Source organism: Carassius gibelio, chromosome B15 (genome assembly GCF_023724105.1).
Source record: "Carassius gibelio isolate Cgi1373 ecotype wild population from Czech Republic chromosome B15, carGib1.2-hapl.c, whole genome shotgun sequence".
Classification (NCBI taxonomy): domain Eukaryota; kingdom Metazoa; phylum Chordata; class Actinopteri; order Cypriniformes; family Cyprinidae; genus Carassius; species Carassius gibelio.
In genome coordinates, this window is record NC_068410.1 from 10,159,141 (window position 1) to 10,275,371 (window position 116,231).

The window sequence follows — 116,231 nt, forward strand, 5'->3', positions numbered from 1 at the left end:
TGCCGTCAGGACAAATTACACATCTTGGTTATATTTAGGAGAATAAAAAAACTTTGGTTATGTTTGCACAGCACCTAGGTGGAACTTTGATTAAGGGTAGAAAAGGAAAACAGTGGTTAAGGTTAGACATTAATAAGAAACAACTTGGTTAGGGTTCACAAGTTACACATCTTGGTTACATTTAGGAGAGTAAAACAAGTTTTGTTATGTTTGCATTTTATATGTAAGAGAAAGTCATGGCATATTCTGCCTAAGTCACTTTTATTGGTTAGGCAATTGATGATGGATCTTTTTCTTTTTGCATACTTGTTCACACATCTGGTTGAATGTACTGTTATAATATTAATAAAAAATAACAATGTGATTTCTAAAAAATTAGTTTTTTCTTGTTTACCAAAAACATTGAAATATAACTTTTATCAATTATGATATGAGACTAACGATAATATATATATATTTATATATACAAAAGAGTTAAATGCACAGTCAGAATTCCTCAGTGTTCTCTTGTTCATTTTACTTAACAACAAACACATGCAACCACAACAGGCATAAGCTTATTTGAAGGCAAAATATAAAACAATATTGCAACCTGGAGAAAAAAAGAAGAAAAAAAAAAACTTGAAAAAAACTTTAGGCTAGATTTAACCCCGAGTCACAATTTATAAAAAAGTTTAAGACTATTTGGCCTAATGTTTTCTATTTTACTAAACAACAAACACAATCATTCTATTATTGCATATCAATTCTAAACACTGTAAATATTCATCTCAGGCATCATCTTAATTTTGCTTTAATGTGAACATGATTAATGTTACCTAAGTCTGTAAAATATTTCAGGATACTTTAGAACCACGCTACAGGGCTTTTATTTTGAAACGCACTGTTGTAGGCGGGATATCTGCAATCTGTTTTGCATCTCATGAATAGGAGTTTCTACTAGTAATAATACAATTATAGAGCTCTGTAATTGGAATTGTTACTAGTAAGAATTGAATTAAAGAGCTCTCTAATTCAGTTTTTACTAGTAACAATTACAATTAGAAAGCTCTATAATTCAGTTTTTACTAGTAACAATTGAATTAGAGAGCTCTCTAGTGGAATTGCAGAGCTCTGCAATTGGATTATTACTAGTAACAACTGAATTACAGAGCTCTGCAATTGTATTCTTACTAGTAATAAATGAATTGTAGAGCTCTCTAACTGGAATTGTTACTAGTAAAAATTGAATTATAGAGCTCTTTAATTCAGTTGTTACTAGTAAGAATACAATTGCAGAGCTCTATAATTCAATTAGAGAGCTCTATAATCATAATTGTTACTAGTAATAATTGAATTATAGAGCTCTATAATTGTAATTGTTACTAGTAAAAATTAAATTATAGAGCTCTTTAATTGAATTGTTACTAGTAAAAATATAATTACGACGAGTAACGCTGGGACGTTTTTATGCTGAAAGGGCCTCCCATATCTCTAATTCAATTGTTACTAGTAAAAACTGAATTATAGAGCTCTCTAATTGTAATTGTTACTAGTAAAAACTGAATTAGAGAGCTCTTTAATTCAATTCTTACTAGAAACAATTCCAATTACAGAGCTCTATAATTGTATTATTACTAGTAGAAACTCCTATTCATGAGATGCAAAACAGATTGCAGATATCCCGCCTACAACAGTGAATTTCAAAATAAAAGCCCTGTAACGTGGTTCTAAAGTATCCTGAAATATTGTACAGACTTAGGTAACATTAATCATGTTCACATTAAAGCAAAATTAAGATGATGCCTGAGATGAATATTTACAGTGTTTAGAATTGATATGCAATACTAGAATGATTGTGTTTGTTGTTTAGTAAAATAGAAAACATTAGGCCAAATAGTCTTAAACTTTTTTATAAATTGTGACTCGGGGTTAAATCTAGCCTAAAGTTTTTTTCAAGTTTTTTTTTGTTTCTTCTTCTTTTTTTCTCCAGGTTGCAATATTGTTTTATATTTTGCCTTCAAATAAGCTTATGCCTGTTGTGGTTGCATGTGTTTGTTGTTAAGTAAAATGAACAAGAGAACACTGAGGAATTCTGACTGTGCATTTAACTCTTTTGTATATATAAATATATATATTATCGTTAGTCTCATATCATAATTGATAAAAGTTATATTTCAATGTTTTGGTAAACAAGAAAAAAATTTTTTTTAGAAATCACATTGTTATTTTTTATTGATATTATAACAGTACATTCAACCAGATGTGTGAACAAGTATGCAAAAAGAAAAAGATCCATCATCAATTGCCTAACCAATACATATCTGGCCTTGGGCGCCTATGACGTTGAACAGCAGAAGTTTCAAGTACATCTCCTGCATCTCCTTCACTGACAGCTCCTTGATCTGTGTCTGTATCACTACCATTATCTGGGCTGTCATCTTTCTCAGGTGTATAGTCCTCATCCAAGACAGTGTCATCGATTTCACTATTTGACGATAAATCAGGATCTGATTCTGCTCTGGAGGCTTTACTGGCCGTTTCCTCTTCTATTTGTTGCCCCATGTCTACGCCATTACCTTCTTTCTCAGATCTGCTCTCATCTAAATCCTCCAACTCCACTACATGGGTATCAACTTTATTTCCTGACATTAAAACAGAAAATGGAGTGCTGTTGAGTATTTTAACTCAGTAAATCATGTTAAATTCATAGGTCCACTGCAAAAAAAATAAAAAATTCTAAATCTTACCAAATACTTCTTATGTCTAGTCAAAATGTCTAATTTATATAAAAAACAATTTTACTTTTTTTTTATTTTACTATTTTTACTTTTATTTGCATTTAAAATAAAAAGTAAATGCTTGAAAAATTACTTCACTTTATTTTTTACAGCATCTTTGCATATCTGAACCCTTTCCAGCAGTGACTGTATGATTTTGAGATAAATCCTTTCACATTGAGGACATTTGAGGGACTCAAACCCAAATATTTAAAAAGATTCCAACATTCACTGATGCTTCAGAAGGAAACAAGATGCATTAAGAGCTGGGGGGTAAAAACTTTAGGAATTTGAAGATCAAGGTAAATTGTACTTAATTTGTGTACCGGGAAACATACAAGTATCTTCTGTTGCTTAAGAAGGGCAGAACTAAATGGAAAACAATTATATTTCAACAAAATAAGAAAAATTTGGCCATCTTCATTGTGTTCAAAAGTTTTCACCCCCCAGCTCTTAATGCATCTTGTTTCCTTCTGGAGCATCAGTGAATGTTTGAATCTTTTTAAATAGTTGTGTTTGAGTCCCTCAAATGTCCTCAGTGTGAAAAGATGCATCTCAAAATCATAAAGTCACTGCTGGAAAGGGTTCAAATATGCAAAGATACTGGAAAACTGAAGAATCTGCAGGACCTTAAAGATTTTTCTGAAGAACGCTGCTCAGTTTAACTGTTCAGAACAAACAAGGGACTCATGCACAACCATCACAAAACAGAAAGACAGTCGAGGATCATCAGGTAACAGCACACAGTACTAAGAACCAAGGGTTCCCAGACTTTTGAGTGGGGTTATTTTAATAATTTCAGGAATTCTTTTGTCTTGTGGACTAAATGTTAATATCTTTTATGCACAATATCTTACTCAGGACAGTACTAAATAAAAAATAACATGCATTTAGTATGATCTCTCTTATTTTTTGAAAATTACTCATATTTTCACAGATTCTGCAAGGGGTGCCCAAACTTTCGATCCCCACTGTAAAAACATAAAAACTATCATATTGTATTATTTGTCTGATGATGTTCAATTATCAATCAATTCATCCATAACCAAGAGAATTACTAGATGATTTTCATTATCATTATTATTACTATCATCATTATCATAGATTTTGGCCTTTATCATAGACTTTGGCCTTTTCAGAACTTTTACTATTATTATCATTATTATTATCAATATCATTATTATTATTATCATTACTATTACTATCATCATTATCATAGATTTTGGCCTTTATCATAGACCTTTCAGTGTCCCACATCAAAAAAAATTAAATGTTGGGTTTAATTAAAAATATTATGTCACCAGGTTCAACACAATTTGTTTAACTAATCTCAACAAACAATAATTTAGTTCATTTTACAAAAGATGTTAAAGTAAACTTAAATTAACAAACCTTAGTAGAATCAACAAACAACAATTCAGTTCATTGTACATGAAAATTGTGATTAATGATGACAAAGAAAAATTACTGATTCCACTTCAGAAACACCGCACCCTGCAATAAGGACTTTATAAGACTTTAACACCGAATCAGTAAACTAGAGTGCAGTCGCCCAATACAATTCAACGCCAACATTGCTTCTTAATTAAAGTTCATAAAACAGACTACAAACACAAGTTTGAAATGCAATACTACATTTCGAAGAACTTATTTGTGTAATTTGTTATAAATTACATTAGAACAAGTTCATTAACTCAACAGTGATCTGTTATTACTCAGGTACCTATCTAATGGTGCTACACTTCTGCAAGAGGGTGACAGAACAACAATTACCCATAATACACTGCAAAATCCTCAGCCAATGAGATTCAAGTCTGTATTGGTTTTATTAATCTGTTACTTTTATGCAACAGTTATGTTGGCTGAACAAATCATTTTTAAGCTGACAATACACACTTTTTTGTTGAATGAACTAGACTAAATTAAGTTCACATTGTTAAAGTAAATTTGCAAAAGTGAAAGTAAATTTTGTAGTGTAGGAAGCACCAGATTGTTTTTAGACAACTTGCACTAAGAGCACTAATATGTCTATAATTTCTTTTATGAATGTGTTATCTGCATTTTCTCTTTTTATTTTGTTAGGAGACGTCCTGGGGATTTAAAATGGTATTGTGTTTGAATTTAATGTTTTGGCTACAAATCGCAGATATTGCAGACTGCTCAGCCCTGCCTCTCCACTGTGTACTTCGTCAGCTGGGGGCGCCAAAATTTCCCGCCTGCCTGTTTATATACCCAGTTGAATATGCATAAGGCACGATTAGCATAATGATATGTCACCGATTACAGAGCTCTGTAATGCAATTGTTACTAGTAAGAATTGCTATTGTAGAGCTCTGTAATTCAATTTGAACTAGTAAGATTGCAATTACAGAGAGAGCTCTCTAATTCTAATTGTTACTAGTAAGAACTGAATTATGGAGCTCTGTAACTTAATTCTTACTAGTAACAATTCAATTAGAGAGCTCTGTAATTTAATTATAGAGCTCTATAATCAAATTGTTACTAGTAACAATTGAATTAGAGAGCTCTATAATTAAATTATTACTAGTAAGAATTGCAATTAGAGAGCTCTGCAATTGAATTCTTACTAGTAATAATTTGATTATAGAGCTCTATAAATGGATTACAGTATGGGAGGCCGTTTCAGCAAAAAAACGTTCCAGCGTTACTCGTCGTAATTATATTTTTACTAGTAACAATTCAATTAAAGAGCTCTATAATTTAATTTCTACTAGTAACAATTACAATTATAGAGCTCTATAATTCAATTGTTACTAGTAACAATTATGATTATAGAGCTCTCTAATTGAATTCTTACTAGTAACAATTACAATTATAGAGCTCTCTAATTGAATTTTTACTAGTAACAATTATGATTATAGAGCTCTCTAATTCAATTTTTACTAGTAACAATTCCAATTAGAGAGCTCTACAATTCATTTATTACTAGTCATATGTCTCCATTGACTTCCATTCATTTTTAATTATAGAGCTCTGCAATTCAATTGTTACTAGTAACAATTCGGATTATAGAGCTCTCTAATTCAATTGTTACTAGTAACAATTATGATTATAGAGCTCTCTAATTGAATTCTTACTAGTAACAATTACAATTATAGAGCTCTCTAATTGAATTCTTACTAGTAACAATTACAATTATAGAGCTCTCTAATTGAATTATTACTAGTAACAATTACCATTATAGAGCTCTCTAATTGAATTCTTACTAGTAACAATTGAATTACAGAGCTCTTCAATTGATTTATTACTAGTAAAAATACACATTAAAGATATGTGTAATTGCAGAGCTCTATAATTGAATTACAGAGCTCTCTAATTGAATTGTTACTAGTAACAATTGAATTAGAGAGCTCTCTAATCGTAATTGTTACTAGTAACAATTGAATTACAGAGCTCTCTAATCATAATTGTTACTAGTAACAATTCAATTAGAGAGCTCTGTAATTCATTTATAGAGCTCTATAATCAAATTATTACTAGTAAGAATTCAATTGCAGAGCTCTCTAATTGCAATTCTTACTAGTAATAATTTAATTATAGAGCTCTCTAATTCAATTGTTACTAGTAACAATTTGATTATAGAGCTCTATAATTAAATTACAGAGCTCTCTAATTGAATTGTTACTAGTAAGAATTAAGTTACAGAGCTCCATAATTCAGTTCTTACTAGTAACAATTAGAATTAGAGAGCTCTGTAATTGCAATCTTACTAGTTCAAATTGAATTACAGAGCTCTACAATAGCAATTCTTACTAGTAACAATTGCATTACAGAGCTCTGTAATCGGTGACATATCATTATGCTAATCGTGCCTTATGCATATTCAACTGGGGTATATAAACAGGCAGGCGGGAAATTTTGGCGCCCCCAGCTGACATGGACGAAGTACACGGTGGAGAGGCAGGGCTGAGCAGTCTGCAATATCTGCGATTTGTAGCCAAAACATTAAATTCAAACACAATACCATTTTAAAAACCCCAGGACGTCTCCTAACAAAATAAAAAGAGAAAATGCAGATAACACATTCATAAAAGAAATTATAGACATATTAGTGCTCTTAGTGCAAGTTGTCTAAAAACAATCTGGTGCTTCCTACACTCAAAAAAATTTACTTTCACTTTTGCCAATTTACTTTAACAATGTGAACTTAATTTAGTCTAGTTCATTCAACAAAAAAGTGTGTATTGTCAGCTTTACTTAAAAATGATTTGTTCAGCCAACATAACTGTTGCATAAAAGTAACAGATTAATAAAACCAATACAGACTTGAATCTCATTGGCTGAGGATTTTGCAGTGTATTATGGGTAATTGTTGTTCTGTCACCCTCTTGCAGAAGTGTAGCACCATTAGATAGGTACCTGAGTAATAACAGATCACAGTTGAGTTAATGAACTTGTTCTAATATAATTTAGAACAAATCACATGGTTATGTGGTTGGAAATGTAACATTGCATTTCAAACGTGTATATGTGGTCTGTTTGATGAATGTTAATTAATAAGCGGATGTTAGTGTTGACTTGTATTGAGCGACCGCACTCTTATTTACGGATTTGATGTTATAGTCTTACAAAATCCTTATTGAAGAGTGCGGTGTTTCTGAAGTGTTATCATTAATTTTCCTTTGTCATCATTTATCACAATATTCATGTACAATGAACTGAATTGTTGTTTGTTGATTCTACTAAGGTTTGTTAATTAAAGTTTACTTTAACATCTTTTGTAAAATGAACTAAATTATTGTTTGTTGAGATTAGTTAAACAAATTGTGTGGAACCTGTTGACATAATATTTTTAATTAAACCCAACATTTCATTTTTCTTTAGTGATGATGTGGGACACTGAAAGGTCTATGATAAAAGTCCAAAATCTATGATAATGATGATAGTAATAGTAATGATAATAATAATAATGATATTGATAATAATAATGATCATAATAGTAAAAGTTCTGAAAAGGCCAAAGTCTATGATAAAGGCCAAAATCTATGATAATGATGATAGTAATAATAATGATAATGAAAATCGTCTAGTAATTATCTTGGTTATGGATGGATTGATTGATAATTGAACATCATCAGACAAATAATACAATATGATAGTTTTTATGCATTTACAGTGGGGAACGAAAGTTTGGGCACCTCTTGCAGAATCTGTGAAAATATGAGTAATTTTCAAAAAATAAGTGAGATCATAGTAAATGCATGTTATTTTTTATTTAGTACTGTCCTGAGTAAGATATTGTACATAAAAGATAGTAACATTTAGTCCACAAGACAAAAGAATTGCTGAAATTATTAAAATAACCCCACTCAAAAGTTATATATACTGTGTTCTGTTACCTGATGATCCTCGACTGTCTTTCTGTTTTGTGATGGTTGTGCATGAGTCCCTTGTTTGTTCTGAACAGTTAAACTGAGCAGCGTTCTTCAGAAAAATCTTTAAGGTCCTGCAGAATCTTCAGTTTTCCAGTATCTTTGCATATTTGAACCCTTTCCAGCAGTGACTTTATGATTTTGAGATACACCTTATCACACTGAGGACATTTGAGGGACTCAAACACAACTATTAAAAAAGATTCAAACATTCACTGATGATCCAGAAGGAAACAAGATGCATTAAGACCTGGGGGGTGAAAACTTTTGAACACAATGAAGATGGCCAAATTTTCTTATTTTGTTGAAATATAATTGTTTTCCATTTAGTTCTGCCCTTCGTAAGCAACAGAAGATACTTGTATGTTTCCCGGTACACAAATTAAGTATAATTTACATTGATCTTCAAATTCCAAAAGTTTTCACCCCCCAGCTCTTAATGCATCTTGTTTCCTTCTGGAGCATCAGTGAATGTTGGAATCTTTTTAAATAGTTGTGTTTGAGTCCCTCAGATGTCCTCAATGTGAAAGGATGTATCTCAAAATCATACAGTCACTGCTGGAAAGGGTTCAGATATGCAAAGATGCTGGAAAAAATAAAGTGAAGTAATTTTTCAAGCATTTACTTTTTATTTTAAATGCAAATAAAAGTAAAAATAGTAAAATAAAAAATGTAAAATAGTTTTTTTTTTATATAAATTAGACATTTTGACTAGACATGAGAAGTATTTGGTAAGATTTAGATTTTTTGTTTTGTTTTTTTTGTTTTTTGTTTTGTTTTTTTGCAGTGGACCTATGAATTTAACATGATTTACTGAGTTAAAATACTCAACAGCACTCCATTTTCTGTTTTAATGTCAGGAAATAAAGTTGATACCCATGTAGTGGAGTTGGAGGATTTAGATGAGAGCAGACCTGAGAAAGAAGGTAATGGCGTAGACATGGGGCAACAAATAGAAGAGGAAACGGCCAGTAAAGCCTCCAGAGCAGAATCAGATCCTGATTTATCGTCAAATAGTGAAATCGATGACACTGTCTTGGATGAGGACTATGAGAAAGATGACAGCCCAGATAATGGTAGTGATACAGACACAGCTCAAGGAGCTGTCAGTGAAGGAGATGCAGGAGATGTACTTGAAACTTCTGCTGTTCAACGTCATAGGCGCCCAAGGCCAGATATGTGAAGCGAGAGCTGATAAAGGAGAAGCGTCTTAAGGGGGAGAATTAGAAGAATCCAATGGGACAGGAGAGACCACCAAAGACCATGGGCCCACCCTGCACATCACATCACTGCTTAAAGTCAGAGAAACTGACTGAAGAGCATGGAACAGATATCTTCAACAATTTCTGGTCCATGTCTTTCTGGGAGACATGCAAGCTGTATATCCAGACTCTAGTCCAAAATGTGCCCATAAAACAGAAGAAAGGTGGTGTTGCATCTTGGAGAACAACGTCCCTATTATACTACCTGCAACTGGCAGATAGACGTAAACTACCTGTGTGTAAGAATCTTTTCTGTTCACACTTTGCTTTGCCCCCAGAACCATCGGATCATGGTTAAAATCCAAAACTGATCCGTGTAAACCCGAGATCAACAAGACTGACCCATGTGTGCCCATATCAGATGTTGACCAGACCTTCCTGAAAGAATGGCTCTCTGGACTGCCTACAGTCCCATTCCATAAGTCATAAGCCTAAGTCACTTTTATTGGTTAGGCAATTGATGATGGATCTTTTTCTTTTTGCATACTTATCCACACATCTGGTTGAATGTACTGTTATAATATCAATAAAAAATAACAATGTGATTTCTAAAAAAAATTGTTTTTTCTTGTTTACCAAAAACATTGAAATATAACTTTTATCAATTATGATATGAGACTAACGATAATATATATATTTATATATACAAAAGAGTTAAATGCACAGTCAGAATTCCTCAGTGTTCTCTTGTTCATTTTACTTAACAACAAACACATGCAACCACAACAGGCATAAGCTTATTTGAAGGCAAAATATAAAACAATATTGCAACCTGGAGAAAAAAAGAAGAAGAAAAAAAAAAAAACTTGAAAAAAACTTTAGGCTAGATTTAACCCAGAGTCACAATTTATGACAAAGTTTAAGACTATTTGGCCTAATGTTTTCTATTTTACTAAACAACAAACACAATCATTCTATTATTGCATATCAATTCTAAACACTGTAAATATTCATCTCAGGCATCATCTTAATTTTGCTTTAATGTGAACATGATTAATGTTACCTAAGTCTGTAAAATATTTCAGGATACTTTAGAACCACGCTACAGGGCTTTTATTTTGAAATGCACTGTTGTAGGCGGGATATCTGCAATCTGTTTTGCATCTCATGAATAGGAGTTTCTACTAGTAATAATACAATTATAGAGCTCTGTAATTGGAATTGTTACTAGTAAGAATTGAATTAAAGAGCTCTCTAATTCAGTTTTTACTAGTAACAATTACAATTAGAGAGCTCTGTAATTCAGTTTTTACTAGTAACAATTGAATTAGAGAGCTCTCTAGTGGAATTGCAGAGCTCTGCAATTGGATTATTACTAGTAACAACTGAATTACAGAGCTCTGCAATTGTATTCTTACTAGTAATAAATGAATTGTAGAGCTCTCTAATTGGAATTGTTACTAGTAAAAATTGAATTATAGAGCTCTTTAATTCAGTTGTTACTAGTAAGAATACAATTGCAGAGCTCTATAATTCAATTAGAGAGCTCTACAATCATAATTGTTACTAGTAAAAATTGAATTATAGAGCTCTATAATTGTAATTGTTACTAGTAAAAATTAAATTATAGAGCTCTTTAATTGAATTGTTACTAGTAAAAATATAATTACGACGAGTAACGCTGGGACGTTTTTATGCTGAAAGGGCCTCCCATATTACAGAGCTCTAATTGAATTGTTACTAGTAACAATTATGATTAGAGAGCTCTGTAATTCAATTGTTACTAGTAACAATTACGATTAGAGAGCTCTCTAATTCAATTGTTACTAGTAACAATTGAATTAGAGAGCTCTGTAATTCAATTAGAGAGCTCTGCAATTACACATATCTTTAATGTGTATTTTTACTAGTAATAAATTAATTGAAGAGCTCTGTAATTCAATTGTTACTAGTAAAAATTCAATTAGAGAGCTCTATAATGGTAATTGTTACTAGTAATAATTCAATTAGAGAGCTCTATAATTGTAATTGTTACTAGTAAGAATTCAATTAGAGAGCTCTATAATTGTAATTGTTACTAGTAAGAATTCAATTAGAGAGCTCTATAATCATAATTGTTACTAGTAACAATTGAATTACAGAGCTCTATAATTGTAATTGTTACTAGTAACAATTCAATTAGAGAGCTCTATAATCCGAATTGTTACTAGTAACAATTGAATTGCAGAGCTCTATAATTAAAAATGAATGGAAGTCAATGGAGACATATGACTAGTAATAAATGAATTGTAGAGCTCTCTAATTGGAATTGTTACTAGTAACAATTGAATTAGAGAGCTCTATAATCATAATTGTTACTAGTAAAAATTCAATTAGAGAGCTCTATAATTGTAATTGTTACTAGTAAGAATTCAATTAGAGAGCTCTATAATTGTAATTGTTACTAGTAAGAATTCAATTAGAGAGCTCTATAATCATAATTGTTACTAGTAACAATTGAATTATAGAGCTCTATAATTGTAATTGTTACTAGTAGAAATTAAATTATAGAGCTCTTTAATTGAATTGTTACTAGTAAAAATATAATTACGACGAGTAACGCTGGGACGTTTTTATGCTGAAAGGGCCTCCCATACCTATGAGACATGAGAAATGGTTGAGAATACAGAACAAACCAAAAACAGCTCTAAACTTGTCGACACACTTCAGATAATGTCGGCTATATTTACACACCGCACACATAGGCTTTTATGTCAAGACAGCTTTTTACTTATATTTACTTAGGCCAACCTATTCACTTTTATTTTAAAAATAAAATATAATAAAGCTAGCTGTCGCCGCTTAAAGCTACATGTTGCTACTTCCTATTTGTCGGTTAAATACTTTACTTGTGAAGCCTAGGCCTAGCCCTCGCTTAGCAACTATTGTTAGCAAGGTTTATACTCTGTGTTGTAAAACAAAACGTTAAAGTTAAACAAACGTTGTTTAACTTAACTAAAAAAAATCGCCATACTAAAAACCAAATAGGAAATAAAAAGTCAAACTGAACGCAAGTGTTCATCAGTGACAACTACATTTGGTGCTTGCCTTGATACGCTACGAAATATACAGTAGCTAATATCAAACCTGAAATGATTGACATCAGTAGCCTTAAACAATTAAACAACTTTAAAAACCTTGAATCATGTGACTCATCTGTTTTGAAATGATGGAAATTGTTGTTTACTGAGGCTGTTTCATAAGCTTTCATTATAGCCTATAATGGAAGAAACAAAAAGGCATGGCAAAAAAAAAACTTGTTCAAATATGTTATTGTGTGTACGGAGCATCAGAACAACATTGTATTTTGCAAGCATACAATTGAACGTTTCAAGTCTCCTAATGCTATCAGTACAATTGCTCATGAAATTTAACAATTAGAGTATAATATTGTACAGTACTTGTATACATGTTTAACAGACAATTGCTTGGAGTGCAAAACTGAACTTTTAAAGAGAGGCCTGTTGAGATCTGACCGGCCTTTACATTGACTCCCAGAAAATGAGGTCATAAAAATTACAATAAAAAATGCCACTCAGTTTGTGGCTGATAGGTTTGATTGACAGAAAACTCAAGTTTTAATTTTAAACAGCTTATGTAAGGCAGTCATTCCCTCTCAGACAAACCCAGCCTACATGTTTAATACAACTTAAACTGCACAGCATCTTAAACATTTCACTTTACATCCAGTACAACCACATATGCTTCATCAGAGAGAGACAGGACCCTTTTTTAAACAGATTAGTCAGATTTTATATGTAATTTAAAAGCAGTATCAGTTTTGCCCTGTTTTCTAAATGTATTGCAAGGTACACCTAATGAATATTCCGCATAGTACAAATAAATCTCTTTGCATAAATTATCAGAATTCACAGAATTATTGCATTCCACAGACAACGTACAGCAGCCTTACATTTGTAAGCACCTGCTGACAACCAACCTCAGTCGATCTGGCTTTTGCATAAACATAGCTAGAATATGCCATTTGGACTTTGCAGCAGATGTCCACTAAGCCTCGCCGAATCTGATTATGTTTTTTAGTTAGAGAAGATCAAAGAAAATCAATTTAAGCTCCACCATGTGTAACAAATATGTGAGAACACAAAATGTGAAACACCTGTGAAAAACAAAAACAAGTGTAGTCGCCTTTGGTACGAGACGCACACTTAGCCACTTAGAAAGAAATATACTTTCACTGACTTGTTCTTCAGTGGCCATTTCATTAGCACTGTTGTTTCTGCTGCGCTGTGCAGAGTCAGATTAAACAGACAACAACCAATCCTATTAAAGTAGCCTTTGTAAGCTGCAGTGAAACACACATGCTAGTGTTGTCCATTGTTTCTCTCCCATGCAACTTCAGTCATGTGTCTTTCCTTCTTGGCCAGTCTTGGTCATCCTTGTGCTTCTCAGATTTTGGGCTTGTCCACTTGTCTGTTGGCCTTGCGGAATAATGACTTGATCTCCTCCGTCATCATATCTTGCCAGTTATCTCTAAAAGTTGAGAAATAATTTAGAAAGTTATCAGTGATGATGACAGACAGAGTTGTAGATCATTTTTGGACCTTGGTAAGTAATGCATTTCACAAAAACTGCAATAATACACAACATGCACAAATAATCGGATAAGCAGAATGTCCGCCACTACAATAACCACCACCACAACACAAACAAACCAACCAGAAAACACCCTAACCAAATGACAAATACAGCACAGCATGCAAGGTACTACCTCCTTGCAAATGTGTACAGGTTCATGCCTTTTTCTCAGCTTTCCTTTTCCTGTAAGCTTCAATGTCCTCAGGTTTCAAACCATGGTTGTCTTCCCTGATGCATAAATCCAATTATCCAATCCATAAATAGTATCCCATTCATAAGTACAAAGAAAATTAATCTAAACCACAAAATGCATATAAAGGTATAATTTATTTGGAAAGTGGTGTGGTAAAATACAATTGATATTCAGTAAAATAAAGTGCAGTATAATAAAAAAGGCCACTGCTTTACATTAAATGCTAAGTTAATTAAGTGTGTGTGTGTGCATACAAAATTATATTTGTTTAAAATAAATGGTAAAATTCTATTAAATTCTTACCCTGGTTTGATCTCTGGTGGTTTTGGCAAAGGCTTTGTAAAATTAGACTTTCCAACAAGCCAGTATGTTTCTTCAATGCCTTTCCCCTAAAAACAAAATCCATAAACATGAATAAAAAATGTCCACATTAAGGTATTGGAAAAGTTTGGGGGTCAGTAAGGTTTTTTTTTATCTTCTTGAAAGAAGTCTTTCATGCTCACCAAGGCTGCATTTATGTTATAAAAAATACATGCATATACATATATATATATATATATATATATATATATATATATATATATATATATATATATATATATTTTTTTTTTTTTTTTTTTTAATACATTTTGAAATAATTCCAATATATTAATTTGGTGCTGAATAAAAGATATCACTTATTTAAAATATAAATCTTTTACATTATAAATGTATTTAATGTCACTTTTGATCAATTTAATGCATGCTTGCTGAATGCAAGTATTAACTGACCACATATATTTGAACTGTAGCATATGTTAAAATATTATTAAGTTACAATTTATTATTTAGTATGATTCTTAAAAGAAAGTGTTTGTGTTAGTACCTTAAGCTCAGTCTTTCCTCTGACTTCTATTTTGTAGCCATCGTTCAGTGAGCGGAGAATATTCACTGTACTAATGTTCACATGAATTCTGTAAGCTGAAGGAAATAATGTTTATTGATGTTTCTTCTCATCACAGTACATCATGGGGTTAGTATATCACAAAAATATGGAACATACGCAACCCTGTAGATTCCATACGAGAGGCGGTGTTGACTGTGTCTCCAAAAAGGCAGTATCTAGGCATAGTTAGACCCACGACTCCAGCAACACACGGCCCTGGATCGAGAAGAAACATTATAGCATGAGGGACAAGCATTGGACATCAGAAGATAACATGAGCATCACAAGAGGGTTTTGTTCAGTATCACTAAGCGGATGAAAACAGCTGGAGACTGAGTGCTCACCTGAGTGAATGCCAATCCGTATTCTGACCGGAACATCTGGCATGTGCCGCATCTTGAAGGAGCCCACAGAGCTGAGAATGTTCAGGGACATGTTGGCGATCTCGGCTGCATGCTTGTTGCCGTTCTTCTTTGGCAGCCCAGAGGCCACCATGTAGGCATCTCCAATGGTTTCAACCTGTGATAAAGAAGAGTTAACTGGCTTTTCATGGAAATCAATTGCTGTTCGGTTCTCTCAGACTTCCAAACGTACCTTATAGACATCGTGGCTGCCAAGCACGGCATCAAATAGGGAGTAAAGGTCATTGAGCAGGTCTACAACCTCAATTGGGTCACTAAGGGATGAGATGGTGGTGAAGCCTACAATGTCACTGAAGTAGATGGTGACTTGATCAAAGTACTCTGGCTCCACGGAGGCACCGGTTTTCAGAGCTTCTGCCACAGAACTGTTAATTGAAAAATACATGAAGCTTAATTTGACATAGATGTTGATCCAGGAACTTGTCTTAGCGGAGAAAATAAAATGAAGTATGCGACCATTAGTGAATGGAAGTGTTGGTGTACGAAAACGTATACTCACGGAGGAAGCATCTCAGCCAGAAGCTTCTCTGTCCTCTGTTTCTCTACCTCCAGCTCCTCTGTTCTTTCTCTGATCAGGTCCTCCAGGTTGGAGGAGTACTGCTCCAGCATACGCAGCATGGAGTCAATAATATTGGTCTTTTTGCCCTTGTTGATGAGCTTGAACTGAAAACAGAAAATAGGAAACAATTATCACTGAAAATAAGTAACAAATCACTATAAAGTGACGTGACATACAACCAAGTAAGGTGACCCATACTCAGAATTCGTGCTCTGCATTTAACCCATCCAAAGTGCACACACACAGCAGTGAACACACACACACCATGAACACACACCTGGAGCAGTGGGCAGCCATTCATGTTGTGGCCCCCGTGGAGCAGTTGGGGGTTTGGTGCCTTGCTCAAGGGCACCTCAGTCATGTTTTTGCTGGCCCGAGACTCGAACCCACAAACTTAGGGTTAGGAGTCAAACTCTCTGACTAGGCCTTTACCACTTTAATGAAAGTGTATTTAATGCAATCCAGTAATATATATATATATATATATATATATATATATATATATATATATATATATATATATATTTATATTTATATTTATATTTATATTTATATTTATATATATATATTTATATATATATATATATATTTATATATAAAATAAAATGTTTGGGATCAGTAAGATGAGTTTTTTTATTATTATTATTCTCTTATGTTCACCAAGGCTGTAAATATTTTTAAAAAATTATATATATATATATATATATATATATATATATATATATATATATATATATATATATATATATATATATATATATAATTATTTGTATTATTATTATTTTTCTTTTTTCTTTTTTATAAATTTATATATTTTGTCGAAACCATGACAGATTTTTTTCCAGTATTCTTTGATGAATTCACAATTTATTTGAAAAAAAAATTATAACATTAGAAATGTTTTTATTGTAACTCTTGATCCGTTTGATGCATTCTTGCTGAATAAACATATTAATTTATTTTGAAAACTCAAAATGTATCATTAATAATAGCATCAAATAACACCAAATAAATCAATTATGATGCTAAACAATAATACAATACAAAAATAGCTGGCACAATATACTTTAAAATCAGTACACAAAGTAAGCAACCATTCTAAAAACTACAAAGTTCCTTAAATATGTTTGTTACTGTGTTAGCCAATGCACTCAAGAAACTCCAAAACAACTATTCTAAACTCACCTGATCAAAGATCTGATCAAAAGGAGGCCTTCTGTCAGGCTGTTCACTCCAGCACTGCTTCATTAACTGAATGCATTCCAGTGGAGCTTGATCTGGAGCGACAGTGGGCCTGCACATAGGCGGAGGTTTCTTCACCTTCCTTATTATCTCTGCGGATACCATAAAAATGCTGCTGCTTATAAAGAGATGCCAAATTTAACTGATAATACCAAAACAGTTACTGTTGTAACATACTGTTTACCTCTTCAAAACTGATTCTTCAAACTATTATTGTAAGAGGAATAATTTAGTAGATCTTCTTTATAACCAACCTTCAGGGGACAATCCGAGCATGCAGTACGGCGTTCCTCTGACCACCACTTCTTGAAGTATAATCGAAAAACTGTACACATCTGCTTTATAAGTTCCTTTCCGTGGACTTTCAGGGTCTCTGAGAAGTTCAGGAGCTGTCCAGAATAGATCTGAGAGACAAAGAATTGCCTTATCACATTTTTGTTTAATATCAGAGAACTGGATGTAGTAAAAGTGAGACTTGCGTTGTAAATAAACAAGATTTTTCAAAAGTAAACACCCGTACCCTCTGGAGGTGGGGTCTCCTTTGGCGCTTTCTGGGTCTCAAGAATCTCACTGTATCCATAATCAGTGATCTTTAAGACAAAACGTCCATCTACTACACAATTATGAGACTTCAGGCGCCCATGAGGAAATTCCCTGTGGTGAAGATACTTCATGCCCTATTGGATGGGTACAAGAAACCAAAGACAGACATTATAAATGCATTTGGAAATGATCTGGAGATCACATTTTGACATTTATATTCATTATAATGTTCAAAAGTACCTTGATGAGATCCAGTAATAAAGAGGATTTAAACATCCAGTCCAGTTTGACATCTTCATTGCGAAGGAGATCGTGTAGACTCCCCCGAGAACAGTGTTCAGTCACAATGGCAAACATCTCACAATCATTGAAGAACCCCAAAAAAGGATTGACATTTTCATTCCGTAGGTCCTTCATCTGGGAATTATAAAGATGATAGGAAGTGTCACTCAAAGAACAAGCTCATACCAAACTGTTGGTCTTAAATAAATTGTTTTTAGCCAATACCTTGGTGAAGATCTTAGTGGTGCTCTGTTTAACCTCCTTGAAATGTCCCTCCTTAAATTTTTTTAGCCACACCCAGTCGCCCTGCAAAAATCAAAATGATTTAAATTGTGTCAAGTTGAAAAAACAAGGTGTGTTCGATATAAAACAAAATTTGAAATCGCATACAATCACCTCGTATACAGCCACGTTTGATGTTTCATGTGTTGCTGTTGCCATGCTATTCACAGAGCGGGAACGTTCACCTATGCTCTTCTCCTCAATGTAACTTTTTGAGTCGCAAAGATCCTCAAGGGTGATTTTCTGTGAGAAGAGATGCATAGAAAATATTTTTTTTAAAAAGGTCTTGTTTAAAGAAAGCAGCTGGTCGGGCGACACATACCCTCTTGCTCAGCTGAGGGTTGATGAAGGTCAGATCCTCAAGTGTAAGCAGGATTCTGTTGGGCCCTTTGATCAGCTGGATTTGTTGGATTCGCCGCCTACAAAGATCAGACAAGATAACACACAACTTCTTGTACCTTCTGTATGTTCATGAAATGAAACAAATATCATAGGATCTTATCAAAACCACAGCAATATTACCTTACGAATAGAGTGAGACCAATAGAACCAAGAACAATAATGAGTGCAGTCACGAACGATATGATGACATATGTTATTTCCACACCTATAACACAAAAAAATACATGGATTTAAAATTGGATATTTACACAAAAGAAATTCAGCATATACAAATTCAGGTATACATTTTATTTTTACTATGCTTATATGTAAATGTATAAATATAAATAAATAGAGAGAGAGAGAGAGAAAGAGAGAAAGCTGCTAAAGTAAATATAATTTAATCATAATTAATCATTTTAATTGAGTATTTCTTCATCAAATTTATTATTTCTAAAAAAAAATTCTAAAAATTTTTTTTTAGAGAATAATAATCATAATATTTAATATTGATAATTTACAAAAAATATATTGGAAGATAAAAGTGATATTTCTTACAATAATTTAAATATGAATGTTATTGTTTGAATAATAATATTATTAATAATAATAATGAATGTTGCTTTTAAGCAGAAAAAATAAAACTATTAATAGTCAAATATCTGTTTCTCATTGAGTATGGTTTTGTGTGGGTTTGTTGTACCTCCTGCGCAGATGGCATTGGGGTCAAACCAGCAGCTGGAGTCTGAAGGTGGAGGTGAACCTGCAGGGAAATGAATGTACGTCCCGGCGAACAGCACTTTATCTAACGTCAGCTTCACATAAAAGCAACGATACAGTTCAGATCCCCAGCCATCAGTGTCTAAGATCACGTAGTCAGTCTGCCCGTTCCCTTGGGCGTCCATGCGGATGTTCTGGTTGAACCCTGAAAATGTGATGTTCCTCGTGAAGGAGGACAGGTTGGACCCGGAGAACCACTTACCGGCTCTTCTGGCATTGTGCATGGACTTTGCAAGGAGGTACAAACTGTTGTAGATTGTACCAAAGAGCGGAGAGACCTGAAATGTAACAGAATGTTTTAATGTAATGTTTTATGCACGTGTACAAATAAGACTTATAAATGCTTCAAAGTGCACTGTGCACACCTGCTCTGGCTCTTGTGACACCATCAGTTCTCCGAATCGTTTGGCCATACTGTATGCTTCGTTGAATGACATCAGGTCTGACTCTATGGTGATGGTGAGTACAGCGTCGTAGGCTTTGCGCAGTTTGGTGTTGTTTTGCAGTGGGAAGTAGGTGGTGTTGGTGTAGGGCAGGCTGTACAGGAGGGTGTCGTATGGGATAAACACATACTGACCCTTCGTCAATCCCATGTCATAGGCCTTCATCAGGAATGACGTTTGTTGCTCTCCTCCAATGAGTGCTGAGTGCATGCACATAATGATGACTGAAACATGAAAAACTAATTAATTTGTGCTGAATCAGTTTAGCAAAGATATTGTATTTGTACCTAAATAAAAAATATGTTTTCCTTTTTAAAAAAGAAAAAAAAAAAGGACCATGATTACAAATTTGTATGACAGTTGAATGAATCGAACAAACCTTTGAACAAACATTGTTTAAAATTTTGGAAAGCTTAGTGTCACATACATATCTTTAACTGAGCAACAAATGTAGTGCATGCATTTACACACACGTTTAAACAAATGATTTTTTTTTTTTGGTAGTTTGTTAAAGATAAACCTCCTTTTGGCCAAGTGATTAGAGATAAAGCAAAGATTCAGCTGCCATCTGTTTAATCATAATGTATATATATATATATATATATATATATATATATATATATATATATATATATATATATATATATATATATATATATATATATATATATATATATATATATATATATACATATATAATATATATTTATATATATATATATATACATATATAATATATATATATATATATATATATATATATATAGATAGATAGATAGATAGATAGATAGATAGATAGATAGATAGATAGATAGATAGATAGATAGATAGATAGATAGATAGATAGATAGATAGATAGCAGTGATTTTTTTTTGTATGTTGTTGTTGGTTTTTTTTTACATTGAAAACCACTCAAAGTATATAATAATTTGAAAAGAACTGTAACTATATTAGTATCTATTATAATAAATTTAAATATAGTAGAATATATACAAGTGTTACTATAATATATAAATTATACAAAATAATATATTATTATAAATAATAGAATTATACTTTTAAAGTGAAAGGAAAGTTATCATACTTTTTAATTGTAAAATATTTCTAATTTATTAATATTTATTGGTTAAAAGTAAAAACAATTTTAAAAAAAGTATTATTATTTATATGATACCATTCGTTTTACTGGTTAAAACTGTCATCATAAAAAATTCTAAAAAAGAAATTCTATGCAGCAATTGACCTTAAAAAATACTGAGAAATATTTACCGGAGCAAAAATCTCTTAATGCCTCTAAACATAAAAGGAATGTTTATGCAGACACTGCAAATCGATGTGTCCAAAACACTTCACCTTTTATCAGCCCTGCATTTCGTATGCTCAGCAACGTGTTCTCCAGCATGGTGTCATTATTCCCCATGGACACAACAATGCCAACAGGAAGCCCCTGGTTTCTGAGAGCGCTAGCTAATTTAGCAGCCGTATCGATCCATATATCCTCATTAGAAGACACGATGGCTATGTTAGCCAAGCTAAAAAACCTAAGCACACTGAAGAGCACCTGTGTCGGGGATGGTAAAGTTCGAGCAAATGTTGGGTAGCTCTGGACCCGGTCTAACTCATGGTTAATGCACGCCCATGAAAACATAGACTTGTCCCAATTCTTGCTCATAAGCGCCGCAGCATTGCAGTATCCTGGATTTGAAGGGCCTATAAACGCATCAACCGTGTTCTCATATTGTACAAATGAGGTCAAGGCTTTGGATGTCTCGCAAGCCTCTTGAAGGATGACGAAGTCCATCGTACAGCCCAGGTCTAAACTAAAATCCTCATTTATTCGGCTAACAGCCAGTCTGGACGCAATGGCAGGAAGTGATTTTGCATAATAAGGGTCACAGTTCCAAGGCCCCAGGACGCCTACTTTGAAAATCAGGCACTGGACACAACATGGAAAAGTCAAAACACCAAGAATAATCCATAGTGTAATGCTGTAAAAGGGGAGCGTAGAGAGGCTGTGTCTGCTCCAGAGGACGGGGCAGCAGGGGTAACTGGATAAATCCCATAAAGCACCTCCGAACGGGAGGTGAATATGTTGCATTGTCCTCCGTCAGAAGCCGTTATGAAAGATGGATGTTACAAAGAGACACCTGGAAAACAACAGGTTAGACATGAACAGAAGTCATGGCACCTGTTTATCAGTTTTCAAGGCCAAATATTTAATAATATGGGATTTTTGTGTTCTATACACAGCTAGGTTGTATATTTTATGTACAGTGTATTCATTTAATCTCACCAAAGTTGATCAAACTAATTCAAAATTGATAATCTGGCATTCATTTTAAATTGAATTAGAGTTTAAACTTGACTGTGTGATTCTATCTAAAAGATTAGACACAGTGAATGTAGACGTTACATGACATTTTTGTGACAAGGGGAAAATATGGATTTTTTACATAATAATTAAAACATTTCATAGACAGTTTTATCATATTATTAATTGTAGGATTTATTTTTTTCGAGTTGAAAATAAAACATTGGGGAGTTATTGTAGTCGTTTTGCAAGATAATACTACTTAAGTCTTTCTACATTTATATTTCATGTTTAATTCAATGTGCTATTTGTTATTTCTTTATAATTATTTGTAAAAATTTACCGAGTGACAATTGTTTCACTACCAGTTTTTTTGATGCACTACAAATGCAAAAAAAAATAATAATAATACATTTTTCTGCAATTATATTTATGCAAGTGAACAAACTGGAACACAATGCTACATAAAATGCAATTGAGAAACTGAACTTACCATTATTTATATGGGCCTCTTGGTGCATGAAAACATCTCCACAAAGTTTAACTCGTTCCTCCAGTGTTTGCTTTAATAACGTAGATGTATATCCTTCAAATGATTAGACGCTCATCCTTCACGACGGTTTTCCAGCATCAGTCGCGCCGTGGGTATAAACAAATGTTGAGCAGATCTCAGTTCACAAATAAGAGTTTGATGAGGCTCGTCAGTGGCGTTGAGTGATTCAACTTCAGCACCCTGGAGAGCTACTTAATGCCTGCAGTCATCAATCCAGGTGCCCTTTTGCATCTTCACAATTCACACCTTACGTTCAGTAACATTTTCCAGCTTCACTGTTATGAATATTGCAGTAAATCTCCTCGATAGTGTTGTCAATATGGGTTGAATGTTTACCTTATTTCCTTCACATCGCAGTTTCTGAAATCCTTGTCGGGCATGAAAATAATTAAATGCATCATTATAATAATAATAATAAAAAGTCATTTGCGCTTTAAATATATCCTCTCGAAATTATCTAGAGGCCTAGATGTTTCTCTGTTCAATGAAAGTCCTTTGAAAGTGACCCGCGGATGAATGTAATCCATACTGGGTCAGGGACAAAATAAGAGGATTGCAGACATACGTTAACGCTTCAGACCCACCTTAACTGACTGAGCTAGTCGTGAAACTAACTAGTTACTTTTCAGACAAACGAAGGAAATATAAAATAATGTTGATGCGCGTTATAGTGTACAGAATCACAAGCGTAAATTGCACATTAGGAAGACAGCTTCATGGGCCAAGAAGAGTGATTAAATAAAATGAACCAATCAGATAATGACATAAATCCATTCAGTTACGAAATTAAATTAACTGTCGTTTATATATATATATATATATATATATAGATATATAGATATATATATATATATATATATATATATATATATATATATATATATATATATATATATATATAGATAGATATATATATATATATATATATATATATATATAGATATATAGATTTATATTTATATTTTATTGTGTTTTCAGGAGATAAAATAGAGAAATTTAGTTTAAAGCACTTAGAAATGTGTATTGCATTGTTCTTGTTGGTTTGGGTTTGACAATGTTTGACAACCATATATTTCAAGACCTACAGTCTCCAGTCAATTAAAACCTCCACAAAAATATCTAAATTATGCTTAATTCAAAAATTAAAGAAAAAACCCTACACTTTACTATTATTCTTATGCTTTTTGAGCTCTCATCTTCAAGGTTCTTATTTAAGGTCGAGCAAGGTCTCAGCAGCCCATCTCCAGCTCACCATGGAGACCCCATTGTGCATGAGCGTTTAATCAGTGTAATTAGGCATTTGGTTTGTGTAGCTGTGATAGGCCCTCTTCAATTGAATTTACACAAGGTGTATTGGGCATAATTAAAGTTAACAAAGGGCGCTCCCTTGGACGATCCCAAGAGTTCTCTTACATTTGCCTGTGTCAGTTAAACCTTGTGTTTTGAGGACTCGTCTGAGGTCTCCTTGAGCTCATCTGGACTCATTATTACGGAGAAATACAAGCCCAGGAAATGATAAACAATTTTCTGGTGCTCAAACAGTTTTAACTGGCTGATTCACATTTTCAATGCATTCCATTTGCTGGCTATTAAAACTTTAGGTGGTTGCATAAGCCGTGACTTTCTGATGGATCACATGACTTTTGGGATTTCTGATGTGCTCGAGGAGCTTAATGCACCTGGGCATGGGTGCAGGCCCGTGTACGTTTGTCTTCAGGTTACTGTAGAGATTTTCTGGTGATATGTGCAGTGAGAGTGAGAGAGCGGGAGGAGGGCAAGAGAGATGTGCTGACCCATATCCAATAAGCCTCTGAGCTTCTTAAATGTTACACATTGACACCTCTGCCCTTCAACCAGAAACAGAGGATGCAAACTCAGCAAACAGCACCCAAAGCACTTGCAAGTAATTTTACAGCACTCTGTAGTACTCAATAACCTTTTTCAAAGGAAACAAACCAAGTGTTTTCATCTTTGAAACATTTACAGGGTTTGCATTGACATCTCTATAGTTATTATTAGTTAACCATTGCTGTAGACAGACTTCATATACCTTTTAATATTTGTGTTACAATTAATAAGTGAATCTAACTAAAATGACTGTTTTGCGCTCTTCATTGAAATGTGGGCTTCTTGAAGACAATTGGTTTTGTTTTTCTTGTACTGCCATCTAGTGGATTAAAAAATCTGCATTTTTAAACATCCAAGCTCATTCATAATGTACAAATTAAAGGTTGTTTTAAGTTTATTTTATATATATATATATATATATATATATATATATATATATATATATATATATATATATATATATATATATACGTTAATGTTTATTAAATTGAAAATTATTACTGAAAATTATTTCAATTATTTCTAAAGACTGATGAGAAAGTACAAGATTAATCGTGATTCTATTTATTCTGTTGTTTGCAGACTTCATTTTTAACAATGAAAAAAAAAACACAATATATAAATACAATTTATTTGAACTGGAAAACTTTCTTTTCGGTGTGGAACCCACTGACTTTTATTATTAGACTATTTTTATTATAGATTTTTCAAAATGATGTAAATACACAAATACTACAAGTGGTGCAAAAATTATGATACTCTTTGTGAATGCGCATCTTTAAAGGCCCTACAGGGCTGTTCAACCAGTCAAAAAACAAGAATATTTGTTATGGGTACACACAGTTATTTATCACTCTAGATTTGTCCTTAGGCATGCTTCTCCTTTATTGTAAAGTAGCCTAAATATTTTTCAGAAAAAAAAATGTTTTGACTTAAGTATAGTGATAGTATAAAAGCTATTGTTTATTTATATGTTTAATTTCAAAATAAAAACATATTCGGATATAGTTAGGAAAAGGTCAGAATACAACCCCCAGTATACATTTAAACGGTCTGTAGTGTTGTATTTTAGCCGCAAGAGGGCGCTGTTGACGCTCGCCGCGTCTAGCTGTGGGCGCGGATTATCTTCAGTGAGTGAAACTCTAGACGAGAATGTGCTGCTTGCGGTGGCGTTTTATCGCTTCATCTTCTGTAGTCAGTGTGTAACCGAAGGATCGACGTAGTCACAACCAAGACAATACCGCAGACGTGCTCATTGCCCCACTACAAAAAGCACAGGATATGACAATCCCTAAAACAGAAGTTTTTTCCGATGCTGGCCTGGAAAAGTAAAAGCTCTCCGACAGACGAGTCCCGGCACATGGTAAGTTTAACGAAAAATAAAAAAGTTTTCTCCTGTATCTCACAAACGTGTCTTACTGTTGGCGTTTGTCTGTATTGCTCGTTTTACTTGAAAAAATCGCTGATGCTTCATCCCCAGTATCTTTAGTAGTTCGCGTAATGAAAAATAAAGACACAATGAAAAAAGTAACGTTTTTTTTTTGTTGTTGTTTGTTTTTACATTCTGGTGCCGTAAAAGTCACACGTTTTTTGAGCGTTGTTAGGTGTTTACAGAGTTCCTCTGCGATTGTATTTTTAGCTGAATGCAGATATGGATCAAACCGTCAAAAGCAGAGATTTTGGCTGTGTCTCAAAACCTATTCAGCTGCCTACCTAGACAGCGTGATGGTGCATTGATATTACTGTAAATCAACCAATATTGTTTTGCACAATTTTTAAAGAAATAATTATTTTCTTTCTGCTGTTCACAAAATAAAACATAAAAAATTAGAACATATAATGGCGTCATACATACGTACATTTTTTATTAATTAACATTTATTCCATCTTTAATATATAAATTAATCTTTGTTTTGGGTTCTATTTGACAATTGGACTTAAATTGCTTTAAATTGTTTTTCACACCTGAATGAAAGGCACAATTGAGTAATTAGGTTGTTTCCTGTTGGAGGAAGAAGCATAAGTTCTGTTCATTAGACTTCAACCAAAAGGTGCCATTTGTCAGTAGACTTGAATAAAAAGGGAATAAAAAAATAGCAGTCAGACTGATTGTCTCCTTACATGTTCGTTGGGTGCTATTGCAACCCATCAATAATGGTAAAATGAAAGTTTACTTATGACCCATAATATATCCCTGTCTTGATATTGTTTTAAACTCTTTATTTAATTATTATTATTTTACTTCTAAGGATCACAAGCGCTTTATTGCATACAAATGAGCTTTCTAGGATATGGGTGGCAATCTGCATGATGTCAGATGGACTGTAGTCAACCCCCATAAACATTTGTTGAGGGCTTTGATGCATGTCTCTAGCTTGTAATTCAAAAGTTACATACTGCTGTGAAGTTGGCATCACAAAAAGTACCTGGCACTCAAAAGTGAGCTGTTTGAGACGTTAAGCTCCCATTAAATCAGACCCCCCTTAAAGTACTGCATTCTTTCAGCTTTATTGGATTAGGATGTCTGCTGTCTGCTGATCAAATTGGTTAAGAACTTACTGTAGTTCTCTTGTACTGTAGTTCTCTTTCGGTTGTGTTAACTGCAGAAAGAAAAAGTACGTTGAGAATGATCTGCATTCTAATACTGGTCCGTTTTCACACAGACTCACTGAAAGGGAAGGTGTAAGGATAATATCCCACATTTAGGAGAAAGATAAATGGTTTAAATATTTAGCAGTTAACCACTGACAGTGATTGCTTTTAAAATACATTCCACTTAGACTTCAGGCATTTTAAGGAGGGATTTTACGGTGGGGGGTGTTCATAACCCTGTCACATGGGCAGATGTCTACGTAGGGCTACTTGGAAACATGCAACCACAAGCTTGACGGAAGAATCCATGGCACCAAATTCCATTATTGAGTAATATATCTGACAATACAAAATTAATTTGAGGGGATAAATGTGGCAGAAAATCGTTCGTAGTGCTTTTGGAAGGCCCTGTTAGAATATAAACAGACTTTCTCTTAAAGGAATAGTTAACACTGAAATGAGCATATGCTGAACATTTACTTACCCTCAGGCCAACAAGGATGTGGTTAGTTTGTTGTTTCATAAGAACAGATTTGGAGAAATTTGCCATTGCATCACTTGCTCACAAATGGATCATCTACAGGGAATGGGTGCCATCAGAATGAGAGTCCAAACAGCTGATAAAAACATCACAGTAGTCCACAAGTAATCAGTGTGACTATTGCTTTAATTTACATCTTATGACGGCAAAATCTGCATTTAAAACAAAGATGCTTTCACTTTAAACTATTGTTTCTGGCAAAAATATGAGTCCATAATCCATAAGTCCATCCCCTATTGTCCCCTCACATCAAAATCCGCCGACATATTTGTTAAGAACTGTTTTCTCTTGTGAACAGTTCTTGATCTGTGCATATTTCTCATCTGATACAGACGGATTCAACTTTTTCACTGGAGCAAACAATATTATAGATCAAGGACTCATATTTTAGCAGAAAGCAATGGTTTGAAGCTAAAAACATCGTAATGGTGGATATGTTCCTTACAAACAAGTTACATTTTGCTACACAAAATGTTTATTGATGGACTGGAGCTGTGCTGACTACTTGTGGATTATCGCAATGTTTTTGTCAGCCATTTGAACTCTCATTCTGGTGGCACCCATGCACTCTGAGGATCCATTGGTGAGAAAGTGAAGTGATGAAAAGTTTCTCCAAATATGTTCCAATGAAGAAACAAACTTGTTCACAGCTTGGATGGCCTGAGGGTGAGACAATTTTCAGTAAATTCTCCTTTTTGGGTGAACTTTTCCCTTAAACTGACCAACCGTGAGAATAGAGTACTTTCAGTTTGAAAAGGAACACATCTGCTGGCTCTTTTTGTCACCAGAGCAGAAAAGGAAAGACATGTCTGAGCTCATAGGTTTGTGTCTATATCCCTAATAAAACTTCTATTTAAGCAGATTCATCAAGTTTAAGTAGCACTTTTTTGTCATAATTCTTTCATTATGGGTACTAATTTCTTACAGCATTTGTATCATTGTGTTAGTAACACAGATTAGAAGTTAACAGTTATATCTCACTAAATTGTTGTCAGTGTACACACTGTAAGTGAAGTATTTTCATTTTACCTATTATGCAATCTATTACATAAGAGGTAATTGTTGTACCTAGCGTGCAGGCTCTGTTAATCTTTATACATATCCATTCACGCAATCTTACAAACTAATGTCATTTTTGCTGCTTCATTCCAATGATTAGTTTGAGGCTGTCAGGTTTCTTTGACCGGTTTTGCAATCAGGTTAACCCATGCCCAGATTCAGCAGTATTGTTTGTATTTAGACCTGTGGCCAAGTGTTGAAGGGGAGGTTTAAGTTCAGGTCATTTAGTTAAACAAAGAGCACATGGGTGGGCGGTCCGATAATAAAAGTCGTCAGTAGAGCATGGCGGAGCATTTATAGAGTTCAGCTGGAGTCGGAGAGAACATCTCCACCTGCGCGACACATAAATCTTCGCTCTACTTTTTCAGATCATTCTGTAACTCCATGAAAACGAGTAAGCACTATTCAGTTATGTATATAATGATTCCATAATGATTTTTTGCACTTTGATTTCTTTAGCAATCATTAAGTTATTTACAATTTACGTGTGTAATTCAGGTTTATTTACACACACACACACACAACTGTTCAAAACGAAGCAAGCATTGTTGAGCAAGGGTGCCATTTAACATTTAATCAAATAATTATTCTGTTAATCAGGAGTCCTGAATATATGTATCATGGTTTCCACAAAAACATTAAAACATATTTCAATGATTTCTATAGGATCGTGTGAAGATCGAAGTATTGGCTTTTTATTGCGATTTATTTTTTATTATCTTTTATAATGAATATATACTATTGGATATTATTTTCATATTTTTATCTGGCTTTCATACTGAATAACCTGAATTACAAATTTGAATGTGTTCAATTATTACAGAATTTACCATAAATGTAGACTTATAATACCTGAAAACCTGATAATATCGATATTAATAATTTAACTTAATGTAAAATTTTCAAATACCGGTTTGTATATATTAAAGCATCAAAGCCTGTGAGGTTCTCTGTATTCTTTAATTGAATAATTATGTGCTAACCGTTCTTAAATTCTCCATGAGAAAAGCCTTGCACCCTTCTAATCATGACAAGTTGTTGCTGTAATTGAGAAAGTGCAATTTAATAGGCTCTTTGATCATAAGAATTAGGTCAAATCCTTTGAGTGTGTGGAAAAATTAGGACTCATCGAGTTGCACTAGAAGAAAAGAATATTTTATACTTTTAGTGTAATGGGTGAATAAACAGACCCAGAGTGACAAGCATGTACATGCACTGCAGCTGTTAATTATTGGATGCAAAGGTTTACACAATCACCATGTAATGAGCGACTATTCATCTCTTCAGACCCCTCAAAAAGGGTTATATGGTTCAGTTTTGATGATAACAGGGTAGTTATAGGAACTCTGTTGTAGGTACTGCTAGTTATAGGGAACTAAATGTTCAAGATGAATTTTATTGGTTCATTCTGTTTTGGGACTTTTATGACTGCAAAATTAAACCCTGTCCTATGTGTGTGTTTTTTGTTTGTTTTATAGCTCACTATGGCCACATTGCTGTTCTTCTCTTTGCTTGGCCTGGCTGTCACGGGAGCTGTGAAGAACTGCCATCCACAGTGTCGGTGTGAAGTGGAGAGCTTTGGCCTCTTCGACAGTTTCAGCCTTACCAAAGTGGACTGCAGTGGAATCGGCCCTGTGAACGCTCCTGTCCCCATCCCTCTGGACACGTCCCATCTCGACCTCTCCTTAAACTCCATCACCTTCATCAGCGACTCGATGCTCTCCGGACCGGGTTACACCACCTTGGTTAGTCTGGACCTGAGTGGCAATCTCATTTCACACGCCAGTCCCAAAGCGTTCTCCAAACTCCGCTACCTTGAGACGTTGGACCTGAGCAACAACGCTCTTGAGGATCTTGGCGACAGCTGCTTCACAGGACTCCCTCTGGCTGAGCTGGATCTGAGTGAAAACAGATTCAAAGAGTTCAATCTTGATCTCTTCACACCCAGAGCACAGGATGTACCAATCATGGTGGACCTGTCAAGAAACCTTCTTACATCCGTTTCCAGGAAGACCCCTGGCCATCCATTGAACATCAAGAGTCTTATGCTGGCAGGGAACCAACTGAAGAAGGTGCCGATGCTTAACGGGATCCCACTTCAGTATCTGAACCTGGACGGGAATCTCATCTTCACCATTGATGCAGGGGCCTTTGATTCGATGACAGAACTGGTTCACCTGTCTCTGAGCAGCCTGTCTGACCTGACCCTCATTCAACCAGATGCTTTTAGAGGTTTGAAGAACCTTCAGGTCTTAGACTTGTCAAACAACAGCCGGCTCAAGACGTTGAGCCCAGATGTTTTTAGTGGCCTCGTTTCTTTACAAGAGCTCAATTTGTCCAATACTCCTGTCACACCGTTACCAAGGACCGTCTTTACAAAGATGCCAAACATAAAGAGCATAGCTTTAGGTCCAAACGTGCATTGTTGGAAGACACACAAGCAAGGACAGTTTCACAGACAGATTGGACAAGCCAAACCTAATGACATACTTACCTGTGATAACGCAGGAATGATCTTATGAGCCTGAAGTTCCAGGAAAGACTCTTTTTCTCATCTCTGTGCCTTTTTAGTATCTCTTAAGATATTTCTTATTTGTAATTCGAGATTGCATCATATTTGCACATACTATGCCAACATTTAAGTACGCACAGTACACACAGTACTCATGCACTTTAGTCACCACATTTTTATTCTTCTACTTAATATGTAACCTGAAATTTGCGGTGTGATGTCAGCTCTGATGGTTTTTTGTTTTGTTAAACACTAACAGTCTTAAATGTTTGTAACAAAGACTTTGTACAAACACAACAGTGTTGCAGGTCAATTTATAAGTCGTGGTGCCTTACATTGTAATTCATTTAGTAGTAAGTATTTTGGAATGAAATGTTTCTAATGTTTGGATGCCTCCTTATAATCAATTTTAAATCACTGTGGACAATACAATTTGGTTTGTTTAATTTAGTGGGTTTAGTTTTTGATAGCACAAAGGATAAAATACAATATTTGGAATTTAAGAAATTAATTGTAACTTATTGATTTGTCAGTGAAAAGTTTTCCCAATACTGAACCTAAATATGACTTACAAACTACAAAATATTACTAAATCACTCAGACTGATACTTGACTGAAATGTAACATTAAGTTAACATCTCTTTATAATTCCTAAATCGTCATTTTACAGGCGTTTACTTGATCTGAAATTTTGCACTTTTTAATGAGATTTGTATGGGTTTAAAATAAATAAATGCACAATGATTGTTCATCATGTGAGCTGAGGTATGTTTAATGTTTGTACAAAATTATACTTTTAATAAAAGATAATCAACTTTACACGTAACAGTGTTCGTGTTCAATCTTGTGATTTATTGCTCACTTCCCCAAACTCTATCTAAACTTCCAAAATTAAGCCAGAGCCGACGTTCTTTCTGAGTCACGCAGTGCATTTAGTCATAATACAGGCCTCGCTCATGTTGTTCTCTTTAGTTAAACACACTCAGTATTACAAATACAATAAAAAAAAACACACCCAGTGTCTTATCCCATACTTTTTCTCTTTTTTTTACAAGAATAAGGCATTATCCATTCTCTCAGAGTAACCATGGACAGCAGTTTTAAGTGAACAGAAGACATGATGGCTGAATTAGAAAAGAAGACTTTAGCCTATCATGCTTTAAGCTTGTAGGACTCACAGGCCGAGGATTCATATCCCCTTAGCAGCTCTGAATTATTGCCAGAACAAACAGTCAATTAATGTTAAGAAATCCTTTAAAATAAACTGGATTAGCATTTCCTGAAGGGAATACCATAGCTGTAAGGCAGCAAACAAATATCTTTAGTATGGATGCACCGATTGACCGGCCATAAATCGGAACCGGCCGGTTTTTGTTTAAAATACGCGATCGGCAATCGGCCGGTTTTTGGTCTTCTTTAGGCCGATTTTTCTGGAAGTGCGGCCGCGTGCACAGACTACATTGTAACCGTTCGCTATGTCATTTGTGTGGAAGTATTTCGAAATCTGTGCGCAGGACACGCTCAGCCGATCAGTACTGGAAATGCAGAGCTACATGTCTGTGGCACAGATAGCAGGAAGCGATCTGCCGTTGGTGTACTGTCGCACAAATAAGAGTCCCTTTTCTGCGCGCACTAAAGCTGCGCGAGCGTCTACTGTACCGGTCCGAGCCCTGAACAGTGAACACGAGTAGACCGTGAAGAGATGTTCAGATCAACCTCTCACGTGTTGGATGAGAAACGAAACGGACTAAACTGTGACGAAACTTTTTTTTTTTTTTTTTGTAAATTGGAACTCGCATACACGTTTGAAAAGCCAGAAGTAAACGACAGATGATTATTTTTATTTTACCTCAAAATTACATCGACTTAATTAGATTTAAAAATCACCTGCTGTAGCACACTGAGAAAAAGTGTTTCATCCATCCAATGAAAAAAATTTAGGGTAAAGATTCACATCTATATTTTTTTACTTGAGAGAATAGTTACTTATTTTTCATTGGCTCAAGTGAAAAAAATACACATGTGAATCATTACCCTTATTTTTTTTTTTTTATTGGATGAATGAAAACACTTTGCATCTTTGTTTTACTCGCACCAACATTATTTGATTTTAACATTTTGGAATAATCTATTTATATACCATACTTTTATTTAGTCTGTAAATAAAGATCTTTTTTTATTTAAAACCAAATTTAAAAACTAAAATACTGAATGCTGATCAAGAAACATCTTATTGAATGTGTGTTGATTGTGTTGTTTGGATTGTAGAACTATGCAGTTATTGCCTTTAATTTCACATGGTTGCAGTTAATCTTTAAATTTAAGGCCAGTTCTCTGTAGTTTCAACCCAATTCAAACACAAAAGCTAAATGCTGATTTATGTAATGTAGCTGTTAATTTCAGATGGTTGCAGTTATTGTTTTCAAATTACCAAAAGCCAGTTTGGCCTATTAAATACCAAATAAACATCTTGTTTATGCACACTTTCCTTCTTTCTTGTTTGTTGCTTAAAGATAAAAAATAAATAAATTAAAAAAAAATCGCAAATCGGTATCGGAATCGGCCATGAAAAATCATGATCGGTGCATCCCTAATCTTTAGTTTTTGTGTAAAAAAAAAGTTATATATATATTTATATATATATACATAAATCAATTGCAAACCAGATTAGGGAGGGTTCACATGGTTTTCATGGAAAAACACCAGACGCATGGCGTGTCTAGAGACTCATTTTTAAGTTGAACTTCTAGCATGTGCAAAAGTCAGACGTCCATCGTGCATGTTTACAAAGAAAAAAAGCAGACGCTACATTGCATGCTTTTAAACAAAAACACGTTCTGTGTGAGTGATAATATCGCTACTCATTTCAAAAGATTCTAGCAATATATTTTAATAGAAGTTATTCATTATTTATTCTTTGATAAATGAGAGCTTATATAAAGCAATAAGGATGAGTCATTGATTTCCTATTTTTTTACATTGTCACCTATACTATAGTGACCTACTTAACAAATCACAACAAACCAGCAGTAACCTTTACCTTTTAACATTGTACATGGTCACAATGAATTGCTAAATTTGATTTAGAACAGACACTGCTTATCTTCCTTGTCTCTTATGAGCTTCAACTTGCCTTACCATGTGAGAGGTTGCACTAGACATGATGATGTAAGCAGTTATGGGACACAGTTCATTGGGTAATAAACTACAATGAATTCTCCTGCTTGTGTATACTATACTGCATGTAAGCAATCATAAATCTTTTACAGGTGCATCTAAAAAAAATTGAATATCATGGAAAAGTTCTTTATTTTTGTAATTTAATTCAAAAAGCAAACGTTCTTATATTCTAGATTAATTGCACACAAACTGAAATATTTCCAGATTTTTTTTTTTTTTGTTTTAATTCTGATGGTTATGACTTGCAGCTTAATTGGAAAAATGTGAATATTTTCTCACAGATCAATCAAAAAAAGATGTGCAAAAAAGAAATCTCCAAAGAGATCTCAAAAAAGAGATCTCCAAAGCAGGTTTAATTATGCACTCAATACTTGGTTGGGGCTCCTTTTGCACAAATGACTATTTCAGTGTGGCGTGGCATGGAGGCGATGTGGCACTGCTGAGGCATTACTGAAGCCCAGGTTGCTTTCAGCTCCTCTCTATTGTTTTTCAGATGTTACTTATCTTCCTCTTCACAATACCCCATAGATTATCTGTGTGGTTCAGGTCAGGTGAGTTGACCTGCCAATCAAGCCCAGTAACATCATGGTCATCAAACCACTTGGAAGTTGTTTTGGCACTGTGGGTAGGTGCTAAAGTCCTGCTGGAAAAGGAAATCAGCATCTCCATAAAGCTTGTCAGCAGATGGAAGCATAAAGTGCTCCAAAATCTCCGGGTAGATGGCTGCACTGACTTTGGACTTGACAACAGTCTGGACAACAGTCCAGTTCTTTTTCACCTTATCCCAGGTGAAATGCTTCTGATGTTTTTTTTTTTTTCCATTTCAGGAGTGGCTTGGTTCTAGGAATGTGACAACTGTAGCCCTTTTCCTGAAGACGTCTGAGTGTGGTGACTCTTGATTCACTGACTCCAGCTTCAGTCCACTCCTTGTGAAGCTCTCCCAAGTTCTTGAATCAGCTTTTCCTCACAATCTTCCCAAGGCTTTGGTCATCCCTGTTGCTTGTGCATCTTTTCCTACCACACTTCCAGTCAACTTTCTATGAATATATTTTGATACAGCACTCTGTGAACAACCAACACTTTCAGCAATGACCTTCTGTGGCTTACTCTCCTTGTGGAGGGTGTTGATGATTGTCTTCTGGACAATTGCCAAGTCAGTAGTCTTTCCCATAATTGTGGTTGCATGTTCTAAACTAGCCCAAGAGGTACCCAGTATTTATTCTCATTTATCAAAATTAATCAAACTTTTTAAGCTCACAATTGAATATTCTAATTTTTCGAAATACTGAATTTTTAATTTTCCTAAGCTGTAAGTTGTAACCATCAGAATTTAAAAAGAAAAAAAAAATAACTCTTGATACATTTCAGTTTTGTGTGCAGTGAATCTATAATATAAGAAAGTTTGGTTGTTTTAATTACATTTACAAAAAATAAAGACCTTTTCCATGATATTCAAAATTTTTTCAGATGCAGCTGTAGTGTCTCATATCACTTGCTCTCACTTTAGATAAGGACTGAAATGAAATAGGCCTTAGGTGAACCATCTGATATGGCATAATCAATCCAAGCCACAGTTCATTATGGAAAGAACCAATGTTGTCATTAAAACCCTAAAAAATCTAAGTCTCCACTTGTAAACACCCAAAAAATGTTAGTCTGTAGTCTTGATAAACTCTCTCAACCAGATTCCCAGTGTTCAGTTAATTCAAGGCTACAAGTTCAATATTTATTGCTAGAGCAAAGACAATGGCCCAGCGCCAAACACCTGACACAAACTAAATGCACAAGAGAATCGATACAGAACGAGCAATCACATTTGAGTCCTATTAAAAGGGCTGAGTGTTTGGAACCAGAACACAAACAACGATGGAATGAAAAGCCAGAAAAAATGCAGCCATGGTCACATTTCACCTATGAAAATCTCATACATTTTTCATTAGAAAAGCATTCTTACAATGTGCTATACTGTTTCAGATAGTATGCTGCTATTGATTTCCAATTCAGATTCATAAAAAAAGGTTGAGAGGAAAAATATTAAATCTATTAAATCGTGCACAAAAAACAAGCCACATGATCCACTCCAACTTCTTGTTTTCATACAATATGTTATATAAAAAAAAGACACCACATAAAAAGCAAACAACATCCTTCTCTGGATTTCCCATCATTAAAACAATGTACCGTCCCCCCACCCCCATCCTCTAAAATATGTTATAGGCTAAATTTGATATAAAGTGATAAATGATATAATATAAAATAATATTTAAAAAAAATCTTGCAGTTCTTTTTTTCCTCTTAATTGTGAGTTCACATATCACAATTCAAAAAATATCTGAATTGTGGAATAAAGTCACAATTACTTTAAATTACTTTAAAAAAAAAATTTTTATTCCAAAATGGAAATGAGCTTCCATACTTGAGTGTGTGGCAGTGCACAGAAGTTTAATTCTCAAGTTGCTGCTGGAGTCAGACACAGTAGTCATCTTTATTCCCTTTTGTTAAAGACCAGTCTCACAGTATCAGAAAACTAGCACAATAAAGGCTTTCTCACTGTAACACTGCGTGTATGAGGAAAAAAAGCTTTATTGTGCACCCGAATAGACACACCAGGCTCTGTGTTCACACGTCACACTCAACCGGGTTAGTATTTTGTCTCAGAACAGAACATTTGATGTAGCTAAACTCCCCTGAGAGGTGCTGACCACCTAACGATGTTGACATTCCATGAAATGCATTAGTGCAATACCATCATACCCTTGTAATTTTTTGCATAGCTCCGCAGCATGGATTCAAAAACCTCAGACGGCCTGTCCTCTTCACTAGAGAAAAAAAGAGCCTTGTGCAACATTCAATGAAGGCTGAGGACATGCCTACGGAGTAATCTGATCATGGAGCAATCTGTACTGCCAAGAAACCATTCTTTCTTGGGACTGAACCATTCAGAGGACACTAATCTGCCTTTTCATTTGTGAACAAAAATGATTTGTTCAGTACATGGCTTTGAGTTTACCTAACTCCTTTGTCCTGTATGACACTGTAATGAATGCATCAAAAACATGGACAAAATCACTATTTATTTAATTATACACTGTTGTTTGCTCCTGAACACAGACCTGTGAGTGTTTGCTTTTACTTATCTGCTTTAAGCCATGTGGGTTGACCAGCTCGCACTCGTTTCTGCCCATTCCTGGGTGGTCAATGTCCAGTGTCCTGTTTTGACTGATAACAGATTGGATATCAGATTCACTTTCAGACTTGTAAAAGGGACGTTTACAAAAGTTTTTCTGCACGTACAAGCTTATATTAATATGACTCAACTAAATAGTTAAATTATATGTTAGCACTTGCGTAACTTAGGGTTGGTGTTGTACCACAAGCTTTCCAAGAAAAACAGACATCCTGAGATTGTAAGCCCACACTGACGTCCTACACATCTGGTTACCATTAAGGTCTTTAGACTCAAGTTACTTGCTGCAGGGAACAATCACACAGCTCAAAGGAACCTTCTGAGGGAGCCTCCTTTTGCCAAAATGCTGCCCAAGCCTCATTTGTTGCTTCGAGTGATAGCTCACCCAAAATTGTAAATTCTAAATCTGTATGACTTTCTTCTCTAGAAAAAAAGTACTTTTTAAGAATCTTTCCATATTACAGTTAATGTACAGATTTATCACAGAATACAGGTTTGGAAAGACATGAGGGTGTGTAAATAATGACAGAATTTTCATTCAACATTTGATTGGGTTCTACTCAAAGGATTTCAATCCGAAACCTTTAATTCGGCAATCTTAACATCCAAAGCTTCTTTCTTGGTCATATGAATTTTACTTGTTTTAGATCTCTAAAGTAAATGTATCAAGTGTACTGTAATGTATTGCATATCAGGACAATGTAAAGATAATTTGCAGCAGCAGGTTCTGTTTAAGCTTGGCTTTTATCTGCAGCAGCTGTATAATTGCCTGCACATGCCCCTTTTTGTCTCAACCAGATTTCCCAGCTGACTACAGAGAAACTGTTTTACCTTGAGCACCTCCTTGTGGCTACGGCAGAAAAACATTGTTTTTTAATAGATTGCAAATCATTGTAAAAACAAATCATTGTTTTTAGTATTTCATATCCCTGTTGTGCTGCAAAAATAATTTTCGCTATTTTTGTTTTGTTTTTACAGCAATATATCTGAAAAACATTATAATACTGTTTATCATTATGTAAGCATACAATTAATATCATTTTGGGTTGGGGCGGGGTGTATAATTTGCCAATGGAGTAGGAAAACATTTTTTATAGCCCTTTCTATATATTTTTTAATGTCTCTATTTTTCCCTTTTATTTTCTTCTCTCATAAATATATCTTATTTCAAGGATGTTCAGATTTGAGGAATCTGACTGAATTAAAAAAATACTATGAAAATGTTTAATTTTAATTAGCATTCGTAGAACGGTAATACAGTCTAAAGCAGCATATACATCAACAGAAAGAAAATGAAATGTCGACTGCATTCAAATTAATGAAGACAAATTGGGGGAAAGCCTTTTATAACAGTTTTCGTTTGTTTAATGTCCTTCTTAAATTGCCCAAAGCAAAATTTGCCATAACACAGCTGGACAGACCACACACAGCCTAATCACATTACAAGGAAATAATCACAATTAGATCCCAATATTTGTGTCCTAGTTACAGTCCACTTATAATAGGATGTCAACATTAATTGAGCGAGATTTTTTTCTCCAGCAGGAAATATAGGACAGGTTTCCAGTTGGTGGTGAGCCTGCATTTCAGTGAACGCTTACAATACGACTGGAGTTGCCAGATGTACCGCAATTAAACTGAAAGTGGAAACGATTTTCCTGCAATGAATAAAGAGAAGTGGGTGTTTCCAGGACTAGGAAGAGTTTAGAAGAACGTAATGCACCTCTTTGCTGTTATGCCCCAGAGACTTGACTGAAAAATCGGCGGTTGACTGTAAAATCTTCCGAATCTGTTCTGTGGTTGCAAGGAAACTCGACAGGTAGTATGGAAATAGTATAAGGATGAAAGCCGCTCACAGGTGTTCCTTGACGTTACTGGCATTTCTGTGTATCTTAAAAGGTAAGCTTTTAACCTTCATATTCAAATTCAAAGTTAAAGCAGCTGCACTTTCAAAAGCACTTAAAATAGATGATTATTTTCATGACATGGCCTAAATAATGTTTTAGTATCGTAAACATTCACATTTCCTTTTATTGTGGTTGTGTTATTGTTTCCGGTTTATTTTAATATTTTGTAAAAAAAAATTAATTAATTAAATTATAAATTAATACGTGTTTCCTTGCGTAAGCACGCGATTTCAAGTCACTTCAAGGGCTCCATAAATAATAAGACCGTTTGTAAAAAGTCCAAAAGTGCTTAGTGTAAGTAAAAACCTCAACTCGCTTGTGTTTCATTTCAGTATGTGAACTGTGCTCATCTGTTCGAGCGAGTCGTGCTACAAAGTTTGTGGCGGAGGGCCGCAGTCTCGAGTTGAGCTGTGAAGTGAAACACTGTGGGTTTACTGGCTGGACTGGAGGATGGGTTTTCCAGGATTTGGAAACAGTAGGATGTACTTCCCTCATTCCCTCGGAAAGAATCAAGATGTCCAGTATCAGCTCAACAGCCAATAGCACACAACTATTACTCCACATTCACAACATCAACCAGTCAGATACTGGAGCGTACAAGTGCTTGATATCCTGGCATCAGAATGTCACTAGCAGTGGACATGTGACATATGTTAATGTGACTGCAGGTATATACATATGCATGCTGTTGGTTTGAAATGATTAACATTTTTGGTTTCATAATTTGCTTACAATATATGGCTAAAATGACAAACTATCTATCTTTATTTTTGGCCAGCAGCAGCAGAATCATCAGGCAGAAGCCTCTCTCATAGAGTCCTGCTTTGTTTTGCTGCCTTCATATGTTTTCCTGTTGTTTTGGGGTTTGTTTGGTGTCTCACCCGGGATCATCATCCACCACCACCCCCTGTCCCGCCTCGCCCCTGCACGTCCTGTAAGATTCCACTCCAGATTCTGCAAATATGTCATACAGTACATCAGTCAACTTAGTATTTTTTTTAAAACCTTAAAAAAGGTTAAGGTTGATAAATGTTATTTAAATGTATACATTTAAATTAATAAATGTAATTTACGTGTAATGTTTTATTTAATCTAAAATGTAAATTTTAAAAATATAAAAATCAGATTTTTTTCTATTCTATTTGCAGCTAGAGTGAAACCAAAAAACGAAGTAAGTATCTCAGTACATTGTGTGTTTTGATAAGAATCTGATTTGTTTAATCGGTCAGTATGATCAGTTTCTTTACTTGTCTTGTATTTGTGCAGTTGGTGTATGCAGAAGTTGCAGTGAACAGTTCAAGACGGCAGAATGATCAAGCAAAACAAGCATCTGAGCCAACTGTCTATTCCTCTGTGCGTTTCTCCTGAACACAAAGACATCTTGCATTTCTATCTCTCACATAGCTGTGGGTTATTTTCAATACCAGAGCAAACATGACTGTAAACATAAGTACAGTTGCAAAGTTAGACAACAAGATTGAAAAGATATCAACTTGACTTTGAAATGTGAATGCCAGCAATTTTACACTTTGATTTAATATACAGTAGTTGTAAAGCCATATTAAATGTTGTAGTTCTTCCAGATATGTCTGTAGAATGTGCATTTTGTATATTAAATGTGTGGTTGTACCTAAAAAAAGAAGAAGACATATCTAAGGAAATTGTATTGGACTCCTATTTCAAAAAGACAGGTATTTGACACAAAATACATTTTATTTTTTATAATAAATTCTTAATGGCACATAACCAAATATACATATACATAATCTTTTAAATTATTTTCATTTGACTCTCCGTGTATTTTTTTGTTTACGTAACATCAACGATTTTTTAAAGCAATAAATTATGTCAGTACAAACATATATGCCAACACATTTGTCACTATTGTACAAGAATGTTTAACGCGCTCTCTGCAGTTTAATGCCCTCACTAATGAGTATGACTGAAAACTAACAACTGATTCATGAGGAATGAGGAGAGACCCATATATGTAAATAAATAACACATCATTTCAAAAGAAAATCCTTCAAAAAAAATTCTGCCAGCCATAATTGAATAACAAAGCATTTACAAAAAAGGACCTTTTTGTACATCCACAAGTCTGAAAGTAAGAAAAACCATGTTTATGTGTCTGTGCTTTCTCAAGAGTGTTTTCTGAGAGCTCAAAATGAAACTAGGTGAAGTATATCATTTCATTTTTTTAATTGTGCAAATATATCCGTTTAATAAAATTAGTGTTGAACAAATATACTGAAGTCTTTATTTAGAGAAATAATATATGCTGAAATGAACAGATTTTACTTAAAAAATATAATAAAATGTTTCTTCGCCATTCATGAAATATCGTGTTTTTGTTAAAACCTTTCCCCTTTACCACAAATAAACCATGTCAATCTTTGGTTACCCTCAGGAAAGGTAAATTTGACCTTTTCACATCACTCAAAAATAACTCAGTCCTCAGCAAAGCATAGTTCTCTACAGTATTTTAAGGCTTACACTGATGAGCATTGGTTTTCAAGTCTCAAAATGACCCATAATCTCTGTAAAAGACTCTTATAATGATGCTTCTAATGCTATTTTGTAGTCTGTATCTCTTGTAACATTAATGACTGAGAACTCTTCAAGTACTTCAAGTGGCTGTGTTAATATTGAGCATCTGTCTAGAAAGCAATTGCAGTTAGGCAAGGATAGTTTTCAACACTTGTTTGAGCACTACATTTAAATTGTTGGAAAAACAGAGACATTTGTTGCTTTTTCTACTAAGACTGGTGTTCATTTCTGTCCTCCGAAACAGTTTTGTGTGTTTGGAGGATCAGTTCTTACAATAGTGTTCAATTGTGTATTATGTTGAAGAGTGACGACAACTGCTGCATTAGCAAGAGAAAATGGTCCCTTTTTCTTCCAATCTATAAAAATCCATTCAGAGTCACTGCCTAGAAAGACAAAGAACAGACACACTGGGTAAATATAAAAACAGATTTTAATTAATTTTGTTCAGTACATTTTTTATGAGCTTTTGTCATTTTATGAGCTTTTAAAGGGGTCATATGATGCTTCCAAAAATAACATTATTTGGTGTATTTGGTGTAATGCAATGTTTATGCAGTTTAAGGTTCAAAAAACACAATAATTTAAGTAATTAGTGGTTTAGTGGATCACTGGAGATGCAAACCGTTTCAAATGATTCAGCTCGATTTGGCCACAACATGGCGCCGGTGGCAACAGCGAGAATAAAAGGTACACCTTCTTTCTTTACGTGAACATTTGGGCTCCGTTATGCAAATCTTCCCACACAGAGACATAGAGATGTGTGGCGTGTTTAAACGAGCCATTTAAGGGGGGTGTGGACATCCCTTAACTTTTATAAAGAATATCTCTTTGGATTTGAGACTTTAGTCTTTGCATCTTTACAAATCTTCTTTATGCACCAAGAGCTTGTAACACTGCAAAGAAAAAGGAAAACTTGAAAACGCATCATATGACCCCTTTATTTCTATATAGGTTTATTTTTATTTTTAATAAATATAAAAAAAAACATAGGCCTATATATATTTTATTTTTGTTCTAATCATTTTAATACTCAAACTTGTTTCAGTTACTTACCACAACAACATTTCTTAATGTGCAAGTTAATGCGTTTCATTTATTATTTATCTTTTTTTTTTTATCAATGTTTTATTTTAGCTTTATTTAAATTAACAAAAAACTATTTTGTAATGGTTTTAGTTAACAGTAACGACACAGATGAAAATCCCTTGTGATTTCTTAAAAAAAGCTAATTAATCTAGCACCTTTGAACATTTCATTATTAGCATTAAAAGAGACTAAACTGGAAATGATGACTAATTTCTAGGCTTTATAATTAAAAGGTGATAAAATATAAATGATTAAGATTTATATTTTATGCACGTTTGTATTTTAAGATGCATCAACGTAGCTTAAAGATACAGTACAGTTATATGCAAAGTACCTTTTGTCCATGCAGTGGCTTCTGGTCTGACGTCTGACCTAATGACCCTGAAAGAAAGGAGAATCTTAGTGAATAAATTCCAATCTCATTATTCAGTTTACAAATGAAATCAAATGCACTGTTACAGACTTATGATAACAAGTGTGAACACTTTTAAAACAAGAGTAACATACACACTTTTATCATTCCAACATCGCCATTGTTGAATATCTGATCTACTATAAATCAACTGACTTTGAAACCGATTTCATAATACGCCCAGTCAATATTAAAGGTTATTTGAGGACACAGTACTTACAGTGGAGTGACTCAGTTTGTCAAAGCGGAATTTCAAGTTTGACCTTGGTGAAGTTTTGCTCTTTCCATCTAAGAAAAACGTAATTATTGTTTGTGCCAAGTGCAAGCATATGTGTGTTCATGCAAGTATACTCATGTTTATGCACATCTCATAGCCACAAATATGTGGACACCACCTTTTAACTGATGAGTCAGACTATTTTAATAGTGAGACTGACTATTCAACTATTACCAATTTCCTATTAATGGATTTTCAGGGGTTCAATTACTTTTATCCAAATACTTGTTTATTTTAGTAAACATTTTAACAATCTGATGTTCAACATTTCTAATTTTCAATAACAGTTCATTCAAAAATAGCAATTTGCTGAAAATTTTGTCACCCTCAGGCCATCCATTTGTTTCTTCATCTGAAGAGATTTGGAGAAATTTAGCATTACTCATCAATGGATCCTCTGCAGTGAATGGGTGCCGTCAGAACAAGAGTCCAAACAGCAAATAAAAACATCACAATAATCCACAAGTGTCTTATGAAGCAAAAAGCTGCATGTTTGTAAGAAACAAATCCATCATCACATTTTTAACTTCAAGCTGTTGCTTCCGTTATATCCATAATATTACATAGTTCAGTAAAAAAGTTGTCACATCTGAATCAGTAGAGAAATATGCACAGATCAAGCACCATTTACAAGAAAAAACAGTTCTAGACAAATATACTGGTGATCAAGTGATGTACAGTAGTCCTAAATGTATCTAAATCTATTCCAATGTAGAAACAAACTCATTTATACATCTATGTGTGAGTACATTTTCAGCAGTTTTTCATTATTAAAGCTTTTCAGTATTTTTTTATTTCAGCTTTATCGCAATTACAGAAAACAGTGTTCTAAAGAGCTAAAGATGAAATAGTTCCTATCCTGTTCCAACTATTACCAAATTGCTTATTATTGAAATATGTTCAACAAGCACATGTGAGTGGTTTTCGGGTGTACACTTACTTTTGGCTGAGCAGTGTATGATTGCTTCAGGTTATTTTTATTGTGTATGATTGCTTATTTCACCTGTGGGACTGCGGCACATGATCAGCGGCGTTCCAGAGTTCTGGCTTTCCGCACCGAGAGATGGACTGTACACAGATGAAGCCGTGAACGAGTGACTGCCCTACAGGACACAACACACACCAGATGACAGACTGAGTAATCTGCAGAGGTAATGATAATGAAAGTCAAAGTCATTATTGAAGAGCACACACACAGCACACCCAGAGCAGTGGGCAGCTTGGACCTTCGGGTTACAAGTCCAACTCTCCAATCATTAGGCCATAGCTGCCCCAGCTGTAATACTAGTACCATTGCTATAGATTGTCCTAGAACTAGCTGTACAGCAGTAATTAGGCATATGGACAAACATCAGTCATAGTGAATCAATACAAAGAGCCATTTAGTGTGTGATGGTTATCTGCAAATCAGCTGTGTATAAAAGGTTTCTAAAACATAATTGGATTGTTTTCATTGTGAAATCTGAGGTGATTGTTTACAGGAGCTTTGCAAGGGAAAAAAAAAACAAACAAAAATCACACAGCAAGAATTATTTTCTTAATCATCTTAATCATTTTGTCTTGCTTTCCAATTAAAAAACCCCCACCTAGACGTGACTGAAGCATAAGTGAATTGTCTTCACAGTGAGCTTATGTGAGGTAATTATCTCAAGAGCTCTGCTAGAGTAAGAAATGCACTGCAAAAATAATTTTCTGAATCATTTAGTTGTTTTCCAGCTTAAAAGTAAAATAAAAACATCCTAAAAAAAAAAAAAAATTATATATATATATATATATATATATATATATATATATATATATATATATATATATATATATATATATATATATATATACACACACACACACTTCTCATCCAAATTTAAAAAAAAAAATATTTTGCAACAATATACACAATTCAAAATTTGGTTTCAGCACTTTTTTCCCCCTTTATTTATAAGAAATTAATAGTTTAATTCAGCAAAGATACACTGAAAAGTGAAGAAGTGATAGTAAAGACTTATTGTAACCAAATATTATATTTTGAATAAATGCTGGCAGCTGGCTTATGATGGTTTCCAACATTTATAATAATTTAGCATATTAGATTGATTTCTAAAGGATCATGTAACACTTAAGACTGGAATAACGGCTGCTGAAAATTCATTTTGCCACCCTATGAATAAATTAAATTTTAAGGTATATTATATTAGGCAACTTTTATTTTAAACTGTAATAATATTTCACAATATTTTCACATCTATCATATCATGATAAATACATAAATGTATAAATATTAAAAGTACTATGTATCCATCATAAGATCAAATGCAGTTTTGCTTCTCAAGTTCTCAAGGTTTAAGGATGCTGAGATAATATATTCTGGTACTGAAATACTGTTGTTGTTTTTTTTTTTGCAGTGCTTGAATCTCAACAGAACTCTTCTGTCTGTGTGTGTAAGTGTGTGTCACCATTTCCAGCTCCTCCAGTCCGTCTCCCTCCCCTGCTGTGCTGCTGAAGCTGCTGGTGCTGGAGGAAGATCGGGAGATATTAGCTCTGCCGCTACACTCTTTCAGCTTCAAAAATGGCCTGCGGGACCAAACCAACGGGACAGAGATTACACAACAGAAATCCACAGTTTTTTGTTTACTGAAGAACTATGAAGGAGAAAGAAAAACCCTTTCACATACATTTCTAAAAGTGAAGGTGCTGGAAAAGTATTTAAAATATCGGATTCATCAGATGTCAAAACACTCCGACACTGCACTCCCTGAGGAACTGGAACTGAGAAACCGCAATCAAACCAACCTTTCTTTGCTCGGGCAGATCTCTGGTGAACTCGGATTGGATGACGTCTCTGACCTCACATCCTGTGAGTGAGGTAACACTTCTGCTTTTTGGTCACTAAAAAAACACAGAATACTGTTTATGTAGTGCTTTTCTGAAATACTAATGCACAAAAAATGTATATACATGCATACAGACAAACACAACATTGCTGAATTTTCAGCAGTCATTACTCCATTCTTCAGTGTCACATGATCCTTCATAAACCATTATAATACACTGATTTGGTGCTCAATTATTATTTGTACTCGATTTTTGTCCTTGCTTTATAAAAGTAGTAATCAATGTAGCATAAATCATGCATACCCAGACAAAAAAAATGGTAGTGTATCTGTTTTCAGACACATACACACAAACAAAAAGAAATGTTTTTTCAGCATTGATAATATAAATAAATATTTCTTGATCAACAAATCAACATATTATCATGATTTCTGAATGATCTTGTGACACTGAAGATTGGAGAAATGTATAAAATTACATGTATATTTGTTTACCCTTACGAAAGGAGAATATATTTACAAATATATTTCTTAAAATATATTGTGATATATTATAATATATTATTTTCCCTTTTTATTTTCTAATATATTATATATTTGAATACATTGAATAATATATATAATATATATGATGATACATATATTATATAATATATTGCAAAATATACAAATGATTGCCGCTTTCAATATATTGCAATATATTGGAAAAAATAAATATGAAATATATAAGAATATATGCCTAATATATTACATGATATTTTCCAATATACGGCAATATATTTTTGTTTCATAAGGGTACCTGCGAGATGGATGTTTCTCAGTTGGACTGTCTGTGCTGGAGTGCAGTCTGGGGAACAGACCAGAGCGCCGCTTTACTGGACTCTTTAAAGGAGATTTAGCAGACAGCGCTGGAGGCTGACGAACACAAACACACGAAGCTCAGCTCATGCACTGCTGCATAATACTAAATGGCTTCAGCAAGTTCATACAATGGATGAGATAAGAATTGAATCTGAATAAATAAAAAATAATGGAAGTACAGTGAAGGTGCTCTTGGTGCACTCCATGCTGTTCTGCTGGAGTCCTCCACCGCTCACACTGGACGGGACGCCTGCCGCCACTCCAGGACTCTTGTGTTTATGAGTCACCATCGTCTCCATAGAGTGGCTCCTCACACGCATGGCCCTCTGACAGAAACAGAGGAAGAGGGTAAGAGAGGAACAAAAAATGCTAAACTGTACTAAGCATAAGTACAAATACATTTTTATTGGCAAATAAAGAGAAATAAGAACATATGTTACAATCAGTTTAAGGTTTATTTGTGAATTGTTTATATTAGCTGGTTAATTATTTATCTTAAATTGCTTATTTTATTACTTTTATGAGATATATATATATATATATATATATAAAAGCCCTAAAACTACCCATGATAATGATGGAGTTTGAAAAATGCATCTGTGCTACCATGAAAAACCGGTAGGTGGCGCTACACACCAGCCTTATACTACAGCCAAAGGTCAAACAAAGGTTAGAAAACACTATTCCATTCAACTTTATTGAGTTACTTCTATATTTATTTTTTGCGTCAAATATACGTGAACGTATATTTTTTGCTTTTAAATGTACAACTTGGCCACTTGAAAAAAAATATAAAGAGCAAGAACATTCAGAAAAATCTATAGTTCTCTGGGTTTTTAAGTGGTCAAGGGCAGGACATCTTACCTTAAAAGACTCCAGCAGCCCTCCATGACCCCCATTTTCTAGCTTTTCTTCATCTGTAGTTGATCCCAGTCCTACTGTGGCCTGTGTCTGTCTGTGCAGTTCATCGTGAAGGTTATCTAACAGTGCGGCCCGTGTCCTCTCCTATCTCACACACACACACACACACACACACAGACACAGAACAAGAGATGATGATGTAGATAGGCTAACTAAAGCAATGGTTCACCCCAAAATGAAAACTCATTAGTAAATAATGACAAAATATTAATATTTTGGGTGATTATTCCTTCAAATGAATTGTTTATAGTGAATGGTGGATTTCTGGATTTTTTATTTATTTTTCTCACCTCTAGCTTGGCGAACTTGTCTGACTTGTAACATGCATTTTCTGCATTGATCAGCTTTGTCAGGAGAAACTCTCGGAACTCGGGACCCTGGGAAAGAGTTGATGTCCATCATCTTATGATAAAAATTATCATCTCCTTCAATATTTAACAGAAGCAGTCTTCTATATTACCTTCTTAAAAACCGCAGGGTTTGGAAGAGGGGGGCCGAATGGAGGGACATCCTCTCTGGCTGTGACGGACACCTGTGGACACCAATCGATACCTCAGATCAGTGGGATTGATGGGATTGATGGGTATCTGGAGGAATTCAGCGAGGTGTTTGACAAACCTTGTACGTGGTGTGATCAGTGCAGGGGTTTTCCGCCTGCACTAACACGTAGGCATGAAGGAAGTTGGATGCGATCATATCAGGAACGAATGGTGTGGGCTCTTCCTGGAAGACGGCTGCAACAATGTCATTGCCAATATGTCTCTTTCTTTGGAGCTGAGAGAATATGACACAGAGGAAAATATTTATAAATATTTTAAATGTAATGGATTGTGTATTTGCCAACACAATATTTAGACAAGATAAACACACAGGGATTATATTTAAATATAGTTTATTATATTTCATTAAGTACATTTCTCCCAAATTTTTATTTTATCCCCATAAAAGGGTTAGGGTTAACAAAAAATAACAATAAAATAAATAAATAAATCATGGTAGTATCTTACTTAATTCTTTGATTAATAAAAAAATATTTCTTTTATAAATAAACAACACTGTATTAAGAATTGCAGTCGATTTAGATTTTGTACATTTCTCCCTATTTTTCACTTCATGTCCTCAATTTTAATTATTAATCTCTTTACCATAAGGGTTAGGGTTAATACAAATAAATAAATAAACAAACAGATAAATAATGGTAGAATCTTAAATTATTTGATTGATAAGAATGTATCAAAGAATTGATTAATAACAAATGTGTTTATACATTTTTTGTCCATTACAGCAATTTAGACAATATTTTTTTCATGTTGATTTTAGAGTGAAATATGAATACAAAGTGAGTATAAAAAAACAAAAAAATGTAATAAATAACTACAAAATATTTAAATAATATATATTAATTTGCTTTAAACGTTTAAGTAAAAATGTAATATTTAAAAAAAATAATTGTAATTATTAAACATTAAAAAGGGAACCCACCTGCTGAATATCTCCTTCTGTAAAGGGGAGTTTTGTGGAAACGTGAAACATGATTTCTCTCTGACGGAACGTGGTGTAGATAGACTCTGATCCAGTCTGCCCATGAGACACATCCAGACCGCCTCTAAACCTGAGCAGCACAATAATCACACACACACCATCAAATCAGAAGCAATCTGATTACCATGAGCAGACCTCCAGTCAAAATCACACAACGAGTAAATTAAATAAATGATTCACAAATGAACTCTTTGAATATAGTTTAATATTAAAACCAGCCTTTTATGAGTGCACAGGTGAATCTTGGCAGCAGTTTTCAGAGCTTAATCTCCATCTCTCACCCTTTAAAATCCTGCAGTTCAATATTGTCTCCTAAAACAGTGAGGAATTCAGTAAAGGCTGCCGTCTCCTCATTGTTCCCGAACAGCTCTTCCTCTGACGTCTGATGTGAAGAGACAATACCAGTGGGAAAAAAAGAGAGAGAACTTCAGTGAAAGAATGTACATTGAGGACAACAGCTCAAGACTGACTCTCACCTGACCAAACTTCTGATAGATGACTCCGAACTTGAAAGTGTTGTTCACTTCATGCTCATCAAAACTGACGATCAGTTGCGAGGCCTTGGGGCGAGAGAAAACAGAAAGTGAGCGAAAGCACCTGCAGGGGTAAATATGTGTTTTAGTGCCTTTCCATAATTCAGGCATTTGTGTTTTCCATGCCTGACAGACCATGCAAAGCCTTGAGATGGTCAAGGCTCCTCTCAAACACACTATGTGGCTCAGGCATGCCAGGCAGTGTAAAGCAGATGGATTTGTGACTCCCCCGGAGCACGGGAACATATTAATTCAGATGACTTGGGTACTAGGGTGAAACGGAGCAAAGCCCAGCCCTCATTTCCCCCTGATGCCTGCAGTAGGTAAGTCACAGATGGAGTGAGAAACACAGAAATGCTCACCCTAGGGTAGAGGACGGGGTTGAACTTCAGACCGGTGACGTCATCGCAGAGCAGCTGAAACACACAGGACACATCTGATGTCAACATCTCGCATCTTTTGAGTTCAAAAGAAGTCTGCTAAGATACTTTTTTTGAGAATTTGAGTCCTCATGCACTTTTAAAGTTGCATAATGTGATTTGTAATCTGTAAAGAAGCCTTCATCTGGAGAATCCTAGTAGCTTTTACTGTCTTTTACTATGATATCTTATTAGGCTTAGACAGTTGAAATAATTTATAACTACTGTTCAAAATTTTGGGGCCTGTAATATATATATATATTTCTTACTGTATACATGTATATATATATATATATATATATATATATATATATATATATATATTTTTTTTTTTTTTAAACATATTAAAATAGAAATCAGTCATTTTTAACTAACATTATTTCACAACATTTCTGTTTTTACTATATTTGTGATTACGTGCAACACAGCCTTGGTGAACATAAGAGATGTCGTTCAAAAGCATTTAAAAATCTTGCTGTCCTCAAACATTTAAACAGTAGTGTATATACCACTTCCTATTCTCTATAAATTAAATATTTGCTTGGATGTGTAAAGCTAACTTATACTTGTTCTAGATTATTAGAAATAAGGGTCAAAGAAAATGTCTCTTAAGTCACTGACAGTTTTGCACACGTTTCTTATGATCATAGAGACTGTTGCATTGAAAACTTGTTTTTAAGCCAACAGACAGTTTCGACTTGTCAATGAATCATTTCCATTTGTGTTATTTAATAGCATTGACTTTGGTGTGGTGCTGCATATCTTGCCAATACACACCTTGGCTATCTGTGGTACGCTGGGTAGATGGAGGATGCCTTCAAGTGGGATTCGCTCATAAAGGGTCTTTGTTTTTGACCTAGAAAATGACAAAAAAAAATTGCTCAGCTATTTACTATGACAATACAGACCTACTTAACAATGACTACAGCAGAGTTTCAATATGTGCTGAACATGGCACCTGAGCATGATGCGAAGAGACTCCTGTCCTTCTGCCTCCTCGTACTTCAGAGACATGATGAGGTGTCCCATACTACTCCCTGTGCAGTAATAGTTCATGTGCTCCTGAGAAAGAGAAAGGTGTTTCAATATTTTGATATGGAGAGGTTCATTTTCCAGTAGACTGCTTTGCATTGTTATCACTCAAGTGCGGCTCTCTGTCAAGCTCTCTGTGACACACAACTGATAGCAAAATGTGGCGTACAAAATGTTTGTTCAAAGAGGCGCCATCACACCTCATATCCATGTGTTATGAAGAACTGTGAGTGAATAAGCTACAGGCACACCACTTATTACCTCAGACAGGACACTTACTTTCAGCTAAAAGCTAACATTTCCTGGGCATACATGGGTATTTCTTCAAATATGGATACTTTTGGCCCTGTAAACCTACAGTATAGAAATGTAACATACCGTCAGCATTAACAAAAGGATCCTCACCTTGCCCAGAAAGTGTTTGCGATAAGCCCGTGAGATGCTGTTACACTCCAGCCTGTAGCTGAAGCCTCCTCCTCTTCCTCCACCTGGGTTCAGCCCATCCTCCTCCTCCTCACAGAAGCTGCTGTCTGAGGATGTGGGCGTCCCGACCGGAGCCTCGGGATCCTCAATCCAATATCCTCCAAACTGAGGTAAAATGACCTGAGGGTAGGGACCACCCTTCTCCAGGACCTAGACAACAAAGCCAAAAAAGAAAAAAACATAAATGGTCAGCAAAATATGAAAAATACATTTTCATAACTTTCATTACATTTATAACTATTACCTTTTAGCAATAGTAATGCTGAAGTTATCAATGAAAGCTAATGGCTTCCTATAAAACTATGGAAAAATAAATAGCACAGTGTATCAGATTTGTTGCCAAGGAGATCATCTTAGCAATCACAATGCAAACATCTACATGCAGTGATTAACCAATCAGAATCAAGTATTCCAAAGAGCCGTGTAATAAATAGAGACAATCTGTTTCTTTCAGCCTTAAAACACTTGAACATAATGAAAACCCTCTTGTGCTAAATTGCTAATACACAAATAAATTGTGTGTGTGTGTGTGTGTGTGTTCATGGACTCACATTCTCAATACGTGGGTAAGGGATGTAGTCATCCTGAAGGAGAGAAAAGGACATTTCATCATAGGATAACATCGAAAAGTCAACCACATGCATCACAGTCTGTTTATTGCAATAAAAAAATCCCAAGAGCAGGATAGAGGAATAATATATACACCAGAATATGACTGATAAAAATAATAATAATAACAGCAACAGCAAAAAAAGAAAGAAAAAAAGACTGTATGCACTATTCTCTGTTTGTATTCCAATAACCATATATTGGATTTAAAGGTTTTTAGTCTGCTTTTGGTCTCTCTGGCAGAATCTGAAGGCCATCATCACTGACATTTACGTCATCACATGTAAAAAAGTACTTGATGTTGATTGATGCTGTAGAACTCAAGACTGTGACTGATGCTTATCAGAATATTAATAGAAAAGGAAAGACCCCAGTCACAAACACACACTTACAGACACAATATACACACACACACACACACACACACACATTCACAATACCAGTCAAACCTTGTATTTCTTAGTCTCCTCAGTTTTGGGAATCTGATGTATCCAGGAAAGCAGAAGAGGGTGAAAAGAGGAAGAATAAATGACAAACTAAACATTAAACGCTGTTATTCAAATGAGCTCCCCAAATAAAGCAGCTCTGTTTACAGTCAATAAAGCCTTCAGGACATTTTTGTCCCTTTTAAAATTTTTAGGACTGCTGTCAAATATCAAGTTATTTTGTCAAAAACTGTGGTTACCATGCTAAAAATGTTTCCACCTGAGAGTCCAGGAAAAAAAAAACTGTTTCCTTAGAGATAAATAAAGGAAGAAACTCTTGTTCACTTGGAAACATTTGTAAATGCTTGTTGTGAATCTCTACAACTGAATATTGCGACACCAATGAAAATTGTCTGTGACATGAATACAATGTCAGATATGAAATATAGCTGATATTTATCAAAAAATATCGCTATATAACACTGCAATGATGTCAATCTCTTTATTTTAGCTGTTATGTACAGAGAATGTTACACAGGTTACATGTAATTACTACTAAATAACAATTAATTATGCATAATTACACGCAAGTAACCCTAAGACAATTAATATCACTCATTACACTGTAACAATGATATCTTAAAGTGATGTGTAACCGAAAACAAGAAATGGTCAATTCCCTGGGCATTGCACATGCTACAGAACTACGGACACCTTCATCTTAGATCTGAAACATCACAAGTACATGTGATCCATTGGAGAGAGACATCAGCCCTTCAGACAAACCTTTGCATCGATCTGTCACTCACACTGAGGTCTGGACAAGAAGACTGAGGGCTTTAATCCTGCCTCAATATAGTATTGATCAGATCTTAAGCTACCTGCTGCCCATCATCTACACACTCTCACAAACACACACAAGATGACAACAACACAATCATGCAGCTCTTATATAACAGGTCAGTATGTCCTGTTCCCAATCTCTCACCCCTGTGGAGCTCCTACCATACCCCCAACCAAAGACCCACCACAGAAAAAAGTGTTGGCAAAATCAATGAGTTTGAAATGAGCTGGAATGTGTAATTATTCATTCAGAGTAATTGAGGACTGGTCCTCTGGAGAGGGAACACTTAGCCAGCACTCAAGGGCAAAAAAACAAAAAGAAAAAAACATGCTGTGATTATTATATGATTACAGTAAAATTCTCTTCAGCTAAAGTACAAAGTTTTTTAAGGAATGCTGTTTTTAGAGGAATCTTATTCTAAAGGACGACATGCACTTATAAGATCATCTGAATGATGGAGGGAATCTTACCTGCATCCTTTCCAGCATGTCGAAAAACTCTGCCGACTGGAAAAGAAAAGAAAATTGAGATTTATAGTTTTGTTGTGATATTTACATCAAACCATTTTTTTTAAATCATTACCGGACAGGAAATTGTAGAATCAAGAAAGAATCAAGGATTAATATATTATGACACAACTATGAGAAGTTGTCATTACTATTTTCTATACTGTAAAATAATTTTAAAGGCATTCAAAAATTCTGACCAATACCAAGAATCCGATAATTATTTTCATGTCATGGTTGATAATAGATAAATGGCAGATTAAAATACTATACTCTTTTTCTAAATAAATAAACTGCGTGTTCATCATTAGTTATTGGACAGACACATTGATAACTTTCCCATTCAGCCCTATATCTGGAGAGTCTTGTGTTCAAAGGGCAGATGTGTGCTCATATTTTTTAAACCACTTGTGTGAAAGGGCTTTAACAGCATGCATTCTGGGGCCGGTTGCATAAAAAGTTTAGTCAGCTAATTATTTTTCTTTAAGACTGGTCTTATTTTTTTTATTCAGTTGCATAAAAGCATTGATTAGTCTAAGTTGAATGCAAAAATAAGATGACCCTTTGGCTAACTGCTAGCTGGTCAAACTTGTATTTTATATACTTAACATAGAGGCTAAATTTATGCAACTGGCCCCAGGAGACTCCGTACCTATGGAAACAAAGACACCAAAACCATGCGCAAATGAGCTTCTCTAATACTTCTTATGAAATTGATTTTATTATAATTGCTATTTGTATTATAAACAGTGTAAAATACTTATTAGTTTATTCAAATATGTGTTGGCCTTAAATACGGGTCAAATTGCATCCCGTATTGATTTGATACAGGACGCATCATTTTACCTATAAATACGGGACGATCCTGTATTTGAAGGGATGGGTGGCAAGATCAACATTAAGTGAGCACTAACTATATAATCTACAATTAAAATGGGTAAAAAGAGCATGCTCAAATGCATGTACAAAAAATAAAATAAAATAAATTAAAACCTATAACTGATATGGAACCAATTTATTTAACATTCATAATCAAAACCCAAAGTATACAGTAAATACTAAGATTTTTAAATTAAATTACTTAAAAAAAAAAAAAAAAAAAAATATTATATATATATATACATATATTTAAATAATAAAATCCTATAATCGATATGGAACCTAATTAAACCCTAAAATATGCAGTACGAGCTAAGAAAAACCTTTTTTATATATTATAAATGACTTCCGTATGAAGAGAAAACGAAAACAAATCTCATATTTCAGTCTAATATTTCATTTTGGTCCCAACCCTTTGTCTATAGATTCTCTGCTCACTCTAGACATTCCCTTAATCAACATGAGGTGCATCCTGGGATGCTTTTTAAAGCATACTAAAGAAGTTCCCATGTATAATGGACTCTCAAGCCTACACACCTTACCTCACAGCCTCACACAGCAAAGCCTGATCGTATCTAAAATCAAGTCAACAACTACAGACTTGTTTGCAATCCACTGCACATTTGTAGCAATATATAACAAATGCAATATAGGTGAAGATATGCTCAATGCATTGTAAATGAATTCAAATGCCTCTTTCTCCATGCATACTTAACAAACCATAATACTTCCTCACTCTAAATCAAATGTACTGAACCTTTACAACTGCATTTAATTTATGGGCTGTGCAACCATTAGGGCTTAATTATTAGTTATTTAAGAAATGCAATAGAGGTTTAAAGCACAATTTGTAGTCTAGACCTGAGGGCTTATAATAAAAACAACTCTTAAATATTCTTTGCACAATATTTCTACTGAAGCCAGAATCTCTTACCTTAACAGAGCACCCCTGCTAGTTAAGAGGCAGTAGAACAGAAAAACATCTGATATTTGTTCAGAACAGATCCCTTGGGTTTAAGAATATTCCTGTGATCGGACGGAGTGTAACAGATGCATGCAGGACAGAACAAATGCAGATCGGTTAATGTTTAACCTGCCATGGATCCAAGGGCAACTCACTTCACAAAGTCAACAGAGTAAAGCCCAGCTGAGACATAGTTGACCAAATAACCTTGAGCAACTGAGACCACAACATCAATAGGACGCATGAGGGTAACTCCTTATCGCTAAAGAGGAACGGGTGGCCAAAGAAAGAGCAAGCCGAGTGGATGTGTATATTTTTGTAAAGGCTTTGAAAGTTTTGCAATGCAAAGACCTTTTGACCCTTTTTGCTTATATATTGGATATTGACTTTGTCTTTGTCCCACAACCAAACAAAAGTTACGAGTCAGCAGTCCAATGCCTGAAGTAGTTTGCGTGAGCACATCAAATCAAATATAAAACATAAGAGCTACATGATAAAAAATTCACATAGGTCTTAAATTATGCCGTAGTGTCATTGTAAGGTTATGAAGAGACAGAGCTTATCTCCCAACAACACAACCTGTTAGTCCCACTGTTGTCTCAGACAAGATTATCACCCTATTCTGGATCTTTGAAGTTTCACCCATTTTATAATGAAGCACACAATACAGCCAAATATTTTTCTAGTAGACATAAAAAGTCATCAATATATACTGTACATATTATAATTTTATCCTAAAAATGTTTTCATTTACATCATATATGTGTAAACTGTGTATATTTAGTTTGGCATATATTAATACACACACATACAGTATATATTTTGACAATATTAACATGCATTTACTTGTAAATATTTATATTCATATAATTTATATTATATATAAATACATTTAATATAGAAGTATATTTTTCTTAAATATATATATATGTGTGTGCATGTAATATAGATAATACATTTACTGTACACAGTACACACACATATGCTATGTAAATAAAAACTTACTTTGGATGCGATTAATCACGATTAATAATTTGGCAGCACTATATCTCAGTTGTAAATAAAAAAATTATTGTTGGAGTGTGTCTTAAGAGAAAATACTATTTTATTCTTTCTACTTCAAATTTCACATTTAATTCAATTTGTTAATTGCTGTTTCTTTGTAATTATTTGTGAAATACTGAGTGAAATATATAGTTAATTTCTACATATGCTAATACATTTGAACATTTCCAGTTCCAATTTCAATAAATAATAAATAAATAAAAAAAGCTGTTGGTAGTTCATTATAATAAATGAAATAAAAATATAAATTATCATATCAAGCCTTGCTGTAAAATGCTGCCATTTCTTTAATAAAACACATGAAAGTGTTGTTTATTTGAATTTGCAAGTAGTTATAGGTAGAAACAGACACCGATATAGAGGCAGTGGGGTAATAAAGTGTGCATCTGGGAATCTTTCCAGAAATTGGCTGATAATCAGATACAGTTTTATATAAAGACTCACTTTATATAAAGACTCACTAGAATGAATGAACTGCAGCGGTGCAGGAGGTCTATATTGTGTCAAATACACACTAACAAGCCTCATCAATACCCCCATCCCACAATAAACACACGGCGAGTCAAACACCTCTCATACTGTGTTTCCCCCTATCACACAGGCGATCATACCTCTCTCCTCTGTTAAGCTGTGCTCCTCTATTTACAAAACAGGAAGAGGATGACCAAGTCCGCTTGGCAGTGTGCACTGGCTCCACACCCTAAAACTGGTCTTACCAGTGTGCCTGTACTTATGAGTTATTAATTTCTCCCATTCTCTCTGCCTTTTGTAGTTCTGCTTTGTATATAACCAACAGCTGTTTGAACCACAGTTCACGAGAGCTTATCAAGCCCACACACTTGCTTTCCTCCCTTTCCTCTTTTCTTCTTTAGACACTGTGTTTACATTGGGAGTGGCCAGCAGTTGTGTGAACAACATAATTCTATATCTTATAGGACACGTACACATACACATTAATATTTCCCTACCAAATGTATTGTGTTTATAGTCAAACACGGGTGTTAATGGAGACATTGTGAGAGTGTTTTGAGTGGGTGAGTGTGTGTTTGTGTGTCAGGTTGTGGCTACAGTGTTTGGACCAAATGTCCCCACAAGAATATTTAAACCTGAAAAACGGTACAGTACATTGTGTAGAGTTAATGTCTTCTACAAACATTTCTTTGCAATGTGTAAAGTGACTAAGGACAAAGTTGGGAACTGAAACTTGTTTTGTGAGTTTTTCAAGGACAATTATATTTAAGGATTGGGGTTTGGTGTAATTTTTGGTTTTCTTTTTAATAGAAGCCTCTTACACCCAACAAATATGCTTTTTTCTTTTCTTTTTTTTTTCTTTTTTACAAAAATGCACAGCGAAAACTACAATATTGTGAAATATTATTTCAATTTAAAATTCCTATTTTAGATTTGAATATATTTAGGGCCCGAGCACCGAGGTGCGAGGACCCTCTTGTATCTGCTTTGTTTTTTATTAGGGCCCGAGCACCGAAGGTGTGAGGACCCTATTGTATCTGCTCCGTTTATTATTATTATTATTATTTTTCTTCTCCCCAATGAATCGCATTTTTGAAGGCCTAAACATACTCAAAAAGTCAGGAAAATTTGCACACACCTCCGAACTGGCGAAAATTTACGTCTGATATGGGTTTCAGAAGTGGGCGTGGCAAAATGGCTCAATAGCGCCACCTATACACGTTCAGCGGTGTGCGCCTCGAGCTATGTTTCACGCACATGTCTGAAAATCGGTAAACACATGTAAGACACCAAGACCTACAAAAAAGACTCTTGGAGCAAAATTCTAAACCCAACAGGAAGTTGGTTATTTTTAATATTATGAGCAAATTTTTTGTAATTTTTGCCATTTCCATGCATTGTATTTTAACGAACTCCTCCTAGAGATTAATTCAGATCAACACCAAATTTGGTATGCCTAATCTAAAGGCCATTGAGATGTAAAATTGCGAAGATCTTGAGTTTTCGTTGAAGGGCGTGTCCGTGGCGGCCTGGCGAATTTCGATGATTCGCCATGAAAAATGAAGTAGCTATAACTCAGACATACAATGTCCAATCAGCCCCAAACTTCACATGTTTGATGTGACTCCAAACCTGAACAGATTGACATGCCCATATTCAGTTATAGTCATAGCGCCACCTATTGGCAACAGGAAGTGACATATTTTAAGCTGTGATGAACTACTCCTAGAAATTTTTTGACATCAATGTCTTTTTTGTGGTCAGTCTAATCTAAAGGCCTGTGCGATGTTCAGTTGTGAAGATCTTGAGTTTTCATTAAAAGACGTGTCCACGGCGCCATGGCAAAGTTCGATGTCTCGCCATGGGAATAAAAGATGTTATAACTCAGGCATAAAATGTCCGATCTTCCCCAAACTTCACATGTGTGATAAGAGTCCTGGCCTGAACACATCTGAAGGCCAATATTCCATCGGGTGTGGCAAAATGGCTCGATAGCGCCACCTATACACTTTCAACGGAGTGTGCCTCGAGCTATGTTTCACGTACATGTACAAAAATCGGTACACACATGTAACACACCAATACCTACAAAAAAGTATCTTGGTATGAAATCCGAATCCCAACAGGAAGTTGGTTATTTAGAATTTTCTCTGCAAAATTGCCGTTGTTTTTGCCATTTTCAGGGGTTGTACTTTAACGAACTCCTCCTAGAGATTTATTCAGATCAACACCAAACTTGGTCAGTGTAATCTAAAGCCCTTTGCGATGTTAAATTGCGAAGGAATTGAGGTTTCGTTAAAGGGCGTGTCCACGGCGGCCTGACAAATTTCGATGATTCGCCATGAAAAATGATGGTGCTATAACTCAGACATACAATGTCCAATCTGCCCCAAACTTCACATGTTGGATGAGACTCTTGACCTGAACAGATCTACATGCCCATTTTCAGTTATAGTCATAGCACCACCTATTGGCAAGAGGAAGTGACATATTTTACACTGTGACAAACTACTCCTAGAAATTTTATGACATCAATGTCTTTTTTGTGGTCAGTCTAATCTAAAGACCTGTGTGATGTTTAGTTGTGAAGATCTTGAGTTTTTGTTAAAAGGCGTTTCCATGGCGCCGTGACAAAGTTCGATGTCTCGTCATGGGAATAAAAGATGTTATAACTCAGGCATGAAGTGTCCGATCTTCCCCAAACTTCAAATGTTCGATAAGAGTCCTGCCCTGAACACATCTGAAGGCCAATAGTCCATTATAATGAGAGCACCACCTACTGGCAACACAAAGATTGGCACAAATATGGAGTAAACTTTGATATATTCCACTTATATTTATGAGTTTAAATGCAGGTTTCTCACCGTTCACCTATTTACTAAAGCCACTCGCTGCCGGTGAGCCCGGGTGCGAGGGCCCGTTCATCGCTGCTTGCAGCTTTAATTATTATTATTATTCTCTAAGATGAATCGCATTTTTGAGGGCCTAAACATGCTCGAAAAGTCATGAAACTTTGCACACACCTCAGAACTGGCGAAAATTTACGTCTGATATGGGTTTCAGAAGTGGGTGTGGCAAAATTGCTCAACAGCGCCACCTATACACGTTCAACGGTGTGCGCCTCGAGCTACGTTTCATGTACATGTATGAAAATCGGTATACACATGTAACTCTCCAATACCTACAAAAAAGTCTCTTGGAGCAAAATCCAAAACCCAACAGGAAGTCGGTTATTTCTAATATTATGAGCAAATTTTGTGTCATTTTTGTCATTTCCATGCGTTGTATTTTAACGAACTCCTCCTAGAGATTAATTCAGATCAACACCAAATTTGGTATGCCTAATCTAAAGGCCATTGCGATGTTAAATTGCGAAGCTTTTGAGTTTTCGTTGAAGGGCCTGTGTGTGGCGGCCTGGCGAATTTCGATGATTCGCCATGAAACAGGAAGTTGCTATAACTCAGACATACAATGACCAATCTGCCCCAAACTTCACATGTTTGCTGAGTCTCCTGTCCTGAACAGTTTGACACGACCATATTCAGTTATAGTCATAGCGCCACCTATTGGCAACAGGAAGTGACATATTTTACGCTGCGACAAACTACTCCTAGAAATTTTTGACATCAATGTCTTTTTTGTCGTCAGTCTAATCTAAAGGTCTGTACGATGTTAAATTGAGAAGATCTTGAGTTTTCGTTAAAGGGCGTGTCCATGGCGCCATGTCAAAGTTCGATGTCTCGCCATGGGAGTAGTTGTTGTTGTAACTCAGTCATAAAATATCAGATCTTGCCCAAACTTCAAATGTTTGATAAGAGTACTGACCTGAACACATCTGGAGGCTAATATTCCATTGGGTGTGGCAAAATGGCTCGATAGCGCCACCTATACATTTTCAATGGAGTGCGCCTCGAGCTACATGTCATATACATGTACGAAAATCGGTAAACATATGTAACACACCAATAGCTACAAAAAAGTCTCTTGGTACGAAATCCGAATCCCAACAGGAAGTCGGTTATTTTTAATTTTCCCTGAAAAATTGGTGTTGTTTTTGTCATTTTCAGGGGTTGTATTTTAACGAACTCCTCCTAGAGATTTATTCAGATCAACACCAAACTTGGTCAGTGTAATCTAAAGCCCTTTGCCATGTTAAATTGCGAAGGAATTGAGGTTTCGTTAAAGGGCGTGTCCATGGCGGCCTGACAAATTTCGATGATTCGCCATGAAAAATGATGGTGCCATAACTCACACATACAATGTCCAATCCGCCCCAAACTTCACATTTTTGATAAGACTCTTCACCTTAACAGATCTACATGCCAATATTCAGTTATAGTCATAGCGCCACCTATTGGCAACTGGAAGTGACATATTTTACACTGTGACAAACTACTCCTAGAAATTTTATGACATCAATGCCTTTTTTGTGGTCAGTCTAATCTAAAGACCTGTGTGATGTTTAGTTGTGAAGATCTTGAGTTTTTGTTAAAAGGCATGTCCATGTCGCCATGACGAAGTTCGATGTCTCGCCATGGGAATAAAAGATGTTATAACTCAGGCATAAAATGTCCGATCTTGCCCAAACTTCACATGTGTGATAAGGGTCCTGGCTTGAACACATCTGAAGGACAATATTCCGTTATAATGATAGCGCCACCTGCTGGCAACAGGAAGATTGGCACACATATGGAATAATCTTTGATATATTGCACTTATATTTATGAGTTTAAATGCATATTTCTCAACGTTCACCTTTTTACTAAAGCCACACGATGGCGGTGAGCCCGGGTGCGAGGGCCCGTTCATCGCTGCTTGCAGCTTTAATTAGGGCCCGAGCACCGAGGTGCGAGGACCCTCTTGTATCTGCTTTGTTTTTTATTATTATTATTCTTCTTCTTCTTCTTCTTCTCCCGAATGAATCGCATTTTTGAGGGCTTTAACATGCTCAAAAAGTCATGAAACTTTGCACACGCGTCAAACCTGGTGAAAATTTTCGTCTGATATAGGATTCAGAAGAGGGTGTGGCAAAATGGCTCGACAGCGCCACCTATACCAAGAAAATCAACAGCCTTCCAGCTATGTTTCACGTACATGCACGAAAATTGGCACACATATGTAACACACCAATACCTACAAAAAAGACTCTTGGAGCGAAATTCTAAACCCAACAGGAAGTCGGTTATTTTTAATATTATGAGCAAATTTTGTGTAATTTTGGTCATTTCCATGTGTTGTATTTTAACGAACTCCTCCTAGAGAGTTCTTCAAATCAACACCAAATTTGGTATGCCTAATCTAAAGGCCTTTGCGATGTTAAATTGCGAAGATCTTGAGTTTTCGTTGAAGGGCGTGTCCGTGGCGGCCTGGCGAATTTCGATGATTCGCCATGAAAAATGAAGTTGCTATAACTCAGACATACAATGACCAATCTGCCCCAAACTTCACATGTTTGATGAGACTCCGAAGCTAAACAGATTGACATGCCCATATTCAGTTATATTCATAGCGCCACCTATTGGCAACAGGAAGTGACATATTTTACGCTGCGACGAACTACTCCTAGAAATTTTATGACATCAATGTCTTTTTTGTGGTCAGTCTAATCTAAAGGCCTGTGCGATGTTCAGTTGTGAAGATCTTGAGTTTTCGTTAAATGGCTTGTTCATGGCGCCGCGACGAAGTTCGATGTCTCGCCATGAGAATAAAAGATGTTATAACTCAGGCATAAAATGTCCGATCTTCCCCAAACTTCATATGTGTGATAAGAGTCCTGGCCTGAACAGATCTGCAGGCCAATATTCCACCGGGTGTGGCAGAATGGCTCTATAGCGCCACCTATACACTTTCAACGGAGTGCGCCTCGAGCTATGTTTCACGTACATGTACAAAAATTGGTACACACATGTAACACTCCAATACCTACAAAAAAGTCTCTTGGTACGAAATCCGGATCCCAACAGGAAGTCAGTTATTTTGCATTTTCCCTTCAAAATTGGTGTTGTTTTTGCCATTTTCAGGTGTTGTACTTTAACGAACTCCTCCTAGAGATTTATTCAGATCAACACCAAACTTGGTCAATGTAATCTAAAGCCCTTTGCGATAATAAATTGCGAAGGACTTGAGGTTTCGTTAAAGGGCGTGTCCATGGCGGCCTGACAAATTTCGATGTTTCGCCATGAAAAAGGAAGTTGCTGTAACTCAGACATACAATGTCCAATCTGCCCCAAACTTCACATGTTGGATAAGACTCTTGACCTGAACAGATCTACATGCCAATATTCAGTTATAGTCATAGCGCCACCTATTGGCAACAGGAAGTTACATATTTTACACTGCGACAAACTACTCCTAGAAATTTTATGACATCAGTGTCTTTTTTGTGGTCAGTCTAATCTAAAGACCTGTGTGATGTTTAGTTGTGAAGATCTTGAGTTTTTGTTAAAAGGTGTGTCCATGGCGCCGTGATGAAGTTCGATGTCTCGCCATGGGAATAAAAGATGTTATAACTCAGGCATAAAATGTCCAATCTTGCCCAAACTTCACTTTTGTGTAAAGGGTCCTGGCCTAAACAGATCTGAAGGCCAATATTCCATCGAGTGTGGCAAACTGGCTCGATAGCGCCACCTATACAATTTCAACGGAGTGCGTATACACTTTAAACGGAGTGCGCCTCGAGCTATGTTTCACGTACATGTACAAAAATCGGTACACACATGTAACACACCAATATCTACGAAAAAGTCTCTTGGTACGAAATCCGAATCCCAACAGGAAGTCAGTTATTTAGAATTTTCTCTGCAAAATTAGTGTTGTTTTGGCCATTTTCAGGGGTTGGACTTTGATGAACTCCTCCTAGAGATTTATTCAGATCAACACCAAACTTGGTCAGTGTAATCTAAAGCCTTTTGCGATCTTAAATTGCGAAGATCTTGAGGTTTCGTTAAAGGGCGTGTCCATGGCGGCCTGACAAATTTCGATGTTTCGCCATGAAATAGGATGTTGTTTTAACTCAGGCATTAAATGTCCAATCCTCCCCAAACCTCACATGTTCGACAAAAGTCCTGCCCTGAACACATCTGAAGGCCAATATTCCACTATAATGATAGCGCCACCTGCTGGCAAAAGGAAGATTGGCACATATATGGAATAAACATTGATATATTCTACTTATATTTATGAGTTTAAACGCATATTTCTCACCGTTCACCTATTAACTAAAGCCACTCGCTGCCGGTGAGCCCGGGTGCGAGGGCCCGTTCATCGCTGCTTGCAGCTTTAATTATTATTCTTCTTCTTCTTCTTCTTCTTCTTCTTCTCCCGAATGAATCGCATTTTTGAGGGCTTTAACATGCTCAAAAAGTCATGAAACTTTGCACACTCGTCAAACCTGGTGAAAATTTTCGTCTGATATAGGATTCAGAAGAGGGTGTGGCAAAATGGCTCGACAGCGCCACCTATACCAAGAAAATCAACAGCCTTCCAGCTATGTTTCACGTACATGCACGAAAATTGGCACACATATGTAACACACCAATACCTACAAAAAAGACTCTTGGAGCGAAATTCTAAACCCAACAGGAAATCGGTTATTTTTAATATTATGAGCATATTTTGTGTAATTTTGGTCATTTCCATGTGTTGTATTTTAACGAACTCCTCCTAGAGAGTTCTTCAAATCAACACCAAATTTGGTATGCCTAATCTAAAGGCCTTTGCGATGTAAAATTGCGAAGATCCTGACTTTTCGTTGAAGGGCGTGTCCGTGGCGGCCTGGCGAATTTCGATGATTCGCCATGAAAAATGAAGTTGCTATAACTCACACATACAATGACCAATCTGCCCCAAACTTCACATGTTTGATGAGACTCCGAACCTGAACAGATTGACATGCCCATATTCAGTTATAGTCATAGCGCCACCTATTGGCAACAGGAAGTGACATATTTTATGCTGCGACGAACTACTCCTAGAAATTTTATGACATCAATGTCTTTTTTGTGGTCAGTCTAATCTAAAGGCCTGTGCGATGTTCAGTTGTGAAGATCTTGAGTTTTCGTTAAAAGGCTTGTTCATGGCGCCGCGACGAAGTTCGATGTCTCGCCATGCGAATAAAAGATGTTATAACTCAGGCATAAGATGTCCGATCTTCCCCAAACTTCACATGTGTGATAAGAGTCCTGGCCTGAACAGATCTTCAGGCCAATATTCCACCGGGTGTGGCAAAATGGCTCTATAGCGCCACCTATACACTTTCAACGGAGTGCGCCTCGAGCTATGTTTCACGTACATGTACAAAAATTGGTACACACATGTAACACTCCAATACCTACAAAAAAGTCTCTTGGTACGAAATCCGGATCCCAACAGGAAGTCGGTTATTTTGAATTTTCCCTTCAAAATTGCTGTTGTTTTTGCCATTTTCAGGGGTTGTACTTTAACGAACTCCTCCTAGAGATTTATTCAGATCAACATCAAACTTGGTCAGTGTAATCTAAAGCCCTTTGCGATAATAAATTGCGAAGGACTTGAGGTTTCGTTAAAGGGCGGGTCCATGGCGGCCTGAAAAATTTCGATGTTTCGCCATGAAAAAGGAAGTTGCTGTAACTCAGACATACAATGTCCAATCTGCCCCAAACTTCACATGTTGGATAAGACTCTTGACCTGAACAGATCTACATGCCAATATTCAGTTATAGTAATAGTCCCACCTATTGGCAACAGGAAGTTACATATTTTACACTGCGACAAACTACTCCTAGAAATTTTATGACATCAATGTCTTTTTTGTGGTCAGTCTAATCTAAAGACCTGTGTGATGTTTAGTTGTGAAGATCTTGAGTTTTTGTTAAAAGGTGTGTCCATGGCGCCGTGATAAAGTTCAATGTCTCGCCATGGGAATAAAAGATGTTATAACTCAGGCATAAAATGTCCGATCTTGCCCAAACTTCACTTGTGTGATAAGGGTCCTGGCCTGAACAGATCTGAAGGCCAATATTCCATCGAGTGTGGCAAAATGGCTCAATAGCACCACCTATACACTTTCAACGGAGTGCGTATACACTTTAAACGGAGTGCGCCTTGAGCTATGTTTCACGTACATGTACAAGAATCGGTACACACATGTAACACACCAATATCTACGAAAAAGTCTCTTGGTACGAAGTCCGAATCCCAACAGGAAGTCAGTTATTTGGAATTTTCTCTGCAAAATTAGTGTTGTTTTGGCCATTTTCAGGGGTTGTACTTTAACGAACTCCTCCTAGATATTTATTCAGATCAACACCAAACTTGGTCCGTGTAATCTAAATCCTTTTGCGATCTTAAATTGCGAAGATCTTGAGGTTTCGTTAAAGGGCGTGTCCATGGCGGCCTGACAAATTTCATTGTTTCGCCATGAAATAGGATGTTGTTGTAACTCAGGCATAAAGTGTCCAATCCTCCCCAAACCTCACATGTTCGATAAAAGTCCTGCCCTGAACACATCTGAAGGCCAATATTCCATTATAATGATAGCGCCACCTGCTGGCAACAGGAAGATTGGCACATATATGGAATAAACATTGATATATTCTACTTATATTTATGAGTTTAAACGCATATTTCTCACCGTTCACCTATTAACTAAAGCCACTCGCTGCCGGTGAGCCCGGGTGCGAGGGCCCGTTCATCGCTGCTTGCAGCTTTAATTATTATTATTATTATTATTATTATTATTCTTCTCCAAAATGAATCGCATTTTTGAGGGCCTAAACATGCTCGAAAAGTCATGAAACTTTGCACACACCTCAGAACTGGCGAAAATTTACGTCTGATATGGGTTTCAGAAGTGGGTGTGGCAAAATGGCTCAACAGCGCCACCTATACACGTTCAACGGTGTGCGCCTCGAGCTACGTTTCATGTACATGTATGAAAATCGGTATACTCATGTAACTCTCCAATACCTACAAAAAAGTCTCTTGGAGCAAAATCCGAAACCCAACAGGAAGTCGGTTATTACTAATAGTATGAGCAAATTTTGTGTCATTTTTGTCATTTCCATGCGTTGTATTTTAACGAACTCCTCCTAGAGATTCATTCAGATCAACACCAAATTTGGTATGCCTAATCTGAAGGCCTTTGCGATGTTAAATTGCGAAGCTTTTGAGTTTTCGTTAATGGGCGTGTCCGTGGCGGCCTGGCGAACTTCGATGATTCGCCATGAAACAGGAAGTTGCTATAACTCAGACATACAATGACCAATCTGCCCCAAGCTTCACATGTTTGATGAGACTCCTGACCTGAACAGATTGACATGCCCATATTCAGTTATAGTCATAGCGCCACCTATTGGCAACAGGAAGTGACATATTTTACACTGCGATGAACTACTCCTAGAAATTTTATGACATCAATGTATTTTTTGTGGTCAGTCTAATCTAAAGGCCTGTGCGATGTTAAGTTGTGAAGATCTTGAGTTTTCGTTAAAAGGCGTGTCCATGGCGCCGTCACGAAGTTCGATGTCTCGCCATGGGAATAAAAGATGTTATAACTAAGGCATAAAATGTCCGATCTTCCCCAAACTGCACATGTGTGATAAGAGTCCTGGCCTGAACACATCTGAAGGCCAAAATTCCATCAGGTGTGGCAAAATGGCTCGATAGCGCCACCTATACACTTTCAACAGAGTGCGCCTCGTGCTATGTTTCACGTACATGTACAAAAATCGGTATACATATGTAAGACACCAATACCTACAAAAAAGTCTCTTGGTACGAAATCCGAATCCCAACAGGAAGTCGGTTATTTAGAATTTTCTCTGCAAAATTGGCGTTGTTTTTGCCATTTTCAGGGGTTGTACATTAACGAACTCCTCCTAGAGATTTAGTCAGATCAACACCAAACCTGGTCAGTGTAATCTTAAGCCCTTTGCGATGTTAAATTGCGAAGATCTTTAGATTTCGTTAAAGGGCGTGTCCATGGTGGCCTGACAAATTTCGATGTTTCGCCATGAAAAAGGAAGTTGCTGTAACTCAGACATACAATGTCCAATCTGCCCCAAACTTCACATGTTAGATAAAACTTCTGCCCCTAACAGATCTACATGCCCACATTCAGTTATAGTCATAGCGCCACCTATTGGCAACAGGAAGTGACATGTTTTACGCTGCGACAAACTACTCCTATAATTTTTTTGAGATTAACATATATTTTGTGGTCAGTCTAATCTAAAGGCCTGTGCAATGTTAACTTTTGGAGATCTTGAGTTTTTGTTAAAGGGCGTTTCCATGGCGCCATGACAAAATTTGATGTCTTGCCACAGCAAGAGAAGTTGTTGTAACTCAAGCATAAAATGTTCAATCTTCCCCAAACTTCACATGTTTGATAAGAGTCCTGGCCTGAACACCTCTGAAGGCCAATATTCCATTATAATGATAGCGCCACCTGCTGGCAACGGTAAGATTGGCACACATATGGGATATACTTTGATATATTCCACTTATATTTAGGACATTAAATGCATATTTCTCAACGTTCACCTTTTTACTAAAGCCACACGATGGCGGTGAGCCCGGGTGCGAGGGCCCGTTCATCGCTGCTTGCAGCTTTAATTAGGGCCCGAGCACCGAGGTGCGAGGACCCTCTTGTATCTGCTTTGTTTTTTATTATTATTATTCTTCTTCTTCTTCTTCTCCCGAATGAATCGCATTTTTGAGGGCTTTAACATGCTCAAAAAGTCATGAAACTTTGCACACGCGTCAAACCTGGTGAAAATTTTCGTCTGATATAGGATTCAGAAGAGGGTGTGGCAAAATGGCTCGACAGCGCCACCTATACCAAGAAAATCAACAGCCTTCCAGCTATGTTTCACGTACATGCACGAAAATTGGCACACATATGTAACACACCAATACCTACAAAAAAGACTCTTGGAGCGAAATTCTAAACCCAACAGGAAGTCGGTTATTTTTAATATTATGAGCATATTTTGTGTAATTTTGGTCATTTCCATGTGTTGTATTTTAACGAACTCCTCCTAGAGAGTTCTTCAAATCAACACCAAATTTGGTATGCCTAATCTAAAGGCCTTTGCGATGTTAAATTGCGAAGATCTTGAGTTTTCGTTGAAGGGCGTGTCCGTGGCGGCCTGGCGAATTTCGATGATTCGCCATGAAAAATGAAGTTGCTATAACTCACACATACAATGTCCAATCTGCCCCAAACTTCACATGTTTGATGAGACTCCGAACCTGAACAGATTGACATGCCCATATTCAGTTATAGTCATAGCGCCACCTATTGGCAACAGGAAGTGACATATTTTACGCTGCGACGAACTACTCCTAGAAATTTTATGACATCAATGTCTTTTTTGTGGTCAGTCTAATCTAAAGGCCTGTGCGATGTTCAGTTGTGAAGATCTTGAGTTTTCGTTAAAAGGCTTGTTCATGGCGCCGCGACGAAGTTCGATGTCTCGCCATGAGAATAAAAGATGTTATAACTCAGGCATAAAATGTCCGATCTTCCCCAAACTTCACATGTGTGATAAGAGTCCTGGCCTGAACAGATCTGCAGGCCAATATTCCACCGGGTGTGGCAGAATGGCTCTATAGCGCCACCTATACACTTTCAACGGAGTGCGCCTCGAGCTATGTTTCACGTACATGTACAAAAATTGGTACACACATGTAACACTCCAATACCTACAAAAAAGTCTCTTGGTACGAAATCCGGATCCCAACAGGAAGTCGGTTATTTTGAATTTTCCCTTCAAAATTGGTGTTGTTTTTGCCATTTTCAGGGGTTGTACTTTAACGAACTCCTCCTAGAGATTTATTCAGATCAACACCAAACCTGGTCAGTGTAATCTTAAGCCCTTTGCGATGTTAAATTGTGAAGATCTTTAGATTTCGTTAAAGGGCGTGTCCATGGCGGCCTGACAAATTTCGATGTTTCGCCATGAAAAAGGAAGTTGCTGTAACTCAGACATACAATGTCCAATCTGCCCCAAACTTCACATGTTGGATGAGACTCTTGACCTGAACAGATCTACATGCCCATATTCAGTTATAGTCATAGCGCCACCTATTGGCAACAGGAAGTGACATATTTTACACTGTGACAGACTATTTCAAGAAATTGTATGACATCAATGTCTTTTTTGTGGTCAGTCTAATCTAAAGACCTTTGTGATGTTTAGTTGTGAAGATCTTGAGTTTTTGTTAAAAGGTGTTTCCATGGTGCCGTGACGAAGTTCGATGTCTCGTCATGGGAATAAAAGATGTTATAACTCAGGCATAAAGTGTCCGATCTTGCCCAAACTTCACGTGTGTGATAAGGGTCCTGGCCTGAACAGATCTGAAGGCCAATATTCCATTGGGTGTGGCAAAATGGCTCGATAGCGCCACCTATAAACTTTCAACGGAGTGCATATGCAAATTCAATGGAGTGTGCCTCGAGCTATTTTTCACGTACATGTACAAAAGTCGGTACACACATGTAACACACCAATACCTACAAAAAAGTCTCTTGGTACGAAATTCGAATCCCATCAGGAAGTCGGTTATTTAGAATTTTCTCTGCAAAATTGGTGTTGTTTTTGCCATTTTCAGGGGTTGTACTTTAACAAACTACTCCTAGAGATATATTCAGATCAACACCAAACTTGGTCAGTTAAATCTAAAGGAATTTGCGATGTTAGATTGCAAAGATTTTGAGGTTTCGTTAAAGGGCGTGTCCATGGCGGCCTGACAAATTTCGATGTTTCGCCATGAAAAAGGAAGTTGCTGTTACTCAGATTTACAATGTCCAATCTGCCCCAAACTTCACATGTTAGATAAGACTTCTACCCTTAACAGATCTACATGCCCATATTCAGTTATAGTCATAGCGCCACCTGCTGGCAACAGGAAGTGACATGTTGTATGCTGTGACAAACTACTCCTAGAATTTTTTTGAGATTAATGTATTTTTTTGTAGTCAGTCTAATCTAAAGGCCTGTGCAATGTTAACTTGTGGAGATCTTGAGTTTTTGTTAAAGGGCGTGTCCATGGCGTCATGACAAATTTTGATGTCTCGCCACAGCAAGAGAAGTTGTTGTAACTCAGGCATAATTTGTTCGATCTTCCCCAAACTTCACATGTTCAATAAGAGTCCTGCACTGAACACATCTGAAGGCCAATAGTCCATTATAATGAGAGCACCACCTACTGGCAACACAAAGATTGGCACAAATATGGAGTAAACTTTGATATATTCCACTTATATTTATGAGTTTAAATGCATATTTCTCACCGTTCACCTATTTACTAAAGCCACTCGCTGCCGGTGAGCCCGGGTGCGAGGGCCCGTTCATCGCTGCTTGCAGCTTTAATTTAAAATGTTTTTTATTTCTGTGATGGCAAAGCTGAATTTTCTCTTGTCTTCAGTTTCACATGGTCCTTTAGAAAATCAGTCCAATTCTGATTTGATATAAAAATATGGGACCCTGGACCACAAGTCTCACGGTGTATATATATAGCAATAGCCAAAACTACATTGTATGGGTCAAAATTATAAATTTTTCTTTAATGCAAAAAATCATTAAGTATGGATCATATTCCATATATATATATATATATATATATATATATATATATATATATATATATATATATATATATATACTTTATTTTGGATTAGTAATATGCACTGCTAAGGACTTGGGTCAAAATTATAAATTTTTCTTTAATGCAAAAAATCATTAAGTATAGATCATATTCCATATATATATATATATATATATATATATATATATATATATATATATATATATATATATATATATATATATATATATAGATACTTTATTTTGGATTAGTAATATGCATTGCTAAGGACTTAATTTGGACAACTTTGAAGGCAATTTCCTCTATTTTTATGTCAGATTCCAGATTTTCAAATTGTTTTATCTCTGACAAATATTGCCCTATCCTAACAAACCATACATCAGTGGAAATATTATTTATCCAGCTTTAAGATGATGTATACATCTCAGTTTTTTTATTACCCTTGTGACTGGTTTTGTGGTCCAGGGTCACATATTTATTATTATTTTCATTGTTAAAAATAGTTGTGCTGCTTACTATATTTGTGGAAACCGTGATACATTTTTTTTACAGTTTAGAATTCTTTAATGAATAGAAAGTTGAAAAGAACAGCAGTTATTTGTAATACTTTCTTTTGTAACTTTATAAATGTCTTTAAATGCTTTACTGACCCCAAATGTTTGAAAAGTATTGTAATTTATAAAATCTTTCATCATTTATTCACCTTCATGTAATTTCAAACATGTATAAATACAACACACGAAAAACCAAAAAACACTGGAACCCCATTGACTTTTATAGTATGAACAAAAATTAGCCATTCTTCAAAATATCTTATTTTATGTTTCACAGAAGAAAAAAAAGTCATTGGTTTTGGAATAACATAAGAGCAAACAAATGATGACAGAATTTACAACATCTGCTCACAAGAAAGGCAAATCCTATTTAAGCTATTTATAAATCCTCAAATCCTCAACAAGAGGTAATAACTAAGCAAATGCGTGGTGGAGACCTCAATCTCAATTTCAAGTATGATTTTTCAACAAGTGCTGTGTGCCTCAGACATTTAATCAGTCCTTATGAGAAACGATATTCATAATTAAAGCACTGGCTAACAGGATCATGACCTCTGGATTCGACTTCATGTCTTCTCATCTTAATATCACACCTGACGCCCTCACCCTCCCTTCTTCCATAAACACCAATCTCTGCATCCTCCTCTTCTGAGTTTTCGGCAAGTGTGTCTCATTTCAAGGTGACACCAACTGCGCTCCGCTCACGCCACACAATCCATCTCTGAACTCGGTGTACCACTTTTAAACAAGACAGAAAATCTTTCCTGCCCCTCTTGAGACTGTTGCAAATATAAAGAGATAGCGATACCACGTGAACTCAATGGGACCTTAATGCTCAGAAGAAAATGGATTTCTCAGTCCAAATGAATTAGAATTACATTTAGAGGTAACCTTGAATGAAGAGCTTTTGCTCTCAAACACACTGCATGCACCTTCATAGACAATACCGCAGGTTAATGTGCATGTCTAAATCAGTTAAAGGCATGTTGTAAGAGCATTTTGACATTTTGGAAGCGAAAGGAGGGTCATTTTATATGGCATGCTACAAAGGGCATTCTCACTTTCTCATGCTATCACCACAAATAGAGGTTAATTCAGTATAAAGGTGTGTCTGGAAGAACAATACAGCAGATTTCGACTAACAGGAGCTAATAGAGCAGTGTGTGTGTGTGTGTGTGTGTGAATACGTGGCCAGAACACTCACCTTCATGGTGGGTGGTGCAGTGCGGGAAGGTGAGGGTGGACATTCTCCCAGAGGCACACTGGAGATGGTCAGCAGCTCTTGTTTCCTGCAAAACACACCATAGTTAGCCAGGCCAATGGTCAGAACACTATGTAGAAGACTAATCAGATATGGTGATTTTTGCACTAAAACAGAAGACTGGCCCTCAAACACAGAAGCAAACAGGCATTTTACAGTATTTGTATCATTTATCTTATCAGGGGACTTTGCATTGACTATTGTTTTTGTACTTAGCTATTGATATTCATTTAGCATATTTGGGTAAATGAGTGTAACCAAAATGAAAGACAATTTTTTTTCAAGGAAACATAGTTTAAAGGAAAAATAGAAATCAACTCTTTGTATTTACGTAGGTTTAACATGATTTTGATAAACGTTTATACCATTTTCAGCATTTTGGTTGCACCAAATTACTTTAATTTAGCAGACAAAATTTTATTTTAAACATTAATGCAATGTTAAAATATTTTCCATAAATAAACAAATACAAATGGTAGTTCATAACTGATTCCAAATAACATTACATTGCACATTTGAGGTAATATAATATAATTTACATTTTTATATTTACATATATACAAATGGTCGTTTTTTATTTTTTTCAGGGGATATGAAGTCAGAAATGTCAAAGTAATTCCGTAATCAAGAAAAAAAAAATACAACAACAACATTAATTATAAATCAGTAAAAATGTATGTATATTATAGGTAGCCTTATTCAAAGATTTTCAAATAAGTTTATGGACTTTTTTATTGGAAGAAAACAAATCTGTGTCACATGACCCATTTATATTTTCCTTAATAATTTAATATGTTTACTAAGCAAGCTCAAAATGTAAACCATTTCAGAAATTTATAGCTGAAGACCAAGATTTGCACTAAAACTACTGAGGGCAGAATGTCAGTGCAGTACCCTTTGAGAAAGTATACTGAAAAGAGCCTGGTCTCCAGATACTAAGGTGAAAGACTACAGGATAGAAAAACTCAATAACAACAATTCTTCTGTTTGCTCCGGTATCTGCACAGAGACATAACAAGAACAACTCAGGGCAGCCAGCCTTGCAGACAGACTGCTGTAGGTCAAAAAAAGATGTAGAGAGGAGAGGGGTAAAGGGGGGGGGCATACAGAAAGGTGTTAGGCTCCAAGCAGGATCACATTTTAAAAGCAGTTATCTCTGACAAATGAGAAAGTGGTTACTTGGAATCAGAGGTTAAAATTAGTCAGGCAGACAAACTCTGGTCTAGAAATGATGGTCTCAGATGAGGGTCTATTCAAATCTTTCCTTATGTTACACCTCCAGGGGTCATTAAACTCCAGAAAGATTGAACACATCTAGCTGAGATCTCTCGCTGAAAAATGGCAACAACAAAAAAAAAAAATACATATGTGAGGATATGACGGTTTCAGCGAAAGATACAGGAGAGTCATTCCAATCTGAGTGTCAGGGATACTCCAGCTTTGGCAGACCCAATCACCTCACACACCAGATCACAATCATTGGAGTATTAATCAGCTGCTGCTGTCACCATCCCATCAACACAGGGTTAAACCCATAGTTACTGCAGTCACACTCTGTCTGGTATTGAGTTCACTACAATACTCCTTACCTGACTCTCTTGCCTGTACTCATTCCTGCAACCTGTGTCCAACCTCATCATCTTCAGTCAGACCCACACAAAGAATAACGTGAGATATCCCACGCCAATTCCTCAGACCTTGTTGATCACCTGTTTGCTTGCCTATCTCCATTCAGATTCCAGCCTTAATAAAAAACATTCATACTTATCTGTCTGTCTCCCTTAAGTCTTATTCTGTGTTGTCGCAGAAGACCAGACCACACAATTCTACATGGAGCACCACCAACAAAACCCCCGTATCACTGGAGGATTGGTTCAAGCTGTCAGAGCGTCCATTGTGTCTGCCTCCAGCAGTCCCATGACCCAATGAGGCGGAGGACTGTAGTGGCTTCTTGATGCAATGCTCCCTCAACTTTAAGATGCAGCCCCAAGCCTTCCCGAACAATTGTTCCAAGATTGCATTCATGATTTCTAATCTAGCTGGCTGTGCTCTTCGATGGGCCTAGTCCATTTGGGAGGTAAATAGCCCTGCCATTCGCACTCTAAGGGCATTCACATCCCATTTCAAAGAGGTGTACTGTCATGCATCAGTTGAGATCTCTGTTCATGATCAGCTCTTTCGCATCAGTCAAGGCTTGGCTTCAGTGATTGAGTACGCAGTCAAATTCCACACTCTAGTGGTAACGAGTGGGTGGAATGAGGTGGCTTTACTCACTGTGTTTGGTCAAGGGCCCAAAAACGATCTTCCATTACAAATGGTGATATATGACATCACTGTGGGTCTAGAAAACTTCATTCAGAAGGCCATCAAAATCTCTCAACATCTCCATGCCTGTAAAAATGTCTCGCCACTCTCTTCACTGCTCACATCCACCTTACGTCCACCCAGCATGCCCAGTGGTGAGTACTATCCATCTTAGTCCCCAGATAGCTACCCTGACTCGCATGAATGTATTATTTAAGTCATCTCACGTATCTCTTTCAGCGCAAGCCCTGTAGACTCTGGCTCTTCTGGAAATTTCATATGCTGGATTGCACTCCAATGACTTCACCTGAAACTGAACTGAAATCATCCTGGGATAACCGTGGTTAGCCAAACACTGGCCTGGCTAGCCTGGACCACTGTTTCCGGAATTGCATTAGTGAGACTTCTCCACTGCAACCTCATCTTCCTATCTGTGCTACCTCCATAGAGAGCCCTGAACCCACTGAAACTTACATCCTTCCCACTGACTACCAGGTATACCAGGATGTGTTCAGCAAGTGGGCTGTCATGAAATTACCACCTCACAGGCCGTGGAACAGTGCCATCTAACTGCTGCCTGGAGCTCAACTCCCCAAGGGTAGAGTTTACCCTTTTTCCATCCTGGAGCAAGGAGCGATGGAGAAGTACATCATGGAGGGTCTCCAACAAGGCTTCATTGTGGCTGCATTGTGGCTGAGACGAGGTTTACCAGTCTGTTGTCTCCTCCTTTCTCACTTCCCTTGATTGGTGGGGCAGCCAGTGGTTACGAGGCAATCCCCCCCAGTGGTGTGCGCAATTGTGTCCGAGAAACGCGGACCCTTGAAGGGGTAACCCTCGTCTCCCATCCAAGGCCTGTAAGTTCTCGTCCATGCTTACGGCCAAGGCTTATGGTGCTGCTGGACAGGTTGCCTCCACCCTGCATGCCATGGCACTCCTGCAGGTATACAAGGCCAAGACATTAAAAGAGTTGCACAAGGGTAGTTCTGACCCAGGGCTGATGCTGGATCTGTGCATAGCGACGGACCTCGCCTTTAGAGCATCAAAAGTCACTGTACGCTCCCTGGGTCAGGTGTTGGCCATGTTGGTGGTCCAGGAACAACATCTCTGGCTGAACCTGGTGGATATGCGCAAGCTGCTTACAGTTCGTTTTGTGCTGGGCACTTCAAAATCTTGCTATGTATGTTGCAACTCGCCTGCCATCTCCTCCTATGGAGTAAGAAGCATCTGAAGTCGCTTTGTGCCATTTACATACCAGGCCTTCTCAATCATGCAGCTGATGATCTTTCACGACAGCCTGCACTTCCAGGAGAATGGAGACTCCATCCGTGGGGCAGTCCAGCTGAAATGGAGACACTTCGGAGCCTCACAGGTTGCCCATTGGCAGTTGTTCTATTCCCTGACCGGGGAAACCTCGGCACGGATGCACTGGCACACAGCTGGCTCCAGGGCCTACGCAAATATGCATTTCCCTCCAGTGAACCTACTTGCACAGACATTGTGCAAAGTCAGGGAGCACAAGGAGCAGATCCCAGAGTCTCCCGTGATGAGCAGCAGTTGGATGCAATTATCATATTCCAATGTACATTGGCTTGTTTAGTAGATTGTTCTTTCAAAGCGAGATCCCAATTCATCAGTCACCAAAGTGATGTCTCCAATCCCTCCTTCAGTGAACAAGGGCTTGTCTGTGTAGACATAACTAGATTTAGTCCAAAGGTCTGAAGTACACATTGAAAATCTGCTATTTAAAATCCTATTTTAATCTTCGAAATGCAGGGAAACAAACACAAACACTTGCACAACTCCATTAATGCTCTGTAAAAATAAACTCCATCCACTGGTCCCTTAATGCTGTTCCTCTTTTGGTAATCTGTGCAGGGTTGTCTTGCCCTGGCAACCAAAAACACACTCCTTTTGTGACTTTTCGCGACGCTCTCGCTCTGATCAGTGAACGTTTGTTGTGCTCTCAGTGCTCTGCTATACGGGAGTACACATTGAAAATCTGCTATTTAAAATCCTATTTTAACCTGAAAATCAATGAAGTTTAAGGATTTGAAAAAAAAAGTTCAAATGTAAAATAAAAAAGAAATATTCAAGATTCAGTAGTATTTCAAATCAAATACAAAAATGTGTAATATTGATCGGATGAAAAATGCAATAAAAATACATTAAAAACAACGTAATTATGCATAATGTTTAAATTATAATAGTAAGTACATGTAACGTGTGTAACAAGGACACTGTAAAGTGTTACCAAATATCTTACTAATTATCTCTTTGGATCCGACTGTAAATTATGAATGAAACATCCTGTACTCTAATGCAGTGACAAAGCAAGTTTTCTGTTTTGTTCTCTTGAGAGTTTCAGCATGGGTACAGTAGGTGACCTGGACATTACTAAAATATCACATTAGGTGGAGGGACAAAGTCAATGTTAATGTACTTTGCTGATGCTCATACTCCTTTCTGAAATACATCCAGCACACAGAAACAGTTCACAAAGACCCAAAAGCCAAATGTGAGTGTGTATCTGGCTGCCAGTCTTTCCATTCCTAATAGGAAACACTGAGTAAACATCTATTTAACCATGACTGCAGCTGCTTGAGGGGACATGCTCTAGCACACCACAACTGTTGAATACGACCAGTCATGTTCAAATTCACCTCTATACTGCAACTGCCACTGTCACTTTTTCCCAGCTAGTTCACCAGAACAATGCCAGCTGCTGCTGTGGATCTGATGTCAAGAGTACAAACAGATGGACAACAGTAGAAACTGACGTCAAAGGTCGTGGGTTCGGTCAAAGTCTACTGTATTTTGTCAAAGATTCATCAAATTAGACAGATGCCAACATGGGTTGGGCAACGTTCCTCATACTTAAAAAACAAGCAAAAAACTAAGCAAGGTTAAAAACGATACAACCCAGAATAAATTAAATAGATTTTTTTCTAGGACAAACATGGTTTGTGTCGACCACACTGTTTTGTGTGATGAACTGAAAAACATACAAATTCAAGACACATTTAGAAAAAACAAATACTGAACAATAAGAGCCAGTGTGTTGAGTTTTTCTAAAAATAAAATAAAATTAAATTAAATTAAAATAACCACTTTGGTATCACATCACTAGAAATTGTTAAAATAAATAAATAACCTGCATTTTGTCACTGCTTACAGTTAAAGTTAAAAGTAATATTTTTTTATATTAATTAAAGTTTTTTATTTCAAATAAATATTTTTATTATGAACTCAAAATCAGAATTCTATTAAAGCAGCACAACTGTTTTCAGCATTGATAATAAAAAAAAATATTTATTGAGGAGCAAACGGGCATATTAGGATGATTTCTGAAAGATCATTTGAAACTGAAGACTGGAGTAATGATGCTGAAAATTCTGCATTTACAGAAATAAATTAGCTATTTTCTATTTTCAATTTTAATATTATTTCATTATATTATCAAATAAAAGCTTAAGAGACCTATTTCAAAAAACTTACCGACGCCAATCTTTTGAATACTAGTGTATAAATTATAAGTCATTTTTCATGCAATGTGAATACTGTTGCCTGTTAATATGGGCACTGTAATACAAATGTGCTGCAGTCATATACAGTCTAAAACCTCTGTGACTTTAGAGACCCAGTGTAATGTGTTTTGCTAAAGGGTGTGTGATCAGCATTTTGACCATCTAATGACACTCATTGCTGGTGTAACTGCATCACTGACTACATCACTCTCACTTAGCATGAAGGGACAGGTCCACAGACCCAGCATTACAGAGTCCACTAAATGCTCATGATTCAATCAATATACATTAGTTGAAACTCTTCAGCTGCTAAACTTCTTAAATATACATAACAAATAAAAAATATATATAAAAAACATAATAATAAAAAAAGGAACTGTTTACCCCCAAATAAATAAAATGCTAAAAATTGACTCAACCTTTCAGTATAGATGAGTTTCATCATCTGAACAGATCTAGAGAAATTTAACATTACATCTTACTCGCCAATGCATCCTCTGTGGTGAATGGGTGCCGTCAGAATGAGAGTCCAAACAGCTGATAAAAACATCACAATAATCCACAAGTAATAAACATTACTCCAGTCCATCTGAAGCAAGCATTATTATTGATTATTGACTGGTATTTAAGTCTGAATTGACAGTTTAAAGTTAAAACACCTTAATTAATCAGTTTGAACTCTTATTTTGACAGCACCCATTCACTGCAGAGGATCCACGGATAAGTGAATGATAAAATGCTAAATTTCTCAAAATCTGTTCTGTTATATGACGGATGTGAAAAGAGGCTGAGAGGTTTGCTGTGCTGTGCACAATGGAAAGATGGAGCCTTATAAATTGTATTATTAGAAAGCTACAATAAACTTTTTCCTGGAACTTGACTGCAGAGTGCATTTATGAGTCTTACTTATGAATAAAGCCTTACAGCAGCCCTGAAACACAATTTACAATCACAGTAAATCACAGTTATTGCTTCATTAGAATCTTATCAGCTCATATGGAGAAGCGGGAAGCTGCGATATCTCTATTTGTGCTGCACATGCTGTCTCTCTTCATTTCCAGTTCACAGTTTCTTCACAAGGCTGTATATCTGCCACTTTAATTAGGTCTGATTCAATACTAATCACATCTGCCCAGTGATTATGATTATGTTCCAGCAACATGCCTCATGCTTTGCAAACACTCCAAAAAGAAAAAGTCAACATACAGACTGAGTATTTTCCATCTAAGTAGACAACTGTAATGCAGCTGTCTTGATTCTGATTGGTTGAAAATATTTTGGCCAGTTTCCTAAATAAATCTGATCTCTTTTGACTGTGGTGTCTTTCTTTGCACATCATAAAATCATTTCACCTCAAAAGTTTAGGGTCAGTATTTATTTATTTATTTGTGTAAATAAATAATGCTTGTCTTTATTGCATTAAATTGATTAAATTTGACAGTAAATACAATTATAATGTACCAAAAGATCTCTATTTGGGGAAAAAAAGCTGTTCTTTTTTTTTTACTTTCTAATCATCAAAAAATTCTGGGGGAGGGAAATGATCACAGTTTTTAACAAAACATTAATTAATTAATTAAAAATAAAAATACACAACACAACTGTTTCAGCATTGATAGTAATATATTTCCTGAGGACCAAATCAGCATTTGAGAATGATTTCTGAAAGATCATGTGACTCTGAAGACTGGAATAATGGCTACAGTAAATTCAGCTTTGTCTTGACATGAATAAACTACATTTGAAAATATATTCAAATAGTAATATATCTCACAGCAATATTATTTTGAATTAAAATAAAATACTAAGGCATTTATTTATTATTTTTTTTATTTGGAATGCTTGGATACTGTTTACCCTGTTGGAGTTTATTTTGTGATACTGACATGCTGACATTATCACTTCCAAATGAAATTGGACAGGAGAGAACACCAGACTACAGGAAAGGAGATATTGCCAGAGGGTTGACAATTAAATCCTAATTGTAAATGTTATTTTTGACCCATGAAAACCAATATGAACTTGATCATTCCCTCTTTGATAATTTCAAATGGCAAACTTCAGCCACATCACTGCAGTAATTTTCAGCACTCCTTAATGTTCAGCAAATTAGATTGTTACCTACCAATGGCAGTGCATATTTGTTCTGCTCACATAAACTAATTTAATACACTCCTGTCAGGTTCATTGTTTTACAGATACATTACGCTCATCTGAGTCTGTGGGCTAAATATTATGCTTACACGATTATTATGACAGCGTCAAAGCTCTGCTTGTCAGTTTAACTGACAGTCCACATGCTGAGGTAGTCTTTTATCATTCTCCATCCAGCAAGGGATTATGGGAAGCAATACCAATGTCTTTTAAGGATAATGTTTTTTTCCTCAGATAGCTGTTGGAGTGGTCAGTGCTGCTTCCTGTTGTATGATGATATGTCTCGGCTATTTATAGAAAGTGAGAAATGTGGACAGCGGCCAGTGTCCCAAACATGGTGTACTGCATAGACTTATTATAATGAACACACTCACAAATGAAAATGACTTGTACAAAGGTAATTTTGATGAACTCCATGTGGGAATTTAATTAAGGAATAATTGCTGCTGAAACAGAACGTTTTAATATATGTAAAAGGGAACAATCGATACTGAGTGCTGTTAAAACCCTCTCTGTTTTTAGTCCCTGCTGTGCTAACAAGAATCAGAAGGACACGCAGAAGTCGCTCAATAGGACTCAATAAAAGCATTCAGTCTTTTTTCCTTAACTTCTGTAAACAAACTATTAAAATAGAGGAATAAGGTAATGTACTAGGATTTTTACTAGATCAAATTCAAACTTATTTCCTCTGCATATACTGTTCAATAACTAGTTCCAACAACAACAAAAAAACAGCTGTTCTATGACCACTTAATGATGCAATATACACATATGGCTATAATAAATATCTGCAAATTCAATTTTTTTTTTCGAGAGGAAATCAGTTTGCCTTTGACTCTTTCCATCTGTTCTTCATTTTACTCTACCTGAGATTTTGCCCACTGTCTGTAGAAAATCAATAGCTAATTAATAAAGAAATTCAGTAATAACTCTCAGCGGGACAATAGTAGCAGTGAAGCAGTCAGGACAAAATTATACATTTATATGAGTTTTTTATACCTTTTCCAGAGACAAAGGGTAAAAGGCAGTTTTTAGCTTTTGTAATAGAGGGAGTTTTGAGGATTATACAACAATCCAAGCATCACAGCAAAAAATGAAAAAGTCTTTACCATGTTCATAATACCAAAGAAAAATAAAATAAAATAAAAGTGCTGTCAAATCAATTCATTGTGACTAATCACATCCAAAATAAAAGTTTGTGTTTACATAATATATAGGAGACATACACACACACATACACGTTTATATTAAATATCTTAAACATATACATGTATGTGTGTATATTTTTATATAAATATACATACACAGTACATACTTGCTGTTTATAATTATAAATATTTGTCAAATTTACTACACTTTAAAAATAAAAATTCAATTCAATGTGGTACATTTCCTTTCTTTGTAATTATCTGTAAAACTGACTACCAATTTCTGGGAGAAAATAGTTTCAAAGCCATTTTTCAGTGTAGCTATAGTATTTCTGAGTGAAAATGACTTTAAAGTAAATCCTTAATGAAATGATAATAGCTGTTGTTATAATTTAGAAATGGGGACCCACACAGTATGATCATAATTTTTAGGCGACAATGGCATCTATACCATTATGAATATTATTACACTGGTACATGATTCTAGATTTTGACTTTACAAATCAGATAATGCTCAAACAAAATAAGAAAACAATAGAGTCAAGAGCACAGACAACATTAGACTACAAATGTAATCCCTCTTTCCAACTGTCTGAATAAACCAAAAACATTCTCAGTTTAGCGATATCTTCCTTCACCCGTCTGACAGTTTTCAGTCTGAGTATGTTTTTGCCTCCAGCATGACTCTGAGAACAGCTTGTGTTTATTTGCCCTTGGATAAATTGGACAGTTGTTCATTTTTTGAAGGTTTACCTCATCCAAAAAGTCCTAAAGAAGCCCTCTTCTGCCTAAACCTATGGGAGTCTCAGCAGACCACCACAGGGGCCTTAAGGGGGACGGTGAGATGCTGGCATTGAGCAGGGCTTTTGATATCACTCCCTCTATTAAAGCAACCTGTGCTCCTCTGGGGTTTTTAAATGCATTAATCCTTTGTCCATATCACTAAATCAACAGTCTAACAGGAGACAAAGAGGACGCCGCAGGGTTTTGAGAGAGCTAGAAAGGGGAAAAGAAAAGGGACTTCTAAAAATACCATCCTCAATTCAACTGCTCTGTAAATAGGCTCTATACAACCTGTCAGTGAAACCGTCTCGGAGCACTTGTTATAAGAGACACAGTCATCTCATCTATTCCACTTACTGATACAGTTCAGCGGACCGTTATAAGCACACACACACCAAAAGAGATATTTTTTATTTTGATAATGAGTGGCAACTACACTGCCGCTCTATAAAAGGTAAAAATTTAGTAACCACGGCAACAGTGAAGCTGAAAAAAAAAAAAAAAAAAAAAAAAAACATTTGATTGAATTTTGATTGATTTGATATCAGTTTTCATCACTCTGTTTTCTCCGAATCTGAGCTTAGAGCCAAACACACCTGACAGATCATATTCTAAAAGATTAGATTTTGCTCATACATCAGTTATGAGGTTGACATGATGCTTATTTATGTCCTGGATTTATTCATTAAACAAACAATTTAAAAGCAATGCAAATCTCACATTAAATGACTTGAATACACAAAATACATTTTATAATCAACACCATGCATATTTCAGAATTAATTCATTATGACTCATTGAGGGTTTAATGTTAAAAATAGCAGGGTAATACAGAGAAAAAAATATCCTTATTTAGTATTTTGGAATAATTTAATAAGGAAAATATTAGTTAATTAGACCTTTTCTTGACATGCAAGGATATTGAAAAATGTTACAAAATGTCATGTGACACAAAAAGCGCATATGATCATATTTTTAAAAACTTTTTTAACAACTATTATGAAAATAATTATTCATACGTGGCCACAAACACATATTCAAGACGCAATAATTTTTTTATTTCTTTTCCACTTGGTACACCACAACGTTTAGATTTATTCAAATTAAACTAAAAATCAACTGAACGGTATGAAAAGTCAGTCTAGATTAATAAAAGTTTTATTTTCTTCATTATGGGCACACTAATTTGTTATTGACTCTACATCACAAAAGGAGCTTCAGAAGCAATATTCTGTCCATTTACTGTTTCCATTTAGTAGAACACGATTATATCATGATCCATCACTACGCCAAAGTGCTGCCATTTGAGCCCTTTACTCTGAGTTTTTATGACATACTGTGTATACATCACTGAGTGTGCTTTGCCATTGTGCTGCCAGCCAGAGGTCTGTTTCACAGCCTCTTCTGGATGAATGAGCCGCATGTTTTTTCCAGGTACTTGCAATGAGTCTCTTTTACAGTTCCAGACGATGATGCATCTGTTGTACTGAATGAGGAACTGAACTGGAATCTTATGCTAGGAATCTTATCCTCTGACCTAAAGGACTTTGAGTCTTTGTATGTTTATATGCGAGACAGAGGGCAAAAGGTGACCTACTTCAGTTTAATTTCACACAGCTGCTAATCAAAAAGACTTTCTCAACAACAGAGAGAGAGAGAGAGGGGGCATAACAACTGAGCAAAGAGGAAGTAACGGGGGGAGGGAACAGCGGAGGTGCTTAGGGATACAAAATTACATGTGAAAAAAATGACGTGGAGGAGAAAAGTGAAAAATTAAGTGTGATGGAAACAGAATGAGTCAGGAGGTGAAGGCAGTTCATGTGAGCTGCAGGAGACAGGATCATGGGAGAAATGAGTGATGAAGGTGGAGAAAATTAGATTTCAGTGAAAGATACAGGAAACCAGAAAAACATTTGCTTTGGTGCTTAATGAACTTATGAAGAAATGCTTTCGCTGCTGCACTCATCTTACAGCACTTGCCAAGATAAATGGATGAGGAACAACATGCCAAATTAACAATTATTAATAACCAAAATATTTTACAGTAAAAATATCACAAGTTAACACTGAATAAAATTAATTTACTTGAGGAACAAAACTGCATTATGTTTTCCGAGACCATATTATTTAAAGCACTTGAAAATAGTATGCAACAACATTATTTATTTATTTATGGATGCTACAAGTTCTTAAATGCTTAAAATCTGCTTTTATAAATATAAATAAATAAATTATTCAAGATTAATATGATTACAAATTTAATGATTTCATTTTATAAATTTCAAGATTATATGTTAAATTATATTAATTAAATATACTAAATACTTTATATTGCACTGAATGTTATATCTTATGTGAATAGGTGTATCTTACATAAGTAAATACATAGGTAAATGTACCTTTTTTTAAATTAGCTTTATGGATAATATATTATCCATTAACCCACTGGAAAATAGCATAAAGCATTAAACTCATACAATCTTCAATGAGGTTAAAACATCACACTTTGATCACACTTTATTTTAAGATCCAATTCTCACTATTAGCAGACCATTAACTATGACTTTTGCCTCAAACTCCAAATTTGCTGCTTATTTATAGTTAGTAAGGTAGCTGTATGTTAATAAAATGCATTCTAATAAGCAACTAATTAATAGTGAGAATTGGTCCCTTCACTAAAGTGTTAGCGTTTTTTTTTTTTTAGATTAACAATTATTAAATAATAATTCATGCGAGATTAAATATTATATATTAAATAATTTGATTCAAGGGACAGTCTCGGTGATGTTTATTGGCAAACATTACAAAATACTGATTAAGAAAATGCTTTTTAAAGATCTTTCTACCTACTCAAAGAACGTCCATCAACTTTAATCTAAAAGCAAATTACACTCTGAACTGCTCTCGAATCTGATACCAAACCTTTCATTTTAAGATAAAACAGCGCACTTACTACACCAATCAACCTTTCGATTAAAACAAGAGGGACTGATAACCTTCCTGGCAGTCCAAACTTGAAACACGCAGCCATCAAGGTGAATCACATTATAACATTTACAAATATGCCCCACTTATCACTCACTCAAGCCTGTTTGATTTATAGACTCTCTTCTGCACATCTGAGCTGAAGAACGGGACAAATCTGATCTAGAGGGAACAAAAGCAGTGACTCCAGCTGGGCTGTCTCGCAGTGATGTCAGTAACCATGCCAGTTATCGATGAGATCTATGCAAATGGAGGCGCACACACAGCACCTGCGAACACAAATCGTATTGTGTGGTTCTAAATGATACCTGCGTAAAAGAGTGTGTTTGGGTATGTGTTAGTATGCAGTCAAATCAGTTTATAATTAATGATTAGACAAAGTTTACACTGGGGCCACTGTTAGCGATGATGATGCCAGCGAATAGGGAGCAACACGGCTACTGACCAGACAGCCACGGGAGAAGCTGAGTAAATGATAGCTGAGAAATAGTTTTGTGGTCTCATCCTCAGAGATTTACTTACACATACAGTACAATCTGACCTGGATGACCCTGTCCAGGAGAGACTGGTGAAAACCGTTCTCTCTCTCTCTGTTTACTGTTTACTCTCTCTCTCTGTTTAACAGTACTGTTTTTGCTTGGAACTCTTCATACATGGACGGTTACACAAAGTGCATGTGAAAATACATATGCAATCTTTTTATTATCTTAACCATTTCTCATAGACAGCGATGAGGTTACATTGAGAGCAAGGCAGATTTTGCTTCTAAAAAATATTTTAAAAAGACCTCAAAAACCACAAACAGCTGTTTTTGGAGACTCACAACTATTATAAAAAAAGCATTTTTGTTAATTAAAACAAAAAATTACACTAAATTTACTAACTGAAAAAAAGTAATATTGAGATAAAAACAAATTGAAACTAAATGGTAAAATAAAATAAAAAAATATTAAAATAACTAAAAATACTAAAATAAAATGAAAGCTTATACAAAAATAACATTAAAACAACGCCTCAAACTGCTAAGATTTGCCAAATCTGTGTTTAAATTAAAACATTTCTCTCTGTATATTCTTTCAAGCTCAAAAATGCAATCCATGTTAATTTTATAAATGTATAATGTTCCTGTATATCAACAATTGTCGTATTTGTGTGTTATGTTATTTCTCCATTAGAAACAGTTGAGATTTTTTTAAATGACACATACTGTAATCCAGAACTTGAGTATCCTGGGCTATGAACAAGACTCTTATACTTTGGGGCATATAAGGAGAAAGACAAGCTTGGAAGTTGCAAACGAGAACATCCTCAAATGAGCCACAAAAAAGGGTCCTTTACTATATACTGACCCAATTACAACACACTCTGGGACGACAATAAATGTATAAAGTGTACATACAACGACCTACATAGCCAGAAACCTTACACAAACAGGCAGGTCAAGCAGAGCACCCAGGCTGATGACCACAGCCAGATCTGAATCACAGGTCAAACTAGAGGGTGGGAAAAAGAAAAGTTCACCCACCGCTCCTTTTCCCTCTCTTTCTCCTTCTGCCGTCTGGACTTGTGCAGTAGTCCGATCAGAATGACAGCAGCCCGAATGCCGGCTTTTTTGGAGTTGACTTTGGCTTCCGAATCCGACATGCTGTCCGGCCCACACTCCAAAACAGACTTTGGACCTGGACCGTCCTGTGCTATATTGGTGCGACCAAGCTCTCTGCCACGGGCTGAGGGACTGAGAATATACATCTCCTGTCTCCCTCTCTCCTTCTCATGCGCTCTCTCTCTCTCTCTTTTCTCCTCTCACTCGCTCCTACACCAGTTCTCATTGCCTGCCTCTATCTGGATCTGATAGGCTGTACAGAGTGCAAGCCACGCCCACTTCTCCCCAGCCCCTCCCTCCCAATCCCTCTCTCACTTTTCCATCTGCTCTGTTCCTGGGCTGTTTGGCTTTCTGTTGCCAGACCTTTCCACACTCTTTCAATCAAACGCTGTCCTCTCCTACTCTCTTCACACAAATACAGTAAGACTTAATTGCATCTTGCATCTTTCTGAATCAAAATGCACCATTTGTTCAGTGCAGTAAGAAACTCCATCACCTGTTGATCAACATCTTTGACCCCTTTTCCTGCTTTCTTTCAACACAAAACGCTTTCAGAAATATAACAATCAGGCGGTCAATATTAGTGACCTTCTTCCTGTACCAAAGTAAGAATCTTCTTTATACATTTCAGTATATTTGCTTTGCATATGCCACGGTCTGGCAGTTTCCTCCCTCCCGCATCTCGTCTGACCTGTTCTCCATTTCTCAGTCCTGTCTCTGTTTGTCTTTCATCTTCTCTTTCTGTTTGCCTTTTCCCACTGCAGGAAGTTACTCCCTCTTTTGCTGTCTGCCTAGTGTGCAGGGTCTGACTCTTTCCATGCATATCTCGCTCATAGATGGATTAACGCATGGGCCTGCTGAGCATTTGCCCCAAGGAGGTCTATAATACCTGGAGAAGGCTATCCGTTAGCATTTCCATTCATCTCAGTGGCAGCTGCTCAGCTGGTGCAGGAACCCCCAGAAGTACTGGTTTGAAATCGGCCTTTTTTTTTTTCTTTTTTTTTGCTCATGGCTCCACATTAAAAAAAAAAAAAAAAAAAAAAGCTACTTTTTTTTTTATTACTGCATTTTTTATGAAAACAGAGAGACCTCCGTTAACACATTACTTAAGGCATTTATGTAATATAAAGCATTATAAAAGTAGTTTTAATGCATTAAATAATTATGCCTATTAATGCATCTTTTAATGCATTGTACAATCTTATGAATAATTGTAACCGCAGTTCATACAACACTTAACAATTAATTGTTACACTATGAATTAAAATTTGGTTATAATTATTTACGACAAGTTACAATTTATTACACTTTTCTGACTGAAAATTGCTTTGACACCAATTTCTGTAAAAATTTTGGATCTTTGCCACCCAGTCAACACTGGAAGTGCAGTGTATAATGACACAACAATGTCATGATGCTTTCCTTGACTCACTGCTTGCCCATCGCTTATAGTCAGATGTGCTCTTTGTGTCTAATAAGGGCATCCAGTTTTTTGTTCTGCTTGCAAAAGATGAACAACCCATGTTTGCAAATACAGATGGTTCTCTGACAACTAAAATGAAAGCTAAAATGGAAACACTGGCCAGCTGGTTCTCTCTTAATCAATAAGGATTAAAGTTTACATGAAATCAAAATGGACTTTTCTGTATAAATAAAACATGTTTATATTCTTAACCTTTCATCTTTAAATTGCTCCGACTCTAAAAAAAAGACGTGCAACTTTCAAACCCTCTTATTTTTCAGTTCAGGTCTAGCAACCACCACCTTTCATGGTTCAATCAGTTCAATAAAATCAAGACCTTTTTCTTGCTGAATATTTTGTTTCCCTGGGAAATACATTAATGTGGCATAGAACTTTTATTACATTTATACAGCAGGACCCATTCAGTGATAGTAAAAACATTTATAACAAAACAAATTATATTGTTAATAAAATGCTGTTCGTTTTAACTGTATATTCATCCTATAAAAGTATCACAGTTTTCATAAAAAATAAAATAAAATAATAATAAATAATAATAATAATAATAATAATAATATTATATATATATATATATATATATATATATATATATATATATATATATATATATATATATATAATTTTATTTTATTTTTATGAAAACTGTGATACTTTTATAGGTTTTCAACATTGATAATAATAAGATTTTTTTTTTTTTCACCAAATCAGCTTATTGGACTGATTTCTGAAGGATCATGTGACACTAAAGCCTCGAGTAATGGCTACTGAAAAATCAGCTTTGCTCTTAAAGAAATAAAATAAATGTTAAAATAAATTAAAATAGAACATTATAATAGAATATTAAAATATAACAGAGTAGAAAACTGTTAATATAAATTGCATTAATATTTCAGAATGTTTAAATAATTAACAGATTTTTCTATTTATTTACTTATTTGACTAAATAAATGCAGTCTGGGTGTGACATCTTTTTTAAAAAGTCTGAAACTGACCACAAACCTTTGATTTCTGCAGTAAACTGTATTGTTAAAATTAGATGTGAATGTGACATGAATTTTGTAAGGTAAGATACTAAAGTATCTATTAATTCATTGAATGTGAGATACTATTCCCTCATGAGTGCAAAAATATATATTTTTATAACAATGAGACAAAAACAAGCAAACAGCTGCAACAACAAGTGCCTCAAAGAGCCAATGTACCCCTTCCCCAGACTCAGGCTCTGCCATGGTAACGTCGCCTCAGATTCCCCAAATCTGCCACCAAGATCCTCATCCCCACAGCAACCCTGAGCTTCCTCTGGGGAAGGGGCTGGTTGACAAGCAAGCCAGGTCATGTGATCAGTGGAAGAGACGTGGTATCTTGTATCTGTGGAGAGGTACTGCGAAATGAATAGGTGAGGTGTCTGGTACGGAAAGGTGAACTGTATTCTCTTGGCTTAGCTGTTTAAAGAGTTAGATGGAGAGCAAGAGATTCAGAATAGACACAAAGTGAGCAGTCTTTCCACAAAGATCCATTAAGCTCCAGGCTAAGCCCCTGTAAGAGCCACAAACACAAATGTATGAGCAAACACATCCCCCTCTCCCACTCCCTCATCTCCTTCAACACACAAACATCCCACTGCCCCTCAGCACATCACACACACACACCTCCACACACAGGGTGTACAATAAATACCCTATAAGACATCACTAATTCTTCCCTTGCAACCATCTGTAGAAGCTCAGAGCAACACACATCTCTCACACCTTTCCCTGCACTTCATATGATATCCCAGTGGTCTTCTTCATTCAGGTGCAAAAACACACTTTGGCCATCACGAGGGGACACAGGGCCTGGGAAACGTCTCCAGTGACAAAAGAATAGCGACAAGTTACACCACATAACTTGCAGAGCATCTGAAAACTACATACCTGTGAAGTTTATTGCATACAAAACAAATAAAATAAAGTAAAATCAAACCCTGAAATCCATTCAGAAGAAAAATCTTCGCTGTTTCTGAAGTAAAAGGTGAGCAAACTCAAAGCAAGCTCAAACTCCTCAGGTTAGCTTCATATTACATAGATTGTTTTCAAAATTACTGTTTTCAATATTTTAATTTAATATTAAACAAATCTGACAAAAGGTCTAATCTACTGAAGTAAACAAGAGGATGTTACATAATATAAATAATATTGTAGCATAAATAACATTTGCCAAAAATGTCCTACCATAAATAATATCTTAGCCTGAATAATATTAGTCAATAATACATAAATTTTATGAGCTAATAATATTATTATCCTTAGCTTAGGATAAATAATAATAGCTAACAGTATATTAGTGTGAAAATTATTAGCAAATTTAAACATGAGTCTAAACGATATTAGCCAATAATATCCAAGCATAAATAACATTAAACAATAAAATTCTAGCTATAGTAATATTAGCCGATAATATAATATTGAATATAAATTATATTAGCCAAAATGGCACAAATAGGCAATAATATATTAGCATAAATAATATTAGCCAATAATATCTTAGCACAAGTAAAAGCCAGTAATAAATAACATATTTAATATTAGCCAAAATGGCACAAATAGGCAATATTCCATGAGCATAAATAATCAATATTCGTTTTAGCCAATAAAATCCTAGCAAAAAAATGTTATCCTAGCATAAATAATAATTTACTAGCACATAATCAGATGTCAAAGGATATGCCCGACCATACTTTATTTCACACTCAACTTATTCAAAAATAGGCCTATGTGGTTTTGCAGAAGTCGTTTAAGGGAGACAATGAAGGTGACTAAGACTGAACCAGACAATTGGAACACCAGGTTTTAAGGTTGCCACAAATCCAGTACGCTCTAAATTTATCAAAAGTGTACAGTAGATAGATCTATTAGCCAGCCTAGATAGAAATGTGTTAACGCTGTATGAAGAATGAGACAAGACAAGAAGAGACAAGGTGACTGAGAGAGCAGTCGAGTATAAATCCAAGCCAAACACAGCAGACAGAAATAGCCGAGCACCACATAGGAGAAACATGTGGTCCTGGAGCTGAGCCCAGCAAAGCCAGAACTCCTTAATGAGCACAGCACTGTATCAGTGTGTGTTTACACACTTTCACACCGACACACAGGCTCATTCACATCATCTTTGAAACGCATACAGTACACACACTATAGCAGCCACTTACACAAACACCTACTCTTAGACAACAACATCTTACGGATATAATAAGCTTGATGGGAACATAAACACTGATGCAATGTACGGCTGGCGACTACCAATAAAAAGTGATGAAACTCATCGGTTTATTCAAAGGTCAGAGGTAAAGGATCAACAAGCTTTGCAAGTAAGCAATATTGAAACTTTGGAAGGCATAATAATGTCAGTCCTAAACTTAAATGGTAACAGCCAGCTGTTCATTACCACAAAATAAACCCAGATAGTTTGGCAGGTCTCAGGAGGTTTATTTTTGTGATAATGGCCAGCTGCCTGGACAATATCCAACTTATTCCATGGCTACCTACCGAATAAATAAATGGACATTAAATATTGATTTGAGCAGTTTTTTAAAAATAAAAGAGTCTGTGAAAGTGTTATTATTGTTGACTAAATCTATTAAAAACTATTTTGATTAAGCTGCAGTACGTAACTTTTGGTTAAAAATCATCCAAAATCAATATTTGATCAAGCCAGTGTTCAAAACTATCGGCGTACTTAAACTTGTTTCACAATGGTTATCGTATAATAATGTTTACTAATTTGAGTGGCATGGGTAGTTTTTTTTGTGGGAAATTGAAATCTTCTTGCTTATACACACTATATTCACATAGTCACGTAATGTTGATGTTGTTAACATTAACGATTTCCGAATAACGTATAACAATAATAATAATTTGCACTTTATGTGATATGAACTAATTTAGATTAACTCTCCATTGGTAGCACGATTAATTGTAATGCTTTTTCTTCAGTTGGTCAGGTCAAACGTGGCAGACTTGTTGCTTACTTGTTTAGATGACAATATACAGTGAAAATATTTTGGCTCATATATTCCAAGACATAGGATAGAATCTTTGATACTGAAGTACAGTATCCACACCAGTGCAGTGACTGAGAGCCACACATTCATCTCAAAACATTCAATTTATCCGCGCTGGAGCCGTGCCGGTGCACAACCCATCCAAGGAAGAAAATTCTGCAAACAGCTGCAATTGCAGGTTTTCAGACAGAGATGGCGACAAAGAGGCAAAACTTACAGACTGCGGGTTTAATTGACAATGCTGAAATAAAATAAAATATAACTATTAAATAAAAATGTTTTTCAAAAATTTGAAATGCTACCTCGGAAATTACCAAACCCCAGTTCATTGGTAATAAAATACCATAGTTCCATAATTTATGCAAAATGATACTATGTTTCAAGACACTTTCAAAACTAAAATGACACTTTCCAGTGAGCAGCATACACTCTGCTTTTTACAGACACAGGGACTCACAGCAGCACACAAACATGGCAAATATAAAAAAAATGAAAGGATTACAATGTAAAAGATTATTTTTGTGAAGGCTACATAAATATAAAATTGCCTACACCTCATAATGTTTCAATCATAGCGCCACCTGTCTGTGAACAGGGTATGTCATGTTATACACTGACTCAAACATATGTTCAATCTGCACCAAACTTCATATATTTGATAAATTTCCTGACCTGCCAACATTCATTTATAGTCATAGCGCCACCAGCTGGCAGCAGGAAGTCTGACACATATAAAAGACTGACATATTTCCTATATTTACCACTTTGAACACATATTGCTCACCATTCGCTGCTTTCCTAAAGCCAATGGGAGGCAGTGAGCCTGGCTGCGAGGGCCCTTTCAACACTGCTTGTAGCTTTTATAGTACCGATTACAATTTTTTGGAAAGACAGTAGTGTGTTTCTTTATGACTGTTTCAGTGCAAATGTGTTTTACAAGGTGAGATATGTCTTTTGGCAATGGTGACAACTATCTAGCGTAATGTGTCTCCAAAGCCAGGCACTCAATTTATGACTGTCGTTCTTCAAACATCATTTAGGATTAAGCCATCACCACTTAAACCTTCTTGGATCATTTCCTAATTAATTAATATTTGCACATTAGCGCATGCATATTTTAAGACTGATTTCAATAATCTATAGGCTACAGAGCACTCATAATCACGTAAATTTAAGAGATTACTGTGTGTTTTCACTGTGCACATTTGTGTTAAATATAATTTTAAATTTTAAAGGTCAAGGTCAATTCAATGTCAGTGTGCAACTGGAATTATGTCCAGCAAAGTACAGACTAAATAAACGAGACAGCAAAGTCATGACATGTGCTTACATTTACAGTAACAACATTTGAAAGAAAAAAGAAAAAACAGAGGTCGTGAACAGTCCTATCTAAATTAGCTTGAGTACATAAACTAGTCTATTATATCTATAATGCACTATAATAAATTTTTTCAGGGTGCACTAGAGTACCATTATGCCACTGCACTGATGTTTCTGTTATTACTTTGAAGGTCCATGAAAGTAATTTTCCTCTGTTCTAAGAGCAGGGCATCCAAAGTTAATATCCAAAATGAAGGTCTTCTTCGTTCTCTAAGGCTTTGCCTCAGTGTTAACCGAGTCGAACGCTCTCTGTAATTGTATTTGTTACACCAGTTGACTGTTTGCACTGTCACTTTGGTCCAAAAGCATCTGCAAAATGAGAAAATGCAAATGCCATGGAAATTAAAGCTTGATTTGAGCGCAACCTTTGCAAATGTCATTGATATGTGGTGTGATAACTTCTACTGAGAAATTTCGAGACAGAATCGGTGTCATAAAGGTGTCAACGGCTTCATTTACTAATATCCGAGTAATTACTCGCCTATTTTAAGCCTCAATCTACCGTACCAGATGTAAAAATGTCTTAAAACAATATTGCGGACCTACCTGGGTAAGCAGTATAATAACTGTTTGATAATAAAGAGCTCTTTTAATTTGTCTTTATAATTTATCTCAACTTCATTCCACTTTACAGAAGATCCGCCGTCCCTTTGGGCCGGATGAAGGATTGGTTACCTGAGGTACGGTAAGTAACATCATGAAACGGATCCCTCCAGACTTATGCCACAAAGACTCCCAGACACAAAGATTAAAAGACTATCATCTGACGTCTATTAGCTTCCAGGAAAACCCCCAAGGAGCTGTGTTTTTCCCACACCACTCACATTCTCACACCTCATCATTTTATGGCAGTTTCTAACTTCATCTCTGAAAAAGACATTGTCACTGTAATTATTAAGACCTCTCTGCTCCGACGCAGGGCATCCGGGACACTGCCCAACAGATCATCTATCATTTGCAAGTGTCTGCACCCTGTGGACAGGCAATATGACAGGCTGCCTGGAGGTTAGCGTGACAAATCTTTCACTTAAAGAAGTTCTGCAATCCCTGAGAAAGGTGACAGGGAACTTGGATAATGAGCATTACATTATAAATGAGCAGTATGATGATGGACGTATGTGAAATAAAGAAATAAGGGACTTTTCACTATTTATTTACCAAAATGGGATGATATATTTAAATCTGAAAGCTAATTTTTGTCTGTTTTTACATTTGGATGACTATTGTAGAAATCAAGCATTCACTTAGAATTCATATTTAATTGCACTAATAAATTCAAACAGTAAATGTAAATAGTAAAAAAAGTGTACACGATAAGTCTAAATTTACCTGTAGAATTTAAAAATAATGAATTAACTATTATTTAATATAATTTATTTTTTATTTATATATTTAATACATTTTTGTGTATTTTACTTTTTCACACAAAATATAATATTAAAAATTTATATAATTAAATGAACTTAACACAATTTATAAAAAAGTAATATTCTATCAAACAAAACAATTATTGGTGCATCCCTATAATTAAGATAATCATCATATGTGTCAGTGACGTCAGTGTGAAAACATTTTAGAGAAAGTGCATTGATTAAAAATCACAAAGAAGACAATTTTTACTTTGGCACCGGCACTGAAATCAATCTGCTGTGAAATCATTAATACAAATTTGGTGCATCTATAAAAGATGGTCTCTGAAATGCACAACGACTGACATTTTCTCATCTTAGCTACTAATTGCTTAGCTGCCCTTCCGTGCTGGAAAAGCAGGTTATCATCTCCGATTAATTTGGCTCAAGAGACATGGAGTGTACCATTGTTTCCCAGTGCTCTGACAGGCTAAAGATCCTTTCAGTGAATGCACAGGTTTAAAAAGACTTCTGCATCTAATCTCTGCCCAATACTTTTCCACCCTTCTTCCATCGTTTCCTGTCTGCTTTTCTCTCAGCCAGACAGAACATTCCTTTTTTTTTGCTCCACCGTGATGTGTCCAGTCAACCAGACCCAGACTGATCTCCCCCCTCTCCTTCTCCTCCTCCTCCTCCTCCTCCCAAACCCTTTCTTCCTCTTCTGCTGCAAATGTCATTTATTTAATTTGACTCATAAATCAATTTGGTCCCTTCCTTCTGTTTGTGAAGAGGTTTGACAAAGCTTGGTCTCACAATGGTTTAGTCCCTGCCCTGATTCCCCTCAGAGAAGGGTGTTTACTTTCTGGAGGAGAGGAAGAACAACAGAATAGACTGATAGGAGATGAGTAAATACCATGTGACTGATATGATATACAGTCTAATATACCAGTACCACAGCTGTGAGGTTCCTATGACGAAAAAGCAACAGGTAAAACGGCAATAATCGCTACAAACGAGACATCCACAAGCAAACAAACTGATTTTCTCTCTCTCTCTCATCTGTGACGCATGCAGAAAGCAGTCGCCAGCCTTAGTTTTAATAGATCTCTCTCGAGTCATTCATGAGTGCAGATAGGAGGCAAACCGAATCCAGCTGCAGGTCTTCTTTTCATGCATATCTTATGTAAAGAGACAAAGCGAGAGGGGTCCAGAGAACAGGAACAAAAAGAACAGGAAGAAGAGGACAACAGAGGTCAAAGTCAATCTAGCAAATATGATCGAAATTTTGGGCATATCCTTTGTGGAGTGTGTCTCATTGAAAAGAGGCATGATTTTTAGCCTTCATACGATCTGGTCTTGTGTTCTCAACCCTTCTGCTGTTCATGGCACCATGTCTCTGCTTTAATGGCACCCACAGAATAGGTAATGCTCAGATGCAAATGCATGTGAGAACATCCAAGTAGAGATGCACAATGCCATATTGGTTATTGGCCAGTATTACAGTTTTTTGTTTTATTTGTCAGTATCAGCCCCTATTATATATTTAGCTGATATATCATCCTTAAAACAACAAACAACCTGTACGTTATATATTATATTATGGTTGCATTTCTTACACAACTGAGATGAATGGTAATGCAAACAGATAGCTCTCTAAAGGTCTCATAGTCCTCCTTGGTTGGTCACATGACCAGCATACACCTTTGGGGCTTTGAGTGTGAATCCACAGCAAAGTCAAATGAAGCAAAAGCAACCTTACTACACCATCCTCCACCTTCCCTCCTCTGTATCTTTATTCTTCTTTCTCACCCTGATCCCTTTCAGATGCTAAACTCTTCCAATATCGCCTCTGCCCAGCGCATTCTCATTAAAATTCATTTTTTTTCAAGCTGCCTGACACCAATCAATAAAAGAGTCCTTGACACGCTTATCCTTCATGTCACTGAGGTGGTTTTTAATTTTCTACACACTGTATATGCAGTAAGTCTCCAGGCTTTGGAACGTCAGCTCATTTGCGCTCAAGTTTTCGACAGATATGTGGATAACTGGACGTCACGGGAGACTCAGGGCCGCCGAGACAAATTCAAAACAAAAACAAAAGCACACTTTTTACAATATCAATCCCTAAAATTCTCAATGCCTCAAATCAAGTTCTATCCCGCAGTAAGAGTAGTAATTGAAAATCATATTTCACTCAAAAACTCACATTGTGGAACCAAAATTAGGTAGGAAACAGCAAGTCTAACTACAATAATTTACCTAGTTAATTTAAATGACATAATAACAACAACAAAATTAACAATGATAGCTAATTACATCACTCATTTGCTTTTACATTTAAGTGACAATAATAATAATAAAAATTAATGAAAACAAACTATAGTAATTTACTCTATACGGTTAAATTACCTAATATTATTAAGAATTATTATTAATAATTATAATGTAAACAAAACAGGTTGCAAACAGCTTGTCAAACTACAGTAATTTATTTTGAACAGCTAAATTACTTAATAATAATAATAATAATAATAATAATAATACTAGTAGTAGTAGTAGTAATAATAATAATAATTATAGTAATGATAGGGGCAAAACAGGTTGCAAACAGCTTGTCAAACTACAGTTATTTATTTTGAACAGCTAAATTACTTAATAATAATAATAATAATAATATTAATAATTATAGTAGTAATAATGATAATAATAATAGGCCCAAAATGGGTGGCAAAAAATTATTCAAACTGCAGCATTTTTTTTATGTTTACATCCTTTAACCTGATAACTGTCACTCACGTTTTTGAAGATAGACTTGAATGTGCATGATACAAACCTAAATTTTTATATTTCATGACTGAAAACATTTTGTAACATAATTTTGATGTGCCATTTACATGGTAATGCAATGTCTGATTTTAAAATGGGTTTTGAAGGATGAATTTTGAGATTTTATGTTTTCAAGTGATATATAACTTCTGATGATTTCTAAAATGTGATAGAGAAAAAGGCAACGAGGAAGTCTTTTTTTTAAACAAAGGTCGAAGCTCCTTTTGTAATGTAGATTTCTGAGGGTGCACTCTTGTCATAAATTGATCTATTACTTTTCCTACATAATTTTTAACAAAAAATATTGGTATAATATATATTTGGGAGTCTTAGACCTTTCCAACGATATATAGTTTGTCAAGATTAGATTAAATTTGATTGTAATATAGTATAGTCAACGTAGGTGTCCCGTATACGGGACGGGGTGACATTTAACTTAAATTACAATAACAATAATGGTAATATAGTAGCAATAAAATAATAATAATAACAACAATTATAACTGTATAAGTCTCTAGGCTATAGGACATCAGCTCATTTATTCTAGAGTTTCGACGGATATGTAGATAACAGGATATCATAGGAGACTTAGGCCACCGAGATGAATTCAAAACAAAAGCTGACTGACAGTTCACCCTGTGAGTGTCACATCCCAGAAGCGTTATATGGGATTTATTCATCCAATATCACTTTAACCGGCCACATCTCAAGGACATCCGGCCTTTACGTGAAATCTATCAAGGTGAAAAAGACATCGCAAGAGGACCAAAGCTAAATGCTCCTTTCTAGATCTTCGCTCTGGCCCGCCGGAGGTCTCGGTTACCCACCTCTTCAGACAGGAGAGGAGCATGAGCCATCCTCCCAGCGGGCTCTCGGCTTCTTTATGGCCCTTAAAAGCCCCATTAAAATCAAGCTGCCAGATGGCGCCCTTACCAAAGCCGTCAGAACGCTGCAATGGGAGCAGACAGAGTAGTAAATGTTTGTCAGGAGATGAGGGCAGCTGCTTCTGAAGACAGATTTGTGGAGGAGGTGTAGTCATACAAGAGTTTGCAACACTGCCTGCCTTCTTGGACAGATTTTGGCAGCCGACGTGTGTTTGTGTGAGAAAGAGAGGGAAAAGTAGGAGGTGAGGCGAAATAATAATTCTACAGTTGGTGATAATCATTAAGCATCTGTGGCTGTGGGTCTAATAACAATAACACAAGCTGTCCCAGCCGAAGCCATGCCAAATGCCAGTGTCATCCATAACAGCTGATCCAAAATATCCCAGAGCCAAACTTCAGTGCTGTCAATCAGCACCAGGTGTTTCATAGCTAATGATGAACAATGAAGCTTTCATCATGTTTATCTTTCTCATGGCAACAATCACCCTCGTCGGCTGGAATGTTCTTCAGTCTCTATTGCTACTCCATTGTCATGAACGTAGTCCACGAGATTCCTCACCGTCCACAAATGAAGTTACCCTCTTTCATGAAGACACACATTAAAGATAAAGACAATGAGACAACACTATTATGATTTCAAATACTCAAACATTTTACACTCTTTGTGTACATTCCTAGTCTTATTGTGAACAATTCATCTGAACCAAACAAACTCTAAAACAACTTTCCTTTTTTAACTGATGTCACTTATGTCACAACAGTATAATGTTAACCAATAGCTAAATATGATTTTATTCAAACTAAGTATTATTATTATTAATAATAATAATAAAATGTTAATGTCATGGCATGGGTTCAATTCTCAGTGTACACACATACTGATAAAATACAGACCATGCAAGCTCCAAATCACTTTGAAAAAAAGTATATTAACATATATAAACAATGCCCTCCTGAAAGAACCAGAAACATTGCCCTCTGGAGGACAACTACTAAAACAAACCCTGCATGATACCTGCATCTCTACTGCCCTCTAGAGCCAAACAAGCACAGTGAACCCTATAATTAAGATTTCATGCAAGTGCATGCAAATTAAGTTAACCCTGTTTACCTACAAAAAGGTATAAAGTTGGCCACTAGACACAAAACATTTTAGTTAATAAACAGATTCTAAATGCATTAAAACCTCTGAGTGAAACAAGGGACATTTGTGTACATATCCATGAATAAATGATTGATGGATATGCTCGTTAACATTTTGCATTAAACATGAGAAGATAAATATAGCAGAAGGTCAGAGCAGAAGGAAAGTTATGCTCCTTGACATTTAATATTTTCATGCGAGAGAATAACTCATCTCCATACCGTCTAGAGTCGTGCATGTTGTTGCTCTCCGTCTCTGTTCAGTGTAATGGGTAATTGTGGATCTATGCCTCTAATTGCCTCCTGTAGGACTACAGGCATAATTGAGACAGCTGCAGATGTGGCTGGAGACACAGTGCCATCCCAGAATAGCAGTCTGATCTCAGATCAGCCCCAACAGCAGCTCAGTCCCATACTCCCCTGATACACACACACTAACAACAGTCTGAACACAGTCCCAGTGGTCTTTTCAGTCTAAACAGCCCGTATCAAGTCTAGAGTCTCATAGGCAGAAGGTTTCAAGAGCAGGTTGCTGACCCACAACCAAATTAGTTTATAGATAAAGGACAACAGTCTTTCAGAGTTACTTAATGTCACTGCTGTCAGCCATTCACAGCACCCCTGTAGAACAGGCTGTTGAGTCCAATATTAGATTGTTATGGAGGGAGATAATTAAATCATGGTAGTGGGGATGAGATTGTTTGTGACAGCTGTAAATAGCTCTTCAGGCGGTGTCTCATTTAGGTGTCAGTCCTCCAGTCCTGTATAAAGACAGCAATCTAATACAACGTAATTCTGTTAAACTAGGCTTTTATGGCTTATGGCTTTATGGCCCCATTTCCATTTCTCCCATATACGTTTTAAAAAAGAGAGAAAAAGGACAATGAAACCGATCAAAACTGCACTGAAAATGGAAATATACCATCCGACAGGAAAGATAAAATTATTGATAAACTTCAATATCTCCTAGGCACAGTAGCTAGAAGATTAAATAGAGATACATTATAGACTTTGAACTTAATTAAAATGTCTCATCTAGAGATTCAGAAGAGATTTCAAGAATGTTATATACTGTATGGTGTGCTTATAGGTTACTTGCCAAGATTCTTCAAAGATGAAATTATCTATACTATATGCAATACACATTAATTTTACAGCTCTTACTGTGTCAACAGCCTATGTTACTTATTTTTTGGGGAGATGTAGGAGAAACAGCTGAAACAAAATTCATACTACCTAACTGAGATCTCCATTAGGACTCATAAAGATACAAATCACTTTTTGTATCATTTCTCATGTACATGTTTTATATGATTTATTATATTATATAATATAAATATAAAATTGTAATATAAATAAAACTACAAAATTGTTATTATTATAAACTTTTATACAAAGTACAGTTCAAAAGTTTAGGATTGGTAATGTTTTTTTTAAAGAAGTCTCTTTTATTATTTTAATATATTTTACATTTATTCCTATGTTGACAAAGCTGAATTTTCAGCAGCCATTGCTGCAGTCTTCAGTTTTACATGATCTGACATAAATATAATAATATATTATATAATACATAAATATTTTTGTGGGAACAGTGATACTTTTCTCAGGATCCACTGATGAATGGAAAGAGCAGAATTTGTTTAAAACAGAAATCTTTTGCAACATTATAAATGTCTTTCCCATCACTTTTGATTAATTTAATGCATATCTTTCTATCTGTAATATTATAAAAACAGACCCGCTGAAAACACGCTGAATTGCACAAGTGCAAAAAATTCAAATGCAACACAAAATACTCAAAACTCAGCAGAAACCTGTGGAAAACCATAAAAGAATCCCAGAAAAACTCACCAGATTTTGCGAGGCATCTTAAGCGGTGAGAGGTGCTTCCAAAATACACTGCTCTCTCCCTCTCGGTCTCTCTATTTCTGTCTCTCCCTCTCCGTCCTTCCATTTCTAAAGTATAGTCACATAACACTAAGCTTTATTGCATAAACAAAAGCAACTGCATAAACAGGCACACACACACAGGGCCTGATTATGCTGTTCCTCTAATGTGGCTCTGTCCTTCAGGTGGAGAGCGCTGCCATTCACTTTGTAGTTGCAGATGCGATGGAGGGGTGGAAATCATTAATTAGATTCTGCCCCGCAAAGCAGAGCGTAACATAGACAACCAAGCCGGCCACAATGATCTGTTCTCACACACACTTTTTAACGGTCCTGGCTTTGTAAACTCATTTCCATGGATACCAATATAAATAGTAAGCAGCGACATCAGGGATTGTTATTCACGACTGCAAAACACATACAAAATAGAACAAAATCTGAACATATATAAATGTGAGCATGTCATCGTGCACACACACATACACAAAGGCCACCTGTGCTTCTCCACAGCGGGAGACTTTGATGTCCACCCGTTTGTCTATAAAGAGCACACAATTATTGCCTCCACTTTTCTGCTCGCCTCGTCATCCCCGTCCCTTCTCGACAGACAGGCTGATAGACACTTGAAGGTTGAGAAGGTCATACAGAACAGACACGTGTGAAGATCTCACACCAAAGACTTCCCACAAAGTCCAATTAGAATGGGCACGGAGAGTGAAATGATTGCTGGATCAGTGGTGTATTGATTGAATAATAAGGTGTGGCATTATGACTTTTCATCTCTCTCACACACACACACACACACACAGACTCACCGGGCTCTCAGGGTGGCAATGCCGGACTTGTCAATCCTGCAGAGCAGGAGGGAAAAAGAAAGAGAACGAAAAATTAATAGATATAAAAAATTTAAATAAAAGACCAAAATCAAAGACAAAAAAAAACAAACAACAACAACAAAACAGCTGACATTAGATGCACGCCATTTGACCTGATTGATTGGACCTGATTTTTAAGCTGAAAATCTATATATAGCATATTCCAGACAAATGGGAGTGCTTCAATTATTTATAATGAATAAGCCATAAACTCTGTTAAAAACGTAATACATTGTCAAATATAGCAATTCCATACAAAATAAGTATTTTAAGACCAATTATAACAATAAAAAAGTCACAAAATGCTTTTTTTTATCATTTGGCCTAATTCTGCCATAATTTATTCATCATTAATTTATTTCAAAAATTTGAATCTGAGTGATGCTTATTAGGGGTATCAAACACCAAAAACGACAAAAAAGCACTATACAAGTATCAGAGAATTGGTTTGCAAGACTCATTGACTGTATATAAGTCTTCTCAAGTTATATGGAAGATTTGTGCAGGAAACAGACTTAAATTTGTGTCATTATTTGCTAAAACCTTTGGGGAGAAAAGTGCTCTTAGCTCTCATGATGTTCTGGAAAACAGCAGGATGAACATCTCTCAAAAACTGCTTTCGAGTCTCACTGAAGAAAGTCTGTCATATGGGTTTAGAACAAGACGACTGGGAAGTAATGATGTCCGAATTTTAGGTGAACTACAACTACATCTTGAAACATTATAAAGCTGTAATTTACAGGTTAGCAAACATGCACTAAACACAAGCTGTAGTGCTTAGGCAGGACCACTATTGTAATAATCAGCTATTGTAATACCTTGTTATTTGAAATAAAATAACTGTAAAAAATAAAATAACAAAACACATTTTAGTACTGTCATTCTTATTCAAATACACTATTTGAGCGTACAAAATATATATTGTGCATGCAGATCTGATGTAATGGTCTGACTACATGATCTTAAAAGGATGAGTCTAGTTGTGTTAAATTTGTTTCTCATTTCTAATTTCTTGAGTTTTTTTCTAATTCTACTGAGGCCTAATTACTGCTATTAGGCCTGATGTGGAAAACAGCATGAGGTTTATCATTTCAGCTAAATGAGTGTTGAGCCAAACAAACACTGGTAATTCACCAGCACCATAGAGAAAGTGTTTATATTTGTGTCTCACATGCAAAAAAAAAAAAAAAACATTTCACAACTACATCAACATATCCCTGAGGAGTTTCAGAGAACCATTTGCATAGACTGAGGACATTTCTAACATTTTGCTCATTTGAATGTGTGAACATTTACAGCCTAATGATGAAACTGCGATGTTCTATTCCAGTCAGCTGTCAATCATTCACCTTTAACCCACAACACACACAACTGGATACATCAGAATACAAAAGAGGAGATGACTTTTTCATTTTCTCTAGAAAACGGTCCATGTGCCTTAAATTAGCTTCCTTATCTATCAACCCATAGCTGAAGCGACTAAATGTAGATAAATGTGTACATTAATAAACCAAGCCAGCAACCCTCACAGCACAAGGTGAAAAGAAACCAGTTCTGCAAGATTTTTTATGTGATTATCTGTCTTCTCGAAACGTGTTTTTCTACAATGAAGTTCATATTAAGCTCAGTGCAGCCAGTGATGCTGATGCAAGTAAAGGTGTGAGATATGAAAGCTGGTATCGTCATGGTCCCAGTCGTGACGCAGTCATCTAATCAGTGTGTATTGTCAGATATGGCAAGCTTTGTTGCTGCCCGTCACTATCAGAACACCATTAAAACCACAACAATATGCATGCTCATGATGGACTGCAGCTGCATTTACATGTAAAGAACTGATGCTAAAGGTTAGTGTCAATTTCTGTTCATTTAAGATAAACGGAACACTCATTCTCTTTCTTAAATTACATTTGGCCCCATACAATGATCTCCTCTTTCCTTCTTTCCCTCCACCATTTCCATTTGTATTTAATTTACCTCAAAATAATTTATCTGTCTATTATTCAGCTTTAAGTCTATAGATTTTTTCCCTCCGATTCTACCTCGGCAGAGTTCATTTATTGAAGATGTGGTGAATATCTCATACTGCACCTGTTTGAAGTGCTGAAACAGAAAACATACATTTTGGTATGTCAAAATAATATTGCAAATAATAATAACTTGGTTGTCAGGAGAAAAAGTGAAATTTTCTGATATATCATAACTAGAAAAGGTAACAATCGATGATAAATAGTTAGATGCAGCTATGTAAGGAATAGACAGTTTGAGATTTATTTATATATATATTGTATACTGTATATGTAAATGTATCTGTCTGCTGTTTATTAATTAAACAGTCTTTCTTTGCTAAAAAAGCTCTATTGTGCACACAAAATAAACCTGACAGCACCTGAAATTATTTTCTATTCCTTTTTCATTTTTGGGCTTTGTAAAGAAAGCGTCAGCCCTTAGATCAATACAAGCTGATTTTCACCTTTTTTAAAGACTGCAGACACTTTACAAGATCTATTAAAATAAATTAAAGAAATAAATCTAAAACACGTAATCTTTTACTGGATGGACACTTTTGCCTTGCCTGATGCCATACTCTCCCAAAATATCTTGAAAAATATCTAAATTGAAATCTCTGAAATGTATAATGAAAAAGGAAATATGACAATGTACAATTTGCCATCTTCCTAGAAAGCAAGTAAAATCATACATATCTGAAGGATATTTATGATCTCATTTTATAACTTGAACTCAAATGCACTGAGCTCAAATGTACTTTACTGAAGAACGTTTTTGAGTCTTAGTTTAAGAAGGAAACAAAAAAAAGTATCCTACCATCCAAAGCCCGCAAATGACACACTTCTTTTCCACTTGTACATGCTGACCATGCCACTTTCTTTCTCTTTCGTTGGCAGTGACGGACAGAAGACTTCTCATCTCTCTCCACTCTTTTAGGTGAGGCCAACAGGGGAAAAATTAAGGGACAAGAGGGGAGGAAACTAATGCCTCCTCCTCCCTGTTTCCCAGCCCTAACCACCCACCCTTCTCCACTTCAGCTCCCTCTATACTTTATAAATGTGTCTGTGTGTGGCTTTTTAAGTTACACCAGCTACTCATTATTTCCAGCAAAGTAGTAGCACAGGAAATACAGAGCCATTTATGGAATGACTTTTAGCCAATTGGTCCCAAGGTGATTTTTAGTGGATTTCATGATGCCAAGTTCACACAAGTTTAAACATCTAATATTTAGCCTCCTGCTTGTGTGAAATTGCTTTCTAAATCAAAATTCATTGATTAAATTCACTGTGTTATTTGCCATTTCTTTGTAATTATTTGTTAACCTGGACAACAAAACCAGTTAAGTGTCAATTTTTTTTCTTTTTTAAGTTGTCCAAATGAATTCTTAATGCATATCAGTAATCAAAAATTAAGTTTTGATATAATTACGGTAGGAAATTTCCAAATATCTTCATGGAACATGATCTTAACTTAATATCCTAATGATTTTTGGCATAAAAGAAAAATGTGTAATTTTGACCCATACAATGTCCACATTAAAACACAATCAAACACATGACGCATGATGCTAAACTCAAAGCACACCTCTCTATTCATCAGTGTTGTTCATTGAACTAAACACATTTTGTTCAGGTATAGTAGTGATGCATTTTGCAAATGAAAATAGATGTAACAGCTTGAAACCATTCATTTTCATTTCCTCATTCCCTAGACAGCTGGAGAGCTTTTTAAAATAAAGAGAGGCCAAATCATGAGCGCTGTGGGCATGCACTTCTCGCCAGCACCCTTGCATTAACATCCGCTTCAATAATGATTAATGCTGGCCATGGCGGAACATCAATGTATGAGGTAATCAGACAAGTATCACTTGAACTTTCCTCACCGGCTTTGTGATTCGTAACGAATGGAAAGGGTGAGGAGTTTCATGGTGGGTCACAGACATTGATTAAAAAAGGTTTTGTTCACTCACGCACACACATACAGGCAGCCGCACTCACACACAAATATGACAGACGTGATCTATCTAAGTGCATCGGACCCCAGCTAACAGCTGTAGCGTCATGGCAGACAGGCTGTCAGCAGTCGACAAATTCAAGGCTGTTCCTGGCGGCATGAAGTCAGAAGCTCATAAAGCGATGACTCAGCGTGGGTTGAAATAGCCTGATGCCCGATCTACTGAATCCCTGACTGTCTCTTGCTATTGACACATTTATGCAACACAGAATTTGAGCATGACAGTAAATGAAATAGTTAAAGAAAAATTACATGAAAAAACAACTTGTTTGATCTTTAAATTCTGTTCAGCCATTTAGATATTAAAATTCTGTATTATTTTGACAAAAATAAAAAACACTAAAAATGATATCAGTTGTTGATTTTTTTTTTTTTTTTACATTATAATGTAGAAAATGAATAATGGATATTCACTTTGAGATTGAGTTTTTAAAGGTAACTTTATGTGAGCGTTAGATGATGCATGTATCAACAGAAAAAATTAGGCTGAGTGTAGATTAATAGGCTATTCTACCCTCAGTTTATATATAAATCATCTAACATGGAAAAAATGGGTGAAGAAAATTTCACAAGGCATTGCAAAGAAACAGCACTGAATTAAATGTGAAATTCTGAAGAAGAAAGATACTGCAATATTCTTTATTTACTGTGTGTGTGCCGCATCTATAGCCCTATACTGAGCAGTGACCACCCTTGTAGTTTGTCTTTTCTCTCTATAGAGACACAGCAGTATTTCCTCTGATAAAGAAGAGTGAAGGGCATACATGTTGTGAATGAGTGATGAGAGAGAGAGAGAGAGAGAAAGAGAGAGAGAAGGGAGGAAAAAGGAAAAGCCGCCTTAGGCTTAGCACCAGCACTACAACAAACCCAAGGTTAATCATACCTTATAAAAAGAGTGAAAAGTGGGAGGCAGGAAGTAAAAGGTCCCTCTCTTACACATTGATCTGATTTGGAAATCACTTGCTTCCTGAATCTCATTTTCAAGTGTCCTTTGAACTTCCTGTGGCTTCTACAAGCGATTGCGATTCAGCACAGTCCAATAAGAGTAAATGTGAAATGAAATACAATGATGCTACATTTTACCAGAAGGCAAGGACATAATTAGCCATTTCAATGGCACTGTTATGCAAAGAAATGTTTAATGCATGTATTTTAAAAGTCAAACCATCAGTAGCAACCTGAAAAAAAATTCACACAATATGATTTACCAAAGTACTATACTACCATTTAAAAGTTTAAATTAAACAAGATTTTATTTTCTCTTAAACATTTATTTGATCAATACTTTGTAACAAAAAGTCTTTACTGCCACAAGTCTTTTTACTTTGATCAGTTCAATGTGTCCTTGCTGAATAAAATAATAAATTTTTTAAACAGTAGTTTAAATTATGAACATCATAGGTTCTGGAACAACATATTATTAACCAATTAAACCCATAAAATCCAACCCGCAAAACTGGGGGCAATGATTGGTTCACAGTATAGGGATGGTAAGATTCACCAATTAGCAATGGTGTGTCCTTTTAAAAGTTAACGATGCAATGCATCAATTTAAAAAAAGTGTGCATCAGATAAAAGTTGGCATTTGTATCGCGATGCATTGTTTCTAACATACAGTATTTCCTTTGATAAAAAAGGTTTTTTTATATATAGTTATTAGTAGATGCACTATACTTTAAATTACTGTTGTGTTTGAGTGTTTTATTATGTAGAAAGTTATTATTCAGAAATTTGTGACCAACATTTATATTTTGATTGATTTCTCCTGTCTTAACTTTTTCTCAAGCGCATTCTCTCCTCACAACTATGTGAATATGACATCACAACACTACTATGGAGATCAAGGTGTTAGAAATCAGAAGCTACTTAAGTAAACTGATGATCTGCTGTCTGTCTGGGGAAAAAAATGATTAAAGCAAACTATTTAGATGAACCATAGTGACAAGTCGATAATTTAAGAATGTTTAACTATGACTTTTTATCCTAACCAGCCAACCATTCAGAACATTTGGTCAATCACTCGGTTGCTACCTCAACTCTGAAATCCCGCTCAACTCATTGGTCTAACATTCTGTTTCTCACAACAACAACAACAAAAATCTTAATTTTTCTGTAACTGTGTCAAGTTGTGAAACAGTTTTGCATTGAGTATGAAAACTCCATCACCTGAAGGCTCGTTCACACTAAGGAAGCTTACTATAATGATAACTACTGCACAACAACTGTAAAGCTTTAAGAATCGTTGCAATTCTATGAGAATAGGGAAGTCCGCACCACAAATATAACAATTATACATTTAGAAGATAATTTTAACCAAAGCAACTATACAGTGCATGTACATATTTGATCAGTTTTGGATTTCCCTGGGAGTCGAACACATAACATTCATGTTGGTAGCTTTGTGCTACTGTTTGAGCTACAGGACAGCACAGGATCTTTTAACCATTATACCAAATGATGCTATTAAATTAAATTAAATTTATGCATTTAGCAGACGCTTTTATCCAAAACGACTTACGGTGCAATCAGGCTATCAATTTTTACCTATCATGTGTTCCCGGGGAATCGATCTTGCGGTTGATAACACTTGAGCTACAGGAACACTATAGACTTTCATTCTGGTTTCTGCATTTTGCAGTCACTGGAGTGTGCAGAATATGTTGCAGTTATGTCGAACATTTTAAGTGAGGTGCTTGGCATGATTGTGCCCAACATAATGGACTGAAGACAGTGTTTTGTGGGCTCCAGCAGCCCTGAGCCAAGACTGACTGATGGGTCTGTTTTCCAGCACTGCCGCTAAATGAAAGGCATGCTCTCTCATTACATTAGTGGCTAGAGAGGGGGTCTTATCACTCACAGACAGCGCTCACACGATCTGGCTCATTAGATCTACTGGCTGGTCTTCCCCTAATCTGTCTCTGGAATCAAGCCACCAAAACCTGAAATTAGGACAACAGGTTCTGCTTTGCTTTTATTCCATCCCATTATTTTTTCCCTTCACCTCTCCATAAAACCTTTGGGGGTGTTTCTACTTAACACTCTGATCTTCCCCTATGTTGTCCTCTTTTTAACCTCATCCTTAACTTCTCTCTCTCCCAAGGCCGTCACACATTTTGACTTCCTGTGCTTGACTCTGTCTCTGATCCACTCATTAGCGATGAACGCTGCTCTCTCACCCATCTCCGTGGTGTGCGAGAGGATTTCAATTGCCGTGACAAAGAGCTCAGCTACTACACCCACTCACAGCCTGCAACCCGTTTACACCCATCCAACCGGCACATCAAACACATCCACATATGTGTGCGCATGCACAGAAACAAATGCTGGTTTCTGCAATACTGCAATCTAGCTCTTCATTCACTACGATATCTTTTGAGCTTACAGAAAGAGATGGACAAAACAGCTCTGTGGTTTATAAGCCTCACTCATGTTGTCATTAGACAATGTTACCTGAGAAGAGATGAAACGAGACAAAATTAAATGTAACAAAACGAGAAAAAATAAGAAAGATGAGAAGAAAAAAGACAAAGATGATACAGAGAAAGAGATTAGACCAGAAAGCAGCAACAAGTTGACAGTGTAAAGATGAGATGCAAAGAGATGCAAGAAAAGAGAACAGAAGATCAGAAAGAAGAGATGAAACAAGAAAGAAGAAACTAGGCAAGAAGAGACAAAGATCAAGAGGTAAGAGATGGGAAAAAAAGAGAAAAGACAAGAAAATAGGATGAGAGACGAAGTAGCGCTTAGACTAAAAGAAATGAGACAAAATAAGAGGCAAAAGATAAGAGACAGATGAAAACAAAACAAACTAAATGAGATCAAACAATAAGAGGTGATTAAATAAATGGCATAGGATGATGCGAGCACAAATGAGGTGACACACAAAACAAAAAACTAAATAAAACAAAAACAAGACAAATCAAACAAAATAAAAGGACTAGATGAAAGAAGAGAAGAGATAAAAAGGATGGAAACAAAACAGGATAAAATTTAAAACAAAACGAAGAGATAAGTAAAAATTTAACTACATAAGATCATGTGAACACAAATGAGGCCAAGAACAAAACAAAAAACAAATGATTTGAAAGAAGAGATCAAAAAGAAAGGAAACGAAACACAGAAGAATAAAAAAATCAAAAGAAACAACACAAAACAAAAGAAAAACAAAATAAGAAAACAAGGCAAGACAAGAGACCAGATTAGATAGAAAACAAAACTAAACAAAAGATGTGGAAACCAAGCAACATATGAGAAGAGATGAGACAAGACACTGTGAAAATAGACTGGATTAGAAGAGAAGAGATAAGAAAAAATAAAACAGGTAAGAAAAGAAAAGGAGGAAACATGTTGAGAACAGAAAGAGACCAGAAAAGGTGAGACAAAAAGAGATAAAACAGGAAACAAATGATACGAGATGAGAACGAGACATTAGAAGAGAAGAGAAGAGAAGAGAAGAGAAGAGAAGAGAAGAGAAGAGAAGAGAAGAGAAGAGAAGAAATCATATGAGAAGTAGAATTATCACCCTTCACTCTTGCCACAGTGACTCATTCTCCATTTAAGCTTCTACTCATCACTCATTCCCTTAAGCGAATCAAGAGAGGGCAGGTAGAGAACAGAGGTATGGAGGGGGAGGAAGCTGAGAAAATGAGCTGAAGCAAGTACACTGCAAACTAATGAGAGACTGCAGGGGGGAAGACAGAGAAAGGGACTTCAGAGAAAGTGAGAAAATGAGCGATGGAGAAATGATTGGATGAGTGTCCCAATAATGGAAGGAAAAAGGACAGAAAGAACAACAGAGAGAGCAGATGAGGATGATTTGCATGGTAGAACCCACATAAGACATAATTATGGCATTAAGGTTAACTGTGCATCGTGATACTCTTGCACTGGAGAGGACAGTAACATATGGTCCATTTACCACTCTATGTGTATACCAGTAATCAAACAAAAATGACTCTCAGCAGCAGCCCAAGCTACAGGTTTGCAATAATAGCTGCAGTTGTTCAACAGAATGTTCTGTCATGTCAAACCCAATATCATATTTCGTTTCCTGCTACAACCACAAGGAAATGTGACTGTGTATATATTTAAACTGTGTATAAATTATGCTAACACTGTTTTACATCTTTGATGGTGACAGTCCTTTCATTTTATCAATATACAAGGCTCTTTATTATTTATGATCACTCTTTGTTTACAAAATCCTACACAACCCATGCAGAATGACTTGTGCATCATCCACATACTTTATTTATTTTTCAAAAAAATTAAGCCATAGTCCTAAAAAAGTCCCTTTGGCTCGCACAAACAATGCCATACACTAAGGGAATGAGTCACTAAAGGAACACACACACACATACAGACAAGCCGAAAATAAGCTATTCATTTAGATAGCTGACTATGTTTTAATATCACATGGTTGTGGGTTAGGACTTTTTGCGAGAAATTGTGTCAGTTTAAAACTCTAAATTAGTTAAGGAAACCTGATGCAACTCATGGGCATGACGCATGGCTCCCAAAAAACAGCTAGTAAGAAAACGGATTCAAAAATACAAACACACCCTAAGATGTACAGCAACAGTTTAGTCAGGTCCCATTGAAACCCACACGCTGCTGTCCATTAGTATGACAGACATCACCAGGAAATACGCTTTACTCTCTTGTGCATCATGCACTTAAATATCTATTAAAACATTACCTTACCTTGAATCTGCCATCAGTGGCTCGTTGGACTGAGTAAACACAGCAGTGCTGCATGAAATGACTGGTTCAACACGAGTGAGGAGAGAGAATCGCTCAGAGAATTAGAGGGAGATAGAGAGAGAGAGAGAGAGAGAGAGAGAGAACAACTGAGAGAACTGTGGAGGGAGGGAAAAGGATAAGAGAATGTGAGCGAATCGTGAGGAGAGAGAGCAAGAGAGAGAGAGCGTATGTGTGTAAGAATGCAGGTAGTAGTTGTAGTAGTTGCTATGGCATTGAATACGTGATGGGCTTGTGAGGGGATGCGGATCATATCTTAGTAAAATTTAATAGAGCCTCAAAAGCCATACTTACAGAAGATTTATGGCACAGACACACTCATATGAGGCTCGAATAGCATAAAGCATTAATAACTCATGCAAAATGCAACTGTTGAATGTTCTATTTTTTAAATGCATGCATAATTCAACAGAATTATGACATCTTCAACAGATTTAAGGCTATAGTGTCAAAGGTGACTCCGAGGCTGCTTCACTCTGTGTTATTTAGAGATCACCAACATTAAAATGTAGTGAATACTGATAATAATGTATCATGTTACATGGCTGATATTAAAATTCTTAACTAGTTGCTTATTAACAGGTGTATTATTATATTTGCTGTTTATTAGTACTTGTATAAAGCACATATGACCATATTTTACATCCCTGACGGGGAAGTCGTGGCCTAATGGTTAGAGAGTCGGATTCGCAATCCCTGCAGGAATTGTTGGTGGGGGGAGTGCATGTACAGTGCTCTCTCCACCCTCAATACCATGACTTAGGTGCCCTTGAGCAAGGCATCGAACCCCCAACTGTTCCCCGGGCGCTGCAGCATGAATGGCTGCCTACTGCTCCGGGTGTGTGTTCACTGCTCTGTGTGTATGCACTTCGGATGGGTTAAATGCAGAGCACGAATTCTGTAGTATGTGTCACCATGCTTGGCTGAATGTCACGTCACATTCACTTTAATCCCACCCGATAACTTAACAGCTACCTAACTAACTATTAATAAGCAGCAAATTAGGAGTTTATTGAGACAAAAGTTGTAGTTAATGGTTTGTAAATAACATTTAATAGAGTTACAAAGTCAGTGTTTTTAAAGAATTATCTTTAAATTAATATGCACAATTAAATATTCAATATCGGCTAGCATGTAAGCTATACAATAACAACACATATCAATAAATTAAAATACAAATATTTACTATCAGCAAATAGCCAATGGTTCTATTATATCGTTTAAGTGCTAATGAAATGCAGC

The 116,231-nt window shown here is 35.8% G+C and overlaps 4 protein-coding genes across 17 annotated transcripts; 2 read left to right on the forward strand and 2 right to left on the reverse strand.

Annotated features, from left to right (window-relative positions):
• Positions 1-12,648: 12,648 nt before the first annotated feature.
• gucy2f (guanylate cyclase 2F, retinal) lies at positions 12,649-23,523 on the reverse strand. Its single transcript, XM_052575544.1, has 19 exons — positions 22,846-23,523; positions 21,395-22,188; positions 19,964-20,265; positions 19,522-19,876; positions 18,960-19,044; positions 18,760-18,856; positions 18,552-18,680; positions 18,381-18,461; positions 18,114-18,290; positions 17,851-18,007; positions 17,585-17,734; positions 17,274-17,422; positions 16,029-16,192; positions 15,702-15,894; positions 15,452-15,626; positions 15,225-15,323; positions 15,048-15,142; positions 14,486-14,571; positions 12,649-13,884 (listed from the first exon to the last, which is right to left on the reverse strand). The coding sequence occupies exons 2-19, from the start codon at positions 22,137-22,139 to the stop codon at positions 13,800-13,802; spliced, it is 3,324 nt and encodes a 1,107-aa protein (XP_052431504.1). The 5' UTR covers positions 22,140-22,188; positions 22,846-23,523; the 3' UTR covers positions 12,649-13,799.
• Positions 23,524-25,874: 2,351 nt separating this feature from the next.
• On the forward strand, positions 25,875-32,276 carry LOC127973123 (tsukushi-like). 2 transcript variants are annotated; one of them, XM_052577192.1, is made up of 2 exons: positions 25,875-26,116; positions 30,424-32,276. In XM_052577192.1, the coding sequence occupies exons 1-2, from the start codon at positions 26,066-26,068 to the stop codon at positions 31,465-31,467; spliced, it is 1,095 nt and encodes a 364-aa protein (XP_052433152.1). In that variant the 5' UTR covers positions 25,875-26,065; the 3' UTR covers positions 31,468-32,276. The 2 variants fall into 2 exon arrangements, with proteins under 2 accessions (XP_052433152.1, XP_052433153.1); XM_052577193.1 differs by lacking the exon at positions 25,875-26,116 and adding an exon at positions 29,182-29,339.
• Positions 32,277-38,968: 6,692 nt separating this feature from the next.
• LOC127972230 (uncharacterized) lies at positions 38,969-41,315 on the forward strand. Of its 2 annotated transcripts, none has more exons than XM_052575585.1 (5): positions 38,969-39,723; positions 40,064-40,399; positions 40,510-40,665; positions 40,880-40,902; positions 40,998-41,315. In XM_052575585.1, exons 1-5 carry the CDS (start codon positions 39,666-39,668, stop codon positions 41,097-41,099), a joined length of 675 nt encoding a protein of 224 aa, XP_052431545.1. In that variant the 5' UTR covers positions 38,969-39,665; the 3' UTR covers positions 41,100-41,315. The 2 variants fall into 2 exon arrangements, with proteins under 2 accessions (XP_052431545.1, XP_052431546.1); XM_052575586.1 differs by having other exon boundaries at positions 38,977-39,723; positions 40,513-40,665.
• A 110-nt stretch (positions 41,316-41,425) lies between these two features.
• On the reverse strand, positions 41,426-115,016 carry LOC127972227 (rap1 GTPase-activating protein 2). Of its 12 annotated transcripts, none has more exons than XM_052575576.1 (26): positions 114,933-115,016; positions 105,150-105,185; positions 74,786-74,870; positions 55,024-55,059; positions 53,734-53,766; positions 53,227-53,259; positions 52,598-52,825; positions 52,119-52,222; positions 51,938-52,016; positions 51,104-51,157; positions 50,685-50,768; positions 50,490-50,590; positions 50,149-50,278; positions 49,285-49,440; positions 49,127-49,198; positions 48,957-49,043; positions 48,610-48,750; positions 47,925-48,071; positions 47,684-47,799; positions 46,844-46,939; positions 46,507-46,624; positions 45,060-45,159; positions 44,382-44,453; positions 44,000-44,067; positions 43,702-43,748; positions 41,426-42,664 (listed from the first exon to the last, which is right to left on the reverse strand). In XM_052575576.1, the coding sequence occupies exons 1-25, from the start codon at positions 114,944-114,946 to the stop codon at positions 43,740-43,742; spliced, it is 2,199 nt and encodes a 732-aa protein (XP_052431536.1). In that variant the 5' UTR covers positions 114,947-115,016; the 3' UTR covers positions 41,426-42,664; positions 43,702-43,739. The 12 variants fall into 12 exon arrangements, 11 of the variants coding, with proteins under 11 accessions (XP_052431536.1, XP_052431534.1, XP_052431535.1 ...); XM_052575574.1 differs by lacking the exon at positions 114,933-115,016 and adding an exon at positions 108,033-108,155; XM_052575575.1 differs by lacking the exons at positions 53,734-53,766; positions 114,933-115,016 and adding an exon at positions 108,033-108,154.
• Between the last annotated feature and the right edge of the window lie 1,215 nt (positions 115,017-116,231).

Coding starts and splice junctions, on each gene's coding strand:
- gucy2f (XM_052575544.1), bottom strand. CDS start 22,139: ATGCAACATATTCACCTCCCGTTCGGAGGTGCTTTATGGGATTTATCC. Junction 18,857..18,959: donor GGTCTCACTCTATTCGTAAG/GTAATATTGCTG, acceptor TGATCTTTGTAG/GCGGCGAATCCAACAAATCC. Junction 15,143..15,224: donor TATGGAATCTACAGGGTTGC/GTATGTTCCATA, acceptor TATTTCCTTCAG/CTTACAGAATTCATGTGAAC.
- LOC127973123 (XM_052577192.1), top strand. CDS start 26,066: ATGCTGGCCTGGAAAAGTAAAAGCTCTCCGACAGACGAGTCCCGGCAC. Junction 26,117..30,423: donor CAGACGAGTCCCGGCACATG/GTAAGTTTAACG, acceptor TTTGTTTTATAG/CTCACTATGGCCACATTGCT.
- LOC127972230 (XM_052575585.1), top strand. CDS start 39,666: ATGAAAGCCGCTCACAGGTGTTCCTTGACGTTACTGGCATTTCTGTGT. Junction 40,666..40,879: donor GCCTCGCCCCTGCACGTCCT/GTAAGATTCCAC, acceptor TTCTATTTGCAG/CTAGAGTGAAACCAAAAAAC. Junction 40,903..40,997: donor GAGTGAAACCAAAAAACGAA/GTAAGTATCTCA, acceptor GTATTTGTGCAG/TTGGTGTATGCAGAAGTTGC.
- LOC127972227 (XM_052575570.1), bottom strand. CDS start 89,489: ATGTATATTCTCAGTCCCTCAGCCCGTGGCAGAGAGCTTGGTCGCACC. Junction 52,826..53,226: donor CTTACCCACGTATTGAGAAT/GTGAGTCCATGA, acceptor TTTGTTGTCTAG/GTCCTGGAGAAGGGTGGTCC. Junction 44,454..45,059: donor CATGTGCCGCAGTCCCACAG/GTGAAATAAGCA, acceptor CATTCACTGCAG/AGGATCCATTGATGAGTAAT.